Below are 140,688 nucleotides of genomic sequence, written 5' to 3'. Positions count from 1 at the left end.
ACTAAAAAACATTTTTAAAATGCTGGAACAGTTAGGACAATTTTAACACTAGATGCTTGATACTTATGAACATTGTTGATTTTTTAAATTGTAATAGTGGTACTGTGCTTATGCTTTGAAAAAAGTCTTTAGGCCAGGTGCGGTGGCTCACGCCTGTAATCCCAACACTTTGGAAGGCTGAGGCAGGCAGATCACGAGGTCAGGAGTTCGAGACCAGCCTGGCCAACATGGTGAAACCCTGTCTCTACTAAAAATACAAAAATTAGCCAGGGGTGGTGACTGGCACCTGTAATCCCAGCTACTCGGGAGGCTGAGGCAGGAGAATTGCTTGGACCCAGGAGACAGAGGTTGCAGTGAGCTGAGATCATGCCATTGCACTCCAGCCTGGGTAACAGAGTGAGACTCCAACTCAAAAAAAAAAAAAATAAGGCTTTATTTTTAGATATATGTACTAAAATATTTTAGGATAAAATATGACTTGGAGAATTTGCTTCAAAATAACTGAGGGGGACAAGGAGTGGGTGGGGCTATACATGCAAATAGATAGGTTTTGAATTTTTTTTTAATTTTTTTCTGGCTTTTATTTCAAAAGCAGGTATACTCATGAAAGGTCTTAACTTTTTAATTGCTAAAGCTTGGTGATGGACACATAGAAGGTCATTATACTCTATTTTTGCTTTTTGTATATGTTTGAAGTTTCCAAAACAAATTTTTTTAACACAACTTAAAAAAAAAAGCCCTCTTTTTGGCATTTTTCTGACAGCCCTACAGTGAGTTACTCTGAAAAAATCATAATCTGCTTCAGTCATCATTCATTCTGCACCTGGCATAATGAGGATGTAATAGTACTTTGCAGTTATTTGTTTTTATTTTTATTTTTTATTTTTGAGATGGAGTCTTGCTCTGTTGCCCAGGCTGGAGTGCAGTGGCGCAATCTCAGCTCACTGCAACCTCCACCTCCCGGGTTTAAACAATTCTCCTGCCTCAGCCTCTTGAGTAGCTGGGATTACAGACACATGCCACAATGCCTGGCTAATTTTTTTGTATTTTTAGTAGAGACGGGGCTTCACCATGTTGGCCAGGCTGGTGCTGAATTCCTGACCTCAAGTGATCCTCCCACCTCGGCTTCCCAAAGTGCTGGGATTACAGACACATGCCACAATGCCTGGCTAATTTTTTTGTATTTTTAGTAGAGACGGGGCTTCACCATGTTGGCCAGGCTGGTGCTGAATTCCTGACCTCAAGTGATCCTCCCACCTCGGCTTCCCAAAGTGCTGGGATTACAGGCGTGAGCCACTGCGCCCAACAGTTACTTGTTTTTATTATGTGACAGAGGAAGCACACCAGCCATTTAAGTAGCTCCCAACATGATTTAAAAGCCACTATCAGCTGGTCAAGGTGGTTCATGCCTGTAATCCCAGTACTTTGGGGGACCCAGGCAGATCACTTGAGTCCAGGAGTTCGAGACCATCCTGGGCAATGAGGCGAAACCCCTGTCTCTCCAAAATATACAAAAAATAGCCAGGTGTGGTGTTGTGTACCTGTAGTCCCAGCTACTCAGGAGGTTGAGGTGGATAGATTGCTTGAGCTCAGGAGGTGGAGGTTGCAGTGAGCCGAGATCGCACCACAGCACTCCAGCCTAGGTGACAAAGTGAGACCCAGTCTCAAAAAAATAAAAATGAAAATAAAAGCCACCATCATCATCATTTATGAATGACTTTTTTTTTTGAGACAGAGTCTCACTCTGTCGCCAGGCTGGAGTGCAGTGGCACGATCTCGGCTCACTGCAACCTCTGCCTCCCAGGTTCAAGCAATTCTCCTGCCTCAGCCTCCTGAGTAGCTGGGACTACAGGCAAGCACCACCACACCCAGCTAATTTTTGTATTTTTAGTAGAGACAGGGTTTCACCATGTTGGCCAGAATGGTCTCAATCTCTTGACCTTGTGATCCGCCCGCCTCAGCCTCCCAAAGTGCTGGGATTACAGACATGAGCCACCGCACCCGGCCTATTTATGAATGATTTTTTAATCTGATACTTCTGAGCTTAAAGAGAATAAACACAATAACCAGCTTTTTTGGTGAAATCGTCTAAAAATTCACCTAACGCTTAGGAATAGGCGGATGGACTGTAGTTTCACTTGCTATGCACTAAAATCATTAGCTAATTTATGATATAAAACATGTTTAAAATATCAGAGTGAATAAAAATTGACATTACATGGTTTAAGTTTTACACATCTTAAGACGTTTGTTTCCTCTTTCTTCCTTTTTTTTTTTTTTTTGAGATGGAGTCTCGCTCTGTCGCCCAGGCTGGAGTGCAGTGGTGCAATCTCCACTCGCTGCAAGCTGTGCCTCCTGGGTTCACGCCATTCTCCTGCCTCAGCCCCCCTGAGTAGCTGGGACTACAGGCGCCCACCACCATGCCCGGCTAATTTTTTGTATTTTCTAGTAGAGACGGTGTTTCACCGTGTTAGCCAGGATGGTCTCGATCTCCTGACCTCGTGATCCGCCCGCCTTGGCCTCCCATAATGCTGGGATTACAGGCGTGAGCCACCGCGCCCGACTGGCATTTGTTTTCTAATACGAGTTCCTTGAGGATACTGACTTACGTCTTGTTTGATACCGGAGCTGCCACATTGTAGAGCAGATGCTCAGAAACTATTAAGGTTTGTTGAATTGTTAAGTCAACTGAAAACATAGAAAATTATTACTAATTAGGCCGGGCACGGTGGCTCACGCCTGTAATCCCAGCACTTTGGGAGGCTGAGGCGGCGGATCACAAGGTCAGGAGATTGAGACCATCCTGGCTAACACGGTGAAACCCCGTCTCTACTAAAAATACAAAAAATTAGCTGGGCGTGTTGGCCGGTGCCTGTAGTCCCAGCTACTTGGGAGGCTGAGGCAAGAGAATGGCGTGAACCCGCAAGGCGGAGCTTGCAGCAAGCCGAGATGGCGCCACTGCACTCCAGCCTGGGCGACAGAGCCAGACTCCCGTCTCAAAAAAAATAAAAATAAATAAATAAATAAATAAATTACTAACTAAAATGGGTTTCTACTTAAAATATATCAGTATCTCTATGTATAAGAGTAGTTCCTTTTTGCCCCATACCCTCCATCAGATATAAAAATAATGTCCACTTTCACCTATAAAGGGCAGATTTTGGGCTAAACTAGAAAAAATATCATGTCTTTATATAGGCAGGGGTCATCTTAACCTGTCATATTTGGCTTGGATACACTCCTAACCACCTCCCCTCACCTTCTGTGCACATGCATGCAGGCACACACACTGCTCCATAGACTAGTTAATACTATGTTGCCACTCAAGTCAGAAACTGGGCGTCATCTTAGACTCCTCTTTTGTTTATTCCTGGCACCAAGTTTTATTACTTCTATATATCTCAGTTCACAATTTGTCCACTTCTTTCTTCCTCACTGTCCCAAACCTAATCTGAGTAGCTCATCCAAATGAGACTTTACTACTGTGCCTGACTCTGACCTCTGCTCCTCCAAGCCAACCTAAGCTATAAATAAGAGCAAGTCATGACCTTATTTAAATTTTTCCAATGGCTTGTCATTTGTCCTCAGAAGAAATCAGAAACTCTTTAGACTGATTTTCAGGGCCCTTCTATGATCTAGTCTGTTTCATCTCCCCTTCCCAGCGCGTGTTCATTGCCACCACCTACCATACACATTTACTTGCTGAAAGGTCATTCATGCTTTCCAGGCTTTTGCGTGTGTTTCCTTTCTTTAACAGTCTCTTCTCTCCACATACCAATCTCTCCTCTTAGCTTAAATGTTATTTCTTTTTGGTTATTGTTGGAACCCCCACTCTCACCCACCCCCATTTACTCCAGAAATAGTAGTAGTCATCATGTATATGTTTTTTGAGACAGAATCTTATTCTGCTACCCCGGCTGGAGTGCACTGGTGCAATCACAGCTGGGCTCACTGCAGCCTCAACCTCCCAGGGTCAGGGAATCCTCCCATCTCAGCCTCTTGAGTAGCTGAGACTACAGGCACAAGCCACCAGGCCTGGCTGATTTTTTTTGAGATAGGGTTTTGCCATGTCACCCAGGCTGGTCTCGAACTCTTGGGATCAAGCAGTCTGCCTGCCTTGGCCTCCCAAAGTGATGGAATTACAGGTGTGAGCCACAAGCACCTGGCCTTTCATATTGTATAAACTCTTCACTTGTCCAGACCTTTCACTAGACTATAAACCAGGAAGTAATCTAGTGTACCCAGAATAGTGCTTGGCTCAAATACGATATTCAAATCTTTGGCGAATTAACAATTTTTTAAAGGTAACTAGTAACAATTTAGTTTCAAAAACCTCAATTTGGTTTCATGTAATCTGTAGGTATGTGTGCTTCTTCATTCCACCCCAGTCTCCACCTACAAACCTTTACCTACAGATATGTGGTAGAGATTGCCATTAAAATCCATTCTCTCCCTCCACATTAATAACTGGACCTGGTTGTTCAAATAGGGACTATGCTTCCCAACACCTCTTGCAGCTATACGTAGCTTCACCTTATTTGCCTAATAGGGCTTGGACTTCCATAACTCCTCTCATCAGACTGGGTAAAATGAAGGCAACTAATCTTAGAAGCCATTTTTTGTTTGTTTGTTTTTGTTTTTGTTTTTTTGAGACAGAGTCTCGTTCTGTTGCCCAGGCTGAAGCGCCCGGCCAGAAGCCATGTTTTGAAATTGGCAACATCACTGTGAGCTTAGGTCCTTGAAATTCTGCATGGAAAGCATAGGACAGATATATGAGAAATATGCTAATTTTATCAGAGCCACAGCATTTTTTTAATTAAGAGAAGGGGTCAGCTGGGCGCGGTGGCTCACGCCTGTAATCTCAGCACTTAGGGAGGCTGAGGCAGGTGGATCACTTGAGGTCAGGAGTTTGAGACCAGCCTGGCTAACATAGCAAAACCCCATCTCTACTAAAAATACAAAAATTAGCTGGGTGTGGTGGCAGGTGCCTGTAGTCCCAGGTACTCGGGAGGCTGAGGCAGGAGAATCACTTGAACCCGGGAGGCGGAGGTTGCAGTGAGCCGAGATTGCGCCACTGCACTCCAGCCTGGGTGACAGAGTGAGACTCTGTCTCAAAAAAAAAAAAAAAGGGGGGGTCTTGCTCTGTTGTCCAGGCTGGAGTGCAGTGGTATGATCCCAGCTCATTGAAGCCTCAAACTCCTGGACTCAAGGAGTCCTCCCACTTCAGCTTCCCAAGTAGCTAGGACTACAGGCATGCACCACCACATCCAGCAATTTTGGGGTCTCTTTGTTACGACTATAATTACTGTAAGGACTAACTGTTACACAGGATATAAATAGGCAGGTGAAATGGAAGACTTAAGATATTCAGAAACACAATGTTAATCTAATAAAGATTAAAATTTCCCATAACATGAAAAACAGCATTAGTAGCAACCAAGGGTTACATAAATATAAAATTAGAAAAATTCAAAAATACTTAAAAATATTTTCCTTGCTTTTCCAACTTGGGCCCGGCAGAATAGCTCCCACAAAGAAGGGTGGTGAGAAGGGCTGTTCTGCAATCGAGGTGGTGACTTGAGAATATACCATCAACATTCACAAGTGCATGCATGGAGTGGGCTTCAAGCAGCATGCCCCTCAGACACTCAAGACATCTGGAGGAGATGGGAATTCCAGATGTGTGCATTGATACCAGGCTCAACAAAGCTGTCTCGGCCAAAAGAATAAGGAATGTCCCATACCGTATCTGTATATGGTTGTCCAGAAAACGTAATGAGGATGAAGATTCACCAAACAAGCTCTATGCTTAGGTTACCTATGTACCTATCATTTTCAAAAATCCACAGTCAATGTGGATGAGAACTGCTAATCATCAAAATATCAAATAAAGTTATACAGCTGTCCAAAAAAATTTTTCCTTTATGATAACTGAAAGTGATTTGAGGCAAATTAACAAAATTACCAAGAAATAAGTTAAGTAAAAACAATGCAAAGAGGACAAGGAAAAAGAACTTACGTATCTGTGGGACCTGTAGGTCACATGCAGCTATAAGGCAGCAACTTATAGGGTGACTGCCACTCTACAAAAGCTAGCCCGAGGAAAGAAACAAACGATAGACAGTAAATCACAAACAAGTTTTTTTTTTTTTTTTGACGGAGTCTCGCTCTGTTGCCCAGGCTGGAGTGCAGTGGCATGATCTCCGCTCACTGCAAGCTCCGCCTCCCGAGTTCATGCCATTCTCCTGCCTCAGCCTCCTGAGTAGTTGGGACTACCAGCGTCCACCACCACGCCTGGCTAATTTTTTGTATTTTTAGTAGAGACAGGGTTTCACCTTGTTAACCAGGATGGTCGCGATTTCCTGACCTCGTGATCCACCCGCCTCAGCCTCCCAGAGTGCTGGGATTACAGGCATGAGCCACTGTGCCTGGCCAATGACAAACCAGCTTCTTAAGTGATCACAAACCAGCACCAGGCAGATTAAAGACAAAATGGGCAGATTCTGTACTTAAAAACATGCCAAGCCCATATGGAAATAAACACCTAACAGAATGGACTAAAAATCTCCAGAGAAAAAAAAATTTTAAGAGAGTTCACAAGAAAGACAAATGACAGAAAATTTTAAGACTGATTTTTTTCTGTCACTTCCCTAAGAAGCTACTTCAAAGCCCCAAAGTTCTCACAACAGAATGGCTGCAGAGATAAAATGAAATGTATCAGCTTCCATGGCCACATTTGTCTCAAATCCAGTACAAAAACACTACTACTAGGCCAGGCATGGTGGCTCATGCTTGTAATCCCAGCATTTTGAGAGGCCAAGGCGCACAGATAGCTTGAGTCCAGGAGTTCAAGACCAGTCTGGGCAACGTGGCAAAACCTGTCTCTCCAAAACAATATAAAACATAGGCCAGGCGTGGTGGCTCATGAGGTCAGGAGTTCAAGGCCAGCCTGGCCAACACGGTGAAACCGTCTCTACTAATAATACAAAAATTAGCCAGGAACAGTGGCAGGCACCTGTAATCCCAGCTACTTGGGAGGCTGAAGCAGGATAATCGTTTGAACCTAGGAGGCGGAGGTTGCAGAGGGTTGAGATCGCGCCACTGCACTCTAGCCTGGGCGACAGAGCGAGACTCCATCTCAAACAAACAAATACATATATATATATACACACACACACACACATATATACACACACGTATATATATTTGAAACATTAGCCAGGCATAGTGGTGTGTACCTGCAGTTCCAGCTACCCAAGAGGATGGGGTGGGAGAATTGCCTGAGCCCAGAGGGTTGAGGCTGCAGTGAGCTGTGATCACACCACTGTACTCCAGCCTAGGCAACAGAGTGAGACCCTGTCTAAAATTAAATTCTAGGTGATAAATGGAGACTGCCTTCTCTTCAACCTACAGATCTTCAATTGGTTAGCTTTTTCAAATGATCTGCTTGAGAATATGGGGAAATATAATTACAATGGACAAATAAATATTACAGAAACTATGAAGAACTAGAAAAAATTGGACTAAAATATATTTAATAAACAATAAGTAATCCTGTGAGCCCAAGCAAACTGTCCGTAACTATGATGGTGTATATCTTTTCAGGAATAGCCCACCTAATCAATAGCACATGACCATTTATGAGTGAAAGGACTTTTAACAATCTAGGCAGGGTAGGTGTAGTGGCTCACGCCTGTAATCCCAGGCCTTTGGGGGACCGAGTCAGGAGGATACCTAAGAACCCAGGAGTTCAAGACAGGTGTGGGCAACTTGGTGAGGCCACATCTCTATATAAATACACATGCACACGATAAAAAAAAAAAAAAAAAAAAAAAAACCAGCCAGGCATGGTAGCACATGACTGTAGTCCCAGCTACTTAGGAGGCTGAGTTGGGAGGATCGTTTGAGCCCAGGATTTGGAGGTTGCAGTGACCTAAGGTCCTGCCATTGCACTTCAGCCTGGGTGACAGAGCAAGACCCCGTCTCAAAAAATAAATAACAAAATGAGCTGTTGCTTCTGTAATCCTAGCACTATGGGAGGCTGAGGCAGGACGATTGTCTTAGGCCAAGAGTTCAAGTCCAGCCTGGGCAACATAGCAAAACCCTGTCTCTACAAAAAAAACTTAAAAAAAAAAATAAGCTGGGTGTAGTCCCAGCTACTTTGGAGACTGAGGTGGGAGGATCATTTGAGCCCAGAAGTTCAAGGCTGCAGTAAGCTATGATTGTGCCACTGTTCTTTGGCCTGGGTGACAGAGACTGTATCTCAAAATAAATTTAAAAATGAGCCATGTTTAATATCTAATTTTTAAAAAAAACCAAAAGGATCAATGTTTAAATTTAAATATTAGCCTTTTAGTAGAACTATTTGTCTAATGCATCTTTTTTTATTTCCAGCTGTATTCTGATTTATCTTTTTTTAAGTTTGTTTGCGTGCAGGCTGGAGTGCGGTGGCGTGATCTCGGCTTGCTGCAACCTCTGCCTCCGGGGTTCAACCAATTCTGTGCCTTAGCCTCCCAAGTAGCTGGGATTACAGGCAACTGCCACCATGCTCAGCTAATTTTTGTATTTTTAGTAGAGATGGGGTTTCACCATCTTGGCCAGGCTGGTCTCAAACTCCTGACCTCGTGATCCACCCGCCTTGGCCTCCCAAAGTACTGCGATTACAAGGGTGAGCCACCACGCCTGGCCAGAGACCAGGAGTTTGAGACCAGCCTGGGCAACATAGGGTACCCCATCTCTACAAAAATTAAAAAATTAAGGCGTGGTGGCAGGCGCCTGTAATCCAAGCTACTCAGGAGGCTGAGGCAGGAGAATGGCGTGAACCTGGGAGGCGGAGTTTGCAGTGAGCGGAGATCGCGCCACTGCACTCCAGCCTAGGAGACAGAGTGAGACTCCGTCTCCAAAAAAAATAAAAAATTAGCTGGGCATGGTGGCAGGTACCTGTAGTCCCAACTACTCGGGAGGCTGAGGTGGGAAGGTAGGAGGACTGCTTGAGCCGAGAAGGTTAAGGCTGCTGTGAGCTATGATCACGCCACTGAACTCCAGCCTGGGTGACAGAGTGAGACCCTGTCTTAAAAAAGAAAAAAAAAAGCAAAATTCTAAGAAAAACACAAGATCTACAGTCATGAAAAAGGTTTACCATTTACCACTTAAGTACCTGAAAAGTACCACACTAAAAAACATAGTAAACATAGTTGGTTTTAAAGTAATGACTTTATTAATAAATATACATCCATATGATGATGTAGATACAAATCATGAACACTACTCCATTCCCATACACATAATTGCACACGAGTAGCTCAAGTTCATGGACATAAAAACATACACAGTATCTATTCAGACTTTTTACAGCAGAGGACAGCGTGCTTATTATCAGTTAATTGGTAATTATTTTCTCCAAAATTACCTGTGGAAAAAAGAAATTCTGAAAACTTAAAAGAATCAAAGTGATCTGATTACTTTAAATCACACACTTGATTTACTATATAGCATTAAATTTTCCAAAAATTAAATACATTACATGTGAGAGCATAGATTTATATATTTGGAGGAGGGGGGAAGAAAGGAAAGATTCAGATACATCCTAGAGTTTAACAGCATACAGTTAAGCTGTAATAAAAACAAAAATAGAATAGCATCAAAATTTTTTATGTCCAAGGAAAAAAATCTTTTGAAAAACTGTTTTGAATTCTTTATATTCCTATAAAGGGACCATAAAATTTTACTGCATATAGAGACAATGACCGACAGAGTAGCAGTTATCAATATCCCCTGAATTGTTCTTTTAAAGCTTCTTAGAATATAAAGGAGAAATTTACTTTTTTTTTTCTTTAGCTCACACACTATGGTTATTTTTACACTGAATGGGTCAACTTTAACCTAATAAATGGACCCACATATATATTTTTTTCTCCTCAACTCAAACTCTATTCTTAGTTCATGAAAATAGACATGTAAATTCACACAAACATCAGTTTGGAATCAATATTACTTTGACAGATGTTTCTTTAAAAAGTAAATAAAAAATATAAAGAATTTTTAGTCTAATTAAAACATTGATTTTTTAAAATGTCCCTAAATATTAAAAATTAAACCAGATACTACTCATTTTCTTCCAATACATTGTGCCAATATATTTTTTAATATCCAATGCAAAACTCTAAAGATAGTATCAAAATCACCCTAAATACTACTTATGCAAGGTTATATCTGTCAAAAAATGAAAATTTCATCTGTTATTAGCTCCTTATTTGCTAATATAATAAATAAGGCATGTTAAAGTACTTTTTAAAGAAAAAAGTAATGCAGACTTACTTGAATTGCAGATCATTTTCTGACCAACAGTTTAAATATAGAATAATGAAACCTATTTTGTGAAGAACAGAATTACACTGTATAAAATTAGCAATTTACCTTTCAAGAAACAATCATACAGTGGGGGAGAAAAGGCCAGTTTTCCCCAACTGATTATATTAAAGTATAGGCAACTGTTTAACATGCTATTTCAGTGTTTATCATAACAAGAGACAGTGTTAACAAAATATGCACAATGTAGTCTTTAGTTTATATAGCAGTAAAAATACTTTAAATTTTAAGACTTCATTCATGTTATCACTTAGATGTCTTTCTCTTCAGCGTGGCACCGGTAAACTGTTCACAGGGAGAAAAGTAAGTGGAATCAGGAGATGCTCACCAGTGCATAGATATAATACTCCAGGTAACCGCTCAGATGAACAGTAAATTCGGCTTTCTAAATGATGTTATCCATTTACAACTGTAGCCATTTGCCCCTCCCATTTTTTTTTCCTGGGACATAGCTGCTGATAATAAACACTGTTATGAACATGCCTCCTTTAGTTGATCTCACCATTTCATAAACATGTATACAAAATTCATTATACAATAATACACCTGTTTTATCTTCTGACACACAGCACAGCACCAGTAAGTAGATGTGCTGGAGGGTAGAGGAAGAGGAATGAATGTACGAAAGGCAGGGGAGAAAGGGAAGGGTACGTATAACAAAATAAGGAAGGAAAATAAACTGAAAGGGAAATAAATGTCAAATGGACTTACTATAAAACACAATAATCAAATCTTTGACAATGGTGTGCATTATTCTATGGTAGAACATTAAACAAATATCTTTAGAAACTGGCTTGAAAAAGATTTCTAAGCAGCCAACTGCTGAACATCATCTTGAGAAACAGCTAAATGACAGATACATGTACAGAGTAGGTAATGAACATATGAATAAAGAGGCAAGCATTTGTGTGTGTCAGAAGTTATACTGTTCTGAGTAAATTATTAAAAATCTTGTATTTTAAGCTTTTGCAAGAAAAAGCTCTTGTAGCAATTTAGCTGCCAGAATGTTATAACTGATTATGTAACCATCCAACATCATTCTCTATGATTTGTGCAAAGCTAATATTGTTGAGGTCACTGTCTTAGATGCCAGTGCACATAGTCCCCACATACAATGCAACACCTCTTACTGTAAAGAGCAGCATAAAGTCCAGCTCATTGTGTCAGGCATCACTGGAACACCTGAAGGCTTGCTGCTTTTTTCCTGATAAAAAAGGTATGAAACATGACATCCATTTGCAATCAGAGTTTGCATTAATAGCAAGCCCAAAAAACACAACATGTGCTCTTTTAAAATTTTAATTATTTTAAAAGTTTTTGGGTCCTGCAATTCTACATTTTAATCTCAAAGGCATTTAAAATCCCAAATACAAACATTGTAACTTTAAAGTTAAGTGGAATTTTTTCAAGTCTGAAGTTTATAATATTTTATTTAGAACAAACTCAATAAATAAAATGTGTAACAAGAAGTATTACTTTCAGAAAGGAAAGAAGAAAGATTTCCCTCTGTCCCTACTATACATATCTACCTAATACTTTTTTTCCTTTCTATCTTGCTTCTAAAGCAAACATCACTGGGGGAAAAAAAATCTTTTGGATGAGATGGTCTCACTGGACCCACAATAAGATTTTTAATTAAACTAACCAACATATTTTTTACATGTTTCATGCATAGATGGATTCCTATATGCTTCTTAATATTTGGGTTCTGATGGTCAGGAAACTGCATTCTGTTTATACCAGTTTTACAGTCTACCATTCAATTTGTGTCCTTTGGTAGATATAAACCTGAAAACACAGTAAGTGCTAATGCAATGGGACAATTTCTGAGAAAAACTAAAAACGTTCCAAATAAATGAGCAACATCAATAAATGGTTTTATTTATTTATTTATTTATTTATTTATTTATTTATTCGAGACGGAGTCTTACTCTGTCACCCAGGCTGGAGTGCAGTGGCACAATCTTGGCTCACTGCAACCTCCGCCTCCTGGGTTTAAGCAATTCTCCTGCCTCAGCCTCCCGAGTAGCTTGGATTACAGGCGCCCGCCACCACGCCTGGCTAATTTTTATATTTTTAGTAGAGATGGGGTTTCACCATGTTGGCCAGGCTAGTCTTGAACTGCTGACCTCAAGTGATCCGCCTGCCTCGGCCTCCCAAAGTGCTGGGTGTGAGCCACCACACCCAGCCAATAAATGTTTTTAAACATAATACTTTAAAACTTTCTATATGAAAGGCAAAATATAGTGACTATAGCTACATGCAAACCTAGAGAATGTTTCTTTTTCTATTATATGAAATATGCTATCCTCAGAATGCACTATATTTCACCAAAAATGTAATGTGCAGTTTTTATAAAATAGTTTAAATTTTCTGTAAATATGAATTGTTTGTAGTGTTTGGTATATATGCTCTTAGGCAATTAAAAAATACACAACCTATCACTGCTCAAAGGCAAACACTAAAGAATTATTTCAGGTATAATGGTTAAATCAATTAATGCCATGTAGATCAATAAATTACAAGCTGCTTAAACCTAGAACATTAAAAATAAGTTTTTTAACATTTGAAGTGGATGTAAATGCCAAAGCACACAAATATCTGTGTCCCATCTTGTGAAAATAAATGTTACAAAAACTCACACAGCCATTACCTCAAGTAATCCTGATTCATTAGTTTGCTTTTTTGCTCCATCAGTTAAAAATACGTTAGTGTCTTTATTATACTGTAGGCTTACTTCACAAACTAATAGGTATAATGGTTTCAGTTGTTTATCACATAAAGCATCTATTTAGAACAGCCCCAAAGTAGTAATGAAACATGAGACATGACCATAACTCTAAAGGAAAAGGAAAAATGATTTAGTTAGGTGTTACACTTGAACCTATGTACAAATACAATGCCACTGCTCATGCCCTGAGTGCATCTGTCAGCATATGGCAGTTTTTGAGCAAAAGCAGGAAAAAAACCAAACAGGAAAACAAATTTGGAAAGCCCAGGCCATAAAATTATGTATATCAAAATAAAACCAAGAAGCTTTGGGATTATTCACAATCTTCCTTCTAAACCTGGCCCTCTTTTCCTGCCTCATTCACTCATTGGGTGGTTTGACTTCACTGCTAGTTTCCTCTACCCCATGAACTGCTCTGCCATGCATCATAGGGTAAGGAAAAGCAGCAGTGCCACAGCCATAACCAAGATCGGCAAGGCGGGATAGAGCTTTAATGCTACCTGGAGGTCTGCCTGGGCTGACTTTGTATCCCGCAGCTTTAGTTGTCCCCAGAGGTCTGCCTGGACTTGTCTTAAATCCAGCTGCTTTGGTGGTTCCCAGGGGTCTGCCTGTGCTGGTCCGGTATCCTGCTGATTTGGTGGTTCCCGAAGGCCGGCCACGCTTACCAGATCGGTTGAGATTCTTCTTTTTCTTTAGTTCATCTTTTATTTCTATGCTTCTGCCACTTGTAGTCTGCAAGTGTGTTTCATTTAATGGGTCTTGCCTCTGACAAACCATTGGTTTGTGGTTGACTGTGTGGCTGTATTTGCTTTGCTGGGAGGAATATATGTCAAACTGATCAGCAGCTCTCATGGCATCTTCATTGAGGCAGGAAGGCTTGCCAGGCCCACAGAAAGCTGGATTACTGCTGGCAACAGGATGCATCATTTTCTACCAAAAATAAAAGACAAATATATATAAATACACATACACAAATACATACCTGTATGCAGCATTCAGTGAGAAAACAGTCTGTCTTCCAACAACTATGCAGGCTACATAAAATTAGGCTGACAGGCAGGACTCCAGACCACTTATAAACAAACACACATCAGCAGATTCAAGGACACTTCTTCTCAATTTAATCATGGGACAAACATCATACAAGATAACTCTATTATAATACTGATTTCATAGCTATAATGTTCTCCAATTAGGAACCAGAAAAGTGTGTAAGTCAAAAACAAATGTTCTATTCTGTGGGCTTTTCTCTTCTAGATTACTAAACCTCAAAAGAATAATAGTAAAGCCAAGAACTCTTATTAACACAATTCTTTTTTTCAGTTTGCCTGATGTTCTTAGAATGCCTCCTGTTGGCCTTTTATTGTATTTCTCACATGCATACTTCTGGCCTGACAACAGTTTCCACAAGATGGACACTCCATCGTTATTGTAATTTATTATTTATACAGAACCCTGAGTATATGTTACACTTCACAAAAGACAGCATGTGCCAAGCAATGAACACAATCTCTACTGCTTCTTGGCCTTTTGGCTAAGATCAAGTGTAAAGAATACAATCTCTTGGCCCAAGGTACTGACTCCCTTCAAACATCCTCCATTCCAACAGAAGGCAGTACCAATACAAAAGGTAAACAAAGGTTTCCATTAGCTAAAATGAGTGAACATTATACAAATGCTTAAGACTTATACTACAAAAATATGGATAACAACCATAATAAAGTATCTCCTTTTTAAAAAAAATTTTTTTTGAGATGGAGTCTTGCTCTGTCACCCAGGCTGGAGTGCAGTGACTCGATCTCAGCTCACTGCAACTTCCGCCTCCTGGGTTCAAGTGATTCTCCTGCCTCAGCCTCCTGAATAGCTGGGACTACAGGTGCCTGCCACCATGTTCGGCTAATTTTTGTACTTTTGTAGAGACAGGGTTTCACCATGTTGGTCAGGCTGGTCTCGAACTCCTGACCTTGTGATCTGCCCGCCTCGGCCTTCCACAGTGTTGGGATTACAGGCGTGAGCCACCGCACCCAGCCAATACCTCCTATTTGTAAGGAATATTTATCAAGACAAAAAGTTGAATGTACAACATTGCTTTCTCCCTTGATCATAAATATAGTGTGGATCATCTTCCCTTACACCACAAGCCCTGTGACTTATTAAAGAACAGTCCAGCCAGGCATGGTGGCATCAGCTATAAGGGAGGCTGAGGTGGGAGGATCACTTGAGCCCAGGAGTTTGAAACAAGCCTGGGCAGCATAGCAAGATTCCTGCTCTTGAAATAGAAAAAAAAAAAAGAAGAAGAAGAAGAAGAAGGTCCAAAGTCTCTATTTTGTCTGTAAGGACATCCCTGTGATTTTTTTTTTTTATATAAAGGACTTATTAAAACCACTACCACAACAAACTAGCTCTAAATAGCCATATCATTTAGACAGAGGAAATGACAGGTTTTTTGTTTTTTTTTTTTTAGGTGGAGTTTCGCACTTGTTGCCCAGGTTGGAGTGCAATGGCACAATCTTGGCTCACCGCAACCTCTGCCTCCTGGGTTCAAGCGATTCTCCTGCCTCAGCCTCCCAAGTAGCTGGGATTACAGGCATGTGCCACCACGCCTGGCTAATTTTTTATTTTTATTTTGTATTTTCATTTTATTTTATTTTTTTTTTTTTGAGACTGAGTCTTGCTCTGTCACCCAGGCTGGAGTGCAGTAGCGCGATCTCGGCTCACTGCAACCTCTGCCTCCCGGGTTCACGCCATTCTCCTGCCTCAGTCTCCCAAGTAGCTGGGACTACAGGCACCCACCACCACGCCCGGTGAATATTTTGTATTTTTAGTAGAGATGGGGTTTCACCGTGTTAGCCAGGATGGTCTTGATCTCCTGACCTCGTGATCTGCCTGCCTCGGTCTCCCAGAGTGCTGGGATTACAGGTGTGAGCCACCGTGCCCGGACTGTATTTTTAATAGAAATGAGGTTTCTCCATGTTGGTCAGGCTGGTCTTGAACTCCCAACCTCAGGTGATCTGCCTTCCTTGGCCTCCCAAAGTGCTGGGATTATAGGCGTGAGCCATTGTGCCTGGCTGGAAATGACAGTTTTATAGAGACTACAGTATTATGTTGTGATGAGGTAAAAGAGATAAAGATATGGGTTCCAATTCGGATTTATAAAGAGTCACAAATGTATATTAAGGTCAAGCCTCAAGTTGTTAGGAGATATTTGTGTGCACCCTTCATACATGTGAGAGTGCACCAAAACCTCAGTTATGAAAACAGTTACTCCTAGAGGCTGCAAACAGGTAATAAGGTTAGCGAAAACCACTGTAAACTTACTTTAGTTTGTAAAGGCAAAAGGAAATGAGCATGAAGTCACAGAATCAAATTCTGTTAAATTAGGAAACATTTGCTGAGAATCAACAGAGCAATTGGCAAGCTGGCTTAAAGTCTCAATTTGATGGAAAAATATCTACAGTGAGAAGCTACTTGTTTATGGCAAAAGCTTTTTAGACTTGAGAACATAAAACAAGACTGGGCTAAACACAAATATTAAGTGGAATAATTTTTTCACTCATTCCCCACAGATACAAGAACTAGATTATTGGCCAGGCGCGGTGGCTCATGCCTGTGATCCCAGCACTTTGGGAGGCCAAGGCAGGCGGATCACAAAGTCAGGAGATTGAGACCAACCTGGCTAACACAGTGAAACACCATCTCTACTAAAAATACAAAAAATTAGCTGGGCGTGATGGCAGGTGCCTGTAGTCCCAGCTACTCAGGAAGCTGAGGCAGGAGAATTGGTTGAACCCGGGAGGCAGAGGTTGCAGTGAGCCGAGATCGTGCCACTGCACTCCAGCCTGAGTGACAGAGCAAGACTCCGTCTCAAAACAATAAGGACTAGATTATTAATTATCATTTCACTAGCTCAAATTCTAATTTCAGATGAGAAAAAAGGAGACTCTCAAGATGAGTTCCAAATATAGTATTGGCTGAAAGTTAGCAATTTTTTAGGATTTTGTTATGTGCCAGGCAATAAGCTTGGTTCTTTGCACATTATCTGATTTAATCCTCAGTACAAGCCTATAAGGAACATACAATATTATTAGCCCTATTTTACAGACTTTAAGCATTCTGCCAGGGTCACACATTAGGAAATGGTTAAGCCAAATATGACTTTTGATAATTCAACTTCAGAACCAACAATTTACAATGTAGCATACCATGGTTTTTCAATAGCAGCACTGTCATTTGGGTCAGATAATTTTGTTGTGGTTTGTCCACTGCATTGTACAATGTTTAGCAGCATCCCTGGCCTCTACCCACTAGATGTCAGTAGCAACACCTCTCTCCTTTCCCCTAAATATTTGACAATGAAAAATTTCTCCAGACATTGCCAAATGTTCCCTGGGGGGTGGGGGGCGGGGAATCCACCCTTCACCATGAAATCACTTGATTATACTAAAATGAAAACACAGACCCAACTTAAAATATTCTCACTTAAGTTTTTATTCACCCTTTTAGCCTCTTCCTCACCAAATATCCACAAATTCTTTCTTACTGCAAAGTCAAATAGATTTGGTTTCCAAATGGAAGAAAAGCAAATGCCAGAATTAGTAAAGACAACCAGGACGGCCACGATGGCTCACGCCTACAATCCCAGCACTGTGAGAGGCCAAGGCGGGAAAATCACCTAAGGTCAGGAGTTCAAGACCAGCTTGGCCAAAATGGCAAAACCCTGTTTCTACTAAAAATGCAAAAATTTACAAAAATTTTGTGGGGGAAAAAAAAAGTTCTGTGACTTACCAGGAGGGTAACAAAAAAAAAAATATATATATATATATGTATTTCTGTATGTATAAAATATGTGTGTGTGTGTAGTGTGTGTGTGTATGTGTGTGTATATATATATATATATATGAACATTCATAATCTATCAGAGAACTCAGGATATACAGTCTCAGCTTACATTATGTTAGGCTTTTAGAGGCAAAATGCCACTATCCTTGACTCAGGTATCAATCCACACTGAAAAAAACATACCATTAAAAAATTAGTCGTGCAGCTGGGCATGGTGACTCATGCCTCTAATCCCAGCACTTCAGGAGGCTGAGGCAGGCAGATCACCTGAGGTCAGGAGTTTGAGACTAGCCTGGCCAAAATGGTAAAACCCCGTCTCTACTAAAAATACAAAAAAAAATTAGCCTGGCGTAGTGGTGCACGCCTGTAATCCCAGCTACTCGGGAGGCTGAGGCAGGAGTGTCGCTTGAACCCAGAAGGTGGAGGCTGCAATGAGCCAAGATTGCACCATTGCACTCCAGCCTGGGAGACAAGAGCGAAACTCCAACTCAAAAAAAAAAAAAAAAAACACTTGCAATTTTTAAAAAGCATGCATCTTGGCCAAGCATGGTGGTTCACGCCTGTAATCCCAGCACTTTGGGAGGCCAAGGCGGGTGGATCACCTGAGGTCGGGAGTTTGAGACCAGCCTGACCAACATGGAGAAACCCCGTCTCTACTAAAAATAAAATTTAGTTGGGCGTGGTGGTACATGCCTGTAATCCCAGCTACTCAGGACGCTGAGGCAGGAGAATCGCTTGAACCTGGGAGGAGGAGGTTGCAGTGAGCCGAGATCATGCCACTGCACTCCAGCCTGGGCAACAAGAGCAAACTCCGTCTCAAAGAAAACAAACAAAAAACCACATATCTCCATTTCTCCATTCCTTCAATATTCTCCAGAATTTATGCCTTTAGTTTGTATTATGTAAATTTAGTTCTGACATAACTCACATTTATTGAGGGCCAACTCCATGCAAAACACTATTCTAAGCACAAATTGACAAGAGTAAAGCTATTTATTCCAATGGAAAGATAATGAGACACTGACTTGGCCAGGTGTGGTAGCTCACGCCTGTACTCCCAGCACTTTGGGAGGCTGAGGCGGGTGGATCACTTGAGGTCAGGAGTTCGAGACCAGCCTGGCCAACAGGGAGAAACCCCGTCACTACAAAAAATACAAAACTTAGCTGGGCATGGAGGCATGCACTTGTAATCCCAGCTACTCGGAAGGCTGAGGCAGCAGAATTGCTTGAACCCGGGAGAGAGGTTGCAGTGAGCCAAGATCACACCTCTGCACTCCAGGCTGGGCAACAGAGTGAGACTCTGTCTTAAAAAAAAAAAAAAAAAGACACTGACTTAAACATTTCTGAAGTGCAGGGCTTCTGTATGTTCTATATATTCCTTCCCTGCTACTGCCAAGAAATCAGTACAGTATTCTACTTAATAATTAATAAACAAGCTGGACAAGGAATTTAATATGAGAATTACTCGTAAATAATTAACTTTAAAAATGCAAACAGAACTAAAAGCAATCCTTTCCTATTTTCAGACTTCAACTTTATTAAGTTGGGAATCAGCACTATTAGATGCTTGTGTGCATAACCATCACTATATATTTACATGCAGCATATTTATGTTTATATAAAAAGTATTTGCATGTGAGCTTAACCCTGCACTCCATAATGCCTTCCTCCTCCCACTTCCGGGCTAACTATTGTTGAAACACTCCCTTTTTTTTTTTTTGAGACGAAGTCTAGCTCTGTTGCCCAGGCTGGAGTGCAGTGACTTGATCTTGGCTCACTGCAACCTCTGGAACCCGGGTTTAAGCGATTCTCCTGCCTCAGCCTCCGAAGTAGCTGGGATTACAGGCATGTGCCACCACGCCCAGCTAATTTTTGTATATTTAGTAGAGATGGGGTTTCATTATGTTGGCCAGGCTGGTGTTGAACTCCTGACCTCGTGATCCACCCGCTCGGCCTCCCAAAGTACTGGGATTACAGGCGTGAGCCACCGCGCCCAGCCTCTTTTTTTTTTTTTTTTTTTTTTTTGAGACGGAGTTTCACTCTTGTTGCCCAGGCTGGAGTGCAATGGTGCAATCTTGACTCACCGCAACCTCTGCCTCCCGGGTTCAAGCGATTCTCCTGCCTCAGCCTCCTGAGTAGCTGGGATTACAGGCACATGCCACCATGCCCAATTTTTTTATTTTCAGTAGAGACGAGGTTTCACCATGTTGGTCAGGCTGGTCTCGAACTCCTGACCTCAGGTGATCCGCCTGCCACGGCTCCCAAAGTGTTGGGATTACAGGCGTGAGGCACCACGCCCGGCTTTTTTTTTTTTTTTTTTTTTGAGACGGAGTTTTGCTCTTGCCCAGGCTGGAGTGCAATGGCGCGATCTTGGCTCACTGCAACCTCCACCTCCTGGGTTCAAGCAATTCTCCTGCCTCAGCCTCCTGAGTAGCTGGGATTACAGGCACGTATGCTAGGCTAATTTTTATACTTTTTTTTTTTTAGTAGAAACGAGGTTTCACCATGTTGGCCAGGCTGGTCTCAAACTCCCGAGTTCAGGTGATTGGCCTGCCTTGGCCTCCCAAAGTGCTGGGATTACAGGCGTGAGCCACCGCGCCGGGCGGAAAGACTCTTTCATTGAAAGTATGCAAGCGACATTTGTTTTTTTTTGTTTTGTTTTGTTTTGTTTTGATATGGAGTCTTGCTCTGCCGCCCAGGCTGGAGAACAGTGGCCCGATCTTGGCTCACTGCAAGCTACGCCTCCCAGGTTCTCGCCATTCTCCTGCCTCAGCCTCCCGAGTAGCTGGGACTACAGGCGCCAGCCACCACGCCTGGCTAATTTTTCGTATTTTTAGTAGAGACGGGTTTCACCGTGTTAGCCAGGATGGTCTCGATCTCCTGACCTCGTGATCCGCCTGCCTTGGCTTCCCTAAGTGCTGGGATTACAGGCCACAGCCACCGCGACCGGTCCCAAGCCACATTTCTTTAGAGTCAGAATGGTCCGGCGCGGTGGCTCACGCCTGTAATCCCAGAACTTTTGGAAGCCCAGGTGGGCAGATCAGTTGAGGTCGGGAGTTCCAGAGTAGCCTGGCCTGGATAACACAGCGAAACCCTCTCTCTAAAAATCCAAAAAAATTAGTCAGGCATGGTGGCGGGTGCCTGTAACTCCAGCTACTCCAGAGGCTGAGGCAGGAGAATCGCTTGAACCCAAAGGCGGAGGCTGCAGTGAGCCGAGTTCGTGCCACTGTACTCCAGCCTAGGAAACAGACTCCATCTCAGGAAAAAAAAAAAAAAAAAATAGAATGAATACTACATTTCCAGACGGCGTGGACTGAATAGAAGCCAAGAGTTATAGAACAGGTTGTGCAGACTATCAAAGGTTAAAGATCATCTTTTTAAATAGTTACTGAAGCCGGGTGCAGTGGCTCACGCCTGTAATCCCAGCACTTTGGGAGGTTGAGACGGGTGGATCACGAGGTCAGCAGTTCGAGACCAGCCTGGTCAACATGGTTAAACACCATCTTTACTAAAAATACAAAAATCAGCCGGGTGTGGTGGCGCATGCCTATAATCCCAGCTACTTGGGAGGCTGAGGCAGGAGAATTGCTTGAACCCGGGAGGCAGAGGTTGCAGTGAGCCGAGATCGCGCCACTGTACTCCAGCCTGGGGGACAGAGTGAGACTCCGTTTCAAAAAAAAAAAAACAAACAAAAACAACCAATAAATAGTTCCCTGAATGTACAGGAGTCAACTAAGAGCTTCTATATATTTGGACTGTGACTAAATTCGAATACTTAAAGCATAAGCTAAAACTTACCATCCTTGAAGTTGTTTTATTGTTTAACTCCTAAAGTTTAACCCCTAAAATGAGCCGTTCTTTATAGAACAATTCCTTTCTCTTCTCCTGAATGTGGCAGTCATTACTGCCAACATAAAGAAATGTAACTATTTTTAGTAACTTCACAAAGCATCCCTGAAGCTTTCTAAACATGGAGAAAGCTTCCTTTCAAGAAACCCAAGTTCTGTTCTCCAAAGATCAAAGATCACGTAATTCTCAGAGATTTATTTCAGCTTATTTGACTATTATGTATAATCATATACGTTTCATAATTCTAAATGAAGATTTGCAACTCACCTCAATCACTCTGAAAGTCCATTCAGCAGAGGCCAATAGCCACGCACCCTGCCCCACCACGGAAAGTTTTGATAATAGGACGGCACATAAATAACGGCCTCCTTTGTCTTCTTCCTACTCCTTAACTGTGCCCCACGGTGCACAAATAAGGACTCTCCTTATTTTGACATGAGGCGTTTAGAATGTATTACCTGTTGTGTGCTGAAAGCGACTATTAGCGTATTGGCAATAACAAGTTTGCAGAAGATGCACGCCACCCTAGAGAAAGGGTTGTGTACCCTCTAAAAAGCAAAATTCATAAGCCGCTGTCCGTCCACTCGGAGTTCCGCAAGCGTAGAAGTCCACGGGCACTCCATCGCGACGCCGATCTCGAGCCGGCAGGCTTTTATTTAAAGGCGAAGGGCGGACTGCGGATTCTGACCTCTCAAAGAAAAGAAAGGGGGCTCCCTCCCCCCGCCGCAGGAGGAATGTCCCCCCATAATGGCTCCACACCGGGGAAGAGCAGGCTACGTCCGGGGCCCCTCCTCTCACTCCGGCTACACTAGGGCCCCTTGGCAGGAGGCCTCTTCTCCCCGGTCAGCGAGGCGCCCGTTCTCGCCGCCGCCCTACCCCGCTCCCGGCCGGCTGACCAGCCCGCGCGCCCCTACCTACCTCAGCCGCTCGTAGCCCGGCCCCTTGGCGCGTCTAGGGGCTTCCCAGCGGCTGGGAACCTCGCGCTGGCGCCGCTCCCTCCCCAGCCCGCCGCCTCTGCACGGTGCGGACAACGGGCCAAGACGGAGTGGCAGGCAGCGAGGGCGGCGGCGAGGCAGGCGCTGGCTCCCAGCACCCGCCGCGGCCGCCGCGCACGGTCCTGCCCCGGACGCAGTACGAAGAGGCCGCTACCACCCTGTAGTGTTAGAGGCGGCGTGCGCGAGCTCGCGAGGGCCGCGCACGCACACGCACACTCGCATCGCGAGACCCGATCTCCCGCCGCCAACCTGCTCGCAAGCTTTGGGAGGGAGCCAGGCTGGCAGGCTGCGCTTGCGCGTCGTGGCCTTAGGCCTAAGGGGCTGGTGATCCGGCGTGGACCGTCCCCAGTGGCTGGGGTTGAGGAACCCACCAAATGGGGAATTAATAACTTCCTTACTTGTATTGGTTTTCACCACAATTCTGAGATGCTGGAACTCCTGCTGACCCCATTTCTTAGATACAGGACAAATAAATGAAAGTCAGGGGAGTTGGGACTCTTCATGCCCAGGATCATGTGATAATGAAAAGCTTTATTTTATGGGACATCCTGATGATCCACGCGGATTACAGGCGTGAGCCACCACGCCCCAGGAATCGTCACATTCATTATTCCATAATCACAGGAAAGGATGGAACAACAAACTACCGCTATTATGTTTTTCTTGTGAGATATCTGACATATCAGTCACCTCACACAAACCCACTTAGAAGGGATTCATTTCCTCACTCCTTCCTCCTGTGAATTTCCAGATGTCAGAATGGAGAGGATCCAGAATTAGGGCAGCTACTGAAAGGGAGACACTTTATTAAGCAGTGGGAAGAGGCTAGAGGAGGATGCTTGCCCTTTTCCCCCATGTAATGAACGCTATTTGAGGATGGACAATTCATAGAACTGAGTTCTACCATAAGCACAGCCCTGAGCCAGGTACTGCCCTGCCAGTAGGAAAGAAAGGAGGAGAAACAACTTTTCTGGACAAACACAGAAGCCAGGACACAACACACGAAACAAGCAAGCCCATTCATTCAAACTACTGAGGGACTGGAGACAGATAAGCCATGTGAACAGTTGATCAAACCTACACCAATAAAAACTCTGGACAGCCTGGGTGCGGTGGCTCACGCCTGTAATCCCAGCACTTTGGGAGGCCAAGGCGGGCAGATCACGAGGTCAGGAGTTCGAAACAAGCCTGGCTAACATGGTGAAACCCCTTCTCTACTAAAAATACGAAAATTAGTTGGGCATGGTGGTGCGCACCTGTAATCCCAGCTACTCGGAAGGCTGAGGCAGGAGGATCGCTTGAACCCGGGAGGTGGAGGTTGCTGTGAGCCGAGATCACACCACTGCACTCCAGCCTGGGACAGAACGAGACTCCGTCTCAAACAAACAAACAAACAACAACAAAAAACTCTGGACACAAAGCTCAGGTGGAATTCCCTGGTTGGGAAGCTAGGATTTTTTTGGCAGACGGAGATTCATAACATGATTCTAAACATCATTCCAACTAGGTGGAGTGATTCACACCTGTAATCCCAGGACTTTGGGAGGCCAAAGCAGGAGGCCAGGAGTTTGAGACCAGCCTGGACAATATAGAGAGATTCTGTCTCTACAAAAAATAAAACAATTAGCTGGGTGTGGTGATGAGTACTTGTAGTGCCAGCTGCTAGGGAGGCTGAGATAGAAGGAAGGACTGAGATAGGAGGAAGGAGACTGAGGCTTCCTTAAGCTGTGTTTGTGCCACTTCACTCCAGCCTGGGCAACAGAGTGAGACCCTGTCTCAAAAAAATAAAATGCTAAAAAACAGGATTAATCATGCTAGTGTTATTTATATGTAAAAGGAAAATACCAATATAGAAAAGTTAAAATATGTACACAGATTTTAAGGCATATTAAGTAGCCTATCTAAAAACAAGTTTTTTTCTAAGCAAGGTTTTTTTGCTCTTGAGGTGGAGCACTCCCATACCATATAATCACTATTCCAAATCTGTAACTCTAAACTCTTGTCTGAAATGGCATTTGTACATAAAAACATTTAAGAAAAAGAAATTTTCATTCTAAAAAAGTCAAGTAATTTGCAGGCCCAATGGAGGGGTAGCCAGAATAACAAAGGAAGTCAGACAGCCCTGAGTTTGAATGCCTTTCTGCCACTTGCCTCCCATGGTATTTTGGGCAAGTCATTGCTCCACCAAAAGTTTCCACATGTATGAAATTAAGACAATGTCTTCCTTGTAGAGCTGTGAAATTAAATAAGGTAATAGGACTATTTAAATATCCATCAGTGGCCAGGCACAGTGACTCATGCCTATAATCCCAGCACTTTGGGAGGCCAAGGCGGGTGGATCCCCTGAAATCAGGAGTTCAAGACCAGCCTGGCCAACATGGTGAAACCCTGTCTCTACTAAAAATACAAAAAATTACGCATGGTGGTGCATGTCGCTAAATCCCAGTTACTCGGGAGGCTGAGGCAAGAGAATCGCTTGAACCTGGGAGGCGGAGGTTGCAGTCAGTTGAGATCGTGCCACTGCACTCCAGTCTGGGTGACAGAATGAGACTGTCTCAAAAATAACTCAGCTTAGCTACTTGGTAGGCTGAGGCGGGAGGATCGCTTGAGCCTGGAAGGCAGGGATTACAGTGAGCCACGCCACTGCACTCCAGCCTGGATGACCAAGCGAGACCCTGTCTCAAAAGATAAAAAGAAAAAAGAAAATATTCACCACTATTTAGATGTTCATTATACTATTCTATTTTCAAATATTTACCATTTTCCATAAAATATTTTAAGCTCATAAAAGTTATATTGTTCTTGAAAATAACCAAATAATTCCAATAAAATCTTGAATAAGAATTCATGGGAATAAGGCCAGGCATGCAATCCTGGGTCATGCCTGCAATCCCAGGACTTTGGGAGGCCGAGGCAGGTGGATTACTTGAGGCCAGAAGTTCCAGAACAGCCTGGCCAACATGACGAAACCTCGTATCTGCTAAAAATAGAAAAATCAGCCAGGTGTGATGGTGCACATCTGTAATCCCAGCTACTCGGGAGGCTAAGGCACGAGAATCACTTGAACCCCAGAGGTGGAGGTTGCGGTGAGCCAAGATTGGCCACTGCACTCCAGTCTGGGCAACAGTGAGACTGTCTCAAAAAAAAAAAAAATTATGGGGACAAATATTCATCATTACAGCTAAAGGGAATAACTGAGGAAGACTTGCAAAGGATTTGAGTTTCGAGTTTGGATTTGAAAGTGCCAGACATGAATTGGTGGAGTAGAAGCTGTGGTGGCTACAGGGAAGACAAAAGCAAGTACATTTATAATGGTGGAACCTTTGCCCACTGAATGCTCCAGGAAGGGTTGGAAGTGGGCTTTAAATGCCACTTTAGTCTGGAGATATTTCACAGAAGCACCATGAGCCAGGAAATATGAGCAAGAAATCTCCAGCCAGCTCTCTTTAGAGGGAGATCTAGCCACCAAGATGAAACTGCACACTTACGTCAGCTGATGACCTTAGTAAAATAGCACCAGCCATTTGGTGAACCACTAGCTAGTGGGTATTTGATCAAGGAAGAGGAGACATTCCAGGTTTACTCACCCTCTGACACATCTACTCATTTATGCTATATGTTGACTTTAGCTTTCTTTTTTTTTTTTTTTTCAGACGGAGTCTCACTCTTTCACCCAGGCTGGGTCACTGGATTATGGCCCAATCTTGGCTCACTGCAACCTCCACTTCCCGGGTTCAAGCAATTCTCCTGCCTCAGCCTCCTGAGTAGCTGGGACTATAGGCATGTGCTACCATGCCCGGCTAATTTTTGTATTTTTAGTAGGGACAGGGTTTCACCATGTTGGCCAGGCTGGTCTTGAACTCCTGACCTCAGGTGATCCTCCCACCTCGGCCTCCCAAAGTGCTGGGATTACAGGCAGGAGCCACCGTGTGCAGCCAACTTATTTTAGATTCAATGGAGCAGACAAATGTTATAACCATGCAAAATAGTGCTTCAAGAAAATCTAAACTATCTTCACAATAGTCACTATGAGAGAAATAGTGACCAATTCATTTTTTATATAGGAATTTGCTACCACTCTAGGCAGCTCCTCTTATAAAATTCTAAAATTCTATAAACTTCTAAAATTTGACTTCATATTAAAGCAATCAGCCTCCTACTAATGTCTACCCACTGTCCTAGTTTTTTACACTCACATTGCACAAAGTCATGTGATTCCACTTGCCTCTATAAGATGATCATTTAGTTCAGGCCTCTAGAAGCTCTTTTTTGGATATATTATAAATATTATAACTAATCTCCACTATGTAGCTCCTCTGTACTTCTTCAGCCATCCCCTCCCCCAAAGTCAGGCATAGCCATGTGACTTGCACTAGTCAATGAAAGTGACAAATGGAAGATTCTCTAAGATTCTTCTCTGCCATTAGGACTGTGATGTTAGAGTTGCCATCAGTCTGGATCCTGGATTCTGGGGTTAGACAGATGTGAAGTAAAGCTTCTCCTCTTACAACACATGAGGATAATTTAGCATAGATGAGAAATAAACTTTTTTTTTTTTTTTTTTTTTTTTTGAGACAGTCTCATTCTGTCACCCAGGCTGGAGTGCAGTGGCGAGATTTTGGCTCCCTGCAACCTCCACCTCGCGGGTTCAAGCTATTCTCATATCTCAGCCTCCCAAGTAGCTAGGACTACAGGCACGAGCCACCACACCTGGCTTTTTGTATTTTTAGTAGAGAGGGGGTTTCACCATGTTGACCAGCCTGGTCTCGAACTCCTGGCCTCAGGTGATCTGCCCACTTCAGCCTCCCAAAGTGCTGGGATGACAGGCGTGAGCCACTACACCTAGCCCAGAAAAATTAAAAAAAAAAGAAATCACTGAGATTTTTCTTACTACACCATAATCTAGGTGTAGTAACTGGAAACTACAAACGTTATTTTTACCTCTGATGAAAAGCTAAGAGAGAATTGAAGAAATAACATAATCCAAAAAAATTGAGGAAACGGGCCCTTCTACGATGTAGAGGGGCAGGTGTAAAAAATTTAACCTTGCCATAGAACAGTCTGGCCTTTACTGCTGGCTTCTTGGAAGTAATCCCTAAACCCTTGGAATGTCATGCTTCATAGTGTTTTTGTTTGCCTGGGGCCATGGGTCATGCAAGATAGTCTAACAATGTGATTTAGTGTGAAAGAGCTGGGTCACATGGTATCAGCTCCACCTCCTGAGGGACTGAAAACTGATCAGCCATATGGCTAATTAATCATGTCTACATAATTAGCTCCAATAAAAACTCTGGATACCAAGGCTCAGATGAGCTTCCCAGACAGGTGCAATGGCTTATGCCTATAATCCCAGCACTTTGGGAGGCCGAAACAGGAGGACTGCTTGAGCCCAGGAGTGGGAGATCAGCCTAGGCAACAACATAGGGAGACCCTGCCAATACCAGAAAAAAAAAAAAAAAAAATGCCAGGCATGGTGGCACATGCCTGTGGTCCCAACTACTTAGGATGCTGAGGTGGGAAGATTGTTTGAGCCCATGAGGTTGAGGCTGCAGTGAGCTGTAATCACGTCACTGTACTTCAGATTGAATGACAGAGTGAGACTCTGTCCCCAAAATATAATAAACCAGGCACGGTGGTTCACGTGTGAAATCCCAGCATTTTGAGAGGCTAAGGTGGGAGGACCACTTGAGCCCAAGAGTTTGGGGCTACAGTGAGCCATGACCATAACACTGTACTCCAGCCTGAACAACAGAGCAAGACCTGGACTCAAAAAATATACAAATGAATGAATAAATAAATAGGGTGCTGCTAAGGCCACATCACTTCCCTGTTCTTTTTTTTTTTTTTTTTTTTTTTTGAGATGCAGTCTTGCTCTGTCGCCAGGCTGTAGTGGGGTGGCACGATCTTGACTCACTGCAACCTCCGCCTCCCGGGTTCAAGCGATTCCCCTGCCGCAGCCTCCCGAGTAGCTGGGACTACAGGTGCACACCACCACGCCAGGCTAGTGCTTTGTATTTTAGTAGAGACGGAGTTTCACCATTTCGGCCAGGATGGTCTCGATCTCCTGACCTCATGATCCGCCCACCTTGGCCTCCCAAGTTTCTGGGATTACAGGCGTGAGCCACCGCACCCAGCCACTTACCTGTTCTTAAGGTTAAGTTACTCTAGGCTAGGTGTGGTGGCTCATGCCTGCAATCCTAGCACTTTGGGAGCCTGAGGCAGGCAGATCACTTGAGGTCAGGAGTTTGAGACCAGCTTGACCAACATGGTGAAACCCTGTCTCTACTAAAAATACAAAAAAAAAAAAAAAATTAGCCAGGCATGGTGGCACGCACCTGTAATCCCAGCTACTTAGGAGGCAGACACGAGAATTGCTTGAACCTGGGAGGTGGAGGTTGAAGTGAGCTGAGACTGCGCCATTGCACTCCAGCTTGGGTGACAGTGAGACTCTGTCTCAAAAAAAAAAAAAAGGTAAAGTTACTCCTTAAATTTAACACTTGCATTACCATCTACAATAACAGCATCCTCCTTCCAGTCCCTTCAGCTGCAGAGTACGAATAATAAAAGCAGTATTGACATATTCTAATAATGCTGCTTGATATAAGCAGGCCAAACTGAAAAAAACTAAAATACCATGTATGTACCACAAACCACATCTTCTATATAGTATTTATTGTTACCAGACAGGCAGGCTTGGGAATGAAGATAGATACGGATTTAAATGCCAGGTCTGCCACTTACTAGCTGTGTGACCATAAACAATTCAACAAGTATTTATTAAATGCAAAACTGAAGATACAAAATATAGGACATGGACTGTGATCTCAGGGAGCTCATATTCCACTGAAATCATTGAAATGGACAATCAAACATATCATTGGAATTTGGTGTTAAGTGCAACAAGAATGGTGGGTCTGATGTTTTTAGAAAATTAACTCAGATTGGTTTTTTTTTTTTTTTTTTTTGAGACAGGGTCTTGCTCTGTTGCCAGGCTGGAATGCAGTGGTGTGATCATGGCTCACTGCAGCCTCAACCTCCCCAGGCTCAGGAGATCCTCCAACCTCAGCCTCCCAAGTATCTGGGACTATGGATGTGTGCCGGGCCAATTTTTGTATGTTTTGTAGAGACAGGGTTTCCTCATGTTGCCCAAGCTGGTCTTGAAGTCCTGGGCTCAAGTGATCCTCCTGCCTTAGCATCCCAAAGTGCTGGGATTACAGGTTTGAGCCACTGTACCTGGCCAGATTGGTCTTAATGAGGTGCTATAGTACACACAATACATATATAATGTACTGTCAAATGCAGAGGCTTTTTCAAGGGCATAGGTATTTATCAGTAAGTACTTCATCTGCAACAAGACCATACTTAGACAATTTTTTTTTTTTTGTAGAGACGAGGTCATGCCATGTTGCCAAGGCTAGTCTCAAACTCCTGGCCTCAAGTGATCCCCCCACCTGAGCCTCTCAAAGTGCTGAAATTATAGGGATGAGCCACTGTGCCTGGAGTACACTTTTATTTGTTTGTTTAAATTAAAGTCTTGCTCTTTCACTTAGGCTGGAATGTGGTGGCGTGATCTCGGCTCACTGATTCTCCTCTCAGCCTCCCGAGTAGCTGGGATTACAGGTGCCTGCCGACATGCCTGGCTAATTTTTGTAGTTTTTTAGTAGAGACGGCGTTTCATCATGTTGGCCAGGCTGGTCTCAAACTGACCTCAGGTGATCTGCCTGCCTCAGCCCCACAAAGTGCTGGGATTACAGGCGTGAGCCACCGCATCCGGCCTGGAGTGCACTTTTAAACATCACACTATTCCACTTATCTCCCAACATTTTTTTCTTCAAAAGTATACATCCTTGAAATACAATTTGAACTCAATATAACATTTTTCATAGTTTCTCCAAAAGCTTCAGCCTGGCCCAAGGTAGGCCATATCACATAGGCAAATCACCAGTGAATTTGGCTTTTGAATGATAAATGGTGATTATATAAATGTGAATAAAAGGAATATTTGTCTATATCTGGAATTTGGCTGCCTCTAAAGACCTTTCAATTGAGGGTACAAGTGTTTTTGTTTTGTTTTGTTTTTAAATACAGACGGGGTCTCCCTGTATTGATCAGACTGGTCTTGAACTCCTGGGCTCAAGCAATCCTCCCACCACTGCCTCGCAAAGTGCTAGGATTACAGGTGTGAGCAACCACACCCAACCCAAGTGTTCTTAGATACTTTCATATACACAGGAAAAAAATGAATCTTGCTTTGTACATTTTAACTTATCAGTAACAGCTGACTGTCCCTGCTAAATATATAGCTTTATATCAATAATAAAAAGAAAGATAGGGTCTTGGTCTGTTTTGGCTGCTATAACAAAATAACGGACTGAATGGCTTACAAAAGACAAAATTTTATCTCTGGAAGCTGGAAAGTCCAAGGTCAAAGTACTGGCCAATTTGGTGTCTGGTAGAGAGCCAACTTTCTGGTTCATAGACAGCTGTCTTTTTTTTTTTTTTTTTTTGCTATGTTTTCACATGGCAGAAGGGGCAAGGGAGTTCACTGGGGTCTCTTTTATAAGGGCACTGATCCCACTAGCCCTCATGACATAATCACCTCCCAAAGGCCTCCAAATACTATCAAATTGGGAATTAGGTTTCAACATCATGAATTTGGGGGTAGGGGGAGGGTACAAACATTCAGTGTATAGCAGAGAGCATAAGAAAATCTACCCCTATTCACCCATTATAATAATAGTGCCAGCCAACATTTATTGAATGCTTACCATATGCCAGGCACTATTTTTACGTGCTTTAAGCATATTTATGCTTTAAATGTATTATTTCACCTCATCCTCATAACAATCCTAAGATGTACATATTATATCTGAATTTTATATAAGAAAAAACAGATAAAGTGGCTAGGCACAGTGGCTCACGCCTATAGTCCCAGCACTTTGGGAGGTCAAGGCGGGTGGATCACCTGAGGTCGGGAGTTCTAGACCAGCCTGACCAACATGGAGAGACCCCCCATCTCTACCAAAAATACAAAATTAGCCGGGCATGGTGGCGCATGCCTATAGTCCCAGCTACTTGGGAGGCTGAGACAGGAAAATCACTTGAACCTGGGAGGCGGAGGTTGCAGTGAGCTGAGATCGCGGCATTGCACTCCAACCTGGGCAACAAGAGTGAAACTCCATCTCAAAAAAAAAGAAAAAACAGATACAGCATTTAAGCAAGCCCAAGGTTGCTCAAGTACCCTCCCAATATACATACTTGATTATGTATATGAACTGTTATACCAATACAGTAACAATATATTATATAGCAACATATTATAAAAAACTTAACAGGCTGGGAGGGGTGGCTCATGCCCGCAATCCCAGCACTTTGGGAGGCCGAGGTGGGCGGATCACAAGGTCAGGAGTTCGAGACCAGCCTGACCAATATGGTGAATCCCTGTCTCTACTAAAAATATAAAAATAAGCCAGGCATGGTGGCACGTGCCTGTAATCCCAGCTACTCAGGAGGATGAGGCAGGAGGATCACTTGAACCCGAGAGGCGGAGGTTGCGGTGAGCCAAGATTGCGCCACTGCACTCCAGCCTGCATGACAGAGTGAGACTCCATCTCAAAAAAAGCAAAAACAAAAACAAAAACAATAACCTTACACAAAGTAAAATTTTAAAGAAAGGATGAGATTTAGAAAGAAAAATAAGGCCAGGCGGGCCCAGTGGCTCACACCTGTAATCCCAGCACTTTGGGAGAGCAAGGCAGTTGGATCATCTGAGGTCAGGAGTTCGAGACCAGCCTGACCAACATGGTAAAACCTTGTCTCTACTAAAATTACAAAAATTTAGCCAGGTGTGATGGCAGGCACTTGTAATCCCAGCTACTTGGGAGGCTGAGGCAGAATCACTAGAATCCGGGAGGCGGAGCTTGCAGTAAGCTGAGATCACGCCATTGCACACCAGCCTGGGCAGTAAGAGCAAAACTCTGTCTCAAAAAAAAAAAAAAGCTTCTCAATGACCAGCCAGACATCAGGATGTAAAAAATAAATAAATGAGTATAGTCTTCTCACTAAGTTATTTTTATTTAGAAAAATATATCTTTCATTTAAAAATATTTACTTAACACATATGGGTTGTGAGTTTTTAATAAATATTCTACAACTTAAAAAAATAAAGAAAGAAAAAAAAATCCAGGTGCGGTGGCTCATGCCTGTAATCCCAGTAGAGGAAGGAGGATTGCCTGAGGCCAGGAGTCTAAGATTAGCCTGGGCAACATAGCGAGACCCCACTGCTACAAAAAATAAAAAATTAGCCAGGCATGGTGGCACACACCTGTATAGTCCTACTTACCTATTCAGGAGGCTGAAGTGGGAGGATCACTTGAGCATTAGGAGTTTTGAGACTACTGTGAGCTATGATCATGCCACTGCACTCCAGCCTGGGCAACAGAGCAAGACCCTGTCTCTAAAAGTAAAATAAAGAAAAAAAAAAAAAAACACAGAAGCTTCAAAATTTTCTTCCTGCTTTTCTTTTTGAGATGGAGTTACTCTGTCACCCAAGCTGGAGTGCATTGGCACGATCTGGGCTCACTGTAACCTCCACCTCCTGGATTCAAGCAATTCTCCTGCCTCAGCCTCCCAAGTAGCTGGGATTATAGGCGTATGCCACCATGCCCTACTAATTTTTGTATTTTTTTAGTAGAGACTGGGTTTCACCATGTTGGCCAGGCTGACACTCCTGACCTCAAGTGATCCGCCCACTTCGGCCTCCCAAAGTGTTGGGATTACAAGTGTGAGCCAACGCGTCCGGCCTCTTCCTGCTTTTCAATAAATTACTGTCACGTACCCCACTTTGGAGACCACAGCTTTAGTTCACAGGCAGTCAAAATCCAAGAGCAACAGTGAAGATTACCAGTATTTCTCAAACTTAAATGTGTATCATAGAATGATTACCACCCCCAGATATACTTTTTTTTAAGACAGTCTTGCTCTGTTGTCCAGGCCGGAGTGCACTGGCGTGATCTTGGCTCACTGCAACCTCTGCCTCCTGGGCTCGAGCAATTCTCATGCCTCAGCCTCCTGAGTAGCTGGGATTACAGGAGCACACCACCACGCCGGCTAATTTTTTTTTTTTTGAGATGGAGTTTAGCTCTGTCACCCAGGCTGAAGTGCAGTGCCGCAATCTTGGCTCACTGCAACCTCTGCCTCCCAGGTTCAAGTGATTCTCCTGCCTCAGCCTCCCGAGTAGCTGGGACTACAGGCACATGCCACTACACTGGCTAATTTTTTTTATTTTTAGTAGAGACAGGCTTCACTATATTGGCCAGGCTGATCTCGAACTCCTAACCTTGTGATCTGCCTGCCTCAGCCTCCCAAAGTGCTAGGGTTACAGGAGTGAGCTACCATGCCTGGCCTTCTAGTTTTGATAGAGACAGAGTTGCACCATGTTGGCCAGGCTGGTCTCAAACTCCTGACCTCAGGTGATCCACCCTCCTCGGCCTCCCAAAGTGCTGGGATTACAGGCATGAGCCACCGTGCCTGACCCCAGACACATTTTCAGGAGCAAAATTAAACCAATAAAAAGTTACAAGAGGAATTTATGCTCTCTTTGAAGCTCCCAAGCATCCAGCCCTGCCAAGCTTTCCAAATCCTGTGCCACAGACACAGGCTGAGGGCTGGTTTGGGGATAGGGAGGACTCTTTTCCAAAGTTAACAGTATACTTTTGGGAGTATCAGCTCCAGGAAGACTCCCTTAGGCAAAGGCACAGAGAAAAGATGCTGCCTTCAAGGTTTCTGGGAATGGCTGGAAGGCACTTGAGAGCCTCCTAGGATTTCAGGGATAAAGGCCAAGGACACTTTAACATCCAAAGCTGCTACAGAAGTGCCTGAAGTTGCCAGGCTGCTAAAAATTCAATCACTACCAAGTTCAAATGAAAAGCTTTTTCTGTAGAAAGAACATGTTTTTCACACTGAATCGTCCCACATATCCCTTATTACACAGTATGCAAAGTTGTGAAGAGAGACTAATATTCAAAACATGGGCAACTAGGTATTTCTATATATTAAAAATGATTAGTTTTTTAAATTCTGAAATTCTATCTTTTAAAGTAATCCTAACATGTGAGAGTAATGTTGAGTTCCAATTCCCCCAAAAGGTTAAACTTCCCTTTTTACTTCATACTTATTTTTTTTTCTTCCCAAAAGAACATGGTTAATGCAAAGTCAGAATTTCTTCTTTAAGGCTTGAGTTTGAAAAAAATCATGAACTCCTGTAAGTTGTTGCCATATTTGGAAGAGAACAAGTTCAAGATAAATAATCAAAAGTAAATTCCTCACCAGTCATGTAACTTGACAGTATGCACTCACACACACATAGCAGCTAAACCATAAGGCACTTTTAAAGGGGAAAGTCAATACTGTGGGGACTTTGTGAAGAATACCTTTACACTTTCTCTTTGCATTCCTACTTGGACCCCTGCCTGAGAAAAATAATAAATTTACATATATTTTTAGAAGGCCTTCAAATATCTGTTAACAGTCAACATATCAGGGAATTTTTACCTGGTAAGGGAAACGTAGCTGTCTTTAGCTCCAGAGAGCTGACCTAAGAGTAGAGCAGATGTTTCATTAACCAGTATGTAAGACATTGCTATACTCCAACTTAAGCATCTCACTTCAGTAAGTTTGCTTTCTGATGGTTACACCCAAACTAAATAGTTAAGACTCTCCCTCACCCCTCTACATACATTTACTCTCTCACTCCTGATACTTAACACACATAAATATACATACATACACGTACCGTTTTAAAAGATAAGCTTCAGTATGCCAGAAGCAGAAGGCATGAGAAAATGTCAGTAGATTCCCATTCGTAGGTAAAACTATGTACCAAAATGTGAAGAACTGACACCTCTAGACTCAAATCTGACTGGAAGAGTATTTGAATGGCCCACATTGGGCTAGCCACTCAGAACTCTTGCCTGCTTTAAGAACTTAGCATGATCCGGCCGGGTGCCGTGGCTCACGCCTATAATTCCAGCGCTTTGGGAGGCCGAGGCAGGTGGATCACCTGAGGTCAGGAGTTCGAGACCAGCCTGGCCAACATGGTGAAACCCCGTCTCTACCATAAAAATACAAATTCAAAATTTGTATTCAAATTCAAAATACAAATTCACCAGGCATGGTGGTGAGCACCTGTAACCCCAGCTACTCGGAGGCCACAGCAGGACAATCACTTGAACCTGGGAGGCGGAGGTTGCAGTGAACCGAGACTGCACCACTACACTCTAGCCTGGGCAAAAGAGCAAGACTTTGTCTCAAAAAAAAAAAAAAAAAAAAAACTTAGCATGATCTATAAAGCAGCAAAATGGCACATTTTACTAAATAAAGTGTAGCTATTTATACTAGACTTCATTTAGACAACAATTTCCCCACAACCTCCTATTTTAAACAATATGCTAATCTGTCACTAAAGGACTTTGGCTGATGGCTTTATAAATCAAAGCATGGCACCAATAGTAAAAAGAGGTCAGAAACAACTGAGTTACAACTTTGGCGGTTTTCCTTTCTAGTTTGTGCTTCTTAAGATTCTGCTGTTACTTTGAAGCTGATTTCACAGCTAGCTGAATGGGATTTATAAATCCTAAGTATTCAATAGCTGGTTCTCCTTTAAAACAAACAAACCCAATTCTATACATAGGAACTGCCTGACTCAAAAGAAAGATTAGGCCGGGGGCAGTGGGCTCATCCCTGTAATCCCAGCGCTTTGGGAGGCCGAGGTGGGCAGATAACGAGGTCAGGAGATCGAGACCATCCTGGCTAACATGGTGAAACCCCATCTCTACTAAAAATACAAAAAATTAGACGGGTGTTGTGGCATGTGCCTGTAGTCCCAGCTACTCAGGAGGCTGAGGCAGGAGAACTGCTTGAACCTGGGAGGCGGAGGTTGCAATGAGCTGAGATTGTGCCACTGCACTCCAGCCTGGGCAACAGAGCAAGACTCTGTCTCAAAAACAAAACAAAACAAAAGATTAGCAGTCACATGTGCACTGCGTACACCAACAAAGCCAATGAGACATGAAATATATCAAATAGTGGCCGGGCGTGGTGGCTCCTGCCTGTAATCCCAGCACTTTGGGAGGCCAAGGTGGGTGGATCACAAGGTCAAGAAATCGAGACCATCCTGGCCAACATGGTGAAACCCCGTCTCTACTAAAAATACAAAAAAATTAACTGGGTGTGGTGGCTCACGCCTGTAGTCCCAGCTACTTGGGAGGCTGAGGCAGGAGAATGGCTTGAACCCAGGAGGCAGAGGTTGCAGTGTGCCGAGATCACGCCACTGCAAATCCAGCCTGGCAACAGAGCAAGACTCTGTCTCAAAAAAAAAAAAAAAAAAAAAAGAAATATATCAAACAGTAAAGTGTCCAAAAAGTGTGAGGGAGAACTTAGCTATTATTCTTTCATTCTACATATCCTTTTTTTTTTTTTTGAGACGGAGTTTCGCTCTTGTTGCCCAGGCTGGAGTGCAATGGCGCCATCTTGGCTCACTGCAACCTCTGCCTCCCGGGTTCAAGCAATTCGCCTGCCTCAGCCTCCCGAGTAGCTGGGATTACAGGCATGTGCCACCACACCTGGCTAATTTTGTATTTTTAGTAGAGACTGGGTCTCTCCGTGTTGGTCAGACTGGTCCTGAACTCCTGACCCCAGGTGATCTGCCTGCCTCAGCCTCCCAAAGTGCTGGGATTACAGGCATGAGCCACCACACCCAGCCTACATATCCATTTTGTAAGAGTGTCACTGTGGCAAAACCCCAACTGGTAAATGAACCTATTATTTCACCTATGTTTCTCTTATGCTAAATACAATGAACATAAAAGACTTAAGAGCCTTCTTCAGGAAGACATTTTTGGAACAGAATTATAAATATTTTGGGTAATAAGTTGCTAGAATTTTTTAAATAAAAATAGAGAGTATAATACTTCTCTCACCAACATAAACAAAATTAGAGAAACAGAAGAAAGAAAAAGCATTCGAGGAAAGATAATTTTAAGAAAGTACAGATTGAATTCGAATTAATTTTATTTTATAAGGAATTTAGAAAACATGAGCAAATACTCATATTGTGTTAAAAAAACAAAGTCTATACATCATTCAAATTTTAAAAGTCAGTGTGACACTAAAAAATGTACTAACAAAGTAATATGTTTCATTTTAGAACAAAATTTTATCAGTGGCTCATCACAACTGATATACAAACAAAATGCTAAAATGATGTAAAACTGAATCTCAAAGTGATCCAGTTGGATGAAGGGAGCACCAATTATCATCGATGTGGGACTGCCATATACTCTACCAAAGAAAACAAACTACCATTAGGTGATAAAGATGAGCAAATAAATAAACTAGAGGGAGGGAATGAGCCCACAATTCCTGGAATTTTACAGTAAGTGGTTTATTTGTTTCTGTTGTTACATGTCTTTCGTCTGTTTTCTTCCTTCAAGAAATTAAGTGGATGTGTGAAGGATCCAAGAATATTTCCCAGGTATATCTTACTTTTTCAGGAAGAATAACTTTATACTGAAGAAATAATGATTAATACTCCCTATCACTTCAGCCACTGAATATACTATTAAAATTATGTTTTTACAACTATAGTATGCTTTTATTTATTTATTTTTAAACTGTAAGTCAATAATATTTAAAGAATGAAAGTCTCTTCATTTAAGAAATATACAGTCATCCTTTGGTATGAGAGGGGGACTGATTGCAGGACACCCCTTAAACCCCTCCTCTATACCAAAATCCATGGATGTTCAAGCCTCTTATATGAAATGGCTTGCTATATGCATATAACCTATGCACATCCTCCTGTATACTTTAACCGCCTGTATACTGTAACCTTTAAATTACTTAAAATACCTAACACAATGTAAATGTTATAGTAAAACTGTTTTACAGCTGTTAAACTGTATTTTTAAATTTTTACATTTTTTTTCCTTTTTTTTTTTTTTTTCTATTTTTGATCTGTGGTTGGTTTAATCTGTGGGTTTGAAACCCTTGGATATAAAAGACTGACTTTATTTAACTCCTGAAAAAAATTCCTTTTTTGAAAAGTGACAATAACATGAAGTTAATACATCAGGAGTCTTGAAAAGAATATTAGGTAATCCAATTATAACAATTTAAATTAGAATATTCAGGAACTGTATCTTGAAGGCTCAAAAATACTATTTATTTATTTATTTATTTATTTTTGAGATAGTCTCACTCTGTCGCCCAGGCTGGAGTGCAATGGTGTTATCTTGGCTCAGATTCTTCTGCCTCAGCCTCCTGAGTAGCTGGGATTACAGCCACCCACCAACATGCCGACTAATTTTTGTATTTTTAGTAGAGACAGGGTTTCACCATGTTGACCAGGCTAGTCTTGAACTCCTGACCTCAAGTGATCTGCCCACCTCGGCCTCCCAAATTGCTGGGATACAGGTGTGAGTCACTGCGCCCAGCCTCAAAAACACAATTTATGATTCCTTGTGAATTAAATTTCACTAAGATGAAGCACATCTAAGTTTAAAACTTGGGTACCATTATGTTTACAATTTTTAAGAAAGAAAATTCACAACCTACTGAATAATCCTGAAGAAAAATCAGATTAAAAGTAGTAGGATATTTGTACATAGAACATATATAGATATATAAACAAACACTTTCTAGAAGGAAAAGGTATCATATTTAGTATTTATAGGCTACACTCTTTCTTTTAAGGAAGATTATAAAAGAGGGGCTAGGTATGGAGCCAGAAGTTGTGAGGGAAACCTCAAAGTAGTAAATACTAAAACTCTTTGTAGAGTTTTACACTCAGTGTAAAGAAATGCAAAAAAATCCTTATACTATTAAATCTTTACTTGTATAAAAACCGAAATCAGTCCAACTACTTTTTGCCCATTTATGATGATAAAAATTGAAACAAAAACTCTCAACCCATTTTGTAAGACTTCTATTATAACATTCTTAAATCCAGTTCATATTGTTCCAGAGTCATGTAACATCAAGGTGGGGACACAAAATATGATAGTGAATTTTACCTTTTCTTAGGAAATGATCACAATTTCATTGAAAGTACAGGATAAAGTGAATAGCCCCTTAACGACTTGTGTACTTTATTGTCTTCAATAGAAAGTTCAAATATTTCCATTTTTTAAACCTCTAGAACATTATCCGGACATTTAAAATATTGATATTTGAGTTTACATTAAAGGACATCATACTCTGAAAACAGGCTGGCTTTAAATATAGTTTGACTGATTGTGGGGGTACTTACGGACAGATTTCTTTACCAAGTACCAGTTTCTTATATTTAAAAAAAATCAGCAAGATAGAATTTTAAAAATCTTAATTTACAATACATTGTAAACTGCAGACAGCAACTGTCACATATATCATAGACCAGCACAGGTAAAAATCTTTTTTCCGGATGTCTATAAGACTTTGTATCTTCCTTTATTTGTTGGTTGGTATGAATTTTGCTGTAATAGGAAATAAAAGATATGTCATCAGAGAAAGCAAAACAAAAAACAACAATGAACCAACCAACCAACCAACCAACCAAACCCATAAGGAAATATTTAAGATCATTTCCTTTGCCAACTTATAAAACTATTGGTTATTTAAAATTTTAAATGTTACTATTACTGAATTGAGAAAGGAAAAACTATTCAATAACTAATGAATTCTCTGTTCACTCAACTATTCCTTAACAACTATGTTTTGAATCAACTTAATGGTGGTAGCATCTATGGGCACAAGATTCTTTTCGATCACTCCTTGGTGAAATAGTATTAAGCACATGATTTAACAGCTGTTTTACTTTTTCCCTCTTATTTTGTGAACCCACTTTTCATTAAACTTCTAACCACCCCCACCACCCCCCCAAAAAAAGGAATGCTCTGTGAGGGGAATTTTAGAAAAGCTCTCAGAATTACACTTAGAGAAAAGACAACGTTTCCTTTCAAAGGAAATGTACACACTGTAGGGAGTGTTTATAAGCTGCAACTGGCACTAAAGACACAAGGACATGTCTACCTCCTTGGGAAAGGCAGTCTGTAAAGGGCTTTTTCCAAAATCAAATTAAGTCATTGTTTAAGTTTAAAGACACTGACAACACCATGTGTTGGCAAATATGTAGAACAACTGGAATTTTCTACACTTCTGGATTGAGTGTGAATTGATGTAACCTCTTTGGAAAACTATTTAGCAATACCTAGCCTATAATTAACAATTCTACTCCTAGGTATATACCCAAGGAAAAAATCATGCTAATATATACCAAACGCACATGGAATAATGTTCACGGAAGTGTTATTCATAAAAACCAAAAATAAGAATAGCCCCCAAATCCAATATATAAATATAAATTAATTGTTGTATAATCATATAAATATTATATGGCCATGAAAATGAATGAATTATTGCTACATGCAATACCATGGACCGATCTCCTCAAAATGTTGAGTGAAGGAAACTAGATGCAAAAGGTGCAAACACATGATTACACTTATGTGGAGTTCAAAAACAGGAAAAACTAATCTATGATTTTAAAATTCACAATATAGGGCCGGGCGCCACGGCTCACGCCTGTAATCCCAGCACTTTGGGAGGCCAAGGCAGGTGAATCATGAGGTCAGGAGTTCGAGACCAGCCTTGCCAACACAGTGAAACACCATCTCTACTAAAAATACAAAAATTAGCCGGATGCGGTGGTGTGCGCCTGTAATCCCAGCTACTCAGGAGGCTGAGGCAGGAGAATCGCTTGAACGCAGGAGGCGGAGGTTGCAGTGAGCCGAGATCGTGCCATTGCACTCCAGCCTGGGTGACAATGCAAGACTCAGTCTCCAAAAAGAAAAAGAAAAGAAAAGAAAAAAAATTCAAGGTATGGTTTTGTTGGGAGGAGATGAATAGTGACAAGAATAGACACAGAGAAGACTTCTGGGATATTAGTAATGTTTTTTATTTCTTGATCTGGGTAGTGACTACACTGGTATGCTTATTACTTTGTGAAAATTCATCAAACTATATGTTTATGATTTGAGTACTTGTCTGTATTTATATTTCAATAAAACACTTATTAAAACAAAACAAACGAAACTTTAAGGTTTTCACTCACCAGCCGGATCAGCTCTTCTTTTATGAGCCTGGTGATTTCTGCCTTTGCTTTCTGCACAGCCAGTTCATTGGCACCTGGTGATTGAGTGGAAAGCATATTATTCACATTACTAAACTTACACTGTGTTTACCCATATCACGGAGGTCCAGGAAGAAACACTGTAGGTGACTTTCAGAAACACTGTACTGCCTGCCAAGATAGCCATTTAATGCCTGGTGGAACATTACCCACATTATATAATGGCTGCTTATTATTTTGATTACTTTCAGAGTTTCAAATATAACCACTGAGGTCATATTATGTGTTAAGAGTTCCTAGTATGGTGATTAAAAAGAGTGCAATAAAAAGACTATTAGTGATTTGTCCAGGAAATAGTAAGAGAAAGCTAAAGGGAAATATAACTTCCTTGGTTTACTCATTTAGTAAGTATCTATTAGACATTTATGATGTTCACTGAAGTCTACAAATGTTTCAGAAGGGTCTCGTCTGAACAAAATCCTTAAAATAAAAGGAGGACTAGCCAATTGGAGGAAGGAAAGATATCATAAGAGTATTTTGCAAAGGGAATTAATTACATGCGTAATGATACAGAGTTAAGACAAGCATGCTTAATTATTGAAGACTAAGAGAAGCGTAGTGTGGTTGGAAAAGGAGTGTGAAAGAACACCGCAAGATAGCTGACTAGATGAGGTAGGCTGCAGACATTCATTCACAGTTATCAATTTCATAAACATTAAGCACTCACCTCTCACATACTGTGAGACATTTAACATATAAAGAACAAATTCATGCTCTTTAAAAGCTTACAGACTAGAAAAACAAACTTGTAAAGATATCAAAACAGGATGAAAAGGAAGTAGTTCACAAACTTCACTTTTAAATACCACTTTTAGGAAGTTTTCCTGACTCTTAAAGGCACAGTTAAGTGTTTTTTTCCTTAGTGCTCTCACAACATTGTATTTATACCATCACAAGAGCACACTTTTGAGGTAGAATGGACAAGATATTTTTTCTGATGGGATATGAACAGTGAAAAAGAGAAACAAATTAAGATATTAAGAGCTGGCTGGCAAGTGAAAAAAGGCAGAAGTAAAAGAATATATTGATTCCAGGAGGAAAACAGGTGTTTTTTGGACAGTGATAATGGGTGAAATTTAATTCTAAAATTGCTGTAGTTGAGGTGCTCATCAGACATCCAATTGGAAATATAGATGAGGCCAATGGAAATATGGACCAGAAGTTTAGAAGTGGCAGAGATTAGAGAGCCATCAAGGGTAGGCTGGGTAGAATCTGGAGCCAATGGACAACGCCACTGAGTAGGTAAGTACAGATAGACACCATATTGCACACTGAGAAGAGAAAAAGAGCTGAATCAAAGAAGACTAAACATTGAAATGTCTAAGAATAAAAGGAGGACTGGGTTTGCAACGTAGAGAGCTATATTTTTATCATTCCGTGTATTTTTAAAAAACACAAATGAGGGAAAGATTTGTAATAAACGAGAAAATTTCCCCCCATATTAGAAATGAGTAACTTTTCTGTCCCCAGAGAGAGACAGAGACGGAGCTAGAAAGAGAGACAGAAACAGTTGCACAACAGGAAGGAAAAGGCCAAGGGTATGGCTATGAAGTCATAGCAACATATCTAATTTAAATCCTATACCTCCACTAGCCACTAATCACAACACTATAAAACTACGTGGGGAAGGTGAGTGCTGGAAGGGAAGAGAAACAGAAGAATCAAGACCGAAGTCAAACTGAAAATTACAACAAAAATGAAATTTAGGAGGAAAACACGTTGCTTGGTATGAGTTGGTGTGAAGCTTGTTGATATTTTTGTGCAACTTTAAAAAGAAGGAAAATGACACTCTCACCTAGATTTAACTGGAAAATTAATTTTCCTACTTTTATCAGAGCCCGACAATTTGGACCAGTTTAAATTCTGACTTATGTAACTTCTTGTAATAGGTTACATATGTTTATAAGCAGCTATGGAAAAAAGGGCATTTCCTTTCACTGGTCCTAAAACAACTGTGGCTGCTTTTAAGGGATTCTCCACTAGTAAAAAGAGAGGGTCACAGAACAGGCTATATAAATTATACAGGCTGACTAGGCATGTAAGTCCTTCCTGTTCTCCTTCCCTTTGCCTGGTGGGAGGCCTGGAGCTGCTGAGCCAAACAGAGCCTCCAAGGAGCCAGCCAGGCAGTGGGGTCCCTCCAATTACAGAACTAGAAACAGATGACACTAGGCTCATTCCACAGTAGCAACACCTGTTTTCATCCTGTTAGTGTTTAGTTGAGTTTGGAGTTTCAAAAACTAAATGATCCTTTAAAAAATCTAATTACCTCTGAAAATTCTAAAAGATTTAGATCACTTAAATTACCAAACCCTAGCTCTTATTCAATATCATTATATTTCTTTTTCTTTTCTTTTCTTTTCTTTCCTTTTTTTGAGACAGAGTTTTGCTGTTTTTGCCCAGGCTGGAGTGCAGTGGCGCCATCTCAGCTCACTGCAACCTCTACCTTCTGGTTCCAAGGTACTCAGCCTCTCGAGTAGCTGGGATACAGGCTCCCGCCACCATGCCCAGCTAATTTTTGTATTTAGTAGAGACGGGGTTTCACTATGTTGGCCAGGCTGGTCTCAAACTCTTGGCCTTGTGATCCGCCCGCTTCGGCCTCCCAAAGTGCTGGGATTACAGGCGTGAGCCACCGTGCCCGGCCATTATCATTATATTTCTAGATTATTCTTAAGATTTGCTTTCAACAAAGTTGCTTTTTTACTGAGGAGACTTGCTTAGATTATTATAAAAATTAGACGTTATTTCCTGAGTGTAAATTGACAGTGGAGACAAATGACCAGAACCATTCTGGATGAAAGGAAAACTACATCGGAGCTGTGGAATCAGTGAATATCTCACTTCACATCACTTGGTAGTAGAGATGTGTTCTGATAAAGTTATACATAAATTGAAATTTGATATATCAATTATACCATACTAAGCAAACACTGTATTTAAATTAATAAATGAATTACGAAAAGAATTCTTTTTCAAAGCAAATAATCATGTCTCTCACTTACCTCTTTATAAGGCAAGCAGTTAAAATATTAATTTTGCTTAAATGATACCCATGTATTCAAGCAGAAAATAAAATCCTGACTCCATGTACACCAAAGGTTTTATTGCCACATTCCTCTATCATTGTCTTCAGCCTGTATGATCTAATTAACACAGTAGCAAAGACCTGTCCAGTTCCAACTACAGAAACACATCAGCTTAAGTTTTCTCTGCTTGAAGACCCAGGGGTCAGCAACCCCCATTTCACTATGTAATAAGAAACAGTGTTACCTGAGTTAGAAACATACTGGGTCATTGGCAGACCAAAAGTATTTCAGGATACACAAAAGGATGCCATTTTTAAACCTGACTTCAAATAGATCTAAGTCAGTTTCTCATAGTCACAAACATGAAGAAAAAAGTGTAGTTTGCCTAGTTCTGGCCACACATCCTTTGTATGCCATTTAAAAATATGTATGAAACTTACCATGACTCAATGGTAGAGTGGGAAAAACATGGAAAACGTAACAACTGAATTTGCTGGGCGTGGTGGCTCTCGCCTGTAATCCCAACACTTTGGGAGGCCAAGGCAGGAGGATCACGAGGTCAGGAGATCGAGACCATCCTGGCCAACAATGGTGAAACCCCATCTCTACTAAAAATACAAAAATTAGCTGGGTGTGGTGGCATGTGCCTATAATCCCAGCTACTTGGGAGGCTGCCAGGAGGCAGAGGTTTTAGTGAGCCAAGATTGCACCATTGCACTCCAGCCTGGTGACAGAGCGAGACTCCATGTCAAAAAAAAAAAAAAAGATGAAATTAAGAAATTCTCAGATAAACAAAACCCGAGTTAGTTGCTAGTATACCTGCCCTACAAGAAATACAAAAGGAAATCCTCCAGACTGAAGTGAAAGAACCCTAGATTACTTGAATGAGGAAACAAAGAATACTCATAGCTACATAAGTAAATATAAAAGTCAGTATTATTTTTAGTTTGTAGCTTCTCTTTATTTCCTGTATGATTTAAAAATTACATAAAATAATTATGAATCTATGTTGAAGAATACAGAATGTATGAAGATGTACAGGTCTGGGCCCAGCATGGTGGCTCACGTTTGTAATCCCATCACTTTGGGAGGCTGAGGCAGGAGGATCACTTGAGCCCAGGAGTTCAAGAACAGTCTGGGCAACATAGTGAAAACCCATCTCTACAAAAAATACAAAAATTTAGCTGGACATAGTGGCATACACCTGTGGTCCCAGCTAAATGGGGGGCTGAGGTGGGAGGCTTGCTTGAGCTGTGACTGGGTCATTGCACTCCAGGACAGGTGACAGAACAAGACTCTGTCTCAAAAAAAGATGAGTAGGTTTGGGAGGCCGATGTGGGACTACACGAGAAGCCAGGAGTTCAAGACAAGCCTAGACTGTAACATAGCAAGACCCTGTCTCTAGAAACAAAAATTTTTTTCATTAGCTAGGCATGGTGGCACAGGCCTGTGGTCCTAGCTGTTCAGGAGGCTAAGGATAGAGGATCACTTGAACCCTGTAGTTTGAAGCTACAGTAAACTATAATCTCACCTTTGCACTCCAGCCTGAGTGACAGATCAAGACCCTGTCTCTTAGAAAAACATATACAGGAATTTTGTGTCAATAACAACAAAAAAATAGATGGGACTGTATAGGAGCAAAATTTTTGTATAGTATTAAAACTAAGTTGGCATTAATTGAACTACGTTGTTATGAATTAAGATATTAATTGCAATCCACTGAGTAACCACTAAGAAAATACCTGGCTGGGCACGGTGGCCCAGGCCTGTAATCCCTGCACTTTGGGAGGCTGAGGTAGGCAGTTCACCTGAGGTCAGGAGTTCAAGAACAGCCTGGCCAACGTGGTGAAACTCCATCTCTACTAAAAATAAAATTAGCCAGGCATGCATCTGTAATCCCAGCTACTAGGGAGGCCAAGGGAGAACTCCTTGAACCTGGGAGGTGGAGGTTGCAGTGAGACGAGACAGCACCATTGCACTCCAGCCTGGGCAAAAGAGTGAGACTCCATCTCAAAAAAAAAAAAAAACCTAAAAATACATATAGCAAAAGAAAGAAGTAGGCCGGGCGTGGTGGCTCCTGCCTGTAATCCCAGCACTTTGGGAGGCCAAGGCAAGCAGATCATGAGGTCAGGAGATTGAGACCATCCTGGCCAACATGGTGAAACCCCATGTCTACTAAAAATACAAAAAGTAGCTGGGCATGGTGGTGCTTGCCTGTAGTCCCAGCTACTCGGGAGGCTGAGGCAATAGAATCGCTTAAGCCTGGGAGGCAGAGGTTGCAGTGAGCCGAAATTGCGCAGCTGCATTCCAGCCTGGTGACAGAGCTAGACTCCCTCTCAAAAAAAAAAAAAAAAAAAAAAACCCCAGAAACAAGAGCAAATCAAAATGGCACACAAGAAAATATTGCTTTAACACGGTGGGGCACAGTGGCTCCTGCCTGTAATCCCAACACTTTGGGAGGCAGAGGCAGGTGGATCACCTGAGGTCAGGAGTTTGAGAACAGCCTGACCAACATGGTGAAACCTCATCTCTACTAAAAATACAAAAATTGACCGGGCGCAGTGGCTCATGCCTGTAATCCCAGCACTTTGGGAGGCCGAGGCGGGCGGATCACAAGGTCAGGAGATCGAGACCATCCTGGCTAACATGGTGAAACCCTGTCTCTACTAAAAATACAAAAAAAAAAATTAGCCGGGCATGGTGGTGGGCGCCTGTAGTCCCAGCTGCTTGGGAGGCTGAGGCAGGAGAATGGCGTGAACCCGGGAGGCGGAGCTGGCAGTGAGCCGAGATTGCGCCACTGCACTCTAGCCTGGGCAACAGAGCAAGACTCTCTCTCACAAAAAAAAAAAAAAACGAAAATTAGCTAGGTGTGGCGGGGGGGCACCTGTAATCCTAGCTTCTCGGGAGGCTGAGGCACGAGAATTACTTGAACCCAGGAGGTGGGAGTTGCAGTGAGTCGAGATTGTGCCACTGCACTCCAGCCTAGATGACACAGTGGGACTTTGTCTCAAAAAAAAAAAAAAACAGAAAAGAAAAGAAAAGATTACTCTAACACAAAAAAGGCAGTTAACTGAGATCTTTTATAATGCAGGCATTTACAGCTAGAAATTTCTCTCCAAGCACTGCTTTCACTGAATCCTGTTTAAGTTTCACGAAGGTACTGAGGACTGAACTGTACATTTTTAATGGTTAAAATGGACAAACTTTTGTTACATGAATTTTACCTCAATGTAAGTCCTAAATAGCAAAAGACTGCTACAGATTTTAAAAATAGTTCCAAATGGAGACAGTACAATCAAGAAGTAAGAGGTCTAGCCTGGCCAACATGGTGAAACCCCAACTCTACCCAAAAATACAAAAATTAGCCAGGTATGGTAGCACATGCCTGTGGTCCCAGCTACCCAGGAGGCTGAGGCACAAGAATCGCGTGAACCCTGAAGGCGGAGGTTGCAGTAAGCCAAGATCGTGCCATTGCACTCCAGCCTGGGCGATAGAGTGCTAAACCCTGTACTGACTACAATGCTATGGTGTCAAGGAAATGAAGCCAGAACAGATGGTGCTATTATCTAGCAGTCTAGTTCTGTCTTGCTTCCATTTCACATAATGTCAGAAAACAAAAACAAAAACCACTTAAAATACCAATAACAAAGATGTTTAGATTAAATATAAATAAAGTGGGCTGGGCGCAGTGGCTCATGCCTGTAATCCCAGCACTTTGGGAGACCAAGGCGGGTGGACCATGAGGTCAGGAGTTTGAGACCAGCCAGGCCAGCATGGTGAAACCCCGTCTCTACTAAAAATACAAAAATGAGCCAGGCATGGTGGTGCATGCCTGTAATCCCAGCTACTTGGGAGGCTGAGGCAGGAGAACTGCTTGAACCCGGGAGGTGGAGGTTGCAGTGAGTCAAGATCGCGCTATTGCACTCCAGCTCTGGGCAACAGAGCAAGACTCCATCTCGGGGAAAAAAGCAAAACAAAACAAAACAAAAATCAAAAACATAAATAAAGTGTGACAGGGTGTCCTACTATGCAGTAGAGTAACACATCAGAAAAAACAAAATAGGCTGGGCACATTGGCTCATGCCTGCAATCCTAGCACTTTGGGAGGCTAAGCGGGGGCGGGTCCCTTGAGCTGAGGAGTTGGAGACCAGCCTGGGCACCAAAACACAACCTTGTCTCTACAAAAAGACAAAAAAAAAAAGTCAGGTGTGGTGGCATGTTCCTGTAGTCCCAGCTACTTGGGGGTGTTGAGGTGGGAGGATCACTTGAGCCCAGGAGGTTGAGGCTACAGTGAGCTGAGATTGCGCCACTACGCTCCAGCCAGACAAAATAAGACCCTGTCTCAAAATAAATAAAGATGGAAATTGCCTCTGGAATGAATTCATTCATGAATGTATGAAATAAAGTTAAAAACCAAACCTGATTGCTGTTACATAATGTATTATTTATATCCGTTAGGTTGTGGCATTGTCTACTTCTTATTTTGTTAAAGGCATAAACTTTCATGGGCATAATTTCACAGGCAATATTTGCCTAGATAAACATTCATTAAGTGGACTAATACACTTGATTTACTTTCCAACCTAAACTTAGGCCAGAATATTCCACTTACTAGAAGGATAAACAGGTCAGTCCTTAAAATGTAAGTTTTCTTTTAATTTTCAAATTTGACTAAATTGCCAAAACTGAGTCTCGGAAACAGATCATTTACCTTTGCATATGTACTGAAATTCTTCTATATAAAGACCTCAAATGTCATAAGATTTTTTTTCAGAGGTGTTTCTTACTTTCAGTTCTCTCTAGAATTGACCTCACATGCTCTTTGCGTTTATTACATCTACATCAACCTTGATCTAAATTCAAGATTGAAACAGAACTAACAGTACATACTTTCAATTGCCAAGTAAATCTTCCGCTCGCCTTCCTTGGGTTCTTTGCCAGGAGGGAAGTAGGTTCCTCTGATTGTAATTGCGGCTTCAGAGTATTCACTGATTCTCTGCAGAGCTTCCTTAGAGGTAACTTTCCACCTAGCAGTCTAAAAGAAAAGGTAACGAAAAGAAAAATCACTTCATAACAGGACAAAAAAATCCAGGAGTGCTGACAAAGACTAGGCTGGCTGATATCATATTATGGTCTCTCTCTCTCTCTCTCTCAACTCTCTCTCTCCTCTCTCTCCCTCTCTCTCCCTCTCTCTATCTCTCTCTCTCTCTCTCTCTCTCTATATATATATATTCTTTTTTTTTTTTCTTTTTGAGACGGAGTTTTCGCTCTTTTTGCCCAGGCTGGAATACAATGGTGCAATCTTGGCTCACCGCAACCTCCACCTCCCAGGTTCAAGCGATTCTCCTCCCTCAGCCTCCCGAGTAGCTGGGATTACAGGCATGCGCCACCATGCCCAGCTTATTTTTGTATTTTTAGTAGAGACGGGGTTTCACCATGTTGGTCAGGCTGGTCTCGACCTCCCGACCTCAGGTGATTCACCCACCTTAGTCTCCCAAAGTGCTGGGATTCCAGGCGTGAGCCACCTCACCGGGCCCTATGGTCAATATTGAGATCATTATTGGCCGGGCGTGATGGCTCACACCTGTAATTCCAGCACTTTGGGAGGCTAAGGTGGGCGGATCACCTGAGGTTGGGAGTTCGAGACCACCCTGACCAACATGGAGAAACCCCATCTCTACTAAAAATAGAAAAATTAGCCAGGCTTGGTGCTGCATGCCTGTAATCCCAGCACTTTGGGAGGCCGAGGCGGGCAGATGACCTGAGGTCGGGAGTTCGAGACCAGACTGAACAACATGGTGAAGCCCTGTCTCTACTAAAAATACTAAAAATACAAAAATAAGCTGGGCATGGTGGCGCATGCCTGTAATCCCAGCTACTCGCGAGGCTGAGGGAGGAGAATCGCTTGAACCTGGGAGGCGGAGGTTAAGGTGAGTCGAGATCGCACCATTGTACTCCCCCCTAGGTGATAAGAGCAAAAGTCTGTCTCAAAAAAAAAAAAACAACAACAAACAAACAAAGAAAACAAAGATCATTATTAATACATACCTGCATCATAAGTTCATTTAGATCCTAATGTACCTTGAACATACTCATAAAAATCAAATTTCTATTGTTATATCCTCCATTTAGGTAAAGAGTGAAGGAGCTATTAAAATGTTCATGGGTTTTAAAGATGAGATTTTTCCTCCAAAGAAGAGTTGCTACTTCACAATAAAAAAAGGTTTAAACCTGTTACTTGCCTGTGGGAAGTCATTGATCTCTAATTCTTCTTCATATCTCTTAAAAGATTCATTCTGTCCACCATCCTGTCTCTCTTCTTCTTGTTTCTCTAAAGGCACATAATTGAGCTTGGCATTGATCTTTTCAGCAAGTTGTTCTGCAATGGTTTTTGCAGAAACAGTGGGAGCCAGAATGGTGCCACCCCTAAGAATTGCATTGGTGGCCTGCTGCATCACATCCTGTAGTTAAAGAAGACTTAGTTAAATCTCAAATGAGGGCAGAGACAAGAGTAGGGACCACACCACAAATTAGTCTCTGAAAAGCTACTAACTTTGTATGCAAGTTTAATAAATAAACCTTTCTAATGCATAGTCTCATTGATATGTGTGATTTAGCAATATATATTTATAATGTAGTTTAATGTACCTCCTAGTGGATAAGAAAACTGGAGAACATTCAACTCTATTAAATATTCTACTAGATCATAGAGATGTAGTTGATAATTAGCTAACTCTTGATGTCAGACACAGTAAATATTTCGAAAATCATTTGCATACTCTAATTCCTAGGAGTCTCCTCCGAATTTGAATGTTTGTACTACTACCATCACTGAGCTCCTTCATCTCTATGACCCAACCCAACATTACAAACGTTATAGTTAATGACTGCCTCAAAACCTTCAAAATAACAAGTAAGCTTCCAAGAAAAAGATAACGTGAAATATTTAAAAATCACATTTCTCCACTGTTTAAGACCATATTAATTTGAGTCATGTAACTGGGTGTTTGTATATCCAGGGAGTTGTGTGCCCAATAAAAGCAGATAAAGAAAGAAAAAGAGAATTATTAATACATCTTTAAGATTTTGTTAAGACTCATCAGAATACTACCCTATAAAACTACCAGTGGCTAACAGTTAGAAATTCCAGAATAGGCCCAAAGTCCTCAGTTAATAGCACTAGAGAAATCATCCAAATGCAATTATCAAAAAATTCTGTATTGAGAGTGTTAAATTCTCACAAACTCAATGTCTAGGACAACTTGTTTACTTGTGCTCAACATAATTCCTGAAAAGTAAAATCAAAGAACTTCTTAAAAGTATTGACTGAGACTTGGAACAAATTACTTAATACCTGAGACTCGATGCCCAAATTCTTCTGGGCATTGATTCTAAGAGCCAATCTCTTAGCAATTTCTAATTTCTCAGCATTTCCTGCAGTTGGAGCAGGAACACTTGATGTTCCAGGAGCAGCCATATCCTTTACTCTCTTCTTTGAATTAAACATGCTTTCAATTTGCTCATCAATCTAGATCAAAAGGAAAAAAAGGACTAGTAAAAAACTGAATTAGAAATACCAAATTAAGTTATTCTACAGAAATAAATAAGGAATGTTTCCACCAAAAGGCTGGAATCAGTTATATTTACACAAATCCTACTACACAGATCCATGGGAAAATATACCACCTATTTGTTAAAAGTCACATTTCATTTAAAAAATCAGTTGTCTATGGTAGGGAGAAAAATAGAAAACAGAGAAACAACATTGCATGAACCACGTCATCAGACTCCTGAGAGGACCAGAAACTTCATCCCTGTTCAATAAATGAGGAAATATGTGCTTTCAAGACAGAATAGCCAATAGGATGCAGCTGACTTGCCCCAGGGCTCAGGCCTTGAGACCAAATTATATTGCAATGAAACAGGCTGGAACAAGGACTATAACTCAAGGTCAGTGGCCTACTAAAAATATAGTCAATAATTCTCAGGGGGAGTGATATAACATGTTCCTAAGGCAAAGCTCTCAAAACTCTTCCCAACCCATAAAATCCAATTGGATTTGCCTTAAAAACTGGGTAACTGAACCAGGAAAGGCTTATTCCCTTATTCCTTTGAATCAAGAAAGGAAACAAATGCAGGTTGTTTCCCCATCAAGGCAAGCGCAATGATGAAAGCTTTGCTTTGACAGGAGTCACATGAGCCCTACTGCTAGATGCATTTCTTTTTTTTTTTTTTTTTTTTTTTGAGACAGAGTCTTGCTCTGTCTCCCAGGCTGGAGTGCAATGGCGCCATCTCAGCTCGCTGCAAGATCCGCCTCCCAGGTTCACGCCATTCTTCTGCCTCAGCCTCCTGAGTAGCTGGGACTACAGGTGCCCGCCACCACACCTGGCTAATTTTTTGTATTTTTAGTTGAGATGGGGTTTCACCGTGTTAGGCAGGATGGTCTCATCTCCTGACCTCGTGATCCGCCCACCTTGGCCTCCCAAAGCGCTGGGATTACAGGCGTGAGCCACCACGGCCAGCCTGCTATGTGCATTTCTTTTAAAAAATGCCCTTTGCCCAACAGTGACTACTGATATCACTGATTACAGAAATACAAGCCCCCTCCAGAAATTTAGATTAGATTAATAAAGCTGTATCTTCTAGATCTCAAATGCACAGAAAAGCTTATTTAGGGCTTAAAAATTAATTGGTTAATTTACAAAGCTCTTTTACTACAATAAAAACAGTCCATTTAGCTTTTGTATTTTTTTGAGACAGGGTCGCCTTTAACTCCCAGGCTCAAGGGTTCCTCATATCTCAGCCTCCCAAGTAGCTAGGACCACAGCGTGCACTAGCACGTCCAGCTAATTTTTAAAAACCTTTTTATAGAGATGGGGTCTCACTGTGTTGTCTAGGAGGGTCTTGAACTCCTGGGCTCAAGCTATCCTCCCACCATGGCCTTCCAAAGTGTTGGGATTACAGGCCATGAGCCACCACACCCAGCCTTAGATTCTTCTTAAAACATTTATTACCTATTAAAGGGTTTTAGTTATGGCCAGGCACAGTGGCTTCTGCCTATAATCCCAGCATTTTGAGAGTTCAAGGCAGGAGGATTACTTGAGCCCAGGAGTTCAAGACCAGCCTGGGCAACATGGCGAAACCTTGTCTCTACAAAAAATATAAAAGTTACCCAGGCATGGTGGCACATGCCTGTAGTCCCAGATATTCAGAAGGCTGAGGTGGGGAATCACCTGAGCCCAGGAGGTCGAGGCTACAGTGAGCCAAGATCACGCCACTTTACTCCAACCTGGTTGATGGAGTGAGATCCTGTCTCATAAAAACAAAACAAAACAAAACAAAACCCCCAAAAAACACCAACAGGGGGTCAGTTATCAACTAGTTTTAAAACTCAACATTTACCTGAGTAAAACCGTTTTAAATTAAATAGCATTCATGGTATTACAATCTGAACAAATTCATAAAATCAGGAAAGGGGGAAGTATACAATGCTAGCTGGTAGAGCTAACCTTACTTTTGATTTTATTCATGTTTAGTACTGTTTACATTTTTCATAAAATTATATATTACTTTAACACCCGAAGAAACAATCACCGTATTTTATCACAAGATTTTAAAAAACAGTTAAAAATACTGCAGTTTTCCCTTTACACATGGAATACATTCCAAGAACCCCAGTGAATGCCTAAAAACAGAGATAGTACCGCACCGACATACACTGTTTTTTCCTATACATACATACCTATGATAAAGTTTAATTTATAAATTAGGTACAGTTAAGAGATTAACAACAATAAAATAGGACAATTATAGCAATATACTGTAATAAAAGTTATATGAATGTGGTCTCAAAATACTGTAATAGTTTCAGACTGTGGTTAACCTATGGCAACTAAAACCACAGAAAAGAGGAAACTACCATAATGTCAAAAAGTGACAGATGTTTTTAAAACATGGCTACAAATTATTTAATAGTCTTTTTTCCTGAGTGTGGGCTGGACTTAATGACTTCTTTCTAATAGAAGAAAGTGGGCTGGGCATGGTGGCTCATGTTTGTAATACCATCACTTTGGGAGGCTGAGGCAGGAGGATCACTTGAGCCCAGGAATTTCAGACCAACCTAGGCAACATAGCGAGACCTCGACTCTAAAAAAAAAACATTTTAAAATATATATTAACAGGGCATGGTGGTGCACCCATAGTACCAGCTACTCAAGAGGCTGAGGTGGGAAGATCGCTGAGGCTGCAGTGAGCTGAGTTCGCAACACTGCACTCCAGCCTGGGCAACAGAGTCAGACTCTGTTTCCAAAACAAAACAAAACAAGACAAAAAAACCCCACAAAGAATAAAGTGGAAGTGACAGTGTGTAATTTCAGAGACAGTCATAAAAAGCACTAAAGCTTTCTCTTTGCTCTCTTTGATCACTCACTGTGGGGAAAGCCAGCTGCCATGTGGGTAAGGACAGGCAAAGAGGTGAAGAACTGAGGCATCCTATCTACATCAAAGTGACTGATGATGGAAGCAGATCATCCAGCAACAGTCAAGCCTGCAGATGACTGCAATCTCACGAGCGCCTAAGCCAGAACTACCTGACTAAACTGCTCCTGATTTCCTGACCATAAGGAACTATGTGATAATAAGTGTTTATTGCTTTAACCTGCTAAGTTTTGATTTGTTACATGGTAACAGATAAATTTAAAAAATGAAATGTGGTCGGGCATGGTGGCTCACGCCTGTAATCTGAGCACTTTGGGAGGCCGAGGCAGGCGGATCACGAAGTCAAGAGATCAAGATCATCCTGGCCAACATGGTGAAACCCTGTCTCTAGTAAAAATACAAAAAAAATTAGCCAAGCATGGTGGCGCGTGCCTGTCGTTCCAGTTACTCGGGAGTCTGAGGCAGGAGAACCACTTGAACCTGAGAGGCAGAGGTTGCAGTGAGCCAAGATCGAGCCACTGCACTCCAGCCTGGTGACAGAGCGAGACTCCGTCTCAAAAAAAAAAAAAAAAAATGACTTTATTGGCCAGGCACAGTGGCTCACACCTATAATCCCAGCACTATGGGAGGCCAAGGCAGGTGGATCACCTGAGGTCAGGAGTTTGAGACCAACCTGGCCAATATGGTGAAACCCCATCTCTACTAAAAATACAAAAATCAGCCGGGTGTGGTGGCGGGTGCCTGTAATCCCAGCTACTAGGGAGGCTGAAACAGGAGAATCACTTGAACCCGGGAGGCAGAGGTTGCAGTGAGCTGAGATTACGACACTGCAGTCCGGCCTGGGTGACAGAGCAAGACACGCCTGGCTAATTTTTTGAGCTAGTATGGTATCCTAGAAAGAAATGGCTTAAGGTTAATAGGACAACTGGGTTCTGGTCCTGACTGTGTTAACTCCCACTGTGGTCCTGGACCTAACATCTTTTCTTGGAGTCAATTTCCTAATGATAAGATCAGGTTGAATTTCTGATTTCCAAAATTATTTTCTGAACTTAAGTTTAACATGATATGTCCAAAAGTGTTCTGAGATCAGGTATGTTGGGGAATTTCTGGGTTTAATGAAGTTAAACAAGATTCGTTAAAGACTTTTCACATCCATGGCCAGACGAGGTGGCTCACGCCTGTAATCCCAGCACTTTGGGAGGCCAAGGAAAGCGGATCACTTGAGGTCAGGAATCTGAGACCAGCATGGGCAAGAAGGTTAAACCCCGCCTCAACTAAAAATACAAAAATTAGCCAGGCATGGTGGTGGATGCCTGTAATCCCAGCTACTCAGGAGGCCGAGGCAGGAGAATTGCTTGAACCCAGGAGGCGGAGGTTACAGTGAATGGAGACCACGCCACCGTACTCCAGCCTGGGTGACACAGCCAGACTCCCATCGCAAAAAAAAAAAAAAAAAAAAAGGACTTTTCACATCCTTTGAAGTGCTAATGAGTGGTCTATATATTGAGAGGAGGGGTATTGGTATGTAGTAGGCAGATTTTCCAAAACTGTTCTGGAACCAACCTCTTGTAAAGAAGGTTTCCAGTGACTGTCTATCTTGATAACCATATATGGCAAGACCTCCAGTACAAAAGAAATAACTGCTTCAATTAAGAATGAGAGAATAATAGTACTTACATCAACTGCAGCATCCTCATCATCTGAATCTTGCAGACCAAGAGCTGCTTTTTGTAACTTCTTCCTCTCATTAGCCAAAGCTTGTTCTGTTTCATCAAACTTGAATCCCTTACCAGAGAACCCACTACTCTTTTTAATTATTTTCCCCTCCTTTCAAAAAAAGAAAACGAAGTTAATCTCATAGTAAAAACTTTAATGTTTAGGAATTCATACTAATTATTTTTCAAGGTGGTGTATGTCAATGTAATAAAAACACTTCATCTAGCATGTAAGATAAACTAAGAGCTCTACATAGACACCACAAAATACTAAGTTCAAGAATAAGATAGGATTTTAGCTTTCACTCATTTTTCCCTCTAGAGAGAAATAAAAATAGTCCTGGCAAAATTTTCAAGTGTTAAATAAAAGATTTCCAAGAATTAAATAATCAAGGTTTAGTCACATTAATGATTTCTAGAAGAGTAACATGGGTTAAAAACTCACAGCTTTCTGTTGATCTTTGAAATCACTCCACAGTTTCTCTAAATCAGGAGGTACTGCAGTCCCTGACAATTCAAGAGCTTTAATTATGTCACCAGCATAGCGAGCTTGATCCTCTGTGATAAAAGTATAAGCATAACCCTAATGCATGATGAAAAAGTACAATTATTAGACACTAACAAGATGGATCCTACTTAGATCATAAGATAAAATCTGATCCACCTAATAAATCCTCGAGATTGACAACATTAACTAAAGAATTTTAAAAGCCACGAAAGAGTCTTACTAAATTACTTAATGGTTCAAAGTGAAATATCCAAGTTTAATTTTTATTTTTTGTTGTTTTTTATTTTTTTGAGATGGAGTCTCACTCTGTTGCCCAGGCTGGAGTGCAGTGGTGCAGTTTTGGCTCATTGCAACCTCTGCCTCCCGGGTTCAAGTGATTCTCCTGCCTCAGCCTCCCGAGTAGCTGGGATTATAGGCGCCTGCCACTATGCCTGGCTAATTTTTGTATTTTTACTAGAGACGTGGTTTCACCATGTCGGCCAGGCTGGTCTCAAATTCCTGACCTCAGGTGATCTGCCCGCCTTGGCTTCACAAAGTGCTGGGATTACAGGCACGAGCCACTGTGCCCGGCCCAAGTTTAATATTTTAAAATAACACAAGCAAACTAGAAAATTTCTAATTTCTTTACACAGAGGTAGAAATATATGCAATTGGCTGGACGCAGTGGCTCACGCCTGTAATCCCAGCACTTTGGGAGGCCAAGGGGGGGTGTATCATTTGAGGTCAGAAGGTCGAGACCAGCCTCACCAACATGGTGAAACCCCATCTCTACTAAAAACACAAAAAAATTAGCCAAGTGTGGTGGTGGCATGCCTGTGATCCCAACTACTTGGGAGGCTGAGGCAGGAGAATCACTTGATCCTGGGAGACGGAGGTTGCAGTGCATGTGAGATGGCGCCAATGCACTCCAGTCTGGGTGACAAGAGTGAAACTCCGTCTCAAAAAAAAAAAAGAAACATAGGTAATTTTACACAAATGCACAATTGTGTGGTCATACCTTTTGATTTTGTTTTTTGTTTTTCCTTTTTTTTTTTGAGATGGAGTCTCGCTAGAGTTTGCTATCTTCACAAAACAATCTGACCTTGCTGGGTACAATGGCTCACACCTGTAATCCCAGCACTTGGGGAGGCAGAGGTGGAAAGATAGCTTGAGCCTAGGAGTTGGAGGCCAGCCTGGGCAAAAATGGCAAGACCACATCTCCACAAAAATGTAAAAAACAAAACAAAAAAAACAATCTGACCCAAACAGTCAACTGTTGCGATTTTTTGTTTGTTTGTTTGTTTCTGAGACAAGAGTTTTGCTCCTGCTGCCCAGGCTGGAGTGCAATGGCACAATCTCGGTTCATCGCAACCTCTGCCTCCCGGGTTCAAGCTATTCTCCTGCCTCAGCCTCCCGAGTAGCTTGGATTACAGGCATATGCCACCATGCCCGGCTAATTTTTTATTTTAGTAGAAACAGGGTTTCTCCATGTTGGTCAGGCTGGTCTTGAACTCCCAACCTCAGGTGATCCGCCCGCCTCGGCCTCCCAAAGTGCTGGGATTACAGGCGTGAGCCACCGCGCCCGGCCAACTGTTACGAATTTTAAAACATGGTTTAAGATTTTAATTCAGAAATATCTTGGCCGGGTGCAGTGGCTCACGCCTGTAATCCCAGCATTTTGAGAGGCCAAGGCGGGCAGATCACGAGGTCAGGAGATCGAGACCATCTTGGCTAACACAGGTTTTAGTAGAAACCCCGTCTCTACTAAAAGTACAAAAAATTAGCCAGGCATGGTGGCACACGCCTGTAGTCCCAGCTACTTGGGAGGCTGAGGCAGGAGAATCGTTTGAACCCGGGAGGGAGAGGTTGCAGTGAGCCAAGATCGTGCCACTGCACTCCAGTCTGGGCAACAGAGCGAGACTCCATCTCAAAAAAACAAAAACAAAAACAGAAATATCTAAATAGCCACTGCCTTTGACCCATGGTCTGCTTTTGTACTCCTACGGGGCTACAAGTATTTACATTTTTATAGGGTTATGAACATATACACAATAACACATATGTACACAGAGAAGGAGAGAGAAAGAGAAGAATATGTGACAGAGCCCAAATAGGCTACAATTTTCAGTACATGGCCCTTTCCAAAAAAATATTCTTGACTCCTTCCAATAGGTTAAAAGAATAAATGCCATTACTACTTATTAAATGTGCATAAGCAGGTGAGCTAAATCCTATGTGCATGAATTTTTCTCATCTATAAAATAGAGTAATATTATTTACCTCAAAGGAAAGTTTTAAGGATAAAATGACATTACATATGTAAAACACTTAAATAGTTTTAAGGATAAAATGACATTATATATGTAAGGATAAAATAACATTATATATGTAAAACAGTTAAAATGACATTATATATGGCAGATAATACGTTATCCATTAATGTAAGCTATGGCATATAAATACTACTTATTGCTTTATTATGCAATGTACAGGGTTAGAAAATTAAATATATCATAATCAATGTCTCCAACAACAGACTAGTCTGCTGCCTCTAGAAGGAATGAGTTAGACCCATACAGTTTCTAGAATACAGGTGAGTCAAAAAAGCAAGTAATATATGCATGTATGAATGATAGGGAGGTAAAGAGGGGAGTAGGAGAAATTGGTAGGTGTGGAGATGGGTATATTTTATGATCCCATTTTTTTTTTAAAAAGATCCTGAAGTGTAAACATTTATGTGTATGTGTATACAGATGGTCCCCGACTTACAATGATTCAATTTATAATTTTTCAACTTTACCATGGTGCAAAAGTGATATGCATTCAGTAGAAATTGTACTTTGAGTAACTATACAACCAGTTTTTCACTTCCAGTACAGTATTCAGTAAATTACATGAGATATTCAATACTTTATTATAAAATAGGCTTTGTGTTAGATGATGATGCCCAAGTATAACCTAATGTAAGTGTTCTGAGCATGCTAAAGGTAGGCTAGGCTACTATGATGTTTAGTACGTCAGGTATATTAAATGCATTTTCAACTTACGATGGGTTTATCGGGACATTGTAACCCCATCATAAATCAAGGAACATCTGTATAGAAATGTTTAGGCATGAGGGGAAAAACCTAAAAGGGAAGACAAACTGTTAACAGGATCTGCCTACAAAGAGCAGCTAGGTATCTGATAATTTGAACAACACTTAGACCTGTACATGTATATAAATTATTAACATCAACCACTCTTCACATTATGTGGATTAAAGATTTTCAAAATGTCTCCATAACTCCTATTATCTACTCCTTGAAATACTAAAGAAACACCTGTATTTTAATATAATGAAGATCAACTATAAAAAACTTATTTTTACCTTGTTTCCTGCTCTTCCAGTCCGCCCTGCTCTGTGTACATAATCCTCATAATGGTTGGGGCAGCTATAATTTACTACAAGAATCAGATGTTTCACATCTAGACCTCGGGCAGCAACAGAGGTAGCCACAAGAAGTTTGCAGGTCCCATTCTTAAAGTCATTTATGATGCTATCTCTGTCATATTGATCAATGCCTGCAAGTAAATTAAAGAGCTTTAAAACATGTTCAAATTAAATCTTCCATGTCTTCTGACCAAGAATCTAAACTCAGTGAAGAACAAATTGACACATCCAACTCCTAAAATATAGAAAATAAAAGACTAAGAAAATGTAATGGCAAGATTAAAGGTTATTGCTATTAACTCATTTATGAATCTTTCAACTCTGGTCTTGTATTGCCCCCTTTCTTCTATATAAGGTTTATATTTGCAAAGGTCCAATATCAGAAATTAATCTAAACCTGTTTGGGAGCCAAAGCGAGAAAAGGCAGAAACATTCAGCCTATATTGACACGAGTTAGATCTTTCTCCTTTCCCTGTAGGTTATTTAGAGCCTTGCTACTCGGTTTTGTCCAAGGACCAGAGCAGCATCACCTGGGAGCTTGTTAGAAATGCAGAATCTAGGTCAGGCGCGGTGGCTCATGCCTGTAATCCCAGCACTTTGAGAGGCCGAGGCGGGCAGATCATGAGGTCAGGAGTTCGAGACCAGCCTGATCAACATGGTGAAACCCCGTCTCTACTAAAAATACAAAAAAAAAAAAAAAAAAAAAAAAAAAAAGCCAGGCGTGGTGGCACATGCCTGAACCTGGGAGGCAAAGGTTGCCGTGAGCCGAGATTGCGCCACTGCACTCCAGCCCAGGCGACAGAGCATGACTCTGTCTTGGGAAAAAAAAAAAAAGGAAATGCAGAATCTAGGGTTATACTCCAAACTACTGAATCAAAATCTGCATTTTAAAAAACCTTAGGTGATTATCATATGCAAATTAAAGTTTTAGGAATACTGGTTTAGAAGTACCCAAATGGATATCTCTTAAATAAATGATCCAAAGACGTTTAGTATGAATGGCAAAGCAGAGTATAAAATACCATAAAGTTCTATTACGACATGCCCAGACCACAAAATATTTTATGATGAGGTTCCCAGGAAACTCTGGTAATAGAGAAGGGAATAAGATAAACTCTCAAAACTTAAAACTCATGCTTTCAATGGAAGATTTCACAGAAAATCTGGGTTTAACATACACTGTTTAGCACGTAAATAATTACCAATATTAATTCTTAGTACTATGTAAAATTTTAAAGGTACTCTTCAAGGATTGATTTAAAGAAAGTATTTGAATCACTGTCAAAGAAACTGGAATCTAACACTTCACCAAAAAAATTGCCTATGAAAATTTAATGAAATCAATATCAATATAAATTTAAGTTTATAATTTGAAAATACCAAAACTTTTACTTTAGCCTAAAGTATCCTTACTAACATAATCACACAAAATTGATTCCTTAGAATTGAATATAATATGCTAACTGAAGCAGCATATGGGATGTCAACCCAAAAACCATGAACCCCCTTCCTTTTTAAAATAACCCCAATTTTGTTCACATACCAACCCAACACATAGTCAGGTATACATCAAATGAGAAACGGGCCTAATCCCGGTCTCAAAGAGTGAATCGTGCTTGGTGTAAACCAGCCCTTCTCAAACTTTCTGTTTTCAGGATGTCTCTTTTTTTTTTTTTTTAAAGACGGAGTTTCACTCTTGTTGCCCAGGCTTGTGCAATAGCGTGATCTGGACTCACCGCAACCTTTGCCTCCCAGGTTCAAGCGATTCTCCTGCCTCAGCCTCCCCACTAGCTGGGACTACAGGTGACTGTCACCATGCCTGGCTAATTTTTGTATTTTTAGTAGAGACAGGGTTTCGCCATGTTGGCCAGGCTGGTCTTGAACTCCTGACCTTGGGTGATCCGCCCACCTCCCAAAGTGCTGAAATTACAGGCATGAGCCACCAGGCCAGGCCTTTAGGATGTCTTTATACTCTTAAAATCAATAAGGACCCGCACCCAAAGAGCTTTAGTTTAGGTCTTGTCTATCAATACTTAATGTATTAGAAATTAGAACAGAGAGGCTGGGGGCAAGGCTCACGCCTGTAATCTCAGCACTTTGGGAGGCCGAGGCAGGAGGATCACCTGAGGTCAGGAGTTTGAGACCAGCCTGGTCAACATGGCGAAACCCTGTCTCTTCTAAAAATACAAAAAAATTAACCAGGCATGGTGGCAGCCACCTGTAATCCCAGCTACTCAGAAGGCTGAAGCAGGAGAATTGCTTGAACCTGGGAGGTGGAAATTGCCGTGAGCCAAGATCATGCCACTGCACTCCAGCCTGGATAACAAGAGTAAAACTCTGTCTCAAAAAAAAAAAGAAAAGAAAAGAAATCAGAACTGAGGAAATTTTTAAATACTGGATTTGTTTAAAAATACAGTTCCTCGGCCAGACGCAGTGGCTCATGCCTGTAATTCCAGCACTTTGGGAGGCCGAGGCGGGCGGATTACAAGCTCAGGATTTCAAGACCAGCCTAGCGAACGTGGTGAAACTCCGTCTCTACTAAAAATACAAAATTTAGCCAGGTGTGGTGGCATGCGCCTATAGACCCAGCGACTCAGGAGGCTGAGGCAGAATAGCTTGAACCCGGGAGGCAGAGGTTGTAGTGAGCAGAGATCATGCCACTGCACTCCAGCCTGGGTGACAGAGCAAGACTCCATCTCAAAAAAAAAAAAAAAAAAATACAGTTCTTCTTTCAGGGGTGTTGTCTAGAGGCACTCAGAATGGTCAAGCATTTGATATACTGCCTGTCATAGGCTTTCTACAATACAGCCTTTAACAAAACTAGGTTGTCTGGAATCCCTGGTAATAGAATTGTTTACCTTTATACCAACAAAGTTGGGAAAGCACCAAAATCTGCAGGTGGCATGTGCCCATGCAGACTTCAAGGGGTTTGTGTTGTGAGATCTAATATTGTTACGTGAATGTCCAAAACAAAAAAAACATGTCAGCAGAGCCTATGGTGGTTCCATTTGTGTTAAATGTGATCATGACAGGATTAAGCATGCTTTCCTTATCAAGGAACAGAAAATCATGGTGAAAGTGTTGAAGGCACAAGCACAGAGTCAGAGAGCTAAATTTTAAAAATTACTTTTGAATAAAAATTAAAAGACTAAAAAACATAGCAATGACACGTTAAAATAAAAAGCATATTTTTCTGAAAAATAACTTTTCCGGAACAATAAAATAATTTATTAAGACAAATGGGCCAGCCTGGGCAACATGGAAAAGCCCCCTCTCTACAAAAAATTAGCCTGGTGTGGCGGCACACGCTTGTAGTCCCAACTCCTCGGGTGGCTGAGGTGGGAGGATCACCTGAGCAAAGAGAGGTTCAGGCTACAGTAAGCTGTGATTGTGCGTCTGCACTCCACCTTGGGCGACAGAGTAAAACCCTGTCCCAAAAAAAATAAAAAGACAAATGGCACTGATTTACATTTTTGCCAATCTTTTTCAGGTCTCGCTTAATGGAAGATAATTGGAGTGTCATATCTTCTGTATTCAATCTGTCACAATATACCATGTCATTTAGTCTGTGGCAAACCCTACATACTAGAGAGAAGAGAGAATGAGAAAAAGGCAAATAACATCATTGGATTATTATGAAAATACATATAGCCTCATAAACCTCCTGACATCTCAGGGACTCTCAGAGGTCCTAGGACACACGCCTGTAATTCCAGCGCTTTGGGAGGTCAAAGTGGGCAGATCACCCTGGGCAACATAGCAAAAACCCATCTTTACAAAAAGTACAAAAATAGGCTAGGCATGGTGGCTTATGCCTGCAGTCTCAGCTATTCAGGAAGCTGAGGTGGGAGGACAGCTTGAGCCCTGGAGGTCGAGGATGCAGTAAGCTGTGATCACACCCCTGCACTCCAGCTTGGGAGACAGAGCAAGACAATAAGAAATTGTCTCAAAAAAAAAAAAAAAAAAAAGAAGAAGAATCATCACTTGTCATTCTCTTTGCCTATGAAATGAGGCTTACGCATATGATATGATACAATTCTGGCCAAAAAGATAAAAGGAGTATTAAAGACAAGTATTACGGGAAACAACTTCCTTACTATATAAAAACACACATTCCCAACAATGTAGGAGAAACCTTACTGGACCAATCCCTCCGGCAGGTAACAACCATGAACTCTGGGCAAAATAAAGAGCAACTAAGTAAAGTCACCAGAGAGCGACTACCAGCAGCAGAAATGGGAAGAAAGTTGACACTTGGAAGAAAGTATTGCACTGGCACTGGCAAAGTGTAGAGGATTCTATTTATTTACTTATTTATTTCAAACTCTTTGCTTAGGGGCAGGCCGTGCACAGACCAAGCGAGGAAGTCAAAACTTGAACAGAAACTCACAGTCTTATAAGAGAAACCACCAGCAAATGTTCAAAACAAACTCAGGACTGGGAAACAGAGGAGATAAATCCTGAAAAGAATGGAGCAGAAACCCACAACTGTGCGTATATATGCTGCCCAACTATCTGGCTGACCCCTAAGCTACAGATTCATGAGGCAAAAATCTAAGCAGTTGGGATGAAAAAAAAAAAATTCAGAGATTTCAGGGCTAGGCTCGGTGGCTCAGACCTGTAATCCCAGTACTTTGGGAGGCCAAGGTGGGTGGATCACCTGAGGTCAGGAGTTCCAGACCAGCCTGGCCAACATGGTGAAACCCCGTCTCTACTAAAAACACAAAAATTAGCTGGGCGTGGTGGCACGCACCTGTCATCCCAGCTACTTGGGAGACTGAGGCAGGAAAATCGCCTGAACCTGGGAGATGGAGGTCCAGTGAGCTGAGATCACGCCACTGCACACAGCCTGGGAGACAGAGCAAGACTCCGTATAAAAAATAATAATAAAATTAAAAAGTAAGAGATTTCAGATGCTGCCCATTAAAGGCAGACAGAGTTTGGATGCTGGGTTCTGCCAAGTTAATGCTCTATTTGGAAACCACACAAAAACAAAAACAAAACACCACTTGACGGGGACATCAGAGAATTGAGAATTTAGAATCTCTACAATGGATCATTCACAAAGTCCAGTATGCAAACAGAAATTACTAGACATACAAAGACAAAACCATAAAACAAAAATCAAGAAAAAAGACAGTCAATAGAGACTGACATCAGTATGACCCAGATGTTAAAATTAACAAAGATTTCAAAGCACATATAATAATTATGATCAAGACTTTTTAAAAATGCTTACAAGGAACGTGTAGAAAATCTAATCAGACAAACAAGAAAATCTAAAAGAGAACATATTTGTAATTTTAGAACTAAAAAAATACAATAACTGAATTCAAAAATTCACTAGATGGGCTTAACAGAAGATAGGCGATGACAAAAAAAAAAAAAAAAAAACGATAATGTTGACAGCAGGGTAAAAGAAATTATCAGGGCCAAACACGGTGGCTCACGCCTGTAACCTCAGCACTTTGGGAGGCTGAGGTGGGTGGATCACCTGATATCAGGAGTTCGAGACCAGCCTGACCAACATGATGAAACCCGGTCTCTACTAAAAATACAGTTAGCTGGATGTGGTAGCATACGCCTGTAATCCCAGCTACTCAGGAGGCTGAGGCACAAAAATCACTTGAACCTGGGAGGCGGAGGTTGTGGTGAGCCAAGATAGTGCCATTGCACTTTAGCCTGGGCAACAAGAAGAAAACTCCATCTCAAAAAAAAAGAAAGAAAGAAAGAAATTATCCAATTTGATCTACAGAGGGGAAAAAAAAGGTTGAAAAAGACTGAACAAAGCATCAGCGAGACAATATCAAAAAGTCAAACATATACATAACTGAAGTCCCAAAGAGAGAATAAGGCAGGAAAGAAATAACGAAGAATTTCCCAAATTCAGAACAGGACATAAATTTACAGATTCTAGAAGTTAAATGAACCCCACACAGAATAAATACAAATAATACCATCCCTAGATATAGTCACCATATGATGTAGCAATCCCATTTTTTGTTATCTACCCTAGAGAAATGAAAGCTGACATTCACACAAAAACCTTTATTTGAATAATAGCAGCTTTATTCATAATTATAAAAAAAACAACCAACTAAAATGTCCTTAAACAGATGAACAGATACACAAACAGTGATAAATCCATACAATGAATACTACTCAGTAATAAGAAAAAAAGAACTATAGGCCAGGCACCGTGGCTCAGGCTTGAATCCCAATACTCTGGAGCTTGAGGCGGGAGGACTGCTTGAACCCAAGAGTTTGAGATCAGCCTAGGCAACATGGTGAAACCTCATCTCCACAAAAAAATATAAAAAAATTAGTTGGGCGTGGTGGCACATTCGTATAGTCCCAACTACTCAAGAGGCTGAGGTGGGAGCATCGCTTGAGCCTGGGAGGTAGACGCTGCAGTGAGCCAAGCTGAGAGAGTGCCACTGTACTCCAGCCTGGGCAACAGAGAAAAGTTGTCTCAAGGAAAAAAATAAATAAATAAACTATGCAAGAACTTGGAACTTGGATGCATATCAAAGTTATTAAGCTGAGTAAAAAAAAGCCAACTGCAAAAAGTGACATACTGTAGGATTCCATTACAAACTTTTTTTTTCATTTGAGACAGGGTCTCACTCTGTCGCCAAGGTGGGAGTACAGTGGCATAATCTCGGCTCACTGAAACCTCCGCCTCCCAGGCTTAAACAATCCTCCCTCCCACCTCAGCCTCCTGAGTAGCTGGGAGGCTAATTTTTTATAGTTTTTAAATTTTTTCATAGAGATGGGGTCTTGCTATGCTGCCCAGACTGGTCTCAAACTCCCAGACTCAAGCAATCTGCCCAACTCGGCCTCCCAAAGTGCTGGGATTACAGGCATGAGTCACTGCACCCGGCCTACAAACGTTCTTAAAAGAATACATGAGGCCAGGCGTGGTGGCTCAGCCTGTAACCCCAGCAGTTTGGGAGGCTGAGGCAGGTGGATCACCTGAGGTCAGGAGTGCGAGACTACCCTGACCAACATGGCGACAACCCATCTCTACTAAAAATACAAAAATTAGTGAGACGAGGTGGCACATGCCGGTAATCCCAGCTACTTAGGAGGCTGAGGCAGGAGAATCGCTTGAAGCCGGGAGGCGGAGGTTGCAGTGAGCCGAGATGGCATCATTGTACTACAGCCTGGGCAACAAGAGCAAAACTCTATCTCAAAAACAAACAAACAAACAAACAAAAACACACACGAGTGGTTGCCAGCGGTTATGGATAGGGAAAGGTACCTTTATAATTAATTACCTTTATAGGGACACGATAAGGGAGTTTTTTAGGAAGTGATGGAACTGTTCTGCAACCTGATTATGGTGTATTCTGTGGGATGTGGCTAAAGCAACCAAAATACTGGAAGCAGCCCCCATCCCCAGTGTCCAACAGAAATGACTAAACTGTGGCATAGTCATATAATAGAATGTTATTCAGCAATAAAAGGGGAAGAACTACTGATACATGCAACAACATGGATCAATCTCAAAAGGCATATGCTAAAAGAAACCTTACATAAATAATAATGCATTACATATGATTCCATTTATCTATAACTCTAAGAGGTAAAAAAAACTAATCCATGTTGAAAAAATTTGTTTAAAGTACTTAACTCAGGCCAGGTGCAGGAGCTCACGCCTGTACCCCAGCACTTTGGAAGGCCGAGGCAGGTGGATCACTTGAGGTCAGGAGTTTGAGACCATCCTGGCCAACATGGTGAAATCCCGTCTCTACTAAAAATACAAAAATTAGCCGGGCATGGCGGTGCATTCCTGTAGTCCCAGCTACCCAGGAGGCTGAGGCAGGAGAATCACTTGAACCTGGGAGGTGGAGGTTGCAGGGAGCCTAGATCATGCCACTGCACTCCAGCCTGGGCGACAGAGCGACATTCCATCTAAAGAAAGTAAAAGTGGTTAACTCTGGAGGGGTAGGGACAGAGATAAACTGAGGGAAATTTCTTAGATGTTTTTTTGGTTTGTTTTTAAGAGACAGAGTCTCACTATGTTGCCCAGACTGGCCTCGAACTCCTAGACTCAAGCAATCCTTCCACCTCAGTCTCCTGAGTAGCTGGGACTACAGGCATGCAACACTGTGCCCAGATTAGGGTTTTTTGTGTTTTTTTTTTCTTGAGACGGAGTCTCGCTTTTGTCGCCCACACCAGAGTGCAATGGTGCAATCTCTGCTTATGGCAACCTCCACCTCCCAGGATTAAGCGATTCTCCTGCCTCAGCCTCCTGAGTGGCTGGGATTACAGGCACCTGCCACCACGCCTGGCTAATTTTTGTATTTTTAGTAGAGACAAGGTTTCACCATGTTGGCCAGGCTGGTCCCAAACTCCTGAGCTCAAGTGATCCACCCGCCTCAACCTCCCAAAGTGCTGGGATTACAGGCGTGAGCCACCGCGCCCGGCTTTTTTTTTTTTTTTTAAATATTCACAAATTTTGCTGTAGTCCCAGCTACTTAGGAGGCTGAGGAGGGATGATTGCTTGAGCCCAGAAGTTCAAGACAAGCTGGGCAGCATAGGGAGACTCTGTCTCAGAAAAAAAAAAAGTGAAACAAGTTTTGAACTAGTGTTAATGATATGCACATTGACATGAAATGTGATAACCTGATCTCCTATTTATTTGAAATGTGTGAAAAATTAAGAAAAACTGATGTGTGGGTAGACAAAGAATAGTAGCTAAAAAAATGATAAACAAATGTAGTCATCGCTCAGTATCCTCAGGGGATTGGTTCCAGAGCCCCTGGCAGATACCAAAATCCTAGGATGCTCAAGTCCCTTATATAAAATGGCATAGTAAGCCCATATTACCTACATCCTCCCGGAAACTTTAAAAAACTCTAGATTACTTAAAACCACCGATTACAATGTAAATGCTATGTATTAATAGATAGTTTTTATAATGTATTGTTTAGGGAATAATGACAAGAAGAATAGATTTTGTGCATGTTCAGGACGGACACATTTTTTTCCAAATATTTTCAATCTGCAGTCTATGGACACAAAGGGCTGGCTGTATATACATACAATGGAATATTATTCAGCCTTACAAAGAAAATCTGACAAACGCTACAACACAGATGAACCTTGAAAGCATTTTGCTAAGTGAAAAAGACCAGTCACAAAAAGACACAATGTATGATTCTACTTATAGGAGGTACCCAGAATAGGCAAATGCATAGAGACAGAAAGCAGAATAGAGGTTATGAGCAACTGCTCAGGGATGGGAAAAGAAACTTGTTACTTAAAATGGTAGTTTCCATTCAGGGTGATTAAAACGTTCTAGAAATAGACAGTAGTGAAGGTTATAGCATTGTGAATATACTTAATGTCACTGAATTATATACAAAAAATGGTACATTGTAAGGCCGGGCGTGGTGGTTCACGCATGTAATCCCAGCACTCTGGGAGGCCAAGGCAAGTGGATTATCTGAGGTCAGGAGCTCAAGAACAGCCTGGCCAACATGGCGTAACCCTGTCTCTACTAAAACACACACAAAAAATTAGTCAGGCATGGTGGCATGCACCTATAGTCCCAGCAACTTGGGAGGCTGAGGCACAAGAACTGCTTGAACCCAGGAGGCGGGAAGCAGAGGTTGCAGTGAGCTGAGATCACACCACTGCACTCCAGCCTGGGTGACAGAGCAAGACCCTGTCTCAAACAAACAAACAAACAACAACAACAAAAAAAAACGGTGGGGGCGGGGATATTTTATATAGTGAGTATTTACCACACACAAAAAAGTCATTTTCAGGCCGGGCACTGTGGCTCACGCCTGTATTCCCAGCACTTTGGGAGGCTCAGGTGGGCGGATCACCTGAGGTCGGCAGTTCGAGACCAGCCTGACCAACATGGAGAAACTCCGTCTCTACTAAAAATACAAAATTAGCCAGGCATGGTGGTGCATGTCTGTAATCCCAGCTACTGGGGAGGCTGAGGCAGGAGAATCACTTGAACGTGGGAGGCGGAGGTTGCAGTGAGCCAGGATTGCGCCACTGCACTCCAGCCTGGGCAACAAGAGCAAAACTCTGTCTCAAAATAAATAAATAAATAATCATTTTCAAACATTAAAAGTTAACCAAACACAAATCTTCAAAGCCCCTTTAATTTCATCCCATATGAAGCCTGATGGAAGTAGACTGTATTTCAAAGATATGTCCTATTCCATATGCTTTTCTGCATATGGGATGACACTCTCTCAATCAAGAAGTGACACCTATGCCTCCATCTCCTTGAATCTGGGCCAGTGTGGTAACCAACCTATTTGTATATGGCAGAAATGAAAGCTCTGCCAACTCTAGTATCATCCTTAACTGGCTGGGCAGCTTCTTGTTCTTTCCTCTTGGCCAAGCAGCCTCATAGAGAGGCCCACAAGGGCCCATGACCAAGGTCTAACTGAGCTCCTAGTCAAGAGCCAGTACCAATTTGCCAGCCACATAAAGTGAGGTAGATTGGTAGGTGATGCCCAGCTCCACTGTGTCCCAGCACATACAGCATGAAACAGAGACTAGATATATATAGTGAGCTCTGCGCAAATTGAAGATTCATAAGCAAAAGAAGTAACTATTGCAACTAAATTTTGGAGTGATTCATTACTAAGCTACTGATAGCCAGAACACTTAGTTAATGAGAATAATTCAAACTGTCTCTGTTCCATGTGTTTTGTGTTTTTTTTTTTTTTTTTTTTTGAGACGGAGTTTCACTCTTGTTGCCCAGGCTGGAGTGCAATGGCGCAATCTCGGCTCACCGCGACTTCTGCCTCCCGGCAACCTCCGCCTCCCGGGTTCAAGCGATTCTCCTGCCTCAGCCTCCCAAGTAGCTGGGATTACAGGCATGCACCACCATGCCCGGCTAATTTTGTATTTTTAATAGAGACAGGTTTCTCCATGTTGGTCAGGCTGGTCTCGAACTCCCAACCTCAGGTGATCCGCCCGCCTCAGCCTCCCAAAGTTCTGGGATTACAGGTGTGAGCCACCTCGCCTGGTCTTTTTTTTTTTTTTTTTTTATGGAGAGAGTCTCACTCTGTTGCCCAGAGTGGAGTGCAGTGGCATGATCTCAGCTCACAGCAACCTCCGCCTCCCAGGTTCAAGCGGTTCTCCTGCCTCAGCCTCCCAAGTAGCTGGGATTACAGGCATGTGCCACCATGCCCAGCTAAGTTTTATATTTTTAGAACAGATGGAGTTTCGCCATGTTGGCCAGACTGGTCTCCAACTCCTGACCTCAGATGATCTGCCCGCCTCGGCCTCTCCAAGTGCTAGGATTACAGGCGTGAGCTACCACGCCCAGTCTGTGTTTTGTGTTCTAGTTCCACATACTGTGATATTGCTATTACATGCATGTGATAGCAATATCACAAGAAATTAAAATGTTACTTTGAAATTTCAATAAAAGCTCTTTAAAGTGAATCATGAAAACCTACAGATAGCACGTACAATGGAAAGGGTATAACACAGAGAAAAGTTAAATTCAATTCCTCCATAGTTGATAAATGGCGATGGAACTTGGTCAAACCAAAGTATGCCTGTATGATCTTCTTTCTCTTAGATGAGACAATAATAATCTTACTCCCACAAAGCACTTTAGAGTAAAAACTGACAGAAAATTTAGTTCTGAATTATAGAGAACAAAGTAAATATCATCGAGAACACAGCACAATGCTTGGCAAGTACTTAATAGATATTTTTTGTGTGAATCAAGTGAATAATTACCTCCATGAAGAGACATGCAAGGATAAGATGCTCTCATTAAATCCTTAAGAAGACCATCAGCATGTTCCTGCTTATCCACAAATATAATGACAGATCCTGACTCTTGATAATGGCCTAGAAGCTCAAGTAACTTCAAGAATTTCTTTTCTTCTTCAATCACAATCTGAAAACACCATATTGTATCAAGTTAATGAAGTGAAAATGCAAATGGATCCCCTGGACAGAAATATTCATTTTATTTGTGGTGAATGAATGACAATATCTTGCTATATCTTTACCAAGGGCTAGGAAGATGTTGATTTTAATTGTAAATGATAAAAATTGTAAACTTTCAGGGTTTAACAGGCTTGCAAATGAGGGCAAATGATCATCTGTTCTCTCTGGCTCTTAATTTCATATCCTAGTAACCAAGAAATAAAATAGGTATGTGACATTTCTTTTTCCTTTGTAGAGACAGGGGTCTCACTATATTGCCCAAGCTAGTCTCCAGCTCCTGGCCTCAAATGATCCTCCTACCATGGTCTCCCAAAATACTGGGATTACAGGCATGAGTCACCATGCCCATCTGGTATGTGACATTTCTATATATCAGCTCACCATTCACCACTCACCACTTTTGGTGACAGAAACTAAAACGACGTTTTATTTTACTTGTCTTTAAACAGACAGGGCTCACTATGCCTAGGGTGCTATTCACAGATGTGCTCCAACTACAATCAGCACAAAAGTTTTGACCTGTTCTGTTTTTCTGCCCTGGACAGAATATTCCATTCTTTAGGCAATCTGGTGGTCCCCTGTTACCAGGAGGTCACCACACTGATGCTGAACTTAGTATGGACAAAGACAGGCATAGTGCACTACAGCCCAGAACTACGGGTACTGCGAAGCTGCGACTTCAGGCATGTACCACTGCACCCAGCAAAAAAAAAAACAAACAAAAAAAAAACAAGCATTTTAAATAGTTCCGTGGAACAGCATAGTTAAGTTTATCTGGTAAAATACTGAAGGCTAGAGTAGTGGTATACGACTTCATTTTAGAAATTACCTTGCCTACCTCACAAACAGTGATCATAGAAGAATCATACATACCACCTAAGTATCAAGGAAACTGGGAATTTCCTAAAGATGGTACCCACCACTTGTTGCTCCACATCTGAGCAAACCACACTCCTGCCTCCAACTTGTACTTCAATAGGTTTACTCAGGATCCTGCGAGCCAAAGCCTCCATAGCTCTGGGGAAAGTAGCTGAAAACATAACCGTCTGTCGATCAGGACGAACATTATCCACGATGCGCATGACCTGAGAAAAAGAAAACATTACAAATAAATATGGTAAATATGGTCTTCAAAGCTTATGCAATGTTAAAACCAAGTAAAAGGAACTTTTGAGAACAACTGTCTCAGTTTTGCCACTCCCACAGTCTCCCAATCTCAAGAAATGACAACTCCACACATGCTTAGGACAAAAATCTAGGAGACATCTTTGATTAATCTCTGTCACTCATCTTACAACAAATCCATCAACAAATATAGTGGTCTATCTTCAAATTATATCTAGGATACAACCAACTACCACTGTTTTCCTTCATTTATTCAACATATTTTTATTAAAGACCCATTTTGAACCAGGTACTGTTCTAAGTACTAGGAATATGCAATAAAAACAGACAAAAAGAGGAGGATTCTGGGAAGTTGGCAGAACAGGAATCACCAGGAATCTGTATCCACACCTAGACAACAATTGTGAATCTGTCTGATGTAACCACTTTGGAACTCTGGAGCCTACAGAAGGTTTGCAACTTCCTGGGAAAAGCCTGGAAGATAAATTGTGGCTATTTTCTGCCATTTTCAGCTGGTAGCACAGTAGCAGTTAACCATCCCCCACATACAGCCCCACAGCAGGCAGGCGTACACATGTTTCTGAAGCAAACTGTACAGAGCTTGCAAGAGCCAGGGTCGTCAAGAAGGACTCTGTCCTCCAAATACGGAGGATCTCTGCTTTGATTGCTACTCTGGTCACAGAGGTGAAGACAAAGAGACACCTGCCTGTTATTGTTGCACTCACACCCCGCCAACCACTACAAGCCCAGGCCTCTCAAGCTGAAGTGACTAGCAGGGGATTTAAAATCTGATGCCCCTTCCCTCTGCCTTAATTTTTCTCCTTTTGACAGCCAAAAATTAAATACTAGGAGATTAAAAAACAAATGAATATCCAGAGAAAATTACAAAGTAACCACACATAGAGAATACCACAGGCTCAGAAAACACATGAAATAACCTTAAGTTTACACCTCAGGGCAATCCTTGCCAGACTGCCTACAACAATCAAAAACAAAAATAATAAACAATAACAGTAATAAAAAACAGTAAACCCTAGGGAAAGGGGAGAATCTGATTCCCAAGTTACCACATTACTAAATTCAACTGTTCAGTTTTCAGGCTGGGTGTGGTGGCTCAGGCCTATAATCCCAGCACTTTGGGAGGTCAAGGCAGGCGGATCACTTGAGCTCAGGAGTTCGAGACCAGTCCAGCCAACATGGTGAAACCCTGTCTCTACTAAAAATACAAAAATTAGCCAGGCATGGTGGCACGCGCCTATAATACCAGCTACTCAGGAGGGTGAGGCAGGAGAATCACTTGAACCTGGGAGGCGGAGGTTGCAGTGAGCCACTGCACTTCAGCCTAGGTGACAGAGTGAAACTCTGTCTCAAAATAAATAAATAAATAAAAATAATTCCCAATTCTCACTATTTTCTTCAATACAGAATCATGCCTGGAAGCACACTACTGCTTGCCAACTCTTCTCTAGGCATAAGTCAGTGTGCAGCTTTGCATTCAATAGCACTAGCTTTCATTTACATGAGTGTCTTTTGTTGCTACACCTCCAAATAGTGCTGCATGACACTGAAACCTTACTTAGTGTTTTTTTAATCTATGAAGCTCACAAAATAATCACAAACTAAATCAAAATTTTCCTCTTTTTTCTTGAGACACGGTCTCACTCTGTCGCCCAGGCTGGAGTGCAGAGGCACTATGTTGGCTCACCACAGCCTCTATCTCCCAGGCTCAAGCAATCCTGCTACTTCAGCCTCCTGAGTAGCTGGGACGACAGGCGCATGCCCCTACACCCAGCTAATTTTTATATTTTTTTGTAGAGACGAGGTTTCGCCATGTTGCCCCCTGCTTGTCTTGAACTCCTGAATTCAAGCAATCCACCTGCCTCGACCTCCCAAAGTGCAGAGATCCTAAGCATACATCACCACGCCAAGCCTCCAGCAGGTTTTCAGTTATCAACAAACAATTATTCAGCATTTCTCTCTCATGTACTTATACACATGTACATACGCACATACATGTACCTAAGCACATACACGGACATAAATACATGAGATAATGCTGAATTAATCATTTATTTTGTTTATATGTACTTACGTACCTGTATGTATTTATGGCAAGGAATGATTCACACTTTGCCTTTCAATGGAAAATGTTGTGTTGAACTCACTCTGTAAGAACTTGGTTTACCAGAAGGTCCCTATCAATCACTCTATCTACTTAAAGCATTATAATAAAATCTAAGATTTCACATGATTGGGAAAGACATTAAAGGGCACGTGACTGTGTTCTATCTGATACTTCAATTCTCTTTACTCTCTTACCACAACAAACAGACCCCTTGACTCTGCTTGAACACCTGGAAGAAACAGATATTCAGTATATCCGCCCCCGCTCCCTCACGAAGCAATGTTTCCTCTCCAAATAATGTTTATTCAGTCCTTCCTCAAACTAAACTCAGATCAAGCTCCATATGACTTCCCCACTGGATCCCATTTGTACTCCTTGGGACGAAAAAAATAAATTCAATGCTGCTTTCATGTGACACTTGTTCAGAGTTAAAGGATGCTATCTTCTACTCAAAGCTGATTATTATTACTATTATTATTATTATATTATTATTTTTTGAGACTAAGTCTCGTTCTATCACCCAGGCTTAAGTACAGTAATGCGATCTCGGCTCCCTACACCCTGTGCCTCCCAGGTTCAAGTGATTCTCCTGACTCAGCCTCCCAAGTAGCTGGGATTACAGGCGCCCGTCACCATGTCCAGCTAATTTTTGTATTTTTAGTAGAAACGGGGTTTCACGATGTTGGCCAGGCTAGGCTGATCCCCTGACTTCAAGTAATCTGCCTGCCTCGGCCTGCCAAATTGCTGGGATTAAAGGCATGAGCCACCATTCCCTGCCCAAAGCTAAATATCATTTTAACTGTTTCGCATATGGTTCAAGCATTACCATAATCCTGCTTCCTCTGTGTTCCTCTATTTACATCTCATTTAGAATGCAGTCCCTAAATCTAAATACAATACATGCACTATCATATAACTGGCAATAAATTTTTGGAGAGTACATGGATAAACTGAAAAGGCTAAATATGACATTTGCCTTATCCCTTTTCCATGCACATTTCCATTACTGTGGTCTCTTATAATCCTTTTTTATTCATTTTTTGGCAACTACAGCCTACTGACAATTCACAATGATCTTCTTAAGAAAACCTTCCACCACTTTTTTTTTTTTGAGACGGAGTCTCACTCTGTCTCCCAGGCTGGAGTGCAACAGCGTGATCTCAGCTCACTGCAAGCTCCGCCGCCCGGGTTCACGCCATTCTCCTGCCTCAGCCTCCTGAGTAGCTGGGACTACAGGCGCCTGCCACCACGCCCGGCTAATTTTTTTGTATTTTTAGTAGATATGGGGTTTCACCGTGAAAGCCAGGATGGTCTCGATCTCCTGACCTCATCTACCACCTTTAAAATGTGTTCCTATAAATGTGTATCACTGAAATTTTGTACCTGAGCAAAGAGCATATATAAGGAACATAAAAACCTAAGCTAGATAAATTCTTTGGGCCATTATCTTAGCAAACATGAATGACTTTGGTAAATGTAAATGACGTGCTATCTAGACTAGATAATGAGGTATCTAAAAGCATGAATTAAAAGAATTTATTTAAAAAGACAATGGGCCGGGCACAGTGGCTCACGCCTGTAATCCCAACACTTTGGGAGGCCAAGGCGCGTGGATCACCTGAGGTCAGGAGTTCGAGACCAGCCTGGCCAACGTGGTGAAACTCCATCTCTACTAAAAATACAAAAGTTAACTGGGCGTGGTGGCGGGCACCTGTAGTCCCAGGTACTTGGGAGGCTGAGGCAGGAGAATCGCTTGAACCCAGGAGGCAGAGGTTGCAGTGAGTGGTGATCGTTCTCCACTGCACTGCAGTCTGGGCGACAGAGCAAGACTCCATCTGAAAAAAAAAAAATAAGGCTTAAGCTCTATTATTAGCACTCCAATTCTAGCTTTGTTGGTGTTGGTCTTAGATGGCTAAGAAATGCCGGTATAAATACCTCCTGAAGAAGTTTTGTGAGGAATCTGAAACATAAATATGTACTTCAATACTGTATGTCCCCAGTCTTCTGTATTACCGTGCAACAGAAAAGTGTGTGTGTGAATTTCAGAAACCACATGAACATTTCATTCTCATGACAACTACAAAGTTATATTTACATTTCAAAACACTTAAGAAATTAAATGATTACCTGGGGTTCAAAACCCATGTCAAACATTCTGTCCGCTTCATCTAAAACAACATATGTCACTCTTCGAAGATTTGTGACCCGACCTAAGATGAAAAGAAAAATAAAGACAAAAAGAAAACTAAAAATCAGTCACAATTCATTTTATGGCTACCAAGAACTTTTAAAAACTGTAAAGGAAACTAAAATGCCTGACTTAACCAGAGGGGTAAGTTAGGTATCTTTAAAAAGTGAAAAGAAATTTTGATCTACAATGTCTTAATCTAGTGGCAAATACTTTCTGACAATGGGTATATGAGGCCCTTTATTTTGTCAAACTCGTCTCTTGCATACCATCATAGGGCCTGAAGAACCTGTAAAATTCAGAAAACAGCCCTCTCCAAAACACATCATAAAACTAAGACTGAGATGAAGCATCGAGCCACATCAGCCATTATCTGACAGCATCACCTAGAAAAAAACATATTAGAGATTACAGCGTATGTGTGGAAAGCAAGTTCTAGTGCTAACTATTTTAGACACAGAAAATGTCTCTCTATATTATTTTATAACCTACTTCCATATATTTAGAAGCTTCTTAAATGGGCATGTCAAACCCTTAATGAGAAGCTATTTGACAGCATTAGGAAATTAACGTATCACACAAAAACTTTAAATACCAAAACACATTACATAAATACATTTTCCATACAAAGATATAAATCCCAATTTTATTAAGTGAACCCACTGACTTAAATAAATGCAACTGGCTTCCTAACCAGTGAAAACAAAATACATACATAGGAAATTCCTTCTTAAATATTAACAGAGGCACTGCTATCAACTGTTGAATCAATCACCTGGCAAAAACACGTATAAAATAGTTATTTAAAAATAGACCACAATGACAGATAAGAGAAAAAGGTAAAATTAATCAAGATGAATTTCAGGAGGAGACTTAATCAATGCAGCATTGAGAAAAAAAAAAGGGATTATTTAATCAGCATTCAAACCAAAACTTTCCATATGCTAGACAAGCACAATGACTTCTCAAACAATTTCGATGTCACTTTGCCAACTTCATGTACAATTAGAATTAGAAATTCAAGCAGAATACTACTAGAAACATGCACTAACTCAGTTTTTAATTCTCTATTAGGTACACACTAAATATTGCAATGGAAACCTCTGAGAGCATTTTCTTCAAAAAATAAAAAGTGCCAAAATAAGTGCTATCTAATATTTAAGTATTCCACACTAGCATTTGTAGCCCCAATTAGTTTTGCAAGGTCGGGAACAGCATTAAATTACCTACCTTTGATGGTTTAAGTCTCGGAAGCCCAGTTCTATAAATCTTGAAGGGCCTTTCTCCACAGAAGTTAAATAATGTCAACAGTTTAGTAAGAGTTTTGATAGGGAATAATTTAACAAAGCATAACATTTGAGCTACAAACATGCAATATTTACAAAAGATAAAATTTCTTGAAGCTGCAATATCTTAATTTATGTAGTATCTAAGAAAATACTAGCTCATGTGGAGAAAAAGTCTAAATTTTGTAATAAAGAAAAAGCTACTACCCCACTCTTTTACTAAGCAAAGCCAGGCCAAAAATGGATTAAGAATCCAAGTTATGATCAGATGGAGTTACTTCTGAAAAAAAATTTTAAATTGCAAAAATATCATTAATGCTTGTAATAATCAACTTGTTACATTTTTTTTTTTTTTTTTTTTTTGAGACAGAGTCTTACTCTGTCACCCAGGCTGGAGTACAGTGGTGTGATCTTGGCTCACTGCAAGCTCCGCCTCCCGGGTTCAAGCTATTCTCCTGCCTCAGCCTCCCAAGTAGCTGGGACTACAGGCTACAAATTTTAAGATACTGCAGCTTTAAGAAGAAATATAGAAACCCTTTGTTGGTTTCTTGCATCTGTTTTAACAAAAAAAAGTAAAGAATTCAAAAATAAAAGACACCAAAAAAATACCCCTGACTTACCACTGTTAGCGGCTAACATGTCAATCATTCGACCAGGTGTGCAAACAATAATTTCAGCACCTCTTTTCAGCTCAGCAATCTAATAAAAAAGATGAAACTTTATAGTCTATCACTAATGCTTACTTAAACACTAAAAAATACTGCATTTAGTTCTTGCCTAGTCTAATTAGAAGACTTCCAAGCTTCCTGCTTAATTATTTTGAATCTCGGGGCACTACTAAAGAAATAGCAACAACGTGACCACATAGTGCCATAAATTTGAAACAAATAAGAACTAGAGAATTCTGCAAATTTGATTTGCCACTATCCCTCAAAACCAAGAAATGAACTTAAGAAAGCAGTTTAAAAAAAAAAAGTGATAATCTCTTGAGCCCAGGAGTTCAAGGTTGGAGTGAGCTATGATCACATCCTTGCACTCCAGCCTGAGCAAGAGCAAGACCCTGCCTCAGAAAAAGAAATTTCTAAGTGACCACATAGACTAGTGTTTTTCAAATTGAGGGTTGCCACATTAGTGAATCATGAAATCACTTTAACAGTCATAATCAGCTTTTTTTTTTTTTTTTTTTTGAGACAGGGTCTCACTCTGTTGCCCAGGCTCTGTTGCCCAGTGCAGCAGTGTCATCATAGGTCATTGCAGCCTAGATCCTGGGCTCAAGTGACCCTCCCATCTCAGCCCCTCCCCCCACCACCCCACACACCCTCCCAGTATCTAGGACTACAGGCACTCGCTAATTTATTTACTGTTTTAAGAGATGGGGTCTCACTACATTGCCCAGGCTGGTCACAAACTCCTGGACTCAAGTGATTCTTCCATTTCAGCCTCCCAAAGTGCTGTGATGATTACAGGTATGAGCCATAGTGTTCAACCACAACCAGCATTTTTTAAATGAAATGGAATGGAAAATACCAGAAGTCCCTTAACATCATAAAACTTTTGTTTGGCATTTATATAAATACAACGTGCAGGCATGTACCATGTTATTTTGTAAGTGTATTTCTACAAACTACAGTCATGAAAAATCATAAAGATAAACTTAGAAAATGAAGTAATTTGAAGTAATTAAAATAGCACTGGAGTTAACAAAAGCAAATATTCTTGAAGTGTGTTCTTGTAACAATAGTCCTAAGAAACAGTTTTGTAGTTAAGTTCAGAAAACGTCACTTAATTTATCCCATTTATCTAGCAACACAATATACATTAGCTTATTAAGAACTAAGAAGTCTTACAGGAAAGAAAGTGGTTTTAACTTTTTATACTCCAACATTTCCAAAACTTATCCAATCACAGAACCTACTTTTTTGCCTTCTTCTAGTTAAGCAAAATATCTGAAAACTATTTCATTCTTTAGAAGACAGCTGAAGGGCTGGTCACAGTGGCTCACGTCTATACCTTTCGGAGGTGTTACAAACGGAAGCCAAGGCAAGCAGATTGCTTGAGCCCAGGAATTCAAGACCAGCCTGGGCAACATGGCAAAACCTTGTCTCTACAAAAAAATACAAAAACTAGCCGGGTGTGGTAGCATGCGTCTGTGGTCCCAGCTACTCAGGAGGCTCAAGAGGGAGGACGGCTTAAGCCCAGGAGGTCAAGGATGCAGTGAGCCAAGGTCACACCACTGCACTCCAGCCCGGGCAACAGAGTAAGATGCTGTCTCAAATAAAACAAAACCAAAAAACAACAACAACAACAACAACAACAACAAAACACCTCTGATATTAATGCATCCTAGTAATCACCATCACTTCCGCCACCCCCCAAGATGGAGTCTTGCTCTGTCTCCCAGGCTGGAGTGCAGTGGCGTGATCTCAGCTTACTGCAACCTCCGCCTCCCAGGTTCAAGTGATTCTCCTGCCTCAGCCTACCAAGTAGCTGATATTACATACAGGCAGGCACCACCAAGCCAGGCTAATTTCTGTGTTTTTAGTAGAGATGGGGAGTCTCGCCATGTTGGCTAGGCTGGTCTTGAGCTCCTGACCTCATGATCCACCCCCTTTGGCCTCTCAAAGCGCTGGGATTACAGGCATGAGCCACCGTGCCTGGCCACCATCACTTTTTAAAGATGTCAGCATAGATTAGAGAAAACAAATGCTCAGAGATCAGAGACCTAGGTTCCAGGACAAACTCTAGAACGTATTAACCTAATTGGTCAACTTAATAAATCTTTCTGAATATTTCCTCATACGTAAAATGAAAAAAAAAATCTGCTTTCTCAGGCAGGGAAAGAGGGAGGAGGGATAATCTATGTAAAAAGATTCAAAAATTCTAATATAGCATTAACATAGTATGTTCTTTTTTGCCACAACTATATTGGGTCATAATTAACAAAAATTATATATATTTAAGGTGTACAACATGTTTGATATACATATACACTCTGAAATGATGAACACAATCAAGCTAACATATCACCTCATATAGTTACCAATATTTTCTTTTGTGGTAAGAACATGGAAGATTGGTCAGGCGCGGTGGCTCACACCTGTAATCCCAACACTTTGGGAGGCCGAGGCAGGAGGATCACCTGAGGTCAGGTGTTCAAGACCAATCTGGCCAATATGGTGAAACCCCGTCTCTACTAAAAATACAAAAATTAGCCAGGCATGGTGGCAGGCACCTGTAGTCCCAGCAACTTGGGAGGCTGAGGTAGGAGAATCGCTTGAACCGGGGAGGCAGAGGTTGCAGTGAGCCGAGATCGCGCCACTGTACTCCAGCCTGGGTGACAGAGCGAGACTCCATCTCAAAAAAGAAAAAAAAAAACATGATGTGAGATCTACTGGCTTAGCGAATTTTCAGCACACAATATAATATTAACTAGTCACCATGCTGTACATTACATCTCCAAAGGTATTCATCCTGCATAAAATAACTAATTCTTACTATTATTTTTATACTTCATTTTTTAAATGATTTTAGAAGCAATCACTATTCAAAAAACTAAAAGTAAAAGTCACTTTTACTTTATTGAATCATCCAACTTGAGAAAAGAATGGAAAACATGAATGTTTCTTATATAACTACCTGCTCACTGATTCCTGTTCCTCCGTAAACACAGACCACTCTAAGTCCCAAAGTCTTGGAAAACTTCTTACACTCTTTAGTAATCTGTAAAGCCAGTTCTCGAGTTGGAGTCATGATGACAGCTGGAAAGATAAATACATCAGTAGCCTAACCACCAAAATTCTTAAGGCTATGCTTTAAAGTGTTCAATTTAACCTTTACAATAAAGTTCAGATTGTTTCACCTAATTTTTGTTTTGTTATGCATCCCTGAAAACTATTTCAAAAGTTGTATAACAGCAGAGGTTGTGGGGAAGGATAAATATAAGCAGATTTTTAAAAACATGCTAAAAGAAGATAAATGACAGTTAAATGCCTCATCCAACCCTCAGGAAAATACTTGGTTCAAAAGAATGCAAACAGTTTTCTAATGCAAATCACAGAACAAAGAAAATCAAGTGACTCACTGTGCCACAGAAGCCATACTGCTGCTTCCAGAAACAACCTTGGTCTGAGGGGCACAGACAGAGGAGAGATATACTATGCCCCGTGTTCCTAAGAGAGAAGCTGAACAACTTTCCAAAACCCTACTCAACTTTCCAAGAGTTATCTCTGCCAAATTGAATCAAGAAACCAGAATATAAACAAGTAATCTTGAATGAAATGCTGGCATTATAGCCTGTTAAGGCCAAAAACTACCTAGGAAAATATGTTTCCCTAGGATATCTTCCATGTCGCTTTTATATATCCACTGATACTGGGCTAACAAACCTCAATATAAATAAACAGATAGATGCACGAGGAGTCTACCTGCCAAGTCAGAGTTTAAAAACTGAGCTGTGCCAGGAGAGGCTGTTTTTGTACTTCTGAGATGTCACTCCAGAGCTCTGAAGATTCTCACTCCACCTGCTGGTAAGGGGAAATCAGCCCCAAAGTGCCAAATTGATAAAGAAAATGTACATAAAGACATCTTCATTGTCATAATTAAGAACATTATAAACTATAAGGTCTTTCTGTTTGACAACAAAGCTGTTATTTGAAAAATAGTTTAATGAAAAGAATTGTACCTATTGGCCCCTCTCCTTCCTCTAATGACCTCTGATCCATGATATGTCTAAACATGGGCAACAGAAAAGCAATGGTCTTTCCACTTCCTGTTTTGGCAATGCCAATCAAATCTCGTCCAGACATTATAGCAGGAATAGCTTGGGTTTGGATGGGCGTGGGCTTTTCATAGCCATGCCTTAAAAAGAAAACCAAAGGAAGAAAAGGTAAGAATTGAGATTGCTGGGCCCCAGACAGGTCCTATGTGTTCCCATAAAAATAAACTTCCAAAAGGTGGTATATATCATACAATAAAATACTATTTGGCAATAAAAAGGAATGAAGTACTAACACATTCTACAATATGGACTAATCTTTACAACATTATGTAAAGTGAAAAAGATCAGGCAGTAAAGACTATATATTGTTTGATCCCATTTACATGAAATGTTAGGAATAGCCAAATCTATTCTAGAGACAAAAAATAGATTAATGGTTGCCCAGGGGTAGGGAGAGGGGAGAAGACTGACTACTAATGGACAAAAGTTTCTTTTTGGGATAATGAAAAATTTAAAAATTAGGCAGGGCGCAGTGGTTCATGACTGAAATCCCAGCATTCTGGGAGGCTGAGATGGGAGAATCATTTGGGGCCAGGAGTTGGAGACCAGCCTGGTCAACATAGCGACACCCCATCTCTTTAAAAAAAAAAAAAAAAAAAAAAAAAAAGGCCGGGCATGGTGGCTCACGCCTGTAATCCCAGTACTTTCAGAGGCCGCAGCGGGTGGATCACCTGAGGTAGAGAGTTCGAGACCACCCTCACCAACATGGAGAAACCCTGTCTCTACTAAAAATACAAAATTAGCCAGGCATGGTGGCACACGCCTGTAATCCCACCTACTTGGGAGGCTGAGGCAAAAGTATCACTTGAACCCAAGAGGCGGAGGTTGCAGTGAGCCAAGATCGAGCCACAGCACTCCAGCCTGAGCAACGAGAGTGAAACTCCGTCTCAAAAAAAAAAAAAAGGCCAGGCATGGAGGCTCACGCCTGTCATCCCAGCACTTTGGGAGGCTGAGGCGGGCGGATCACGAGGTCAGGAGTTTGGGGCCAGCCTGACTAACATGGTGAAACCCCGTCTCTACTAAAAATACAAAAATTAGCCAGGCATGGTGTGGCACACACCTGTAGTCCCAGCTACTTGGGAGGCTGAGGCAGGAGAATCACTTGAACCCAGGAGGCGGAGGTTGCGGTGAGCCGAGATCACACCACTGCACTCCAGCCTGGGCAACAGAGTGAGACTCTGTCTCAAAAAAGTAAATAAATAAAATTAAAAAAAAAAAATTCAAAAAAATTTTCAAAAATTAGACTATTGTGATAGTTGCACAACTACAAAAATACACTAAAAATCATTAAGTTGGCCAGACGCGGTGGCTCACACCTGTAATCCCAGCACTTTGGGAGGCTGAGGCGGGTGGATCATGAGGTCAAGAGATCGCGACCATCCTGGCCAACATGGTGAAACCCCGTCTCTACTAAAAATACAAAAATTAGCCGGGCATGGTGGGGCGTTCCTGCAATCTCAGCTACTCAGGAGGCTGAGGTAGGAGAATCGCTTGAACCCGGGAGGCGAAGGTGGCAGTGAGCTGGGATTGCGCCACTGCACTCCAGCCTGGTGACAGAGTGAGACTCTGCCTAAAAGAAAAAAAAAAGAAAAAAGAAAAAACCGTAAGTTGCATAATTTTTTTTTTTTTTTTTAAAGACAGAGTCTCTCTCTGTCACCAGGCTGGCGTGCAGTGGCATGATCTCAGCTCACTGCAACCTTCACCTCCCAGGTTCAAGCGATTCTGCTGCCTCAGGCTCCTGAGTAGCTGGGACTACAGGCTAGCTGGGACTACAGGCATGCGCCACCACACCCAGCTAATTTTTGTATTTTTAGTAGAGACGGGGTTTCACCATGTCAGCCAGGATGGTCTCGATCTCTTAACATCATGATCTGCCCTTCTTGGCTCCCAAAGTGCTGAGATTACAGGCGTGAACCACAGCGTCCAGCCAAGTTGCATAATTTAACCAGCGCTTTGGGAGGCCAAGGTGGGGGGATCACTTGAAGTCAGGAGTTTGGACCAGCTTCACCAACATGACAAAACCCTGTCTCTATTAAAAATACAAAAATTGGGTGGGTGTGGTGGAGGGTACCTGTAATCCCAGCTACTTAAGAGGCTACGGCATGAGAATCGCTTGAACCCAGGATACAGAGGTTGCAGTGAGCCAAGATTCTGCCAATGCACGCCTGACGGACAGAGGCGGGAGGCTCTGTCTCAAAAAAGAAATAAATAAATAAAAAATTAAAAAGGCCAGGCATGGTGGCTCATGCCCGTAATCCCAGCACTTTGGGAGGCCGAGGCGGGCAGATCACCTGAGGTCAGGAGTTCAACGCCAGCCTGACCAACATGGTGAAACCCTGTCTCTACTAAAAATATAAAAATAACCAGCTATGGTGGCACACACCTATAGTTTCAGCTACTCGGAAGGCTGAGGCAGGAGAATTGCTTGAGCCCGGGAGGCCGAGGTCACAGTGAGCGCAGTGAGATTGCACCACTGCACTCCACCCTGGGCAACAGAGCAAGACTCTGTCTCCAAAAAAACAAAAACAAAAAAACAAAAACCAGTTGTATAATTTAAAGGGTAAATTTTGATATGTAAATTATCTCAATGAAAGTTTTTTAAAACGTAAGGGTTTTTTTAGAGTAAAAATGTAACTCAGGGAGACACTGGTGTGGAAGGACTATTTTGAGCAGCAAGACACAGAAAACATAAACAACCACCAACCACTTACTTCTTGAGGGAATTTAAGATCTTCATGGAAATTCCACACTGGACCCAGGATTTAATTGGTTTGGGGCAACCTTTTCCTTTAACTGTAATGCCCTCCATTTCCAATCGAAACACATTTACCTCTACAAAACAAAACCCAGATTAAAAGTTCTTAAATATTGTTCTATTGGTGTCTTCTACTTTTCAATTAGGCATAAGATTAACAAACTTTAACTCTTATGCCAGACCCAGTGGCTCACACCTGTAATCCTAGCAACTAGCACTTTGGGAGACAGACGCAGGCAGATCACTTGAACCCAGGAGTTGAAGACCAACCTGGGCAACATGGTGAAACCCTGTCTCGACAAAAAGTACAAAAATTAGCTGGGTGTGGTGGCACATGCCTATAGTCCCAGCTACTCAGGAGGCTGACATAAGATCACCTGAGCCTGGGGTGGGAATGGGGGGTGTGGTAGGAAATCAAGGCTACAGTGAGCAATGACTGCACCACTGCACTCCAGCCTCTAGCCTGGGCAATGGAGTGAGACCCTGTCTCAAAAAAAAAACAAAACAAAACCAACAATTTTTTTTATTTTTGTATTTTTTTAGTAGAGACGGGGTTTCACCATATTGGCCAGGATGGTCTCAAACTCTTGACCTTGTGATCTGCCCGCCTTGGCCTCCCAAAGTGCTAGGATTACAGGTGTGAGCCACTGTGCCCGGCCTAGTTTTTTGTATTTTAGTAGAGACGGGGTTTCACTGTATTGCCCAGGCTGGTCTCGAACTTCTGAGCTCAGACAATCCGCCCACCTCGGCCTCCCAAAGTGCTTAGATTACAGGCGTGAGCCACCGCAGCCGGCCAATTAATTTTTGATCATTTTAAAAATATTTCCAAAACACCCTCCTTCATGAGACACTATCCACATTTCTCTTGAGCAATGTGAAATGTATCCTCTTCTGTTCCCTTATAACCAGTAAATGAAAAAATGGAATTTTACCTTCTTGAGACATTTTTGCTAGTTCTGGAACTTCAACATAGAAGTTTTTCCTAAATGGCTCATATTCAATTTTTCCATGATCAACTGGTTCTAGAAGCTTTCGCTGTTTTGTTTGATACCCTGTAAGGGCTGTCTGAAGATCAACTTCTTCCTCCTCTGAAGAATACTATAGTTTAAAAGAAAAAATTAAAGCGCTAAGTTCATTACTATTTTCCCCTTGTGGGAAGCAATACTCCTAGCTTTTCAAATCTTCCTCTCCTAGAAACTACTCTAATATTTTACTTTCTACGACACACTGTTTGACCCACAAGATTTTTATAGTGCTCCAGCACACTTAAACCTCATAATTTTAAAATCACCTCAAATGACGTATGTCACCTTGAATTAGAAACGTATCAAGCAGCTCCTGAAGAATTTTTCAACTTAGTTTTTTTTTCTTTGCCTTTAGAAGGTTAAAATGCCAATATAAAGCTAAAACAGTAATCATCAGAGACAGCTCTAATAAGGTTTTGCTACTGTTTTTACTATATAAATCTTTACAATACGTGTTAATGGAAAGAAAATTAATTCATTCTGTTACTCCATTTTTTTCTCTCCATATTGTATGCCTGAAGTGAGCTGATGAGGGGCAGAAAGATCATACAGTTAGGAATGAAGACATCAGAATGTTCCACTAAACAGATATTTAACTAGATACTATTATACTACTAAGAATAGCAAGAATGTCTCTCAATTCTGGGAATTTCTCCTAGCTCACACAAATGAAACGCACATCTCCATGAATGCTTTCTAATAAATGCTTCCAGGATAGTATCATAAACAAAGTCAAAATTAAGAAAAATCACCTCCATGGCATCCTGGTCATTCTCCATCAGCTCACCTTTCTTCTTATCAGAATCCACAACTGCTTTTTTGGTTGTCACAACAGTGACAACTTTTGTGACCGTTGGCCCAGACTTCTAAAATAAAGAACAAATATAGAATATTTTGCAAAGCTGAAACACAAGTTATATGACTGCTGAAGCACACAGTAACTGACACAATTTCATCTTTAGTTTTTTTTCTTTTTTTAGTGACATGGTCTCAGTCACCCAGGCTTGAGTGGTGTGATCATAGTTCACTATAACCTCAAATTTCTGGGCTCAAGGATTCGTCCCATCAGTCCTCCTGAGTTGCTAGGACTACAAGCACATGTCACCAAACCCAGTTAATTTTTTTTGTTTTTTGGTAGAAAGAGTCATGCTATGTTGCCCAGGCTGGTCTTGAACTACTTGGCTCCAGTGATCCACCAGCCTCAGCCTACCAAAGTTCTGGGATTGCAGGTGTGAGCCAGGGCATTGTGCCAACTGAGTTATTAAATGAAAAGACAAACAATAGCCTGTTTTTCTCATTAATTTGTATAAATTTTTAAGCATAATATAATTATATTTTATAATACATCCATTTATAATTTACTGTATTATAAATAATTTTATATAATTATACATACTTTATTTATTTATTTATTTATTTATTTATTTATTTATTTATTGAGACAAAGTTTTGCTCTTGTCACCCAGGCTGGAGTGCAATGGCATGATTTCAGCTCACTGTAACCTCTGCCTCCTGGATTCAAGCAATTCTCCTGCCTCAGCCTCCCCAGGAGCTGGGATTACAGGCACCCGCCACTAGTCCGGCTAATTTTTGCATCTTTAGTAGAAACAGGGTTTCATCATGTTGGCAGGCTGGTCTCGAACTCCTTACCTCAGGTAATCCACCCACCTCAGCCCCTGCAAAAGTGCTGAGATGACAGGCGTGAGTCAGCACACCCAGCCAATTATATATATATATATAACAATAATATATGTAAAAATATATATAATATATACACATATATGCACACACATATACACACATATACACATATACATACACACATATACATATACACATATACATACACATATATACATATACACACACACACACACACACACACACACACACATATATTTTTTTCAGACTGAGTCATATTCTGTCACCCAGGCTGGAGTACAGTGGTGTGATCTAGGCTAATTGCTCCCAGTTCAAGCTATTCCCCTGCCTCAGCCTCCCAAGTAGCTTGGATTAGAGGCGTCCGCCATCACACCCAGCTAATTCTTGTATTTTTAGTAGAGATGGCATTTTGCCATGTTGGCCAGGCTGATCTCTAACTCCTGACCTCAGGAGATCCATCTGCCTCGGCCTCCCAAAATGTTGGGATTACAGGCATGAGCCACCACGTCCGGCATGATTATGTATTTTTGAACTACTACTAGGCTAGGTACAGTGGTTCATGTCTGTAATCCCAGCACTTTGGGAGGCCAAGACAGGAAGATCACTTGAGTCCAGGAGTTCGAGACCAGCCTGGGTAACACGTGAGATTCCATCTCTATAAACAATTAGCCAGATGTGGTGGTACATGCCTGTACTCCTAACTACTAAGGTTGAAGCAGAACGATCGCTTCAGCCCAGGCGTATGAGGTATGATCATGCCACTGCACTCCAGCCTGGGTAACACAGCGAGACCCTGTCTCTAAAAAACATTTTCTTAAATAAAAAATAAAATAAGGCCGAGTGTGGTGGCTCACGCTTGTAATCCCAGCACTTTGGGAGGCCAAGGCAGACAGATCATTTGAGGTCAGGAGTTCAAGGCCAGCATGGCCAACATGGTGAAACCCTGTCTCTATTAAAAATACAAAAATTAGTCAGGCATGGTGGTGGGCGCCTGTAATCCCAGCTACTCGGGAGGCTGAGGTAGGAGAATCACTTGAGCCTGGGAGGCACAGGGTGCAGTGAGCAGAGATAGTGCCACTGAACTCCAGCCTAGGCAACAGAGCAAGACTCCATCTCAAAAAAAATAAAATAGGGCAGGTGCAGTGGCTAATGCCTATAATCCCAGCACGTTGGGAGGCCAAAGCAGGTGGATCACCTGAGGTCAGGAGTTCGAGACCAGCCTGGCCAACGTGGTGAAACCCCATCTCCACTAAAAATACAAAAATTAGCTGGGCGTGGTGGCAAGGGCCTGTAATCCCAGCTACTCAGGAAGCTGAGGCAGAAGAATCACTTGAACCCAGGAGGTGGAGGTTGCAAGTGAGCCGAGATTACACCACTGCATTCTAGCCTAGGCAACAAAGGCGACACTCCATCTCAAAAAAATAAATTAAATTAATATAAAATAAAATAAAATGAGGCTGAGCACGGTGGTTCACGCCTGTAATCCCAGTACTTTGGGAGGCCAAGGTGGGAGGATCACCTGAGGTCGGGAGTTCGAGACCAGCCTGACCAACATGGTGAAACCCGGTCTCTACTAAAAATACAAAACTTAGCTGGGCATAGTGGCAGGCGCCTGTAATCCCAGCTACTTGGGAGGCTGAGGCAGGAGAATCGCTTGAACTCGGGAGGCAGCAGTTGCAGTGAGCCAAGATTGCGCCACTGCACTCCAGCTTGGGCAATAGAGCGAGACTCTGTCTTAGAAAAAAAATAAATAAATAAATAAAATGAAACAAAATACTACTAAATGGTATTTTCCAATCACTAGGCAAGCCAGGGGCTTGTACTGGGAGCCTGAATAAATCAACAAATAACACAGGTAAAAGTCACGGCCCTTAGAGTGCTTACATTTTAGAAGGGAGAAGGGACATACTGTAAACACAAAAAAATTATATAATTTGTCAAAATGTAATAAATGCTATGAAAAAGAGGAAAAATAGAATAAAGTGAGGGGCATCAAGGGTATCAAAGACACAGCTGGGCATGGTGGCTCATGCCTGTAATCCAAGTATTTTGGGAGGCCGAGGCAGGTGGTTCACTTGAGGCCAGGAATTCGAGACCAGCGTGAGCAACATGGTAAAACCTCATCTCTACCAAAATACAAAAATTAGCCAGGCATGGTGGTGCACACATGTAGTTCCAGCTACTTGGGAGGCTGAGGTAGGTAGACTGCATGGGCCTGGGAGGTGGAGGATGCAGTAAGCCAAGATCACACCATTGCACTCCAGCCTGGGCAAAAGAGAGACTCTGTATCAAAAAAAAAAAAGAGTATCAAACACAGGAGCGCTAGAGAAGTCTCCAGAGAACTTACTAAAAAGGTTAATATGTAAGCAAAGATATCAAACAAAGTTGATGGTGTTAAAAGAGTGACTTTTGAAAGAACACTTATAGCTAAAATTTACCAGTATCTCTGGTACTTAGAAAAAGTACTGCCATCTCTCAGATGAGGAGAAAGAAAACTGTTAGCTTTACAAAGTCAAGCCAATCACTAGGACAATGCAATGGAGAACTCAAGTTACCCAAGAGGAAACAGAAATCTTTAAAAATAAGAAATTCCATACCTTTTCATTTCCCCCACCACCTTTTACACTTCTCATGTTAAATTTTTTTACTTCCTCTTTCACTTCTTCCATGTAAGCATCTAATGGATCTAACTCCTCACCCTCCATTTCATTTCCCTCCTTTTCAGCTTCTGCAGGATCATCTTCATCATCTAAAATACCAGAATACACATTCTTTAAACATCTGTTTCAAAATGCAGTATTTCACAATCAGACCACACCCCACCTCTCTAACCTTTTCTGCCACTGCCCAAACACCCCTTTTCCAATTACTCCAGCCATCCAGCAGTTCAAATGCTCATATTCTGAAGTTTTTCCATTTTTACATGAAGCATGTATTACTTCTGAATATTAACAATGACAAAATAAATATGAATAAAACATAAATTGGTTGTAAAAGGGTCAAAAGATTAATTATGCCAAAAAAGGTGATCTCCAATAATAGATTTTACAGCTATACAGCTGGATGCAGAACTACAAACTTTCTCTGCTAAATGACGTTTTTTTTGAGACGGAGTCTCGCTCTGTCACCCAGGCTGGAGTACAGTGGCACAATCTCGGCTCACTGCAAGCTCCACCTCCCAGGTTCCTGAGTTCACACCATTCTCTTGCCTCAGCCTGACGAGTAACCGGGACTACAGGTGCCCGCCACCATGCCACTAATTTTTTTTATTTTTAGTAGAGAGGGGGTTTCACCATGTGAGCCAGGATGGTCTCTAACTCCTAACCTCGTGATCCGCCCACCTCGGCCTCCCAAAGTGCTGGGATTACAGGCGTGAGCCACCACGCCTGGCCTTTTTTTTTTTTTTTTGAGACAGAGTCTCGCTCTGTTGCCCAGGCTGGAGTGCAGTGTTGTGATCTCAGCTTACTGCAACCTCTGATATCCTGGGTTCAAGCGATTCTCCTGCCTCAGCCTCCTGAGTAGCTGGGATTACAGGCGTGCGCCACCATACTCAGCTAATTTTTGTATTTAGTACAGACGGGGTTTCACCATGTTTGTCAGGCTGGTCTCGAACTCCTGACCTTGTGATCCACCCACCTCAGCCTCCCAAAGTGTTGGGATTACAGGCGTGAGCCACTGCACCCAGCTAAATGACATTTTCAATTACAGTCGATCCCTGAACAACATAGGTTTGAACTGCATGGGTCCACATGGAAGTAAATTTTCTTCCACCTTTGCCACCCCAGAGACAAGACCAACTCCTCCTCCTCTTCTTCCTTCTCAGTCTACTCAATGTGAAGACAACAAGGATGAAGACCTTTAAGATGATCTACTTCAACTTAATGGACAGTAAGTATATTTTCGCTTTCTCGTAATTCTTTTTTTTTTTCGAGACAGTCTCACTCTGTTGCCAGGCTGGAGTGCAGTGGCACCATCTTGGCTCACTGACGGCAACCTTCACCTCCCAGGTTCAAGTGATTCTTCTGCCTCAGCCTCCCGAGTAGCTGGGACTACAGGTGTGCACCACCACACCAAGCTAATTTTTGTATTTTTAGTAGAGACGGAGTTTCACCATGTTGGCCAGGATGATCTTGATCTCTTGACCTTGTGAACCACCTGCCTCAGCCTCCCAAAGCGCTGGGATTACAGGCATGCACCAGCGTGCCCAGCCTCTAATTCTCTTAATAACATTCTTTTCTCCAGCTTACCATATTAAAATAATACAGTATTCAATACATAAAGCATACAAAGTATGTGTTATTCAACTGTTCATGTTATTGGTGAACAGTAAGCAGGTAATGCTTAGTTTCTGGGGAGTAAAAAGTTACATATGGATATTTCACTGTGTGGGGGTTGGTGTGCTTAGCTACCAAGTTGTTCAAGGGTCAACTGTATTTTTCTTTCAATTACCTTTCAATCACAGAAGATAGCATATCTCAGTTATGTAAAAAAGATTAGATTGTCTAGAATTAAGACATCACGACTACTTGGCTGGGCGTAATGGCTCACACTTGTAATCCCACTGCTTTGGGAGGCCGAGGCAGGTGGATCACGAGGTCAGGCGTTTGAGACTAGCCTGGCCAACATAGTGAAACCTCATCTCTACTAAAAATAGGCCAAGGCGGGCGGATCACAAGGTTAGGAGTTTGACACCAACCTGGCCAGTGTGGTGAAACCTCGTCTCTACTAAAAATACAAAAAAATTAGCTGGGCGTGGTGGTGTACACCTGTAATCCCAGTTACTCAGGAGGCTGAGGCAGAGAATTTCTTGAACCCGGGAGGCGGAGGTTGCAGTGAGCCGAGATCACAGCACTGCACTCAAGCGTGGGCAACAGAGCGAAAAAAAAAGACATCATGACTACTTATAGATAGAATCTATTTAAACCATTCTTTGGAACTTTCACAGACAATGGACCAAAATCCCATTTTCCTATAAAATTCCACAATCTCCTACTTTATTAAAATCTCGAAAGTCAAAATCAGATGTGAAGGGAAATGTTTCCATCCTAAATTATGAAATATCAGCAGCCAGGCACAGTGGCTCCTGCCTGTAATCCCAACACTGAGAAAGGTCAAAGCAGCAGGCTCTCTTGACCCCAGGAGCTCAAGACTAGCTGGGTAACATATCGAGACCCTGGCTCTTCAAAAAATGACAAAATTAGCTGGGCATGGTGGCTCACGCCTGTAATCCCAGCACTATGGGAGGCCAAAGTGGAAGGATCACCTGAGGTCAGGAGTTCAAGACCGGCCTGGCCAACATATTTTTGTACTAAAAATACAAAAATTATCCAGGCATGGTGGCAGGTGCCTGTAATCCTGGCTACTTGAAAAGCTGAGGCGCAAGAGAATAGCTTGAACCTGGGAGGCGGAGACTGCAGTGCCGCCTGGGTGACAGAGCAAGACTCTGTCAAAAAAGAAAAAAGAAAAAGACAAAATTAGCCAGGCATGGTGGCTACTCTGGAAGCTGAGGCAGAAAAATCACTTGAGCCCAGGAGGTCGAGGCTGCAGTGAACTATGACTGTGCCACTGCACTCCAGCCTAGGCAAGAGAATGAAACTATCTCCAAAAACATAAAAAAGAAAAGAAAAATCAGAGGAGGCACTTGAAAGCATGCCCTTAATTTACTCTCCTTACTAACGTTCACATTGGTATAATATATTAAAGAGCTATTTACTGGCTATGCCCAATAACACTCAATGATTCATTCTAAAGTAAAATCAGTGATGCTTACTAAACACAATTCTATATTTCAAATTACAACATAAATATTAAAAGGAGCTTTTACAATCTCAATTCCACTTCTGGGTATATAGTTCACAGAACTCAATACAGAGACTCAAACAGATATTTATACACCAATGGTCACAGGAGCATTACTCACGATAACAAAAGGGTGGAAACAACCAAATTATCCAATGGCAGGTGAATGAACAAACAAAACTTGGCATATATATACAGTGAAATATTATTCAGCCATATAAAGAAAGGAAATTCCAACATGCTACAACATACATGCACCTTGAAGACATTATGCTAAGTGAAATAAGCCAGACACAAAAAGACAAATATGTATTATGATTCCACTTATGTGAGGTAGCTAGACTAAACAAATTCAGAGACAGAAAATAGAGCAAAGGTCACAAGAAGTAGCGAGAAAAGGCGTCATAGAGTTATTTAAAAGGTGCAGAGTTTCTGTATGGAATGACGAAAAAGTCATGGAAACAGACAGTGGTAACGACTGCACAACACTGCAAATGTATTTATCACTGAATTGAAACCTGAAAATGATGAAAATGGTAAACAGCATATTATGCATAGTTTTCAACAATAAAAAAGATTAAAAACCCCTTATGAAATATTATTCATATAATATTCTACATGAGGTGTTATACAGGCTATTAGGCTAAAAAATATACCATCATCGTCCTCTAAACTCCACTTTTTCCCTTGTTTCATCTCTTCGATTTCCTTTTTCAGTTCTCCTATGTTTTCCATAGCCTTTTTACGTTGCTCTTCTCGCCATTTTTCTACTCTTTCTTTTCGCTTTCTCATTTCTTCTTCCAGCTTATTCTGGTCAAAGTTCTTGGGGGAATAAAAGAAAGAAAGAGATGGGGGAAAATAAAAAGCAAAACCAAATTTAATAATTTTGCTCCAAGTGACATTCCAGTAAGTTCTTCAAAGTATAAAGAAGGGGAAAAAAGGCATATATACAAACTCCTCAGGGTAGACTTAGATCACACACCTTTATAAATATACACACAAATATATTACCAAAATGAAATCACAAAAAAAGCATCTTCAAATAAGAAAGCCAAAAGATAGATTTCAAACACTATAAATTAATCTCATTTTACTTACAAGCATTATGCACACATAAACTTTATTTCTTCCTAACAACAGAAACTAATTAGCAAGCAAAGTTTCCCAGTTATTCTCAATTTTAATCCCCTAAAAGCCTCCAAAATTGCCTCTATGAAAAGCAATTTTCTATTACAAGTTAGAAAATAAACGACATCAACATGATAAAGAAATTTTGTAGCCAGGCACATGGTAAATGTCTGTGGTCCCAGCTACTTGGGAAGCTGAGGCTAGAGGATCCCTTGAGCACAGGAGGTTGAGATCAGCCTCAGCAACAAAGGGAGGCTCTGTGTTATTAAAAAAATACAAGTTTATGGCCAGGCATGGTGGCTTACACCTGTAATCCCAGCACTGTGGGAAGCTGAGGCTGGAGGATCCCTTGAGGTCAGGAGTTGGAAACCACCCTGGCCAACATGGTGAAACCCTGTCTCTACTAAAAACGCAAAAATTAGCTGGGCATGGTTCCCCATTCCTGTAGTTCCTCCTTCAGGAGGTTGAAGCAGGAGAATTGCTTCAACTCAGGAGGCGGAGGTTGCAGCGAGCTGAGATCACGCCATTGTACTCCGGCCTCAGCAACAAGAGCAGAACTCCGTCTCAAAAAAATGAATAGGCCAGATACGGTGGCTCATGCTTGTAATTCCAGTGCTTTGGGAGGCAGAGGCAGGCAGATTGCCTGAGGTCAGGAGTTCAAGACCAGTCTGGCCAACAGGGGGAAACCCCATTTCTACGAAAAATACCAAAAAATTAGCTGGGCGTGGTGGCATGCACCTGTAATCCCAGCTACTCAGGAGGCTGAGGCAGGGGAACTGCTTGAACTCCCAAATTCCTGGGATTACAGGCATGAGCCACAGCACCTGGCCTCATGTCTAAATTCTTAAGTCTACATTTTTTTTTTCCAGACAGAGTCTCGCAGTCACCAGGTTGGAGTGCATTGGCGGGATCTCAGCTCACTGCAATCTCCAAGTCCAGGGTTCAAGCCATTCTCCTATCTCAGCCTCCCGAGTAGCTGGGATTACAGGCACATACAACCACACCCAGCTAATTTTTGTATTTTTAGTAGAGACAGGGTTTCACCATGGTGGCCAAGATGATCTCAATCTCTTGACCTCGTGATCTACCCACCTTGGCCTCCCGAAGTGCTGAGATTACAGGCATGAGCCACCATGCCTGGCCTTCACGTTTGAGACAGAGTTTCGCTCTTGTTGCCCAGGCTGGAGTGCAATGGTGTGATTTTGGCTCACTGCAACCTCTGCCTCCCAGGTTCAAGTGATTCTCCTGCCTCACTCTCCCAAGTAGCTGGGATTACAGGCATGCGCCATCACGCCTGGCTAATTTTTGTATTTTTAGTAGTGACGGGGTTTTACCATGTTGGTCAGGCTGGTCTCGAACTCCTGACCTCAGATGATCCACCTGCCTTGGCCTCCCAAAGTGGTGAGATTACAGGCACAGGCCACTGTGCCCAGCCTTAAGTTGAAATTTATACAAATTTTTTGGAAGGCAATTGATAATGTTTATATGGTAAGACTGCACTTTGTATGTAAAAACAGATATTGTGTATAGATGTGCAACTTCTTTCAGAAAATTTTCCCACAGGGGTAAATATTATTTAATCTTCCTTTTTTATCTTTCACATCTGGTTATTTTAAAATAAAGCTTACAGCATTAAAAAGAAAAAAATTTGTTGGCATAGAAACAAGTTTGTTTTGATTTTTGAGACAGAGTCTCGCTCTGTCACCCAGGCTGGAGTACAGTGGCCCAATCTCAGCTCACTGCAAGCTCTGCCTCCCGGGTTCACACCATTCTCCTGGCTTAGCCTCCCAAGTAGCTGGGACTACAGGCGCCTGCCACCACGCCTAGCTAATTTTTTTTTTTTTGTATTTTTAGTAGAGACAGGGTTTCACCATGTTAGCCAGGATAACTTTGATCTCCTGACCTCATGATCCACCCGCCTCGGCCTCCCAAAGTGCTGGGATTACAGGCGTGAGCCACCGCGCCTGGCCCATAGAAACAAGTTTGATGGCCAGGCACGGTGGCTCACACCTGTAATCTCAGCACTTTGGGGGTCCGAGGCAGGTGGATCATGAGGTCAGGAGTTCAAGACCAGCCTGGCCAACACAGTGAAACCCCATCTCTACTAAAAATACAAAAATTAGCTGAGCATGGTGGTGCATGCCTATAGTCCCAACTACTTGGGAGGCTGAGGCAGGAGAATTGCTTGAACTCAGGAGCCAAGAATGTGCCACTGCACTCCAGCCTGGGCAACAGAGAGAGACAGACAGAAAGAAAGACAGAAAGAAAGAAAGACAGAAAAGAAAGAAAGAAAGAGAAAGAAAGAAAGAGGGAAAGAAAGAAAGGAAAGAAAGAAAGAAAGAAAGAAAAGAAAGAAAGAAAATTATTTTTAAGTTAATAAACATACGCCAGCATCTTTTTCTTTTTCATCCTCCTTGTCATCTTTGTCTTTTTTCTTCTCTTTAGAACTTTCCCCACCATCAGTTTTCTCTTTGGACCTAGATCTACCAAAAAAATAAAAGAGACAAGAGAAATGTCATTCATTTGTACTTAGAAACATTCATTTTTAAATTTTTTTTTTTTTTTTTTTTTTGAGACAGTGTCTCACTCTGTCGCCCAGACTGGAGTGGAGTGAAATGGTGCGATCTCAGCTCACTGCAACCTCCACCTCCCGGGTTCAAGCAATTCTCCTGTCACAGACCCCCGAATAGCTGAGATTACAGGTGCCAGCCACCACACTCATATAATTTTTGTATTTTTAGTAGAGACAGGTTTTCACCATGTTGGCCAGGCTGGTCCTGAACTTCTAACCTCAGGTGATCTGCCCACCTCAGCCTCTCAACGTGCTGGGATTATAGGCATGAGCCACCTCGCCCGGCCTTAAAATACTTTTACAGGTGGGGTAAGGTGCCTCACACTTATATACCCAGCACTTTGGGAAGCCAAGGCAGGAGGATCAATTGAAAACAGGAGTTAAAGAGATCAGCCAGGGGAACATAACAAGATCCAATCTTTCCAAAATATACTAAGAATTAGCTGGGTATGGTGGTGTGCACCTGCAGTCCTACCTACTGAGGAGGCAGAAACAAGACGATCACTTGAGCCCAGCAGTTCGAGGCTGCAGTCAGCTATGATCCCATCACTGCACCCAAGCTTGGGTGACAAAGTGAGACCCTGTCTCTTTAAAAAAAAAAAAAAAAAAAAAAAAAAAAATTGGGTCAGGCATAGTGGCTCATGCCTGTAAGCTCAGTATTTTGGGAGGCCAAGGCAGGAAGATCACTTGAGCCCAGGAGTTCGAGACCAGCCAGGATAATACAGTGAGACCTCGTCTCTATTAAATTAAAACAAAAAATACATAAGTACACTTACTAGACTTGTATTCCAATATTTAGGTAAGAAATAAACTTCTAAGAGTCAACTGTGTTTTCATATTCCATTAACAAACACCTGGAGGCTAGGCATGGTGGCTCATGCCTCTAATCTCAGCACTTTGAGAGGCCAAGGCAGGCAGATCACGAGGTCAGGAGATCGAGACCATCCTGGCCAATATGGTGAAACCCTAACTCGGCCGGGCGCGGTGGCTCACGCCTGTAATCCCAGCACTCTGTGAGGCCGAGGCAGGTGGATCACATGAGGTTAGGAGTTCTAGACCAGCCTGACCAACATGGTGAAACCCTGTCTCTACTAAAAGTACAAAAATTAGCCGGGCTTGGTGGCAGGCGCCTGTAATCCCAGCTACTCAGGGGTGGGAGGCTGAGGCAGGAGAATCACTTGAACTCGGGAGGCGGAGGTTGCAGTGAGCCGAGATTGCACCATTGCACACCAGCCTGGGAGACAAGAGCAAGACTTCATCTCAAAAAAAAAAAAAAAAAAAAATCCCCGTCTCTACTAAAAAAAATACAAAAATCAGCTGGGTATGGTGGCACGTGCCTGTAATCTCAGCTATTCAGGAGGCTGAGGCAGGAGAATAGCCTGAACCAGGGAGTCAGAGGTTGCAATGAGCTGATATTGCACAACTGCATTCCAGCCTGACGACAGAGCAAGATTCTGCCTCAAAAAAAAAAAAAAAAAAAACCTTGAAAATATAATGAAAAAAATTAATCCCATGACACTAATGGGAAGCATTACTAAATATTTGGAAATTCAACCCAAGAAAAACTGAACATACTACATACAAACAATATAGTTTGTTTATAGGTAGGATAGTTAAAATGTGATAAATGAAGAAACAGACCAATATATTAATATTCTGCAAGATAATTTATATATGTAATAACATTTAAAATCCCAAGGGACATGCATTTCGAATGTTCTAATGTTCTAATGATTTTAGGGGTTTTTTTTGAGACGGAGTCTCTCTCTGTCGGCCAGGCTGGAGTGCAGTGGCGCAATCTCGGCTCACTGCAACCTCCACCTCCCGGCTTCAAGTGATTCTCCTGCCTCAGCCTCCCGAGTAGCTGGGATCACAGGTGTGTGCCACCACACCTGACTAATTTTTTACTTTTAGTAAAGACGAGGTTTCACCATGTTGGTCAGACTGGTCTCAAACTCCTGACCTCGTGATCCATCCACCTCGGCCTCCCAAAGTGCTAGGATTACAGGCGTGAGCCACTTCACCCAGACTTCTAATGATTTTCTAATGTTAAAATAACCTGCCATTCTTGGAATAAACCCAACTTGTTTACGCACCCCAACTTATGGCATCTCATAATGAATAAAATTTCTTAATTTTAATGTAATCAAATTAGTCAATCTTTTTTCTCCTTTATAATTGGTGCTTTTTAAAGTAGTTTAGAAATCCTTCCAGATTTGATGTAAGATACCTAGAGGTGAAGAAGAAGATACTCTCTGGCACAAACTTCTAAAAGGTTTAGAATTTTGCCATCTAATTTGGTCTTTGCTTGGAATTGCTTTTTGTACACAGAATAAGGTAGGCAGTCTTATTTCATAAAAGGATACTAGATATCCCTAGAGCAATTTAAAAATTTTTCTGGCCAGGCACGGTGGCTCACGCCTTTAATCCCAGCACTTTGGGAGGCCGAGGCGGGTGGATCACGAGATCAGGAGATCGAGACCATTCTGGCTAACACGGTGAAACCCCATCTCTACTAAAAAATACAAAAAATTAGCTGGGCATGTTGGCACATGCCTGCAGTCCCAGCTACTCGGGAGGCTGAGGCAAGAGAATTACTTGAACCCGGGAGGCGAAGGTTGCAGTGAGCCGAGATTGCACCACTGCATTCCAGCCTGGGCAACAGAACGAGACTTTGGCTGTTAAAAAAAAAAAAAAAAAAAAATCTTCACTTATTACATCATCACCTCTGTCATCTATCAAATTACCATGTGTATGGATGCCTTTCTGGGCTCTTTACATGGTTCACTAATCTGTCTGTCCACTGCTAAACAAATTGCACATTGTCTTAATTTCTGTTAACTTTTTTTTGTTTTTTTTTTTTTTGAGAAGGAGTTTCACTCTTGTTGCCCAGGCTGGAGTGCAACGGCACGATCTCACCTCACCGCAACCTCTGCCTCCTGGGTTCAAGCGATTCTCCGGCCTCAGCCTCCAGAGTAGCTGGGATTACAGGCATACGCCACCACGCCCAGCTAATTTTGTATTTTTAGTAGAGACGGGGTTTATCCACAATGGTCAGGCTGGTCGCCAACTCCCAACCTCAGGTGATCCGCCCACCTTGGCCTCCCAAAGTGCTAGGATTACAAGCGTGAGCCACCGCGCCTGGCCTAATTTCTTAACTTTTAAGACAAGTCTTGGCTGGGCGCGGTGGCTCAGGCCTGTAATCCCAGCACTTTGGGAAGCCGAGGTGGGCAGATCACTTGAGGTCAGGAGTTCGAGACCAGCCTAGCAAACATGCCAAAACCCCATCTCCACTAAAAACATAAAAATTAGCTGGGATATTACGTCCACCTCTTCATATAATCCCAGGACTTTTGGAGGCCTAGGTGAGAGGATTGCTTGAGTCTACAAGTTTAAGGTTAGTGAGCTATGTTCTTGCCACTTCACTCCAGCCTGGGCAACAGAGTGAGACCCTGTCTGAAAAGAAAACGACAGAGTTTCTACAAAGATGTCTATAAAATACATTTCTGATTGACAGTATGTATTAAGTAAGAATACAATGTATTGAATGTTAAAACTGACAGAATCTATTATTTTCCAGTTGAATTATAAACATTATAACCAATTAAAAATAAAACACTGCCAACAGTTCATGGTAGGAGCCAAATGCAGTTAATTCTCTATAAATATAAACTTGCAGGGAAAAAAAAAAAGGCGCAGAGAAGGGAAGCAGTCCCCAGTCTGCACTATAGATGCAGCCCAATGATAACATTACCTATTCTCAGTTTTCTTGCTTTTATTTCCAGGACTGGAGGATCGGGATCGCCGGCCCCGGCTTCTACTCCTTGAGCGTCTCCTGTCTCTACTTCGAGATCTTCTTCGCTCTCGGCTTCTGTCTCTCTCTCTACTTCTGGAACGTCTGAAAGGGGGACACTTTTCATTTATTCTATGACCAAATGGAGCTACTATTTCAGATCAGGGGATTCTGTCCCACATTGAAAGAATCTTAATCACTACCATTATTAAAGGTGGAGGTCTCAATGAAGTAAAGCCAAGTCTTATAAGTGCTCAACGAAAAAAATGAGAATACTAATTTATTTGTTTCATTTTTTTAAAGACAAAGTCTCACACCTGTCACCCAGGCTGGAGTGCAGTGGCACAACTGCAGCTCACTGCAACCTCTGCCTTCTGGGTTCAAGTGATTCTCCTGCCTCAGCCTCCCCAGCAGCTGGGATTACAGATGTGCATCACCATGCCCGGCTAATTTTTTTTTTTTTTGGAGACAGAGTTTTGCTCTTGTTGCCCAGGCTGGAGTGCAATGGCGCAATCTCAGCTCACCACAACCTCCATCTCCTGGGTTAAAGCGATTCTCTTGCCTCAGCCTCCTGAGTAGCTGGGATTACAGGCATGCACCACCATGCCCAGCCAATTTTGTATTTTTAGAGATGGGGTTTCTCCATGTTGGTCAGGCTGGTCTCGAACTCCCAAACGCAGGTGATCTGCCTGCCTCAGCCTCCCAAAGTGCTGGGATTACAGGCGTGAGCCACCATGCCAGGCCAGAGAATACTAATTTCATAAAGATGTTTGTGAAAAAACCATAATAAATCTGTACTTAACATCGATTGAAAATCGATGGTCTAAGATAGAATATCTAGTTTCAGATAGCCTAAACCTAAGTATAAGGATGGGCATAATGGGTCTACTAAAAGATCACTGATCTGAAGATGAAGAGGCAAGAATTTCTATCCTGCTACTCCTGGTAACTAATGACATGATGAAGGTCAGATCTCCAACTTTCTGGGTCTCAGTTTCATCATCTATAAAATATGGAGACTTCACTAGACATCTTTAAAATCCCTCTTGCTCTAAAATCTTGTGATTCTACTTTCACACCCAAAAGTCAAAGACCAAATGTTAAATAACCATTTTCACTTAAGTACTTGAATTAATTGTGTGAAATTGTTCCTAGGACCACAAAATGTGAAAATGAATTAGTTAGCACTATCCACATTGTCACGGGTGAATATTTTCCCTGAATCCTATGTAACAACAATGTACTCCAATGTCTGAAAAGGATAAAGTTAAATTCTTTCTATGATCCACTCACAACACAATCTTGTCTTCCTTTCCTATTTTAATGAGAAACTGGGCAAGGTATGGTATCTCATACCTGTAGTCCCAACCCTTTGGGAGGCCACTAGCAACACAGTTAAGACCCCCATCTCTATGAAAAGCTTTTTTTAATTGGCTGGGTGTGGTGTGCACAGAAGATTATTTTCTTTTTTTCTGTTTTGAGATGGAGTCCTGATCTGTCGCCCAGGCTGGAGTACAGTGGCACCATGTCGGCTCACTACAACCTCCACCTCCCGGGTTCAAGCAAGTCTCCTGCCTCAGCTTCCCGAGCAGCTGGGTTTACAGGCATGCACCACCACACCTGGCTAATTTTTTTTTTTTTTTTTTTTTTTTTTTTTAGTAGAGACGGGGTTTCACCATGTTGGCCAGGCTGGTCTCAAACTCCTGACCTCGTGATTCACCCACCTCGGCCTCCCAAAGTGCTGGGATTACAGGCATGAGCCAGCATGCCTGGCCAACTTTGTCACTATTAAAAATACAAAAATTATCCAGGCATTGTGGAGCATGCCTGTAATCCCAGTTACTCAAGAGGCTGAGGCATGAGAATCACTTGAACCCGGGAGGCAGAGGTTCCAGTGAGCCTAGATCGTGCCACTGCACTCCAGCCTGGGTGACAGAGTGAGACTCTGTCTCAAAAAAAAAAATAAATTAAAAAAAAAAAAAGATTAAGGCGCTCTTTAGTTTAAATCTATGACAGCTCATTAAAATAGTTTAAGAGGCTTGGAGAGGGTCTGCTTTGTTTCCTTTTTCTGTCTGCTTTAGAGGCTGCTCTAAACACACTGTTTAGCAAAATGAAGAAAGAAAGAGAGAGAGAAAGAGGGAGGGAGGAAGGGAGAGAGAGTGGAAAGGAAGGAGATAGGAAGGAAGGAAGAGAGAGATGGAGGAAGGGAGGGAGGGAAGGAGGGAGAGAGGAAGGAAATTTTACAAATTTCAACAAGGGTGGCAAAAAAAAAAAAAAAAGGAAGGAAAATTAACACCTTGGTCAGCTCTCCTGGAGCAGAATTGGAATAGAACCCTCTAGAATATAACTTATTACTTTTTACTTCATTTTGTATGTCCCTCTGAGGGCTTCAAGGGATGTCTTTGGGTTACAGGAAATACAGCCTAAAGTTTCCAAACTAAAAACACTGTTTGATGGTCGGACACGGTGGCTCACACATGTAATCCCAGCACTTTGGGAGGCCAAGGTGGGAGGATCACATGAGGCCAGGAGATCGAGAGCAGCCTGGCCAACATGGCAAAACACCGTCTCTTTTAAAGACACAAAAATTAGACAGGTGTGGTGGTGCACATCTGAAATCCCAGCTACTTGGCAGGCTTAGGCATGAGAATCGCTTGAACCCAGGAGGTGGAGGTTGCAGTGAGCAGAGATCATACCACTGCACTCCAGTCTGGGCAACAGAGTGAGGCTCTGTCTCAAAAAAGTTAAAAAACAAAACAAAACAAAACACTGTTTGATAGAGTCTTTGTAGGCACATCCTTCTGGGTCTAATCAAACAAGTAGGGGATAAAGAAAAGGGCCTGCAATTGGGCCACCAAACTCCAGTTGAAAACATACTTTTCAAGAAGCCTGCTATAGCTGAGAAGGCCCAATTTATCACTGGTCTTTTGGAAATTAATTAATGTCTTACCTCAGACGCTTCCTGTCCCTTGACCGAGATCTTCTTTTATCCCTGCTACGAGACCTCTCTCTCCTCCTATCTCTATCTCTACTTCTAGACCGTCTGTCATCTCCACGTTTACTTCTTTTGTCTGAGGGTGAGCGACTTCTAGACCGACTTCCAGAGCGACCCCGGGATGCCGATCGTTTTCGATAGTGGCTAGAACAATAATAAGTCAAAGATTAAGTTCAGCAAACACCATTAGCTTCTATTACATTTTATTACATTTTTTCTAAAAATAATTTCAGCAGACAAATTTAACTCTCAAAGAACTTTTTATGAATTTTTCTAAAATTAGGAGGGAAAAAATGAACCCTTCTGCTTCAGCACAGACACATGTAGAGGTGGAAAATCTGTCTTGAAAGAGAGGTAAGGACAGTGAACAAAACAGACCAAGCTCCTGCCTTTGAGCTCCAGGCAGCTTACATTCTGGTAAAGGAAAAGACGGCAGACAAGTGAAGAAACAAACACTGTATATAGTATGTTTATATACAATATAAATATGACATTTGTTACAGAGGCTTGGAGGAAATAAAGGAGCCATGTAGATATACAGGGAATTTTCCACGCAAAAGGCACAAGTGCAAAGTCCCTAAAGAGGAAGCTTGACTGGTGAGTTTAAGGAACAGCAAGGATGCCAGTTGTGGCTAGTGTTGAAAGAGTGACACAGCGTGCCATAAGACGAGGTCAGAAAAACAGCAGGGAAGCCAAACCTGGAAGGCCTTACTGGCCATTATATAAGGACTCTGTCCTTTACACCAAGATGAAAATCTACTGGAAGACTTTAAGCAGAGGAGTGACACAACCTCGTTAATGTTTTTATTTTTATTTTTAGAAACAGGCCTCACTCTGTTATCCAGGATAGAGTGCAGTGATGTGATCACAGCTCACTGCAACTTCAACTCTCTGAGGCTCAAGCAATCCTCCCACTTCAGCCTCCCAAGAAGCTGGAACTACAGGCATGCATCACCACACTTAGCTAATTATTATTATTATTATTTTTTTTTTTAGAAAGAGTCTGGCTCTGTTGCCTAGGCTGGAGTGCAGTGGCGCAATCTCAGCTCACTGCAAGCTCCACCTCCCGGGTTCACACCATTCTCCTGCCTCAGCCTCCCGAGTAGCTAGGACTATAGGCGTCCGCCATTACGCCAGGCTAATTTTTTTTTGCATTTTTAGTGGAGATGGGGTTTCACCGTGTTAGCCAGGATGGTCTCGATCTCCTGACCTCGTGATCCACCTGCCTCAGCCTCCCAAAGTGCTGGGATTACAGGCTTGGGCCACTGCGCCCGGCCACTCAGCTAATTATTTTTATTTTATTTTATTTATTTTTTTTGAGACAGAGTCGCACTCTTGTTGCCCAGGCTGGAATGCAATAGCACCATCTCAGCTCACTGCAACCTCTGCCTCCCAGGTTCAAGCAATCCTCCTGCCTCAGCCTCCCAAGCAGCTGGGATTACAGGCCTATACTACCACGCCCAGCCAATTTTGTATCTTTAGTAGATGAGGCAGTTTCACCACATTGGTCAGGCTGGTCTGGAACTCCTGACCTCAGGTGATCTACCTGCCTCAGCCTCCCAAAGTGCTGGGATGGATTACAGGCATGAGCCACCGCATGCAGCCTTTTTATCATTTTTTTAAATTTCTTTTTTGAGACAAGGTCTCACTCTGTCACCCAGACTGGAATGCAGCAGCTCAACTGCCACTCACTGTAACCTCAACCTACTGGGCCCCAGCAATCCTTCCACCTCAATCTCCAGAGTAGCTGAGACCAAAGGCACACACCACCGCGCCCACCAATTTTTTTTTTTTTTTTTTTTGGGTAGAGATGGTGTCTCACTATGTTGCTCAGGATTGTCTTAACCTCCCGGCCTCAAGCATCTTCCCACCTCAGCCTCCCAAGTAGCTGGGACCAAAAGCATAAAAGCGTGTGCCACTATGCCCACCTATTTATTTCTTTTTATTTTTCATTTTTCTAGAGATGGAGTCTTGCTATGTTGCTCAGGATGGTCTCAAACTCCTGGGCTCAAGCAATCCTTCCACTTAATGTAATCCCAAAATGCTGGGATTACAGGTGTGAGCCACTGCACCTGGCCTAATGTTTTTAAAGTATTATTCTGGCTGCTGAGAGAAGAACAAACCAAACAAAGGGAGGCAAGGACAAAAGGAGAAAGAATAGGCAGGATTAGCAAAGACCAGCACTATAGCAATCATCCAGGCATGAGATAGTGGTGGCATAGATCAAAATGGAAGGTGGAAAGATTTTGAGAAATATCAAAATCTGGATATCTTGAAGCTAGCACTGATGGGATTTAATGATTAACTAAATGTCAAGTGTGACAGCAAGAGAGAAATCACTCAGTTGCCATTTACTAAGATGGGAAGGCTGAGGGAGAAATCTAGGGAGAAGGTGGATCAGAATATTAGGTATCCAAGTGGAGATATATAGTATATAGTTGAAATATTAGCCTGGAGTTCAAGGAAGAGGTTTCTCTAGAAATATAAACTGGACAGCTATTAGTGTACAAAGGCTATTTAAAGCTATAAACCTAAATAAGATCACTAGGAGATGAATGCACCTGATTATCTCTCAAGCACCTCAAGTTCAACCTGTAGAAACCCAAACTTGTTACCCTTCCCTCCCCAAACCATTAATCGTACCAACTTCCGGTCACTAGGCTCAAAACATTAGTCATCATCAATATTTTTCTCTTGCTCTCATTCGATACAATAAATAAAACACCAATTGGCTGGGCACAGCGGCTCATGCCTGTAATCCCAGCATTTTGGCAGGCCAAGGTGGGCAGAGAGCTTGAGCTCAGGAGTTGAGACCAGCCTGGGCAACATGGTGAAACCCTGTCTCTACAAAAAATACAAAAATTAGCAAAGCGTGGTGGCACACGCTTGCAGTCCCAGCTATTCGGGAGGCTGAGGTGGGAGGATCTCTTGAACCTGGGAAGCATAGGTTGCAGTGAGCCAAGATTGTTTCAATGCACTCCAGCCTGGGAGACAGAGCAAGTCCCTGTCTCAAAAACAAAAAAACAGGTCGGGCGCGGTGGCTCACGCCTGTAATCCCAGAACTTTGGGAGGCCGAGGCGGGTGGATCACGAGGTCAGGAGATCGAGACCATCCTGGCTAACACGGTGAAACCCCGTCTCTACTAAAAAATACAAAAATTAGCCGGACGCGGTGGCGGGCGCCTGTAGTTCCAGCTACTCGGGAGGCTGAGGCAGGAGAATGGCGTGAACCCTGGAGGCGGAGCTTGCAGTGAGCCGAGATCCCACCACTGCACTCCAGCCTGGCGAAAGAGCGAGACTCTGTCTCAAAAACAAAAACAAAAACAAAAAAACAACCAAGTAATACCAATTTCACCTCTGTAATTCCCCTCACATTATATCACCTCCACAGAGTTCCAACCGTCACTATTCTATATCAGACATATCTACCTAGGAGATTCTTAAAGACTGTGGTCTTCCTGTTTCTATTACTTTTCCATTAAATCTTACTCATTGCTGCTAAGGAGAATTCTGATTCTATTACACACTTTTTACTCAAAATCTTCAAAGGTTCACAAACAAATTCTGATCTTCAAAATCTACAATCCACCCGCTTTCTGGGCCCAAGTCCTATTCAGGACCTACCTCCTACTACTTCTCAAAAAAGATAAAAACCCTTCATGAAACCTACATATGCAGAAAAATTGGGCTTTTTAGCTATTTCTCTAACACTTTGCGCCTTCCCACCTCTAAGCCTTTCATGATTCCCTGAACAAACCTAGAGCACAGGCCACGCACACCAGAGAAGTAAAGGAGAAGGCTGACGGGCTAGAATGGACCTTCTTGTGAAGGGCCTTGAAGGCTGTCACAGAGTTTAAATTTCATCTTGGAAGCAGTAGAAACCAATGGAGACTAAGTCAGGGGCATGCCATCATCTTATCTCTACTTCAGAAGTGTCACTCTGGCTGTAGTGTAAGGGATCTAACAATTAGGAGAGCAACAGAGGAAGACAATTCAGAGAATCAATTTAAAACAGGTGTAGTAGTCTGGACAATAAATAATTAGGGCCTCAATTAAGTCAGGGACAACCAGAATGCGCAAAGGATGTAGAATCTAACAGGCTGTGGGTAGTGAGAGAGAAGAATGAGTCAAATAAATATCACTTTCAGATTTCTGGTCTGGACAGCCTTCCGGAGATTTAAAACACCGTCACAGGAATTTTCTGTAGTTAAAGAAATATTTTTTATCTTCATCCAGGTGACGATTACACGGTTTATATATTTGCTAAATTTCATCAAGCTTTACCCTTACGTTTTGTCCATTTCCCTGATTGTTAATTGTACCTCAACAAAGAACTGTTAGCACTAACAACAAAAGCCTTCATTGTTCCTAGACATAAAATATCTTTCAGTCATTGCTAAATACATAGCAAATAGTCATTTTTAACATAAAAATCTCCAGGTTCCTAACAATCTATCAACAATCTAAAGTTGTGATGAGATCTAATGAGTTCTAATAAGAGCTCATAGTCCACAACTTCAAAAGGACAGAAAAGCAGGTAACAAAGTTACCTGCTTAAATACGAAATCTATTTGCGAAGTAAATGCCCACGCAAAAAGTATTTATCGTAGCCCAGTAAAAGCCTAGTCGTGTACAGTGCTGTCGATGCGGTAAAAATGTCTGCCCACACGCTCCTTTCAAGTAACTTGGGAAAAGATCATACGCGCACAAAGAACTAAAATACAGAATGACAGGAGTCGAGGAAATGTTGGAAACGCGAAGCAATAAGCAATCCAACTAGTATCACTTCTGACTGAAGTAATCAGGGCAGGCTCCCTTGAAGTGGCGGGATGTGGTGCCCAATCACTAACGTCCTGGAGGGTTGTTCCCGCTCCAGGGGCTCGAACCCTCTGATGGTAGTGCAGGGGAAGCCGTCGCTGGCCCAAACACAACCATTCCCTCAGCCGAGGTCCCCCAGCCCTTCCAATGCCCGCGGGGCAGCGCTGACCGCACGTGGGGCCGCGCCAGGCCTGGCCCGGCGGCCACCTCAACTCCCGCCTCTTCTCACGACCCCAAGAAGCCGCTCGCCCGCTAGCCCGCTCGGCGCTCTGCCTCACCGTGACTCCCGACCCATGCTGCCGACCGCGGGAATACTGGTGCCCTTGAGTACCACGCACAGGCGAACCGGACAAACGAGGAGGCTGCGCTGCCCTCAACGCCCGGCAAAGACCAGCGCTAAACACTAGCAGCACCTACAGCTGTGGCGGCCATCCCAGCGCGGCCAACGAAAACAGGACGTGCTGGCGCCGGCAGCCGAAGGAAGAGAAAAGCCGACCGGAAGCTGCCGCTCTTCCACAGCGCCCCACCTCGACTGGAGGGCGCACAGCGCCGGCCCCATCGAAAGGTGATGCCTTCGCCCCGCCCAGTCTTCCCGGCCCCCGCACCACGCCCGGCTGATTAGTGCGATGGAGCGCAGCGCGTCAGCCTCGCCGGCCCGTGAGGGTGTTTCGCGCCAGAGCCAAAGAGGCGTCCTGGGCAGGCTGATGTCTGCCTTAATTTGCGCTAAATAATGCGGCAACTTTCTCCGTACACGCTCTTTATTCATGTATACATTCACTCATTTATTTATGTTGTCATATGCCAGGCTTGTGCTAGATCCTGGGGAGCTCACAGTCTATCCCGGGAAACAGATCACTAAAGCCAGCACAGTGGCTCACGCCTGAAATCCCAGCACTTTGGGAGGCTGAGGCGGGAGGATCTATTGAGCCCAGGAATTCAAGACCTGGGCGACGTAGCCCTCGTCTCTGCAAAGAAAATAGTAATAATAATAGACTTGACTAAAAACACAAGCAGATGTAATACAGCAAGGAGAGTCCACCATTGGAGAGGGATTCAGAAAAAACGTTTCCCTTGGAAGTGAACTCGGAGGTGAGATTTGAAGACCCGGTAGGTGTTAACCTAGTAGAGAACAAAGAGCGAAAAATACTTTGGCAAAAGATTAGTTCTCAACATTGCTTGCACTGGGAAGCTTAAAAATAAAACAAAAAAACAAAAAAAGGGCCAGCCATGGTGGCGCATGCCTATAATCCCAGCACTTTGGGAGGCCGAGGCAGGAGGATGGCTTGAGCCCAGGAGTTCAAGACCTACCTGGGCAACATAGCGAGACCCTCTACAAAAAATAAGCAAAATAATTAGCCAGGTGTGCTGGCACGCCTGTGGTTCTAGCTACTTGGGAGGCTGAGGTGAGAGGATCATTTGAGCCAGGGAGGCTGAGGCAAGAAGATTACTTGAGCCCAGGAGTTTGAGGCTGCAGTGAGCTATGATGACTCCAGCCTGGGTAGCACAGAGAAATCTCATCTCTAAAATATTAATAAATAAAATAGAAGCCTGGGTTCCACCCCTATGTTCTGATTTAATTGGCCTGGAGTGCTTCTTGTGCACTGGGAATTTTTAAGCTTCCCAGGTAATTCTGAAGTACAGTCAAGATTGAGAACATTATTCGAGAGTTTGGGCACCAAAAAAATGTATATGTATTGTCTCATGCAACACACACAGAAATGTTGAATTTTTTTTTTTTTTTTTTTTTTTTGAGACGGAGTTTCGCTTTTGTTGCCCAGGCTGGAGTGCAATGGTGCGAGCTCAGCTCACCACAACCTCCACCTCCTGGGTTCAAGCGATTCTCCTGCCTCAGCCTCCCAAGTAGCTGGGATTACAGGCATGCACCACCACCCCAGCTAATTTTGTATTTTTAGTAGAGATGGGGTTTCTCCATGTTGGTCAGGCTGGTCTTGAACTCTCGACCTCAGGAGACCTGCCCGCCTCGGCCTCCCAAAGTGCTGGGATTACAGGCATGAGCCACCGCGCCCGGCCATGTTGAGTTGTTTTTGCAAAAAGCTATAATGGAGTTGGAGAAAGGCTCACATTTTTACTTTACTTGCCTCTGTACTATTTTACTTTCTTACACCTAAAGATGATGGAAAAGTTCTGTATCTTGATTTTAGTGGTCATTGAATAGATTTGCACATTTTTCAAAATTCACTGAACTGTACCCTTTAACTGTACATGACTTATTGTATGTAAATTTTACCTCAACATAGTTGATTAAAAAAAAAAAAAGCAAACCAACGAGTGACACTCCAAAATGAGTTTATGCTCCCCACGCCCCCCGTGGCTTGCTGCCCACCTGTGGTAGCTGTGAGAAGCATTGAAGAGGGATAGAGACTGGAGGGTCTGGCAGTCCATGCCAAGGGTAAGAAGGCCTGAGCTAATTAATGAGTGACAGGATGGACACCAAGGAGGGTTAGGAATCCTCCTGTAAATTGTTTGGATGTGGGCTGCAGGTAGGGAATGTGGATTTCAGCCTAAAAGACATAGAAAACCACCAGTGGCTTAAACAATGAAGACTGAGAAGTGATCAGATTCTGGGTGTATTCTGGAAGCAGCTCTCAAAGCGCCAATAGATAAACTGGATGTGAGCTATGACGGAAAGGAAGGAATAAAAGATGACTGCCAGGTTTTCAACAGAGCTATTGTGGACTGTGGTGAATTTGTGGAGATGAGAAAAGCATGGGAGCAACAGATTTAGTGGAGGAAATAGAGAAAGTCATTGAGTTTGTTTCAGTCATGTGATATTTGAGGTGCCTACTAGACATCCAGGAAATAACAGCTACAAATAGAGGGAGGAGAGATATGGGTCCTCAGCATTTTATAGAATGTATAATACACAGTATTTGAAGCCATGGAACTGGATGAGGCCATGCAGAAGTGAATGGAAATAAGTCCTTAATTTTTGAAATTAACACAATTTGAATATTGCTTAGAATCACAGGATTAGGGCCAGATGCAGTGGCTCATGACTGTCATCCCAGCACTTTAGGAGGCTGAGGCGGGTGGATCACATGAGGGCAGGACTTCAAGGCCAGCCTTGCCAACATGGTGAAATTCTGTCTCTACTAAAAATACAAAAATTAGCTGGGTGTGGTGGTGCGTGCTAATCCCAGCTACTCAGGAGGCTGAGGCATGAGAATCACTTGAAACCGGGAGACAGAGGTTGCAGTGAGCCAAGATCGCGCCACTGCACTCCAGCCTGTGCGACAGAGCGAGACTCTGTCTCAAAAAATAATAATAAAAAGAATCATGGGATTAATGTTATAGATTTTTAAAATCACAAACTCAAACTTCTTGATTTTAAGTAACAAAACTGAGACTCAGGAAACATATTTCGTCCTAGATCACTAACCTTGTTGGAATCTAACCTGGAACTAGAGTCCAGAGATCTGACACTTAGGCCAGAGCTGTCTTCAAGATACTTTATTTCCAACTCCCCTTTAAGACAACACATTAACAAGACAATTCTAACTGGCTTAAATATTTCTTATATATATAATATATATTCTATATTAATATTACATTAATATAATATATATAGAATATATATTTTTTATATATATATATATATTTTTTTTTTTTTTTGAGACAGGGCCTGGTTCTGTTGCCCAGGCTGGAGTGCAGTACTGTGATCTCGGCTCACTGCAGCCTCCTCCCAGGTTCAAGCGAATCTTGTGCCTCAACTTCCCAAGTAGCTAGTAGCTGGGACTACAGGCATACACCACCCCACCAGCTAACTTTTGTATTTTTCATAGAGAGGGTTTCGCCATGTTGCCCAAGCTGGTCTCAAACTCCTGGACTTCTGGTCTCAAGCGATCTGCCTCTCTTGGCCTCCCAAAGTGCTGGGATTACAGGTGTGCACCACCCCCACTCTGCCACAATATATTTATAGTAAATTCACATCAAGTCTGTCCTGGAGGAAGGTTTTTTTTCTTTTCTTTTTTTTGAGACGGAGTTTCACTCTTGTTGCCCAGGCTGGAGTGCAATGGTGCGATCTCGACTCACTGCAACCTTGCCTCCTAGGTTCAAGCGAATTCTCCTGCCTCAGCCTCCCAAATAGCTGGGATTACAGGCATGAGCCACCACTCCCAGCTAATTTTGTATGTTTAGTAGAGACGGGGTTTCTCCATGTTGGTCAGGCTGGTCACGAACTCCCGATCTCAGGTGATCTGCTGCCTCGGCCTCCCAAAGTGCTGGGATTACAGGTGTGAGGCTGGAAGATTTTATCTATTTAGATAGGTGAAAGAAATGACTATAGTCTGTGTTCTAATACATCACTTTCAGTAAACTAACCTGTTTTCCAAAGCAGCAGATTTTGACTGTGACTTGACTTACTAACCCAGTATTGAATATCTAATAACCCTCTTGCTGTTTTTAGTGCCAACTGTGATGACACATGTCCATTTACACAACTAATTGAACTAAAAAAACTACTAGGTTATATGGTCAAGATGTCACCTCTAAACAACCATCCTTGTCCCTCTAGTTTTAATCCATATACTTTTTTTTTTTTTTTTTTGAGACAGAGTCTCACTCTGTTGTCCAGGCTGGAGTGCAGTGGCACGATCTCAGTTCACTGCAACCTCTGCCTCCCGGGTTCAAGTGATTCTCATGCCTCAGCCTCTTGAGTAGCTGGGATTACAGACGCGCCCGCCACCACACCTGGCTAACTTTTTTTTGTTTTGGTTTGGTTTTTTTAGTAGAGACAGGGTTTCACCATGTTGGCCAGGCTGGTCTCAAACTCCTGACCTCAAGTGATCCACCCGCCTCGGCCTCCCAAAGTGCTGGCATTACAGGCATGAGTCATGGTGCCCAGCCAGTCCATATACATTTCAAAACCCAGAAATTTCCAAATAAAAAACGTTTTAAACTATTCCAAACACTAAGAAACTTCAATTCCCAGGCCAGGCGCAGTGGTTTTCGCTTGTAATCCCAGCACTTTGGGAGGCCAAGGTGGGTGGATCACATGAGGCCAGGAGTTTGAGACCAGCCTGGCCAACATGGTGAAACCTGTCTCTACTAAAAATACAAAAAATTAGCCAGATGTGGTGGCATGCATCTGTAATCCCAGCTACTCGGGAAGCTGAGGCATGAGAATCGCTTGAACCAGCCCGGGGGGCGGGCAGAGGTTGCAGTAAGCTGAGACTGACATCACTGCACTCCAGCCTGGGCGACAGAGACTCTGTTCTGAAAAAAACAAAACAAAAATTAGCCAGGGGTGGTGGCACATGCCTGTGGTCCCAGCTACTTGCAAGGCTGAGGTGGGAAGATTGCTTGGGCCTGGGAAAGCAAGGCTGCAGTGAGCCCTGATCATGCCACTGCACTCCAACAGGGGCAACATAGTGAGACCTTGTCTCAAAAAAAAGAAACTTTCAGGTCGGCTGCAGTAGCTCACACATTTTTTTTTTTTTTGAGACAGAGTCTTGCTCTGTCGCCCAGGCTTGAGTGCAGTGGCATGATCTTGGCTCACTGCAAGCTCCGCCTCCCAGGTTCATGCCATTCTCCTGCCTCAGCCTCCCGAGTAGCTGGGACTACAGGTGCCTGCCACCATGCCTGGCTAATTTTTTGTATTTTTAGTAGAGACGGGGTTTCACCGTGTTAGCCAGGATGGTCTCGATCTCCTGACCTCATGATCTGCCCGCCTCGGCTTCCCAAAGTGCTGGAATTACAGGCGTGAGCCACCACGCCCGGCCTCACACTTTTAATCTCAGCAAATTGGGAGGCTGAGATGGGCAGATCACTTGAGGTCAGGAGTTTGAGACCTGCCTGGCCAACATGGTGAAACCGCCATCTCTACTAAAAATACAAAAATTAGCCAGGCATGGTGGCAATGCCTGTAATCCCAGCTACTCACTACTCAGGAGGCTGAGGCATGAGCATTGCTTGAACCTGAGAGGCAGAGGTTGTACATCATGCCACTGCACTCCAGCCTGGGCGACAGAGTGAAACTGTCAAACAAAACACAACAAAACAGGCCGGTCGCAGTGGCTTACGCCTGTAATCCCAGCACTTTGGGAGGCCGAGGCAGGCGGATCACCTGAGCTTTGGAGTTCGAGACCAGCCTGACCAACATGGAGAAACCCCGTCTCTACTAAAAATACAAAATTAGCTGGGCGTGGTGGTGCATGCCTGTAAACTCAGCTACTCGGGAGGCTGAGGCAGGAGAATTGCTTGAACCCGGGAGGCAGAGGCTGCAGTGAGCCGAGATTGTGCCATTGCACTCCAGCCTGGGCAACAAGAACGAAACTCTGTCTCAGAAAAAAAAAACAACACAAACAAACAAAAAAACCTTTCATTTCTACTTGATATTATTCAACAAATCAAGCAAATGATCAGGGAGATGCCTATCAGTTAAAGACAAAAAATGGCACCAATAGATGCAGATATCTTATAACTGTCTTCAAAATATAAATTTGATAATGATCTACAATTACTAAAATTTTGCATGCGTCAGCTGGCTAAATGATTTTTTTTTTTTAAGAAACAAAAGTAGGCCAGGCACAATGGCTCATACCTGTAATCCTAGCATTTTGGGAGGCCAAGGCAGGAGGACTGCTTGAGCCCAGTTTGAGACCAGCCTGGGTAACATGGCAAGATCCTGTCTCTACAAAAAATCAAAAAATTAGCCAGGCATTAATGGCCCCAGTTACTTGGGAGGCTGAGACAGGAGGATTGCTTGAGCCCAGGTCAATCAAGGCTCCAGTGAGCCATGATTGTGCTACCACTACACTCCAGCCTGGACAACAGCGGTAAACACTGTTTGGAAAAAAAAAAAAAGCAGCAAAAGAGTAAACATGTGCAATGTGCAATTGAAGACCACTAGTATCTTCTCAGCGATTAAGGAAGTGACAACTTTAAGGATGATTTACAACCCTTTAGATACTAGATTCATTATGGAATCAGGAAAAATGTGTGCTTATAATCTTTCACCCAAATCAGAAGAATAGACTTAAATTATTCTTCATTACCCTGGTTCAAAATGAAATGACAGAAATCAAGACTTAAAGAGTAATTTTTAAAAAAGTGTATGTGTTTTTAATGTCACAAGGATTAAACAAATTAGACTATACAAAAATCTATAAGGAAATGTAACACCAAGTGACATTAACACTTTAGTCTTATATTCTTTTAAGAAGACAACCCAACAAAATATGGCAGTTACTGAGTTAGTTAAAAGGATATTTATAAGGCCAGGTGCAGTGGCTCACGCCTGTAATCCCAGCACTTTGGGAGGCCGAGGTGGGCAGATCACCTGAGGTCAGAAGTTCGAGACCAGCCTGACCAACATGGAGAAACCCTGTCTTTACTAAAAAATACAAAAATTAGCTGGGCATGGTGGTGCATGCCTGTAATCCCAGCTACTTGGGAGGCTGAGGCAGGAGAATCCCTTGAACCAGGAAGGTGGAGGTTGCGGTGAGCCGAGATGGCGCCATTGCACTCTAGCCTGGGCAACAAGAGCGAAACTCTGTCTCAAAAAAATAAAAACAATGTTTATAATAACTCATCTAGACCATATTTGGGGGGAAAAAGGACATTTATGCTATTGGGTTGCATGCCTCAATTCTTCACATCCCATTTTGTTTTTGCTTGCTTAAAACATAATTCTAAAAAGTGAAACTCAAATGTAAAAAGTTCCAATTCTGAGTTTGGTATACAGCAATAAAAATTTTATAAATACCTTCCAATTTCACATGTATGAATCTTTTCTTTGATTAAATACTTGTGCTGGAGTAAAAATTAAGATACTAACTCAACAAGAAAAGTTACAATGTGCAGAGTTAACATTAGACAATTCAGTTTCTTTCATTTTATTTTTCAGATGACTTCATTTCTCAGGACAGAATGACACAAACACAAGAAGCAGTCTCTAGGGCTGGCTGAGACCACATTTATCTGTTCTCCTAAAAGCACTAGCTCAGCTCCCAAAAGAAGAATTACAAATCTGAGAAGTTAGAGGAAAGGTACAGAATAGGAATTCTGATTAACAAGAAAAATCAATTAATGACATTGGTACTCTATTCTTCATATCAGTAATAATACAAACTCAGCCCTTTTAAATCAGAGAATCTGCCATTCTATTTCTAATAAAGTAGCTTTACAACCCCTAAAGTAAAAGAATTACATGAAGGTGTAAACCAATTTGCCTCCTTTAGAGACACTGCAATATAGAAGAGGATTTTTTTTTTTTTTTGTAAGCTTCTCCTTCTCAGTTCTACAGGCTTCATGGTACTTCAGAGCCCCAATAATCAAGCAGTTCATGACAAAAGATAAAAGTGAAAAAGTAGACACAGAGATCTGTGAAGACTTCGCCCATTTTGCTATAGGTATCCATTGATCGATTTATCACTTCGGCAGGAATTCCCGACAATAGAAGTGCAGCTGTTAGTACTGTTGTCTTTATCTTCTTTTCACTCTGTGTAGAGAAAGACTCAAATTAATCTTCAAAGTTTCAGCAGACTACATTAAGCTCTATACAAACATGATCAGTACTGCTGTTTTTAACCGAAATGATTTAAAAACTGTTAATGATGTTTCAAAACAATCAGTAAGATACCAACATTTACTGAGCATATAATATGTAACTCATCAATCTGCTAGGCAATAGCAGACATCAGTCTTGCTTTTTTTTTTTTTTTTGAGACGGAGTCTCGCTCTGTTGCCCAGGTTGGAGTGCAATGGCACGATCTCGGCTCACTGCAACCTCTGCCTCCCGGGTTCAAGCAATTCTCCTGCCTCAGCCTCCTGAGTAGCTGGGATTACAGGTGCTTGCCACCATGCCCGGCTAATTTTTGTATTTTTAGTAGAGACAGGATTTCACCATGTTGGTCAGGCTGGTCTCAAACTCCTGACCTCGTGATCTGCCCGCCTCGGCCTCCCAAAGTGTCAGGATTACAGGTGTGAGCCACTGCACCTGGCCCAGTCTTGTTATTAAAAGTTTTTAAAAAGTGTTATCTTGGAAGTATGACATAAATAACAATTTATGATATATACAACAGTACAATATAAAAACAAGAAAAATATTACTAGACAGGACATAAATAACTGCTAAATGACTGACATGGATAATGTGTGACATAGGAGCTCACAGGAGATATAAATTACTCCAGTGTTTTATGTAAATAAAGCACAAGGAGGACTTCAGAGGAAGTAAAATTAAAAACAGGCCTTCAGGCCAAGTGCAGTGGCTCATGCCTCTAATCCCAGCACTTTGGGATGCCGAGGCTGGGTGATGGCTTGAGTTTAGGAGTTTAAGACCACTCTGGGCAACATAGGGAGACTCTGTCTCTACAACAAATACAAAAATTAGCTGAGCATGAGCCTGTAGTCCCATCTACTCAGGAGGCTGAGGTGGGAGGATCTCTTAAGAGGCTGAGGCTGCACTGAACTGAGACTGCACCACCGCACTCCAGCCCACGTGACAAAGTGAGACCCCCCCCCCGTCTCCAAAAACAACAACTAAAAACAGACCTTCAAAGAAGAGCAGGATTTAGACTGGCAGAAGTGAAAGTTTTTTGAAGCGTTAAGTCTCAGGACAAGTTAGAGGCAGAAGAATGCTTGGAGAACAATGAGTAATTTGTAACAGACTTATAGGAATGTAGGGCCCTAATTGTTATGCAAAGGAATCCACACTTGATTACACATCCAATAGGGTATCACTGAACAATTCAGTATACTTCTGGTGGAAGAGAGAACATTTACTTATTAATTTTCTAGTCTCATTTTTTTAAGAGATTAAAAGCTGAATTTTTCTTTATTATCACAAAATCCAATCATACAGTTTAAAATATTTTTAAATATAAAAACCTATAGTTGGCCGGGTGCGGCAGCTCATGCCTGTAATCCCAGCACTTTGGGAGGTCGAGGTGGGTGGATCACAAGGTCAGGAGTTCAAGACCAGCCTGGCCAATATGGTGAAACCTCGTCTCTACTAAAAATACAAAAAAATTAGCCAGGCGTGGTGGCACATGCCTGTAATCCCAGCTACTTGGGAGCCTGAGGCAGGAGAATTGCTTGAATCTGGGAGGCAGAGGCTGCAGTGAGCCGAGATCGTGCCACTGCACTCCAGCCTGGGTGACAGAGCAAAGCTCCATCTGAAAAAAAAAAAAAAAAAAACCTATAGTTACCTAAAAGAAATGAAAGCTTATGCTCACAAAAAGGCTCATACAAGAAAGCTCTTAGTTTTAGTCATAATAACCCCAAAACTGAAAACAACCAGGATGTCCATCTACAGGAGACTAGATAAATGGATATAGTCATACAATGTAGCATTACTGAGCCAAGAAAAAAAAAGGAATTAACTACTGATTTATCCAACAACATGGATAAATCTCAAAAATATCATGCGGAATAAAAGAAGGCTTGCACAAAAAAGTAAAATCAAGAATGATCCCACTTACATGGATTACTATGCCAGACACAACTAATCTATCGTGGGAAAAAGTTCTTTGGGGTATAGGGACTGGGACTGCCTGGAAAGGAGCATGAAAGAAACTCCTGGGGTGACAGTGAAGTTATAAACCTTGAAAGAGGTATGGGTTTCACAGGATAACAAACGTATTAAATGGTACAATTAAGACAAGCATTTCAAGCAATCAATTAATTACACTGGTACCCTACTCTTCATATTAGAACTAATTTTTTTTTTTTGAGATGTAGTCTTGCTCTGTCAACCAGGCTGGAGTGCAATGGCAGGATCTCGGCCCACTGCAACCTCCGCCTTCTGGGTTCAAGCGATTCTCCCACCTCAGCCTCCCCGGTAGCTGGGATTATAGGTACCCACCATCATGCCCGGCAAATTTTTGTAGAGATGGGGTTTCACCATGTTGGCCACACTGGTCTTGAACTCCTGACTTCAGGTGATCCGCCCATCTCAGCCTCCCAAAGTGCTGGGATTACAGGTGTGAACCACTGCACCCGGCCTCAGAACTAATTTTACCTTAAAATTTTACCTAAAAAAGGCCAGGTGCGGTGGCTCACACCTGTAATCCCAGCACTTTGGGAAGCGGAGGTGGGCGAATCACAAGGTCAAGAGACAGAGACCAGAGACCAGCTAATTCTAGCACTTTAGGAGGCCGAGGTGGGCAGATAATCAGGTCAGGAGATCAAGGCTGTCTTGGCCAACATGGTGAAACCCCGTCTCTACTAAAATACAAAAAAATTAGCCAGGTGTGGTGGCACATGCCTGTAATCCCAGCTACTTGGGAGGCTGAGGCAGGGGAATCACTTGAACCTGGGAGGCGGAGGTTGTGGTGAGCTGAGATCTCGCTACTGCACTCCAGCCTGGCGAAAGAGCAAGACTCCATCTCAAAAAAAAAAAAAAAAGAGAGAGACCATCCTGGTCAGCATGGTGAAACCCCGTCTCTACTAAAATTACAAAAATTAGCTGGGCTTGGTGGCGCATGCCTGTAGTCCCAGCTATTCGGGAGGCTGAGGTGGAAGAATCGCTTGAACCTGGGAGGTGGAGGTTGCAGTGAGCCAAGATTGTGCCACTGCACTCCTGCCTGGTGACAGAGCGAGACTCCGTCTCAAAAAAAAAAAAAAAAAAAAAAATGCCGAGCATGGTGGCTCATGCCTGTAATCCCAGCACTTTGGGGGGCCGAGGCAGGCGGATCATGAGGTCAGGAGATCGAGACCATCCTGGCTAACACGGTGAAACCCCGTCTCTACTAAAAATACAAAAAAAAATTAGCCGGCCGTGGTGGCGGGCGCCTGTAGTCCCAGCTACTTGGGAGGCTGAGGTAGGAGAATGGTGTGAACCCAGAAGGCGGAGCTTGCAGTGAGCCGAGATGGCACTCCAGCCTGGGTGACAGAGCAAGCCTCGTCTCAGAAAAAAAAAATTACCTAAAGAACCTTAAAACAGTAAATTGTAAGTCAGTGTTATGTAAGAGGGGTGAGGTATACCGATGTGTACACCTACAACATACTTTGAAATGCATCAAGAAAAATTTGATGGAAAAACTTTACAGAGATTATCTTGGGTTTGAAAAATAAAAGAAAACCTGATAGATACATAATATAATAAGATGTTAATTGTAGAATCTAGGTCATTGGTATTATATAAATGGGTGTTCACGGCACAATTCTTTCAACTTTTGTGTTTATTTATTTTTGAGATGGAGTCTTGCTCTGTCGCCCAGGCTGGAGTGCAGTGGCGCTGTCTTGGCTCACTGTAAACCTCTGCCACCCGGGTTCCAGCAATTCTCCTGCCTCAGACACTGAGTAGCTGGGATTACAGGTCTGTACCCACCATGCCAAGCTAATTTTTGTATTTTCAGTAGACATAGCGTTTCACCATGTTGGCCAGGTTGGTCAAGAACTCCCAGCCTCAGGTGATCTGCCCACCATGGCCTTCCAAAGTGCTGGGATTACAGGCGTGAGGCACCACGCCTGGCCAACTTTTGTGTTTAAAAACTGCTATAACAGGCCAGGTGCAGTGGCTCACACCTGTAATCCCAGCACTTTGGAAGGCCCAGGTGGGCAGATCACCTGAGGCTGGGAGTTCCAGACCAGACTGACCAACACGGTGACACCTCGTCTCTACTAAAAATACAAAAATTAAGTGGGTGTGGTCACTCACACCTGTAGTCACACCTACTTGGCAGGCTGAGGCAGGAGAATGAACACAGGAGGCGGAGGCTGCAGTGAGCTGAGATCGTGCCACTGCACTTCAGCCTGGGCGACAGAGTGATACTCTGTCTCAAAAACAAACAAGCAAAAAAAACCCTGCTATAACAAAATGCTGTTTTGTTGGGAGAATATATAAAGTCTCCCTTTTCTCTCTTCCATTTACATAGTACCCATATATACATCTCTATCACACACATAAGTATTGTTAATAATTTCATGTATAGTCTTTCAGTTTGTTTATGCATATATAAGCAAAATCAAATAATACATTATTTTTTCTTTTCAAAAAGAAATTAGTATAGATTCTATAGATTCTATTCTGAATTTTGTTTTTTTTTTCTCTTAATATTTCTTGGAGAGCTTACCATTGTCAGTACATTGAGAGCATCTTCATTCTGAATAGATACGTTATATTTTTTTTTTTTTTTTGAGACGGAGTTTTGCTTTGTTGCCCAGGCTGAAGTGCAATGGTGCGATCTCGGCTCACCACAACCTCCACCTCCTGGGTTCAAGTGATTCCCCTGCCTCAGCCTCCTGAGTAGCTGGGATTACAGGCATGTGCCACCATGCCTGGCTAATTTTGAATTTGTAGTAGAGACGGGGTTTCTCCATGTTGGTCAGGCTGGTCTCGAACTCCCGACCTCAGCTGATCCGCCCACCTCGGCCTCCCGAAGTGCTGGGATTACAGGCATGAGCCACCGTGCCTGGCCAATTTTTTTTTTAATGTAGTCACTCAGTGGACATTTAGGTTCCAAACTTTGCTACTGCAAAACTACAATCAATGTTTCAAAGGTGATTTTCTTTTTTTTTTTTTTGAGACAGTCTCGCTCTGTTGCCCAGGCTGGAGTGCAATGGCACAGTCTGGGCTCACTGCAACCTCCACCTCCCAGTTTCAAGTGATTCTCCCTGCCTCAGCCTCCCAAGTAGCTGGGATTACAGGCACCCACAACCATGCCTGGGTAATTTTTATATTTTTAGTAGAGATGGGGTTTCGCCATGTTGGCCAGGCCGGTCTCGAGCTCCTGACCTCAGGTGATCCACCCGCCTCAGCCTCCGAAAGTGCTGGGATTAGGGCGTGAGCCACGGTGCCCAGCCTCAAAGGTGAATTTCTTTTTTTTTTTTTTTTTTTTTTTTTTTGAGGAGTCTCGCTCTGTCGCCCAGGCTGCTGGAGTGCAGTGGCGCAATCTCGGCTCACTGCAAGCTCCGCCTCCCAGGTTCACGCCATTCTCCTGCCTCAGCCTCCCGAGTAGCTGGGACTACAGGTGCCTGCCACCACGCCCGGCTAATTTTTGTATTTTTAGTAGAGATGGGGTTTCACCCTGTCAGCCAGGATGGTCTCGATCTCTTGACCTCGTGATCCACCTGCCTCGGCCTCCCTAAGTGCTGGGATTACAGGCGTGAGCCACCGTGCCCCGCCTCAAAGGTGAATTTCTAAACAAATGCTTAATTAAAATTACAATGTTATTTACTCTTTTACTTCTTATATTTGACCTATTTGACCCTTCAAAAATACAAATGCTTCAAATCCATTAAAATCATACACAGGTCTGTCAGCCCATTAAATATAACACGCAGACAGCCAAGTAGCAATTTTTTCAGCAAAAAGCTCCCACAAAATTCGATCACACTAGTTAGGCTATCGTCTATGTCAGGCAAGCCAAGCCTCATAAAACTGTATATATCTGTAGTCAAGTAGGCCAGGTAAACATTGACTCTCAACATCATTCTGTTCTGTAATATTGGCCAAATATTTATTGCAAATATCAGGCCCTCAACACTGAAGATAAAGTGCACTGCTATTAAGTGTCCAATATGAAGTACAATGAGATAATCAAATCCATTTTTTAATTAATTTCCTTTATAATAGACAAAATGAATTACTAAATTTACTAATTAAATTTAATACTTTGCTTAAACAAGTACTATTCACACTTTTTCATGAAGGACCTCAATCCACAGTATTTTTGTAAAACAGAATAACAATGTTATGGCAATGTCAAATTGCTATAAAAGTTTCTAATTACTCTTTTTTTTTTTGGAGACAGAGTCTCACTCTGTCACCCAGACTGGAGCAGTGCGGTGGCACAATCTTGGCTCACTGCAACCTCTGCCTCCTGGGTTGGAGCAATTCTCCTGCCTCAGCCTCCTGAGTAGCTGGAATTACAGGTGTGCGTCACCATACCTGGCTAATTTTTGTATTTTTAGCAGAGATGGGGTTGCACCATGTTGGCCAGGCTGGTCTTGAACTCCTGACCTCAGGTGATCCACCCACCTCAGCCTCTTAGAGTGTGGGGATTACAGGCATGAGCCACTGCGCCCGGCCAATTACTCATTTTTTGAACTTAATGTATAACAAACACAAACACATAGTTTGGAGATAAGTGGGCAAACCACACTTTGAGTAGCACTGATCCAGACCATAAGCAGGACTAACATTTTTAAGTTCCTTCAATTAGCTAGTCATAAATCAATCCAAACACATCATCGAAATTTAGAAAAAAAATTAATTTACCTTGGGAAAATATTTGTATAATCCCATGTACGCAAGTTGTAAAGTAAGAAATGGAGCAAATATGGACTGTGAAGATAGAAGATAAAATTAAATATTTCCAACATAATCATTCAAATCACAATAAATCAAACAGCAGCTAGAAAATTCCAAGCAAAAGCTGTAAGAAAATGTTGTTATTATTATTTTTTGAGACGGAGTCTTCCTCTGTCACCCAGGCTGAGTGCAGTGGCACGATCTTGGTTCATGGCAACATCCACCTCCCAGATTCAAGCGATGCTCGTGCCTCAGCCTTCTGAGTAGATGGGATTACAGGCGCCCGCCACCACACCTGGCTAATTTTTGTATTTTTAGTAGAGACAGGGTTTCACCATGTTGGCCAGTATGGTCTAGAACTCCTGACCTCGTGATCCACCCACCTCGGCCTCCCAACATGCTGGGATTACAGGTATGAGACACCGCGCCTGGCAATTGCTTTTTTTTTTTAAGATGGAGTCTCGCTCTGTCGCCCAGGCTGGAGTGCAGTGGCTCAATCTCAGCTCACTGCAACCCCTGCCTCCCCAGTCCAAGCAATTCTCCTGCCTCAGCCTCCCATAAAATAGTAATTTTAATGGTTAAAAGTAATCTTTTTTCTGCAGAAGGGTGAAGAAAATAAAATATTTGATTTCCTAACATAAAATATGTTTCTCAAGTCATACAATTCTTTCATATTCTTTTAGCGTCCCCAAAACTGTCTTCTCTCATAAAAACTTATCTTTTAAATTATTTAAAGTATTAAATGGTGACAGATGTTTAACACAGTAACACAGATGCGGTAACATCTCGGTCACCCAGAGGGAATTAATTGATATCCAGGAAGCATACAGAAAAGGCCCAGCACTCAAAATACATGGCATTCTTCCAGCTATGCAGAAGGCTGAGGCAGGAGGACTGCTTGAGCCCAGAAGTTCTAGTCCAGCCTGGACACCATAGCAAGATCCTATCTCTAAAACAACAACAACAAAAAAACTAAATGCTTGGCTGGGTGCGGCGGCTCATGCCTGTAATCCCAGCACTTTGGGAGGCAGAGTTGGGTAGATCATGAGGTCAGGAGATGGAGACTATCCTGGCTAACACGGTGAAACCCCATCTCTACTAAAAATACAAAAAATTAGCCGTGCGTGGTGGCACATGCCTGTAGTCCCAGCTACTCGGGAGGCTAAGGCAGGAGAATCGCTTGAACCCAGGAGGTGGAGGTTGCAGTGAGCCAAGATCGCACCACTGCACTCCAGCCTGGCGAAAGAAACTCCACCTCAAAAAAAAAAGATTTACAAAAACTGTTTTGCTTAATGATATAAACTTTAATTATCTGGATATTTATGTGCCTGGTACATATACTTAAAATGTCTACTGAATGGAAAAACTTCAGAGCAAGACACTGAACTATGAGCTATGCTTTTCTGCATTCTTTAATATACTATAAAACAAAATGACTACATCATGGTACAACCAAAATGGACTCATTATGATATATTAGGAAATGCTGAAATGTCTTCTGAACCATAGGAAGATTACCTCATATTCAGGACCAGAGGAACTGCATTTTACTATTTCAAATTATTTGAAAATTGATAATATACAGTATATATATGTAAAGCACTTAACCCTTTGGTTAAGGACTGAAACTGCCAGGGTTTAATCCCAGCACCGCTTAGTAGCTGTGTGACCTTGGGCAAATGATTTAACCTCTCTGAGTCTTCATTTCCCAATGGATTCACATAATACCAAGCTCATAAGAATAAGGATTAGATGAATTAATATATGCAAAACAATGAGAAAGGTCCATAGAATGAAAAATGGGTTTTAGTACAGTCATCCCTCAGTATCAGCAGAGGACTGGTACCAGGTTCCTCCTGATACCAAAATCCATAGATGCTCAAGTCCCTTATGTAAAACGGCACAGTAAATATAACCTACTCACTTCCTCCCATATACTTTAAATCATTTCTAGATTTTTTATGCCTAATGCAATGTAAATAGTTGTTATACTGTTTTTATTTGTATTATTTACTATTTGTTATTGTTGTATTATTTTTCCCCCAAATATATACACATACATATATTTTCGAGACGGGGTCTCACTCTGTCACCCAGGCTGGAGTGCAGTGCCGTTATCCTGGCTCACTGCAACCTCCGCCTCCCGGGTTCAAGCGATTCTCCTGCCTCAGCCTCCCAAGTAACTGGGATTACAGGCGTGCACCACCACACCCGGCTAAATCCAAATATTTTCAATCCACAATTGGTTGAATCCACATAGGGTGCAGAACCAACTGATATGGAGGGCCAGCAGTAATTATTAGGCTCTGTATTTAACCAGAACACTTCATTCTATGAGATGAATAGCAAAGTTAATAATATATCTTCAAACAGCCACATGGATCTGGTAGATATTAATACTGGCAATGACTTCTATGGATCAAAAGCACTCATAATTATTAACATTTTGCATTTTCCATTAAGTTAGTTAATAATTTACAGATCTTTTCTTACCAAGTATTTGCAAACAAAAGCTCTGACTCCAAGAGCAAGAAGTGCACATCCCACCAATCTAAATATTCGAAAAGAGTCAAATTCTTCTGTTGTATTTCCATCCTCTTGACTGGGTTTTTCACTAATCAGCTGTTTCCTTAGCTTCATTGCTTCTTCGAATCTGGAAAGGTACTGCTCTAGGCCATGGCGGGAACCCCTCTGGACTGAGTCCGCTGTCAGGTCCCCTCTGTTCCGCTGCCGGAGCTCAAGGTTGACATCATTACTGCACTCAGGTGGTTTAATGAACGAGTCCAATTTGTCTCCCAGTTGGGTCCCCTTTACCTCGGCCACACCACCCTGCTGGTCAGTTGTTCCTGTACTGACTGAATCACCCAGCACTACTCGCTTTGAAACGGAAGGAACGCTGAGGGAGTTCAGTTTATCACTGTCCTGCTGCTTTGATTTTGTTTGACTTTCTTCTTCTGAGAAAAGAAATGTAAAAGCCTTATGTATTTATTCCATATTGGCAAACACCTTACATGTTTATGTTTTAAAATATGCTGTTGCAGCTAGAACTCAGCAGCCTCTGAATCAAAATAAATAAATACCGATTCTGCATTAAAGAAAAGCTGGTTTCGGCCAAGTAACATGGCTCATGCCTGTAATCCCAACACTTTGGGAGGCTGAGGCGGACGGATCATGAGGTCAAGAGATTGAGACCATCCTAGCCAACATGGTGAAACCCCGTCTCTACTAAAAATACAAAAATTAGCTGGGTGTGGTGGCGTGTGTCTGTAGTCCCAGCTGCCTATAGTCCCAGCTACTCTGGCTGAGGCAGGAGAATCACTTGAAACCCGGGGGGCGGAGGTTGCAGAGATTGCGCCACTGCACTCCATCTGCATCTGCCTGGCGACAGAGCGAGACTCCATCTCAAAACAAAAAAAAGAAAAAAGCTGGATTCTTCCTCTACACCCTCAAAATATATCACCCAAAATGAATATTCTGCAGAGGAAATAACCCAAACTTTGTGGGTAGGAGATAAGATTAGTAGACAAACTGGGAAAGATATTCAGAGATGGAGCAAGCTGAAAAGACCAACTTTTTATGGATAATATATCCCAGATGTATGATTGCATTGCCTGCCTTAGCTTATTTGGTTAAAAATATAAAATCAGTAAAGCCTTTTAAAATCTATATTTTAAAATTAGATTTCTGAATCCAGTGCCCTATGAGCATAGGGTGTGGCATATCCCACAGCTACTGTTTATGTAGTCAGGCAGCCATTAGTAAGCACTTCAGCAGTTTTAAGACACTACTCTGGGGTTTTGTTTTTGTTTTCGTTTTAAAAAAAAGGCCAGGCACAATGGCTCACACCTGTAATCCTGTAAGCCCAGCACTTTTGGAAGCCAAGGCTGGTGGATCACTTGAGCCCAGAAGTTCGAGACCAGCTTAGGAAACATAGTGAGACCCCCCCCCCCCGCCATCTCCACACACACAATTTTTTTTTAAATTAGCCAGGCATGGTGGTGTACACCTGTGGTCCTAGCTACTCCGGAGGCTGAGGTAGCAGGATTGCTTAAGCCCGGGAGTTTGAGGCTGCAGTAAGCTATGATCATGCCACTGCACTCCAGCCTGGCCTACAGAGGGAGACCCTGTCTCAAAAAATAAAACAACCTTTAAAGACATAAAATTTTCAAAGCAAAAGAACAAAATATAGAAAGTACCTCAGGTAAGATCATAAATAATGCTTTAAGAATAAATAGCCCGATAGAAAAATGTTTCTTCTATTGTTCTAGAAGAATTTGAAATGGTTTTCTTACCTCTCATTTGAACTGTCTAAAAGTTCAGAGCTATACACCTAAAGCCTTACAGAACAAAAGTCACAAAGATATAAGGAGCTTGCGACCAGTGACTAAAGGCCAATTACTAAAGGAAACACTGGAAACTTAGATAACACTAGGGCGCGCTAATTGCTCAATTATACTCACGTGAAATAAATTTTTTTTAAAGAAAATCATTGGACATGTGTTTGGGGGAGGAAGGAGGCGCTCTCCTTAGAAATGCAGCTCCAGACATCAATCACAACAATATCCCCTGATGAGGAGAGGAAACTCTCAGGTGTGCACTTCGCACTTGCTGGGTCTCTGAAGAATGCTCACTCTCACTTTTCCCACCTTTTCTAGCCGGCCCGTAGGTGACAGTGTTGAGGGCACTGAACACAAACACTAGGATACGAGCACAAGAGTCCCTGATACACGTAGGATGAACTAGCGGGCAGTTCAGTAAAGACAGGCTGATGTGGGCAGACAAGAGTTACACAGCAAAAGGCAAAAGAAGGTAGACGCTAGAGAAGGCACTGTAAGGAAAAGCACTTGGAATCTTAAGAAGGAAAGCCATCTTCCTAAGGGGAGCAGTAGACACGACAGTCTGGGGGATAGAACGTGCGCCCTTCAAGAAAGGCGAGGAGTGGCTAAGGAAAAAAGGGGCTGTTCAACGTAACTGGGAAGAGGGAGTGAGAGCTCTGCAGGCAGGGTGGGGAAAATCTCACGGCGAGGCCCCGGGAAAATTGGGGGGAGCGACTAGGAACATCCTGGGGTTCAGGGATGAGAACTTGGGATATCACCGAAGGGGCGGGACAGAGAGGAAGTCAAAGACCAAGGCTTGGTCAAAAAGGTCAGAGGAGTGGAGGTGGGAGAGGGAAGAATGACCCTGAAGATTCAAGGTGATGGGCGGGAGACTGAGGGGAAATCGACGCTCTTACCCGCGCCGCTCCCGGGCCTGTGAAAGCCCATGATCCGGTTGATGCGCTGTTCCGAGTTCATGAGCAGCTTTCTCCGACGCAGCTCGGCCCGACGCTGGGAAGCCGACAGACCTGAGCCCGCTGGGACCCCCGGCCTCTCCCCGCCGTCGGTAGCGACGGCCATCGACTCCATCCCCCCGTCCACAGTCTGGGAGGGGTGGCAGTGGCGGTGATGTTGGCCGCCGCTGCGAGGGCGATGACTAGAGGCCGGGCCGCAGGGCGCGCGTCCCCTTCCCACTATAGACCCGCCCCCGAGCGCGGTCCCGGAGCCTGTGAGCTAAGCACTCACGCACCGCCCCACGCGACCAAGCGCGAGGCTCTGGCCGCCATCTTGAGTGAGGGCAGCGCTGGAAGCTCTGGTGCCTCCCCAACTCTTCTGGCCCTCACCCAACAGCCCCCTCTGCTGTTCACTCGGAGGTGAAGAAAACCAGCACCCAGGGCCGGGAGTGGTGGCTCACGCCTGTAATCCTAGCACTTTGGAAGGCCGAGGCGGGCGGATCACGAGGTCACGATTTCGAGAGTAGCCTGGCCAACATGGTGACCCCCTCCCCCCTCCCCCCACCCGTCTCTACTAAAAATACAAAAACTTAGCCGGGCGTGGTGGCGCGCGCCTGTAATCCCAGCTACTCGGGAGGCTGAGGCAGGAGAATCTCTTGGACCCAGGAGGCGGAGGTTGCTGTGAGCCGAGATCGCGCCACTGTACTCCAGCCTGGGCTACAGAGCGAGACTCTGTCTCGAGAAAAAAAAAAGAAAGAAAGAAAGAAAACCAAACCGGGAGTGGGAAAGGGATGGCAGTAAATAGGTCAGCCTAGATTTGGTGCCAGGAAGCAAAATGGAGGTCGCAGCGGCAGTCGCTTGTTTACAGACCCGCGGCCTCGCCTGTAGGCAATGGGAATACGTAACCCTGGGAGCCGCGCTTAAAGGGAGCCTTACGCTGGGATTTGTTCTTGGTGCCTGTTCCTCATCCTTAACTTCTCTACGCCGAAGTATACGGCTGATGTGTTCCTAGGCTTTCCTCGCGTTTTGTGCGTTTTTATTCAAATTAGAATTTCCCATTGAAACCTTTCGTGCACATTCTATCTAAATTGCCAACACTCCCCATTCCCCTTCACCTTGTTTTTTCTCCTTGTCGTTCATGACCACCTCGCATGCTATTATTTTTTCTCCTTGCCATTTATGACCACCTCGCATGCTAAAGATGCTCCAGCCTGGGCGACAGAACGAGACTCCGTCTCAAAAAAAAAAAAAAAAAAAAAAAAAAGGAAAAGGAAAGAAAAAAACAAAAAGGCCGGGAGCGGTGGCTCACGTCTGTAATCCTAACTTTGGGAGGCTGAGGCAGGCGGATCACCTGAGGTCAGGAGTTCGAGACCAGCCTGGCCAATATGGCAAAACCCCGTCTCTTCTAAAAATACAAAAATTAGCCGGACCTGGTGGCATGCACCTGTAATCCCAGCTACTTGGGAGGCTGAGGCAGGAGAATCGCTTGAACCTGGGAGGCAGAAATTGCAGTGAGCCGAGATCATGCCACTGCACTCCAGCCTGGGCGACAGAGGGAGACTCCGTCTCAAAAATACATATATAAAAGAAAGAAATAAAATAAAATCAGAACAAATGACTGGGCGCGGTGGCTCATGCCTGTAATTCCAGCACTTTGTGAGGGCTGAGATGGGTGGATTACTTGAGGCCAGGAATTCGAGACCAGTCTGGCCAACGTGGCAAAACCCTGACTGTACTAAAAATACAAAAATTAGTCGGGCTTGGTGGCGTGTGCCTGTGGTCCCAGCTACTTGGGAGGCTAAGGTGGGAGCATCACCTGATCCTGGGGAGGTTGAAGCTGCAGTGAGCAATGATCGGGCCACTGCACTCCAGACTGGGTGACACAGTGAGACCCCATCTCAAAAAAGTTTTTTCAGAAAAAAATAATATATTTGCTATATTGTAATGGATCCAGTCTGGATTATAGTCATCATTAATAGCAATACAGTCATAAAATATAATTTTAAGTATGTTTTCAGGCAGGAAGGAGCCACAAAGGCAAAAGAGCTTAGGGCCCTTGAAAGTCATAATGCAGCCTTGGCATTCAGTAATGACTTACTAAGTGAATGATTAGATGAATGAAGGAATTGAATCCATCAACCCTTGCTAACAGGGAGCATGGCCAGTTCACACCTGAGGCTGCGGAGGGTTTTGAAGCAGCTTACTGGGTGGGCCCCCTGCAACTAAGCCTGCCACACAATCACCCTCAAAATAAGGAAGTGGGTGAAATACCACTTAGAAGATAATAAAATACTATATTTATATTAATACTGAAAAAGAAGTGAAAACAAAAGAAACTTCGGTTTGGATTCAACAACATAAGGAGCTCAAAGAATATACAGACTGAACTTTCACCCTTGATTGGATGAAAGTTAAATCCCAGGGACATCCACTAGTTAATAATTTTAAAGTATTAGAGGAAGTTCTTCTGCATATCTGCACAGACATAGATCTCTGAGCCCTAGACTGTTCCTTAAAACAATTTTACACACAACTGAAAATAATGGAAATAACTGTCAAATACTAACAAATGTGCAGAATTTGATGAGGCACAGCCCTGATCAATCAAGACGGTTCCAGAAAGGGTTTGAGGAGCTAAATTAGAATTATAGTGTTATATTCAATGATATAAGCATCAAGCAAATTATTTCCAAGTAATATTTCATTCCTCCTTGAAACTGAGGAAGCCGTATAACTGAACTTGAACAGAATTATAAAAAATGTCTGGGCTGGCATTTGGGAGGTCCAGGCAGGAGGATCACTTGTGGCAAGGAGCTCAAGACTGACCTGGGCAACATAGTGAGACCCCCTTCTCTATTTAAAAACAAAAGAGATTGGGAGGCCAGGCGCGGTGGCTCACGCCTTTAATCCCAGCACTTTGGGAGGCTGAGGTGGGTGGATCACTTGAGGTCAGGTGTTCAAAACCAACCTGGCCAACATGATGAAACCCATCTCCACTAAAAATACAAAAATTAGCCAGGCATGGTGGCACACACCTGTAATCCCAGCTACTCGGGAGGGTGAGGCAGGAGAATCACTCAAACCTAGGAGGCAGAGGTTGCAGTGAGCTGAGATTGCACCACTGCACTCTAGCCTGGGCGACAGAGTGAAACTCTGTCTCAGAAAAACAAAAAAAAAAGAGTGCAGGCGCAGTGGCTCACACCTGTAATCCCAACACTTTGGGAGGCCAAGGTGGGAGGACTGCTTAAGCTTAGGAGTTCAAGACCAGCCTGGGTAACATAGTGAGACCTCGTCTCTAGAAAAAAAAAAAAAAAAAAAATCAAAAAATTTAAAAAAATTTAAAACGAGGCAGGAAGTTTGCTGCAATGAGCCATGATTGCATCACTCCACAACCACCTGGGTGATAGAGCTAGACCTTATCTCAAAAGAAAAAGAGTAAAAGAATGAATTGATGAAACTGCTTAAAAGAAATTCAAGAAAAATTTTCAGAAATTAGCAAATTACTTCCTCTAAATTCCATAATGAGTCAAATTTTTATTTTTATAAACACAGGGTCTTACTCTATGGCCTAGGCTGGAGTGCAGGGGCACAATCATAGCTCACTGCAGCCTACAGCCTTGAACTCCTGGGCTCAAGCAATCCTCCTGCTTCTGCCTCCTGAGTAGCTAGGGCTACAGGATTGAGCCCAGATAATTTTTTTTTTTTTTTTGAGATGGAGTCTTGCTCTGTCGCCCAGGCTGGAGTGCAGTGGCACAATCTCGATCTCGGCTCACTGCAAGCTCCGCCTCCTGGGTTCAAACCATTCTCCTGCCTCAGGCTCCCGAGTAGCTGAGACTACAGGCGCCAGCCACCACACCCGGCTAATTTTTTTTGTATTTTTAGTAGAGACGGGGTTTCACCGTGTTAGCCAGGATGGTCTCGATCTCCTGACCTCGTGATCCGCCCGCCTTGGCCTCCCAAAGTGCTGGGATTACAGGCGTGAGCCACCATCCCCGGCCGAGCCCAGATAATTTTAAAAAAAAATTTTTTTTGTAGAGATGGGGTCTCTATGTTGCTGGTCTTAAATTCCTGGGCTCAAACAATCCAATCTTCTCAGCCTCCCAAAGTGCTGGGATTACAGGTGTGAGCCCCTGCACCCAGCCAGAAATTTTATTTCAATAATTTTCTCAAGTATAGTTGTTAAACACCCTTAAACACTCAAAGTTTAAAAGAAACAGAGTGAATTAACAGTTTCAATAGGAGACATGTCAATAGTCCTCTCCTTAATGAGAATGGAGCTTAGTATAACAAACTGAAAGCCAAGTAATGAACCTCATGAAATAAATGTAATTTTAGATGGTACTGAATATTTTGTTTTACAGTATTTATTTATTTATTTACTCTGTCGCCAAGGCTAGAGTGCAGTGGTGCCATCTCTCGGCTCAGTGCAACCTCCACCTCCTGGGTTCAAGCTATTCTCCTGCCTCAGCCTCCTGAGTAGCTGGGATTACAGGCGCGCACCACCATGCCCAGCTAATTTTTGTAATTTTAGTAGAAATGGGGTTTCCGCATGTTGGCCAGGCTGGTCTCCAACTCCTGACCTCAGGTGATCCACCTGCCTCGGCCTCCCAAAGTGCTGAGATTACAGGCGTGAGCCACCGCGCCGGGCCTATATTACCTTTTAGTATGTTATAAACACTGCAAAACAGGCCGGGCATGGTGGCACACGCCTGTAGTCCCAGCTACTTGGGAGACTGAAGCACGAGAATCGCTTGAACTCAGGAGGTGGAGGTGGCAGTGAGCCAAGATCATGCCATTGCACTCCAGCCAGGGTGACAGAGGGAGACTACGTCGCAAAAAAAAAAAAAAAGAGTTAATATAAATGTGTGGATGTTGCCGTGGTTTGGGACAAAATCATTTGGCTCCTTGGATAATGTTACTCTCCGATGTTACCCCAGGGTGACACTGATGAGGATTTCTGCTACTCTAGGAGAGTGGCAATTTAAGGCTTCTGGCCTCCCTTGCTCAGGCAGTCTCCATGCTTTTTTTTCTTCTTTGAGACAGAGTCTCCCTCTGTTGCCCAGGCTGGAGTGCAGTGGCTCCAACGGGGCTCACTGCAGCCTTGACTTCCCAGGCTCAACTGATCCTCTCACCTAGCCTCCCAAGTAGCTGAGACCACAGGTACATGCCACCACAGCTGGCTATTTTTTATTTATTTATTTATTTAGAGACAAAGTCTCTTGCTCTATCACCCAGGCTGGAGGGCAGTGGTGCGATCTCGGCTCACTGCAACCTCCACCTCCCGGGTTCAAGTGATTTTCCTGCCTCAGCCTCCCAAGTAGCTGGGACTACAGGCGTGTGCCAGCATGCTTGGCTAATTTTTTGCGTTTCTAATAGAGATGGGGTTTCATTGTGTTAGCCAGGATGGTCTCAATCTCCTGACCTTGTGATCCACCCGCCTCGGCCTCCCAAAGTGCTGGGATTACAGGTGTGAGCCACTGCACCTGGCCTATTTTTTATTTTTAAAGACAGGGTCTTGCCATGTTGCCCAGGCTGTTCTTGAACTTCTGGGCTCAAGCAATCCTCCTGCCTCAGACTCCCAAAGTGCTGGGATTACAGGCATGAGCTACCACGCTTGGCCTCTCCAGGCTTGTGAAGCCCTCCTGTACCTGCTGTTTTCAGCACTCCTATAAAGTGAATTATTTTCATGCCTCATCTCTTTTGCCAAATCATTGCACATGAGTATTATCCTGACTCAAAACCCCTAATACTTGAAGGAAGAATTCAGGGAGAAAGCTTCCAACACAGACCAATTGGTTTGTGCCGACCTTACCATGACCCTGGCTGAATTGCTAAGAATCTTATCCTTCTAAATGATACTGCAGTTTGATGTCACCACGGAGAAGCACGATTTGAGGAAGTGATAATTATGACACACTGATTAATCCTGCCAACTAATATAAAGAAATAGTCCCCGTTCATGAGGACAAACCCATGCTCCAAATCATAACATGCTGATGATAAATTAGCATTCTCATAATATGTGGTAGGAACTAAAAAAAGTCTCTTGATTTATAATAGTAATCACTTAAAACTTAACATAGGTAAAATATTCACAAAAAGGAAAAAACAAAAACAAAAAACTGGCTGACTGGCTGGGCATGGTGGCTCACACCTGTAATCCCAGCACTTTGATAGGCCGAGGCTGGAGGATCACTTGAGCCCAGACACTTGAGACCAGCCTGGGCAACACGGTGAAACCCCATCTCTATGAAAACTACAAAAAATAAAAATAAATAAAAATAGCCTGTAATCCCAGTCACTTGGGAGGCTGAGGTGGGAGAATCCTTTGAGCCCAGCAGGTCAAGGCTGCAGCGAGTTATGATCCTGTCAATGCACTTACTGTGTGACAGTGAGACCTTGTCTAAAAAAAAAGAAAAAAAAATGAACATGTAGATGCTCAATGAATAACTGTGAAAACTTGGAATTAATTCATATTTCCAATATTGAGAGAAAAATAATAAATATTGATTAAATAGCTAATAATATGCTATTACGCAAACACTAACAATGCTAAAGTAGTATGTATAATGTATAATGCAAAATTGAATCTTAACTATGATTTATGAGAGAATACAAAATTCAAATGCATTGAACAAAGAGTGGAAGGGAATAGGGAACATAAAAAGACACCTTTTATGATTGTGGATGGACTTTCTAGTTTCACTAAGTTATGTCTGAACTTGTTCATTCATTCATCAATTATTTGAATGCCTAATATATATCAGCTACTAAGCTAGTTAAGAGTGTAAGAGTGTTAAATTTTCAGGTGGAAATAAATTCCCAGGAAACAATCCTCTGCCATCTCAGTGTAGAGTCTCACCAGTTATCTAAAATAGTAGTGTTTTTCCATAATCTCTAGGTTGTAAACCCTCAAATTGGCATTCATAAAGCAATTGTGAAGACCTATTTAGAATGTAATTAGTTAACATCTAAAAAAGAAAGGTTAAATTATAAGAAAGAAACTCATATTCAGAGAGGTCCAATCTCCTTTTGTCATAGTCAATGTCTAAAGGAAACAAACATAACTTAGGGTTGTGGGTATCTACCTAGAAAAGTGTCTAACCTCTTAAACATACAAGTAACAACATGTCTCTTCCCTCTTCTCCTTTAATAACAAAGTTGGCTAAATATAATCCCAGGGTAAACAAAAGATTTTTTCATTTGAGATAGCCTATAAAAGCCAGATGAAAGTTTCAGTTCTTTAGATAGATGTTTTGAAATATGATGGCTCATTTAAGTCAGGTGAGAGTTAAAGTGTCAAGATTTCATGTTATGTGCTTACCAATGTCTGGGGAACCTTTTCCTGGTGGGGTTTCTGTAGTTTCAGTTATCCTTCCTAGCACATCTCAGTGGTATGTGATTCTTTGATAAATGATGTGCATACATTCATACTAATTTCTATCTCCCTCACTATAGACTTTACAAGGGCAGGCCCTTCCTTTTTTTTTTTTTTTTTTTTTTTTTTTTGAGACAGAGTCTTGCCCTGTCACCCTGCTAGAGTGCAATGGCACTATCTTAGCTCACTGCAACCTCCACCTCCCAGGTTCAAGCGATTCTCCTGCCTCAGCCTCCCGAGTAGCTGGAATTACAGGCACATGCCACCATGCCCAGCTAATTTTTTGTATCTTTAGTAGAGACGGGGTTTAACCATGTTGGCCAGGCTGGTCTTGAACTCCTGACCTTGTGATGCGCCCGCCTCGGTCTCCCAAAGTGCTGAGATTACAGGCATGAGCCACCACACCCGGCCAGGCCCTTCCCTTTTTTAAAAAAAGTACCACTTTGCCCCAAGTCTAGCACTGAGTACCAGACTTTAGTACTAGACTAAATTTACCAGAATATTTGCAGAAATTTTTCTCTTGGAGCAAGTGTCAAAACTTGGCATTTTCAGTGAGTTTTTTATATGATTTGTATTTGATCCTAGTATTTTTTTAGGTAGGCTAATATTAGTAATTTTTAAAATAAACTGTAGATACAAAGCTGAACAGATTGAATAGCAATAATTAAGTGATAAAATTAGAATCCAGTTTTTGGGGTTACAATTATGGCAGTAAGTTGATGCTTGGATTCCTCTACTACACACAGTTAAAAATAAAAAAGGAGACAAAAGATAGCTTGCTTGTTTCAAAACCATGAGAGGAACATCTCAGCAGATCAAAGAGTCAGAAACACAAGGAAGTGTAGAGTTGAAATCAGATGCCTGGTGGGCTGCAGGTCCAGAAGCAGGAGAAAGAGAACATTCTATGGGGTGACAGGCATTATTCATGCTCTATATGAGACAAGGAAGACCAGACCAAACTGTTTAAAGTCTGTCCTCGCTCCAAAATGTTCAAATCATAACTCGCTATTGACCTACACAGCCTCGGATTTCCGTTTAAAAGAAAGAAGGCAGAAGGGAGGGCAACAATTACACTTCCCACTATAGGTGACTGCAATGATGATATCCCCAAATCATTACAGAATAGGAGCCCAGAAGCACCACTAAGAGCCCTAGTTCTGGAAAAGGGGTCAGGAAAAGGCAATTATAAAACCCTTAGATAAGAGGTAGGCATAAACAAAGAGAGATGAACTAAAACAAAAATAAAAATACTTCCCCTCAAATATGCCTGAAAACCCATATTCCAACGAACATGAAGAAATACAACACTTAAATTCTTCCAGCCGAGTTAAAAGTTGGAATAGAAATTTATTCCAGAAAGAATTAATTTTATAGAACAGTTTTCAAATATTTGAAAAGGAAATGGCTGGGAGTTTTTCAGAATTGTAGACAAGGATCTTTAAAGTGTGCTCTGAATAACAAGCAGGATAAAAAAATAAACAACAGGCTGGGCGCGGTGGCTTATGCCTGTAATCCCAGCATTTTGGGAGGCCGAGGCGGGCGGATCACCTGAGGTCGGGAGTTCGAGACCAGCCTGACCAACATAGAGAAACCCAGTCTCTACTAAAAATACAAAATTAGCCAGGTGTGGTGCTGCATGCCTGTAATCCCAGCTACTTGGGAGGCTGAGGCAGGAGAATTGCTTGAACCCGGGAGGTGGAGGTTGCAGTGAGCCGAGATC

At 42.4% G+C, this 140,688-nt stretch overlaps 3 protein-coding genes across 9 annotated transcripts; all 3 read right to left on the bottom strand.

Annotated features, from left to right (window-relative positions):
- Positions 1 to 9,194: 9,194 nt before the first annotated feature.
- Positions 9,195 to 23,327, bottom strand: C5H5orf24 (chromosome 5 C5orf24 homolog). 4 transcript variants are annotated; one of them, XM_009449683.5, is made up of 3 exons: positions 22,706 to 22,977; positions 13,600 to 14,029; positions 9,195 to 11,572 (listed from the first exon to the last, which is right to left on the bottom strand). In XM_009449683.5, the coding sequence occupies exons 2-3, from the start codon at positions 14,024 to 14,026 to the stop codon at positions 11,532 to 11,534; spliced, it is 468 nt and encodes a 155-aa protein (XP_009447958.1). In that variant the 5' UTR covers positions 14,027 to 14,029; positions 22,706 to 22,977; the 3' UTR covers positions 9,195 to 11,531. The 4 variants fall into 4 exon arrangements, with proteins under 4 accessions (XP_009447958.1, XP_016809350.1, XP_517940.2 ...); XM_016953861.4 differs by lacking the exons at positions 9,195 to 11,572; positions 22,706 to 22,977 and adding an exon at positions 23,181 to 23,327 and having other exon boundaries at positions 11,775 to 14,029; XM_517940.9 differs by lacking the exon at positions 9,195 to 11,572 and having other exon boundaries at positions 11,775 to 14,029.
- Positions 23,328 to 39,750: 16,423 nt separating this feature from the next.
- DDX46 (DEAD-box helicase 46) lies at positions 39,751 to 111,729 on the bottom strand. 3 transcript variants are annotated; one of them, XR_010157010.1, is made up of 23 exons: positions 111,380 to 111,729; positions 106,240 to 106,428; positions 103,251 to 103,394; positions 99,311 to 99,407; positions 96,453 to 96,618; positions 92,595 to 92,746; positions 89,088 to 89,201; positions 88,243 to 88,408; positions 87,267 to 87,387; positions 84,460 to 84,635; positions 83,415 to 83,536; positions 80,399 to 80,477; positions 78,432 to 78,514; positions 73,975 to 74,139; positions 72,839 to 73,001; positions 61,043 to 61,236; positions 57,631 to 57,768; positions 57,148 to 57,297; positions 52,381 to 52,561; positions 51,276 to 51,494; positions 49,924 to 50,068; positions 41,933 to 42,006; positions 39,751 to 40,295 (listed from the first exon to the last, which is right to left on the bottom strand). XR_010157010.1 is itself a non-coding variant. In XM_517939.7 (23 exons), the coding sequence occupies exons 1-23, from the start codon at positions 111,394 to 111,396 to the stop codon at positions 40,248 to 40,250; spliced, it is 3,096 nt and encodes a 1,031-aa protein (XP_517939.3). In that variant the 5' UTR covers positions 111,397 to 111,707; the 3' UTR covers positions 39,751 to 40,247. The 3 variants fall into 3 exon arrangements, 2 of the variants coding, with proteins under 2 accessions (XP_517939.3, XP_009447956.1); XM_517939.7 differs by having other exon boundaries at positions 52,388 to 52,561; positions 111,380 to 111,707; XM_009449681.5 differs by having other exon boundaries at positions 52,385 to 52,561; positions 111,380 to 111,594.
- A 7,198-nt stretch (positions 111,730 to 118,927) lies between these two features.
- Positions 118,928 to 132,583, bottom strand: CAMLG (calcium modulating ligand). Of its 2 annotated transcripts, XM_518170.8 has the most exons (4): positions 131,555 to 132,583; positions 128,815 to 129,275; positions 126,289 to 126,354; positions 118,928 to 119,562 (listed from the first exon to the last, which is right to left on the bottom strand). In XM_518170.8, the coding sequence occupies exons 1-4, from the start codon at positions 131,724 to 131,726 to the stop codon at positions 119,371 to 119,373; spliced, it is 891 nt and encodes a 296-aa protein (XP_518170.2). In that variant the 5' UTR covers positions 131,727 to 132,583; the 3' UTR covers positions 118,928 to 119,370. The 2 variants fall into 2 exon arrangements, with proteins under 2 accessions (XP_518170.2, XP_009447955.1); XM_009449680.5 differs by lacking the exon at positions 126,289 to 126,354 and having other exon boundaries at positions 131,555 to 131,847.
- Positions 132,584 to 140,688: the final 8,105 nt, after the last annotated feature.

This window comes from Pan troglodytes, chromosome 4 (genome assembly GCF_028858775.2).
Source record: "Pan troglodytes isolate AG18354 chromosome 4, NHGRI_mPanTro3-v2.0_pri, whole genome shotgun sequence".
NCBI lineage: Eukaryota > Metazoa > Chordata > Mammalia > Primates > Hominidae > Pan > Pan troglodytes.
Note: the sequence above shows the minus strand (reverse complement) of the source record. Positions and strands in the feature narration are given on the sequence as shown.

Coding starts and splice junctions, on each gene's coding strand:
- C5H5orf24 (XM_016953861.4), bottom strand. CDS start 14,026: ATGATGCATCCTGTTGCCAGCAGTAATCCAGCTTTCTGTGGGCCTGGC.
- DDX46 (XM_009449681.5), bottom strand. Junction 96,619..99,310: donor AAAAAGAAAAAGATGCTGGC/GTATGTTTATTA, acceptor TATTCCCCCAAG/AACTTTGACCAGAATAAGCT. Junction 61,237..72,838: donor TTGCATGTCTCTTCATGGAG/GTAATTATTCAC, acceptor ATTTACTTGCAG/GCATTGATCAATATGACAGA.
- CAMLG (XM_518170.8), bottom strand. CDS start 131,726: ATGGAGTCGATGGCCGTCGCTACCGACGGCGGGGAGAGGCCGGGGGTC. Junction 129,276..131,554: donor CAGGCCCGGGAGCGGCGCGG/GTAAGAGCGTCG, acceptor TTCTTTTCTCAG/AAGAAGAAAGTCAAACAAAA. Junction 126,355..128,814: donor CTTTTGTTTGCAAATACTTG/GTAAGAAAAGAT, acceptor CTATCTTCACAG/TCCATATTTGCTCCATTTCT.